Here is a 144,179-nt window from a genome sequence, read left to right as displayed (position 1 = left end):
GAAGCCATGCGTCTGTGTCAGCTTGGAAAGCTCCAGCTGTTCACCCATGGCTACACAAGACGCTGACCGGCCAGGTAAACACCTGCAAAACAAGATGCAGACTAGCCACGTAAAACTAAATTATACCCGACAAAACACACTATTAAACAACTAACACAAATAGGATACATCAAACAGTAAGAAAAAGCAATGTAAAAAAATCCCTCACATGAGCTCAACTCTTCTATTCCACTCCTCAAGAAGAAGAAGAATTACACCGTTAGAAATCAGTAGTTTGTTTATAGTTGATGGGTTTAACCCAGTTCTTAAAGGGGTTCCTATGTGCCAGTGCTCCTACTTCTACCTCATATTTCTCTCGATCAGTCTTGCCTTCAGGTCGAGAGGGCTAGAGCCATTTGTTTTGATGTTTTGCACCTGGGAAGGCTGGGACCATTTTAGGCGATCTCTATCCCTCTCATGCCATTTCCATATCTTTGATGTGTTGTTTTTAGTCTCCACAACACCACATATAGCCTCCTTTCATCATAGCAATCAATAGTGATTTATTTGCACGCAGGCTGCCATGTCCCAGGCACTGAAGCTTCAGCGCTTAACCAGCTCCGCATCAGTCTTCAGTTCGAACCTCTCTCCGCTGTACAAGTCCAAATCCATTTATCATTTAAATATGCAATTTTAGTTTTTCTGCTGCTTACTGTTTAATACAAGTACTATTCATTTATGAAATCCATTTACAATAACTGTAACTGTAAATGTAGTAATCCACTGTACAATAAGGACACATTTAAAATTTCACCATGAAAACTGTAAACGTATTAATTCATTGTAAAATAGCTGGTTTGTCCACTGAGTTGTACTCTACAAGCAGGTGACCGTGCCTCCAAATCATTCCATTGCACATTTTACTCTCACACACACACCTTCCTCTCCTTTCCCAACACCAACTGTGCTAATTCAATGTCTCTCTCCCACTTGCCTCCGCTTAGATGCAAAAGACCTTGCTTTGTCTTTGAGGGTTTGCCATGGCACATTTCCATGGCAAATCTAGCGTGTTATGTCCGTGCCAGCACTGATAGGTCCTCATCATTCATTGTGATGACTCACAAAGCAACACAAAGTCTTTGCCATCTAATCTCCTTGTATAAAAGAAAACATGTGTTTATATTAAAAGAGAAAATGGATTGGACACTCACTAATTGGATTCTTTAAACTCCTGAATCCGTTTTGATGATCAAGCCTTGAGGAAGTATACCAAGCAATGGCCTCGTGGCTTAAATAGGAAAGGGAAATTGTTTAACTAATTGTGGAAAATGTATTGGGGGGGGGTTTTTTGGGGGTGGAGTTGGGTAGCCAGGTGTGGGCTAATTGGGGGAATTTGTTTTGTTTTTCTTTGGAAAATGTATTGTTTTCTTTTTTTTTAAATTCCTCCCTTTGTTCTGAAATATTTCTCCACTGCTTTTTCAGCTGTGGTGAAGCTAAGAAGAAAAGATCGTGTACCAAATCAAACAGAAGTAATATGACATGTGATACACACAAACTTTTTCCTGGGGAAAACAGAAACACCTACATCTTGTAATACATACTCTTATTCCCAGAGGTGATGAGACTTCACATCCAGCTTGTGCAAAATCAATGATGACTTAAGTTCATGGCACAAAAACAGGCGGAACTCATATTTACAGTGATCAGACAGGGTGGCATATCAGTCCCTGAGGCATGCCATCTTCCTCCTACTCATGAAATGGTACATTTCACATGCTCACACACACACACACGCTCTCTCTCTCTCACACACACACGCGCACACACGCACGCACACACACGCACACACGCACGCACACACACGCACGCACACACACGCACACACACACACACACACACACACACACACAAGCTCTAAGCCACTAAACTCAGACACATTTGATTCTAGGTGATGGAAACAGAGGAAAGCAACCTTATAATCGTGTATGGGTAACGACAGCGTGTTTCAAATGGCTCCCAGTGGCAATACAATCTGTGAGGCATTGGTAAATGAATATGTCTGCAGCTGCACAGTGAAATGAACATGGGAAGCAAAGTAAGAGAGCAGCGGGCGTGGCAGTTAATTTATTAAATTTATTAGGATTTATGAGTCAATGAAGTGTAAAGGTGCTTTATTACTCTCCCCCTCCCATCAGTCGACCAGAGAGAAAGAAGAAATGACTTTATTAATATGTAGTCCTGTTTCCATTCCTCCTCTCTAATGAAAGGAAACTGGCATGATATATTCTGGGAATAAATATCAACACCTCATCCACCGCCCAGCCACCCCATCAGAATGTGTCGACCCCACAACAACCACCGCCAGTCTTGATTCATGCACGGCCTTCTCTTTTGTAAAGCATCTCAAGATAACACTTGTTATGAATTGGCCCTACACAAAAAAATATTGATTGATTCATTCATTCATTCATTCATTATATTTGATCTCATTTTTATTTTGGGAAGTTGTATTTCTTTATTGTTAAGCTCATATCTCTGCTGTGTTGTTTAATAAAATGGTGTTCACATGCCGGACCTGTAACACCACAACACTTTATACTACCTGATTTTTGAGATTTTTTTCCCACTTGGCTGCACAACTTCAAGCCAGCATCAACATGCAACACTATGACTCCAGGTTGAACCAATCCTGAAGGTTAACCAGGTGTAGAAAAAGAGAAAATAGTGCTGGTTTTCTGAAGCAATCCAGCAGAAGGAATACGATGATCCTGTGTGTGTGGGAGCATGTGTGTATATGTGTGTGTATATGTGTGTGTGTGTGTGTGTGTGTGTGTGTGTGTGTGTGTGTGTGTGTTTATCTGTTTGTGTGTTCATGTATGCCATGGGACTGAAATGTGAAGAGTGGTTTTCCAGGTTCAGTGCATCCTCGTTGAGATCAAATCTTCACAAACTAGTGTGGATGAGGTCTCCAAGGAGCGTAATGGAGAAAGAGGCCAGCTTGGTGGTTTGTGGTGGACTGTGTGTGTATGGCTATAGTACATGGATCTAAACAGAATCTCACAGTAGGTTCATTTATTTCTAAGGTGTCCTGCAAGTTTTGAGTGAGTTTGTGTCATTTATTACAAAATGACACAAACTTCACTTGAAAAAAGAGTCGAATTTCAAATGCAGTTTGCATGGAACGACAACTTCAAGGGATTACAAATTCCCCAAAGAAGTAGCCTGCAAAAAAAGGTATGGATCCTTGAGATCCAAGTTTCTATTTTATCAAACGTAAAGGGGAACTGCTAAGCTTTTTATTACAGTTGTTCTTCGGGTACATTGTGTATTAAACATGTGAAAATGTAAAAAATGTCTTGTGTGATATTAGCTGTGACTTAATTTTCAAAGCAATTAACATGAAACTCTGAAAAATTTCTAGAACATTCCAGGCAGGATACACCTGGGCGCTTGTGGCTCAGTTGGTAGAGTCGGTTATCTCTCAACCACAAGGTCAGGGGTTCAACCCCCAGCTCCTGCAACATGTCCAACGTGTCCTTGGGCAAGACACTTAACCCCAAGCTGCTCCTGCTGCGTTGCCCGTGGTGTATGAATGTTTATGACTGGGATTAGTTACTTCTGATGGTCACTTTACATAGCAACCTCTGTCATAGGTGTGTGAATAGGTAGGTGTGACCTGCAGTGTAAAAGTGCTTTGAGTAGTCAGAAGACTAAAAATGCGCTATACAAGCTCAAGTCCACACACCATCCCTGAAGTCTTCCTGTTTCTTGTTCAGACAAGCACCTCACAGATGGAGACTTTCTCTGTTGGACCTCCCGTCCAGAGGGGGAGCTGTAGCAGTAGGGAAGCGGCGGATGAAGCGACACAGGCAATGACATGATGAAAATGTCTCCTTTAATATCAGTGTTATGTGTAGTTTCACATATTAACGGTATCAACTAAAGAGTGGAGAATTACTGGAGAACTGAAAACATAATGAAGCAGTTACGTCCACAGAGATCGTACTGGTTGTTTGCTATTCAATCTATGGTCCATTAGTGGTCAGCTTGTGGTGAAATTTCCTGTATATACCTATATAATATAATATATCAGAACTGTAATGAGGAGGCTGGGTGAAGTCTTTGTGAAAAGTCTGGCTGTTTGCATTCACACATGCAGCCCACCCTGAAACTTTCAGTTCGTTTTCAGGAGATTTGTGTATATATGAAAAGGGCTTTTAACTTATCTAAACACATGGTTTCAAATCATTTTTTCTACCATTGTGACTGACTGATGTTAGCTGCACACACATTTCCAAAGACAGCTGTCTGTACCAGACAAAACAGCCCACAAACCGAGATGCACCAATACACCCCCTCAGTCTATCTTGGAAGTTTTCCAACCACTCTGCTGAGCTATTTATGTTTCAAGCAGTGCTCATTGAGGTGGCAGAGCTGCCTCTCGGCAAGCTTCTGGACTCCTGGCAAATCAGAAAAAGGCATTTAGGGATGGAAGTCTCTAAAACAAAGGAAATGAACACACATACTCTGTCCAAGCAAAGGACTCTAGAGATGTATGTATGGTGAGCATTTATGTCTTCTTTAATAATCAACTAATTTTACATAATTCTATAGAATAAGAAATAGTAAGGTCCCTCAAGTTTGTTCAGTGATTATCCAGTATGTTTGCAGTACAGAGCCAGAGGTAAGCAAACATCTTCTAAAGGATATTTGGGATGGATTGTATGAAATGTAATCATGAGGAATGATACATCACTTTAGCTTCAATGTCTACACCGGGGTAGATTAAGCCTATCATCTGCATTTGATTCGAGCATTTAATGGGCTGTTATACCATTTCAAGGGAACAAGCAGCACATTTAGAGATGGCAGTAATGTTTTCTGCCATCTTCTCTCCACGTGTGTTTGCTGTTTCCGCTAACTGTCATTCTTATTGTTTAATTACCTTTTCTAACAGAGCCAGATTTTTTTCCCCCGTTGCAGTTTAATTGTCTTTTTATTTCCATTTCACTCAGTGTGTTAATAATTTGAGAGGGAGGATTTTAAACTTTGAGAAGTTTTCAATGGATTTTCCACCGCAGGTCCTTTGCTAGATAACTTTGTGTTGTGTGACGGAAACATTTTTGTGAGCTTGTCATGCAAGGCTAAAGAACATTTGACCTAAGGAGCTCAATATCTGATTTATATTTATTTTTTTTATCATCAGACATATTTTCTTTACTAATAAAGAAAAAGAGAAAATATTCAAGTTTCTAAGAAATATTACTGAAAAATTACAACCATTCAGTGTGCTCGCTTTCATCTATTGCAAATCATAAAGATCTGGAAGGACTCTAAATAAACACTTCATATGTGCCAATTAACCGGACTACCAATATTTCTTGGGATTTGTGAGTTTGTGTGTGTGTGTGTGTGTGTGTGTGTGCTTTGACATTTCCTTTGCCTCCCATGCTGTCTGGCTTCTTGACTTCGATGCCAGCGGGGAGTATTTCATTAGCACTCAGAGAGAGGAGCAGATCGGAGGGAACAGAACCTGACCCAACACTCACACCATCAAGTTGCTCCTAGATCAGGGATGAAGTCTGATTTGCTGTTGTTCCTCTCCAACATGACAGCAATTTCAAATACGCGGGCTAGATGACTGTTTACTTGGGTTATTAGGAACTGCTCACAATCCGCATGACCTGACACATTTTATCATCTAATGACAGCTAATTATGTGACCGCCTAATGCTGGGTTTCTCTGAGGTCAGTTTTGTCGTGCTTGGAATGCTTTCTAGAAATACAGAGGTAATTATTGGCAAGAGCCGCTCTCTCATTAGAAACGCCGCGTATCTGAGCAGTGCAGAGAGAGTGAGAGCAAAATCTAATTATCACCCTCTTCTCAAACACCCCTCTGCCACATCAATACTCCATTATAGCACCTTGTCCCAAGGGTGCAGACAAATCTGACTCCTACATGTGTGCAGTAACAGAAACAATACATTACGCCATTACAGATTGTGCATTTTGCTCCATTATGCCAATATGATATTGTTTGACAATTCTACATGATTGAATGCATTTAGAGACAGTATGTAACAAGAACAAGAAAGAAAGTCACATTACTGCGGTTTATGGTTTTACTTTGTTGACGACTGAACAAAATGAAGTGCCCCTGTGGGTTTCACACTATCAGATTTATATCTTATGGGTTTTTGCCTCTTCAATAGAATAATTATGAGAGATGACAGTGTTTTATGTGTTTCACTGGGCTAGGTGGAGCTTGACATGGAACAGCAGCTCACTGTAATTGTTGCCTGTGGACTAATTTTTCAGGAGTAATAAAAACTGCCTAGCAGGATCTTGAGGTCAACTTTTGTACATAAAATTCTTGGATTGGGTTTTCTACAGGAATATTCCCCTCCAAAGCGACACACAATGTTATTCATGCCAAACTCCTTCTCTCTCTCCTTTTTAATTTTTTTTTACAAAAGAATAATTTAACTTCAGCTGAACATCAACAGGCTTTTTTTTCTCTCCACATGAAACTTCAGAAGTTATCATGCTTTGACAGACGTGCAGGTCTGCAATAGCAAAATATAGTTTCCGGTTGTGTGCTGTTAACATGCTGACATGCAGCAGGCAGCTGAAACGACAGTCAGCACCACCTTGGCTCTGAGGTGCGTCATTTTGATCCAACAAACCTGTCTGTGTAAGCAATATCCAGACTCTGTTTCTTCCTATATGTCATCCTTAGCTTCATGACTTATTTATTTATTATTTGGCTCATTTAGAAAATAAATAAATAATGAATTAACACACGGTGTTGGACGGAATCACAGGTTAAATTTTACCTTGTAATCTTTACGAGCACATGGAGCTCAGCGTAAGTTCAAGCAGGAACACTCCCTGCTATGGCGTCTACTCTTTAAGTAATAATCCAACCTGTTTCTGCCACAACCTCTGTCAACAAATCATCCTGCCGCGGTCAAATTTTAAAATCTGTACTCCCTTCCATCGTCAGTTTGTCATTTCAGTGCGATCACTGCGACCCTCCTCTGCCCCGGTCACCTCCATACCAGCACAGCAGAGTTCAGATACAGCCTCAGAAACCCCACTCCTCATCACATCCTGCATTCTTCTATCACCACCACCACCAGTGTCTAGACTCCATCGTATCCTATCCTGCTGTCGGCCTCATTACCCCTCTGAGTGCATGAAATCGTCATGATGGAGTCTAATCCCCAAAGACTTTGCACATTTATTTCCTAAATTGTTAAATAAATAATTGTTCATTCTTGATTAAGTCTCTCCTGATTGAATTGTAATGAGGGACAATTAGTGACATTTTGGAAGAAGGTTTCATTTCAAATGTCACCTTAAGTGGGTTCTAACAATCTGTTGATGCCTACAACCTTGTCTGATGAATCACAATTTTCTGTTTCTGCTGCGTGACATATCCTGCACGGGCAGGGTAACTTTGGTGAAAAGAGAAACATTATCTGATTGAGCTTTAAAAACAAGATCCATGCTATAACATCTGTAACTGCTAAATTGAGGAGAACCAGAAGCATCCCACTGAGACTCCCTTAGTGGTAGGGCTGTCAGGACATCGAGAATCATCCAGTTAAAAGCACACAAGAATGAATGTGCACTTATTGTGTTATCACGTACAACTGTGGGAATCTGTGAAGTGTAAGAAGGGCATCCACAACCAGAGACAGTAACCACTCATAGGTAGGTTATAAAAGCTGAGGTTTTCTTAACAACTCTGCAAGAGACCCAGTTTTGCAATTAAACAACATTTAGGATGGGCTGCTGAGCTGCTGCTAACGTTAGCTCAGCTTGTTAGCTTGAGTTTTTTTTTTTTCTGTTTTTTAGTTGTTGTTGGTCTTGAAAACCTTCCTGCATTTATAGTCTTCTGATCATTCAAAGTGCTTTACACTACATATCACATTCAACCACTCATACACTGATGGTGTCGGGCGATTTGGGGTTAAGTGTCTTGATGTGTTAAAATGCAAGATGAAACCAAGACCTTCCAAAAGTCGTCTCAAGACCAGTCTCCAGACCAAGACTGAACATGAGTACTGCAACACAAACATATGAACACTTAGTCATTTGTACTTAGAAAAATGTGTTTTTATAACAGATTTATCATCTGTAGCTCAAAAATATTCAATTTAGTCCTGTAGTTGGAAAGATGGTCTCTTTATAATTTAAGATTATATTCAGCATGAAGGGTGTCCTATGAATGTAAAAGAATGGATCACCTTCATCAATTCTTCAGGGTATTTCAGTGTTTTATGTGACACGGCAGAAGTGTAGATGGATTCTGTTTTCCTTCTCTCTCACTGCAACGCTTACAGGTTAAGAGGCCACAATTGAGCTAAAGTGCACCTTAAGATGAACATCCAGCTCTGTGCTTATTGTTTTACCTCAGACACTTTATCAGCCCTCAAATGTCTGATGTTGAAGTGAGAAAGGATAAACACAGGGTAAAGACTGCAGAAAGAATGGAAACAGTTTGGGCTTGAGTCTGTTTCTCTCTCTCCCACTCAGCACTCCAGTGGAGCTACAGTAGGTGGGTGTTTTTCTCCGGCAAAAAGACAGACAAAGAGAAACCGACCATGAGACATGTGGAGGGAGGGTGGCAGATCCTCTGAGACAGGGAGGGAGTTTAAGTGATAATTCTGTGTTGGAGCCGACGTGTGGGGGGTTTGCGTAGGGAGGATACATTACAGGCAATTCCATTAGGGTGGGTAACGGTGCTGAAAGGCTGCGTGCGTCCTGGTGCTATTGACCGTGATGATTGTAGGAGTGGAGTTTAACAGTCCCTGTCAGACGGTGCTGGTCATCAGAGATAAACACACCAAACACAACTCCTCCTCTACAACCCTATCACAAACCATCTGAGACCTCTCTTTTGATTGGCTGATTGATTGTTTGCTCAGCATGAGATGAACTCAGGAAAGATGACGCATGGTAATTGCTTCTGTAAGGTGCATACACTTACTCTTACTGGCACTGTGTTGGCACAAGTAATTGCTTTTCACATTATAGCCTTAATAATGATTTGGTGATGCTGGCTCAGGAGATAGAGCAAGTCTTCCCCTATTTGAAAGTCTTAAAGTGTTTTAAAGTGTTGTTCTGTGAGTTACTGAACACAGATGCGGTAACTGCAGTGTGTGAGTGTGTATGTGAATATGTGAATGTTATGATGAACAGGTTGGTACCTATATAACCTATGCTATATGAATGTTTTCATGCAAAATGAAGTGCCATGAGTGTTCAGAAGCCTAGAAAGGCAATATATAAGTACAACCCATTATAATCTATTAGTTTTTAAATTACGTTTAAAAGGTCACAAAACAAATCCGGAAAGATGCTGAGTTAGAAAATTTAAATGTTCATATTCATAGTGTCACAATCTATAAAAGATGAAGTCTGTATGGTCCTCTACCATTTTGAAATGTGAATGGTGAGCCGATCCAAAACTAAAGGGGTGTGTTTACAGAAGAGCTTGGTCATGAATAAAGGTCTCCTAGTAGAAAGGTAACTGACCAATGCTTTGAAATAATACCCTAAAAACCTCTTGTAGATTTTTATCAAATAACTTGTACCCCATTATAGTACCGCATTGTCTGGGTGATGACCAAAAGTATACATTCAGTCATCATACTTCTACAAAGTCCTTCAGACCACATAGTTCCAGAAATAACATTCGGGAAAATAAGTTCCAGAACAATCCTTTATACAACTAAATCGTTTTTCAAACTAGTTCATAAAAATAAGAAATGTATAAATTCTTATCACATCTCTCTCTCTCTCTTTCTCTCTCTCTCTATCGCTCTCTCTCTCTCTCTCCCTTAGCCTGACTGATGCTTGTCGTTGCTTTAGTTCTTTATGTTAGCGCACTCTTCAGCACCTCACACCACATAATGACTTCACACACACTCACAAACACACCTCATAACCTGTTATTGATCATTTATTTAACTCATTTTGGAATGAATTATTTGTTGTCTTTGATAACTTCTGACCCCTCCCGTCTTTTGCCATGACCCACGAGATTGGTTATGACACCAAGCAGAAGCCATTGCAAACGTGTTTAAAACCAGCACCGGTGAAATCAGCATGACCCTTGCTGAGACCATCATTGCAGATTTAGTTTTTCAATTCGTTTTTTTCTCTGTATACCACTTCAACATCCGCCTGAAGCAAAAAAACAAAACAAACATTGGTTTTAACATCTGTTTTCTTAGCAGCCAAATTTCCAGCAGCCAGCTTGACTGTTTATTGTTGTTGTCTGAACCTTTTTCACCACAGAGACCTTAGAGCCTGCTAGAAAATGGACCAGGGTCAGAGTGTAAATTATGCAAGCCAATGGGTACACTGATCAATATCAGTTCTTAGTGCTGTAAGTCCAACCTACAAGGCATATTGATTCAGCTGCATGTCTTGTTGGTGCACTTGTCCATGAAATTCATTTTGTTACTGCAGCTAACTTTTCAATGTCGGGGGCGTTACACCCCATTTGTTTAACTCTCTCTTTATGTTTTTCCTTTAAACACATTTAATGAATAAATGCATGTTGCTGCAGGAGCTGGGGATCGAGCCCCCATCCTTCTGGTTTAGAGACGATGCCTCTACCAACTGAGACACAGCCGCCCAGGTATGACTTTACGCACAAATTTGAGTCTCTTCTGACCCGTTCTGTAATTATAATCTAGTCATGTGTCAAACCTCTTAGAGTTTTCACCAAACACTTTTCCACTCAGTGATAAAAACATTCATTTAAATACTTTTACAAACATGTAGACTGTAATAGTTCTCGTGTTTCTGTGCTGCTTCAGCCCATGCAGAACTTCTATAGCTTACTTATATTTTGCTTTGTATGATAAAACTGAATTTACTTTTGTTTTGTTTATAAGACTTCTAAGAATGGGAAAAATATTCAAATTCCGTGTGACTAATGACTAATGACGAGTGAATAAATGTGTGACTAATTTCTGAGATACAGTGCATGGTCATGCAGTCAAGACGTGACCTCATTATGGCTTGACGGGAATCTTGATTTTTATCAAGAGAGGGGTTGGAGCCCAGTTTTAATGATGGACACAGAAAGTCTCTGTTACTATAGTAACAAAAAGTGTGTGAGAGAGAGAGCACAAATGAACACGTCCCCTCTATCGTTATTTTTCTATTCCTATCAGTGTCATCTTTGAAAATTGTCCAAACAACATAATTACTGTTTTAAAAACTTCCACTACCACCTCCATTATCCCTACAGGTGAGTATCGGGTGAGGAGGCTCGTTATTTATGACGTAGCAAAGAGAGTGCATCAGCAGCAACTAGCACAACGAAACAATTCAAACTACAGCCGCTTAAGGTTCATAATTATTGAACATGACATGACAACCCAATCATTACATTTAAGGAGAGTAGTAACGTAGGTCTTCCCCTCTCTCTCTCTCTCTCTCTCTCGCTCTCTCCTTCTATCAATCTCTCATTCTCTCTCTTCCTGGTCTCCAGCAGAGACATTAAATACTGGTTTACAGTCTTAACAGACATCTTATATGAATTTGCTGAGTGTGCATCACTTTTGTGAAATGTGGACTTGCACTACACTGACAAAGCGATTGCTTATTTTCAAGGAATTGTTTCACCTGAAGCATTTTTTTTTTCCCTGCAGGCATCAACTTTTTGCTTTTACGTGTTGATTCTTATACAGGTTCATTATCCACCGCCTTGGCTTAGTCATTTAAAGAGCAGAGAATTAAAAGGAAAACAAGTGCTTAAATATTCTCTAGATTCTCTCCATGAAACAAGTGTTTAAATGTGATTATTTGAAAGAGATCTTTTATACCTCCAAGTGGTTTTACAGACTTCAAACAGATGTCATTTATGACTGACTTATCAAGTACAGTGTGAACCTAAAAAAACAAGAAAAGCTTTTAGCTTCAAATTCAACAATAATTAATTACCAAACACATAATTATCACTGACCCCAAAGCAACCGGCAATTCTAATAACTAAGATAGTTAAATAGATGGGTGTTTTTTTTTTTTTTAAATATATGTGAGACTCAGGAGAGTGTGGAAAGGGAAAGTCAGCCGAAGAAAAGAGAGACAACAAAGTCAGAAAAGAAAGATTGAGTGAGGGGAGAATGTGCAAGCCAAAATGCCAGTAAAGGAGAGAGAGAGAGGAATATAGACACAGAATCTCATTAACGGTCTGAGGAGTCTTTCTCCTTGGCCTTTAATGTGATGCTATGTCTCTGAGCCTTCCCCAGAAGCTGCAAACGTCTCCCTCCCTCCATCACTCTCCTCTCTCTCTATTTCTCTGTCTTCCCCGGCTCCATCCTTTTTTTTATTATAACCCTTAGATGTTCCCTTCCGCAGCTTCTCAGTGTCTTTCTCCTCTTCTTAATGCTGCTGAGCATGGCGAGATGGGTATTACTTATTTATGGTCATGCATTGTCTGCGTGCGTGGGCTTAAGTAATATTCATCTGAGCGGTGCCACTTTAATACAAAGCCTCATTCCTTCTCATATGAGAGGGATGAAACACCAGCATTGAAGCCTGCTATGGTCCCTGAGTCTGAATATTCAAAGTCGAGGGAGTGTGTGTGTGTGTGTGTGTTGAGTGAGTGTGTGTGCAGGGGGTTGGGGGGGGGGGGGGGGGGGGGTTGTAAAGCTCAGTGTGCTTTATTAAGAACCACAAAGAGGACGAGCCGACTATACTCTCTTACTTTTTGCTTTTCTCCTTAGAAATGTTCTTCGTTTTTTTTTTTTCCCTCGCCCTCCTCTCTTTCTTTTTTCTTGTCCAGAGCTACAGGGCAGGTCACTGCTGTAGACGTTAGGGTGCAGTGAAGCAAAAGCAATCTACTCCACTGTAGAAAGCATCCCTTCCCATTAAATCTGACTGGTGTTTTTCCATCTGTCCCAGAGTGAGATTTAATGGCCCATCACATGACTTTAAGATGTATCATGGATTCTGAACATTCAAATACTGCATCTGCTTCACTGCACATCACAGCAGCTCCAACAGATGCACAGACAGCAAACCAGCAAGAGCAGACAGGAACAGATAGATTTACAGTATCAGAAGGCAGAAATATGTTTCATAATAATTTATATGCCAATAGTAAATCAATCTTAATGATTTGAAGGCAGAATTATCAAGACGTCCTTTATTTGTAGGTTCATTTTTTAAATTTGAGTACGTCTGTTCTCATCCTTTATGATAACTGTTGAGCTGAAAATAAAAAAACTTCTGGTTTCAACCAAGCCCACTCCTGGTGTTTGGTGTTACCAAATACAGATAGCCTACAGATATTTTTTTTTTGGTTTAACAGATACAGATAATGATGTCTCTAAATGTAGAAATCTGTAGGAAAGGTTTCATAAACAGCGCTCACGGATTTGCATTGGAAATCTGCGAGTGCAGTTTACAAATCCCTGTGCTCAGTGAGGTCCAGACGTTTGCAATCATTTCCACGCAGCACTGCTGCTCTTCACTGCATGACCACGTGTCATTGAAATGTATCACATTTTGGACTCTGTTTACATTTTCATTGTGTTTTATTCTTACTAAAGCATTAACAACACGAATAACATCATACTTAATTTAAAATATGCTATAGATAGGCTACTTGTATAACGCTATAGCTTTCTTTAGAAATTCTGCAGGGCTGGAATAGTGCAGAAACACTACAACTCTCTCTCCATTCCACCTGTTTATAAAAAAAATATATTCAAATAAATGCCTTCATCATTGTGTGAACATGTGTCTTATTAATCTTCCAAGGGGGGCATGTCTGAAAAAGTTTGAGAACCACTGGTCTAGGTCACAAAAAATAGTAAAAATGTATCAAATCCTGAGGGACTGGACATAGTTTCCTACTTAATGAACACACAAGAGTGGAACAAAGCAAAAAAAAAACAGCCCAGAGTATGAGCTTCTATTAGGAATGAAGCGATAGTGAAAGTCAATCTTATTTCCCTCCCTACTTCTGCCATCTTTATCCCAGTTTCTGCACAGCAAAGTCTAATGAACTCCACTGTGACAAGTGTGAGTTACAGTAACTAGCTATCAGCCTTTGCAGGCAAAAAAAACACACAGCCTGCCAAACACACAAACTATACACACATATGCATTGTGCAGCATCTGCTAGTGTCTCCCCCTGACTTAAAGTAGATATGGGGAGCAGATGTGACTCCATTGTGCCTGACAGGTCTGGGGCAGAGCAAGAGCCAGCAAACTGTGTGGGGGTGATAAAAGAGCCGGTCTCCCCCACTTTACTGGCTGGAAACACAACAGATTTATTTTTGCATTGTGTGGCCACAGTCACATCTTCATTCTATGAGGAACATACAAAGCCAAGATACAAGCTGCATCCCATTACCCTAGAAACGCCTCTTCATTTCCTTCCCTGCTTCCTCTTTTCTGTTCTGATGTGCCTCCCACCCTCCTTTCCGACACAGGAGGAGACACAGTAAGCTGCTTCATTATCTCCTTTGCAGCAGCTTTGTTGCAGGAAACATGGGACTATCCTTTCATGAAACTTTTCCAACGCCACGCCCAGCAACAGTTTAAACCGACATCTGCAACAAGATTAGGAAGCTTCAAGAACATCAGACACAAACAAAACTCATCTTCAGAGTTCAAAACTATTTGGTTTAACTACGAATGTCTGCACGCTTCAGACAAGATTCACTGCCCCTTCTTTCTTGAGTAATCCGCACCTTTAAAGACAGACATATATAATTCCTATTCTAAAATGATGACAAATGCAACTCATATTTAAGCTTGACCCATGGTGTTATGACCCTTAAAAAACTTGATTTCAATGAAAGATTTTGCTGTTTATGCATTCTCAGCCTGCCGTTTTTAAGCGCCGCCACACCAAGCACGATCTGAATCCAATACTGTCTTCAAACTGAAGCGCGAGGGCATGAGTTTATTCGAGCTTGAGAGATTCATAATGAATTCTGCCCGCGAGACAAGAAGCTGAATAAACTCAGTGTTCATGCAAATGCTGCATGATCGAGTGATAGTGAAACATTCCCAGAGGACATTACAGAGTCTGTCATAATCATTCACATTCAGACATTTCACTTCACGTGCGTATGATATAGATCTGTATAAGCATGAAAGTTTGTGCCGGTTCAACTAGTCTATTACTCGAGTTTACTCGCCATTTAACAGATCTTTAGGTGAAGGGTTTATCTGCAATCGGGCTCACTTTCTTTTTATGAGGATTAAGAGGGAGTAATTTATCTTTAATCTCATCAGATAGGGTGCTCAGCACTGTTTGCACGCTGGAAGCTAAAATGGTAGATGTAAGCACACACCAGAATAACATTCACAAACACACACACACACACACATGCACGCACTCAGGCATGCATGCACGCCAGACAGTTTGTATGTGCACTAATCTGGAACAAGGCCATAATTACAGACAATAGCATAAGAGTGTGTGCATATACTGACAGCTCCTCAGAATGACTCATGTAATGAATAGTCCAGCAAGCATCTATTAGACACACACACATACGCAAACAAAAACCCAGCTGTAACATCGGCTCAGCAGAACAAAGTGAAGAGCAATGAAGAACTGAATGTGACCATCTACAAAAATTCAAAATTGGATTCAAAACAGCTGAAGTGTGATTTTCTTTGCAAGCCCAACTTAAGGGTCACTCTCGCCAAATGTATATATATATCGTTTTTTTTTATTCTGACTTGATTTTTGACATCCTGTCCCTGACATTTCTGAATCTTCTCTAAATGAGCGGAGGAAGACCCTTCTGATCAGCGACTTTCTCCGAGGGCTACTTGTTTCCTAGACGGTACCTCGTTGCTTAGCTGTTCTAGTTAAGTCGACATAATTCAGCTAGCTAACTAAAGCAAGCAGAGATGTCCAAAAGGAAGCTAAAGGCCAACAGTTCTTGAAAGAATAGCTCTGGGTTGAAAAAGCAAGCTAAAAACAGTCACAGATATAATACAGTTTAAAAACTTATCCCAGCGTAATGAACACAAATAGTAGAAGGTAAGCTACATTTCCAGTCATCCCTATCCTCCATGCGCCTGACTAACTCGCCTGTGCTTTTTGCAACTGCATCTTTCTTCTTCTTACTTTTTCTCCAACTATGTAAACGTCAATGGCACATGGACTTGTATGGCACTTTTCTTGTTGTCTGACTGCTCAAAGAGCTTTTACATTACATGTCAGATTATCCCACTGATGGCAGAGGCTGCTATGAAAAGTTCCTATCTGCCATCAGTTCATTCACATGCTTCTGGTTATGTATGAAGGGGGAGACATTTGGGGTTCTGTGTGTGGTTGCTTCCCGTGCATTGGCTCCCATAGCAGCAGTTTACTGGATTGGAGCTCCTGATGTCTCTGTCAATGACTCAGCAGCCTTATCCTCCTGGATGCTACTTTCTCTTTCACCCTCGGCATACCCATATAACTCCTTCATGTCTTGGTTGAAGTTTAGAACTGCAGCATTCTGGTGTAGCGTCCATCAAGGGACTTCTGCAAAATGGGCTTCAGAGTCAAGCATTGACATCCTGTGCAGGAAAATGTTTTTTTTTTTATATTGTTCTCACGTCTTTAAATAAGTCAGTCAGTGGTGGAGAACATCTCTGTAAAGCCTGGCTCACACTGTGCGATTTATCCCCGATTGTATAAACGTCGGGGTGCTTAAGGGAATAGGACACAATGGCATTGAAGATATTAAATATGACATTTAACATCATTTTGTCAGAGCATTCAAGGTTGTTGTGGTTTGTGTTTGTAGAAAAAAATGCTTGAGCTCAGTTTTGCATGTCAGTGAAATGACTTAAAAGGATGGAAGAAATAGTAATGGTCAATGACATTTACAATAATCTGATGACATTTTTCCACACTTGTTTTAAAAGATAAGTCACTATGACATTGTCGAGTTGTTCTAGCCAAAACAGGTTTTTTTGGAGGAGATTAATAAGTGAAGCAACTTTTTCAAATACACACACTGCCAAATAAACACACACACACACACACACCACACCTTGTCACAACTCTTTGCAGCTCTCATCTGAAATGAGAACATGCTGTGGGCTGTGCTGGGAGAATGGAAGAGAGAGACAGAAAGAAAATGGTGGGTGGGGGGGGGGGACCAGGGAAGGAAATAAAATGAAAGAGAAAAGCCAAAGGGGAGAACATCGAGTGATAAAAGGCCGTGGAAAGAACGGATGGGGAAGGGGGTGAAGCAAGAGAGAACAAGACAGGCGCTGTGGATCAGCCTGGAGGGTCAGCAGTGTGAAAGAGTTGTGGTTCATTGTAATTTCTCAACCTCTTCCATCCATGCTCGACCACAGGCCTGCCCTACCTCCCTCCCTCCCTCGCCCTCTGGCAGCTATTTAACATGGAAATTGATTTAAACAGAAGCCGAGATATCCGCACAGGGACCTAAGGACAGGTGCCTCCAGTCAGCAGAGGAGAAGCTAATGAGAGGTGAGGGACCCGAGCGGAGTTAAGAAGGAAAGCAGAGAGCACAATGAGATGGGAGAGGAGAGGCAGAAATTAGAGGGAGGGCGCACGGAATGGGGAAGAAATTGCAGCGAAATTGGAAAGAAATGAGGGAGTCTAAATTTGATAATATCCAACTTGAGTCCCCAGCCAACTGCGAGACCAGAAATAAATAAATAAATGACTGAGAAATGTGTGAGTGTCCGTATATGTATGAGTCTGTGAGTGGGTGTATAGAGTATTTGGGTTACCAATATATTTGGGAAGCAGAGCTGTCAAAATTTTGCCCACATGGAGGAAAAGTTGTATGGTATGAGATACAGAAAAGGACAATAAAAGTGTTTTTATTAATAGCATTAAGAGTAAAGGTTAAATGGCATTGTATGAGCTTCTTATTAAGACATTTTGAGATTTTTGCTAATAATGGAAATATTTGCGTTTTGCCTGCTCATGACAAACAACACTTTTTTATTCTACTCATCGTGTTTGCATTTCCTCTGCATCTCAAGAATCATGTGGACTGTGTGATTGAAGCGAGTTTTATACTTCTGCATCGGATCTTCAAACGCCACCTACACAGTATGCAATGAGCTAATGTCAAAACGCAGACCGTGCGAAGCCCTGCCATTGGCAACAGGAATATTGTGTGTATTCTGCTGTGAGAGGAATTGCTACAGATGACAAACCAATTTGTTTGTGTTTCTTAAACAGAAGTGCATTTCCTCGTGCATGTCTCTGTGTGGCCGAACAAACACAAAGTCCCCCATCCTCTGCCTCAACTGACTCAGCGGCCGTATATACCATCTCCTCAAATATCTCCACTTTTTTTATTATTATTATTTTGCCATTATTGCAGCATAATCAACTGCTGCTCAATATTTATCCGCTCCAACTCCAACATAATATGCTCGAATATGCTCGACACAAACAAGCAGAGAATGTAGCGGAACAGTAAACCGGTAACAAGCATTGAAAATTGCACCTGCTAACTAGCGCTTGTAGGCGGAGTGTTGCAGAGCTACGCAGACACGCCAACGCACAAGTATGTAGTGTAGGGTAAGCTACGGCGATTTGTTGCGGAAGTATAAATCAAGCTTAAGGATGATTTAAAAAAAAAACAATAAATGTACACATTTAAGGTATGAAAGACAGTACAGCGTTCTATATTTAAGCAACAAACATCATATCTTCCCTGTGCAAATACAGTCGTACTTGGCAAGGAGATGATCATAACTGATGTGTGGGTCATCAAAGCTGGCTGGAGTCCTTTTTGAATTAAGAAGCTAACCCTCTTCTAAGCACAGAGCTTTGGGCTGATGGAAATCAGTCTTGACCAGGAACCCCAAACACACCACAAGTTGGTTGGCCAACTGGAGCATCATTTGTTCTCTCTCCGCCCCCCCCAGCCCCTCTGTACCTGTACTGTCTGAACATAAAAGAAAATACCGACTTCAGAGAAGCTTGAGTCTTATTGATCTCGTCTAGCCACACACGGGAATGCAGGAATTCAACATGTGAATACACACACAGTTTTGAATATCAATGAGACCAGTGAAAGGTCTGGCTGTCGTGAGCTCTCAGATTGTAAACTACACTAAAAGACGGCCGTGTTGCTCTTCAGGTGATCACGCAACTTGATAAATGTTATTTAGGCAACATGACAGGTATGACATTTTCTATAGCAATGCCCTCCCACGCACAGATGCTAAGGCCCTCCTCATTCTATCAGGCTTTCCATCACTCGCTCCGTCTTTCTGCCCAAACTGATATCCACAGACAAGAAGCACTCAATGTTCCTCTCACTCAGTCTTTAATTAATAAGCAACCCAAGATGTGCTTCCAGTCTCTTTCTTGTGCACATACACACTCACGGAAACACACAGGCTTGCTCTAGAGAATTCCACATTGCACTCCGGCATGTAATAAGTCTTCCATGAAAACCATTTCAAAATTAAGATTCATTCACTTTATATAGCTGGCCTATTTTGTCTACTCCAGCCCCCGCAGAGCATTGCCATCTGATGACTGGAGTCTGAGCAGCCCATGCAGAGGAGAAGAGGGGGGACAAAATCTCTCCGTAAATGCCAACATAAAGTTTTACAAGTTCCTTAGTCCAATTAATAATGTTTGAAAGGAACTCTCAAAAGATAGAGGACACACACACACACACACACGCACACACACACACACACACACACACACACACACACTCACACACCGACAGAGCAGCAGGACCAAGAGGTTAAAGAAAACAAAAAATGACTATGACAGAAGCAGCCATATATTTGTAGTTTTCTGACTCTCTGGAGTCTAAAAACACTTAAGGCTTTAATTTAACATGTATTTGCAGTTGTTCTCACATTGTATGTTTGACAATGACGACTTATAAGATGGTTTCTATACTGATTAGAGCTCTCAAGAACTGCCGTCAATGTTGTGCTTTGCCTCTGTGCACTTCCTGTCAGCACCTGTGTGTCCAATCGGACTCAAAGCTGATCGTTTGCTCTTACTGACATCGTTTCCTCTTTTCTAGATCCTCGCTTGTGTTGTACTTACTCTCTGATGTACGTCCCTTTGGATAAAAGCGTCTGCTAACTGAATCGTATAATTGTTCTCAATTTTATTTTTGGCATTTTGTGTATCATAAAATAAAGATCAACATTCACTTCAAACAAAGCCTGGAGCCCCCCTAGATGTCTTCCACTCCTGGGCCGTGCCTGTAGGGGTGGAACTGTATTATTCAGTACCAACAGCAAAATTATTTGCGCTTTATTATGTTTTAGATTCAAATTCGAAACTCCAAATGAACAGACTGCTCCAAATAAAGGTTTGTGCTTCATACTATATACTTTCCCAGCAGGGTTATTTATAAACCTGCATTGTCCCACATGTAGCCACAAACTTTGATCTAGCACCAAATAAGCAACTATCGTCTTTTTTAAGTCTCCTGAATAGACTCGGGTGTAATCAGAAAAAGTCCACCAACAATTCAGATCTGTTGTGTGTGTATGGTACAGGGGGTCATTATTTTAATGCTAACCTTCTGTGTGAGTGATTTGGAGATCAATACAGTTAGAGCAAATTGAAAATTGTCTAAGAATAAAGTTCCATCTATTAGATGGAAATTAGATTGGAGATCATTTTCATGGTTTCTGCAATTCAGGTTGGTGTTCTTTTTCTGATGTTAATGGAGTTTATATAGATTATACATCACATGATTTTTGTTGTTGTTGTTGAAACATTGCTAATCAAACATGATATAAACTTGCAAAACATTTGTCACCTTCCGGTTGAGGGACGACCGACTCACTGAGCCAGATCAAGCTGAAGCAATAGCAGAAACAATACTATTATAGGCTTAACAGTCTAACATAGATTAAATACTGTATATCTTGTGAAATGTGTGGACGCTAGACAATCATAGTTTATTAAGGTAGGTAAAAAAAAAAGGGTAAGATGTACAGTATGTAGTTATACAAAACTAACATTCAGAACACATTTTTTTACAATGAGGTAGAAAAGCAACATCAATGGTAGCTAACATTAATTTATGATTTATTGCACATTTGGGTTTTTGGCCGCCCTAGTTTGATGAGACTGAAGGACAAGAATAATTTGTGCGGCATTCTCACAAAACATTCACCTCTTTGCAATATTGTCTGATCTCATCAACCCATAGATTTTGCATGTAGGATGTCTTGACATTGGACAATGGACTTGACCTTGTAAACCCTTTGACCCTTTTCTAGTCTTCAGACTACTCAAAGCGCTTCTACACCGCAGGTCACACCTACACATTCACACCCTGATGGTAGCGGCTGCTATTTACGTTGACCATCAGAAATAACTAATCCCATTTGATTCATACACCGCTGTATGTGTCAAGTGATTTGCCCAAGGACACATCGGACACGGAGCTGCAGGAGCTGGGGATTGAACCCTGACCCATTGGTAGAGAGACAATGACCCTACCAACTGAGCCACAGCCGCCCCTTATGTGTCTGTCGCATCTTAAATGAGAATAAAAAAAACACTTTTCCATTGGGGATTAATAAAGTACTTATTTCTTCTTCTATTCTTCTGGAAAAAAACAACAACTACAGTATATAAGCTGTTAAAAAGTTACACTGTCCTGTGAGTACATGTGTTTAACCTCAAAATGTCAAATCTTCATGCAATGCATTTTAAGATATTGCAATATTTTTTGTAAGATGTACTGAGAGAGAACACTATAAGCTCTAGTTATGATTATTGGGGGGGGAGAAAAATCGACCTCATCTCTTCTAACAGATACATGCAAATGAATGTGGAACCTGTAGGGAATAGACACGATGTTTGCTGTCCCAAGCGAAACCCACCAGCTGTTGTCAGAAGATGAGTAAGCATTTTATTACTTTCTATAAAGTTATCTGCAACTGGAGCCCAGAACAATCAAAAAATAAATGACTTAGTCCATTCTCACCTCTTAAATTTCTGGTATGATTTATAAAATGAGCCATCAAGGGCTATTTGGTCGTGTAACAAGAGCAGATTAAATTTAATTCAGGGAACAACTGAATATACATGCATGTCACCAGGTAGTGACCATAGTTTTTGGAAAAGGCTCAGTCAAGAAACTGGGAAGTGTAGTCTTAGTAAGACATTACTGTTTCACTAAATGCTGCATGTTTTTGTCGTGGATTAAAATACACATTTGGAGGAGTATGGCTGATTTCAATCAATAATGCCACAGTGTCCGGGATAGGTATCATAAGAAAAAAAAAGGTCACACTTCATCACATTTTTGAAAAACTCAATGTTGATTGAAATCCCCTTTAAAAAAACATGAGTATAACTAGCCTTATTCCTTGATTGTAAACTTTTTGTATGTTAATTTACTGTAATTGTTTCACCCCGTGAGCCCCATTTGGTATCACTTTGCATTATTTGAGCTCTTTTCTATTCATACTCTTGCAGACCGAGGAGTGCACAGACTGCTCATTACAATAACCATTCCCAGACATCTTCAAAAGGTTCTCTCGGAGTTCCCCTGGGAGATCAAGGACATGTGGGTGTCGGTTCACCCTGCTCAAAGTACCAAGCAGTCGTCTCGATTTCTGTCTCTGCTGTTGAAGCAGCAGTTGATGTGTATCTGGAGGAGGCCGATTGTCACAGTCTTCACAGGCGTCGGCATGCGATGTTCCGTGGATGGTGTGAATCCTCCTCGAACCAGAAGATGCAATCCAGCTGTCCACCATCTCTGCCCACAGTATCCTCACCTCTAACACACACACAGCATTTTCACACATCCTCCTCCACACTTTGTGCACCCCCCCCCCTCCCGTAAACCTCACCCTTCTTGGCCTCCTGTCTCTCACCTTTTTCCATCTACTCTCCCACGTAGCGTTATGTGTATGCACCAGGCCACTTGCATTTACGTAGGTAGAAACAGCAGACTGTGTCGCAGACAGTTCTAGCACAAGAGAAAACATTAAAAGATGACTGAAACGTGGCTAGTTTAAATTCAACTCTACTTTTATTGATCATAGCAGTTACATTAACTTTCTTTTCCATCCTTACACTCCTGACAGTTCATCGATGAAAGCAGAGGAGATAGCTTTCACACCATCACTTATCTTTCATTAGATTACAGGAGACACGGAAATCATTATCTCAGACATAATAGCTCATGAAGACTGAAGAATGATCTGTTTTGGATATGGCCCGTTGACATTTCATATCAAATGGAGGTTTCAGTCCTAACATCTAATGTTCTATCTTAAGCTGCAAGCATTTTCAATAAACTAAATGGATTCTCCGACTAATGCTGCATCTGACCACTGAGTTGGGGAAGAGAAATGTGTTTTTAATACAGGAAAGTAGAGTTTTGACCTCTAAATGTAACTCTGCACCACAGGCAGCTGTAATATCACCAGAGGTAATGGTAGAAAATGGCATAAAGGGGAATCAAATCAACAGAGGCATGATGGATGCTGGGGGAGGTTGTAATGTCTGTCTTCACCCTTCGTCTCTTTCTCACATGCAGCTCTCCTCCTGGGCCCATCTCGCTGCATTATCATACTTGGATGCCGAACAGCATCGAGCAGGCCAGTGTTGCTTATGAAAGCGTTACACATTTGTAGCGAGGGTACATGTGAGTACATGCAAATAGGCCACTGAATTAGCATTTGATATCCTCGGGGGGCTACACGGGCCATGCAATGCCAAGATGTGGCAGAGTGCGTGTGTGTGTGTGTGTGTTTTGTGTGAGCTCGCGGTGAACTCGTCCGCAGCAAGATAGCAATCCTCACTTTGCGGGCATCTCTTAACTCTTGAGCAGCGAATCTAATTCCACACAGCAATAAGGCACGAAAGCTACACAGCATGCAGCAACAGTAGGGGAAACAAATGGAATCCTTCAAATACAGATGTCACACAATTCTTTTGGAATGAAAAAGTAAGCTGGCATTGCGTTATTTTTTTTTTTGTCTAACTCTAGAGTTTAATAGAAATTAAAAAAAATAATTTCACAGCCCGTTAGGACAAGAGGGCTCATTTTATGGTAAATTAAACTGAAACAGTTACATTTATTGGATGAATGGGTGGTCTTGTAGGACCCTCGCATCATCACAGGGGGCTAATGCGATGTGACTCAATACTGAGAAATGTAAAAATAGAACAAAAAGCATCAACAGAAACTGAGAATCATGAAGTCTCCCATTATTCCGGACATCCAGCCAGCTTACTGTCTTCACAGACCAGCTGCAGTCTTAAGTTGTGTTCCAAGCGGGAGTCTGAGCCAGCTCCTCTCCCTCGCACTACATCAACAGGCAACTGTGGGTCACTTGGCAGCCTGCCCGACCCCTCACAGCCAGGATAATAACAGGGCACCCCCCCACCCCTCACCCTCCCTCCCTCCCCCAGAGAGCTTCTTCTGACCACCTCCTTCATGGTGAGTTGCTCCTGTGCACGGCTTCACTGGATAGGAGACAAAACCAAGAGAGTGATGCTGACATGGGCCCCACATGAAAACACACAGAGCCTGTGCTGTAAGTCAACATCCTCCTCTGCTTTGAAGTGATTTATTGACACACAAGAGTAACAGAAAAAATGATAATGTCTTCCATTTTAGCAGTGGCTATAAAATGTAAAAGTCTTTTTGAACAGCAGAAAAGCAGCATCTCGATAAATCTGACAGCTGATTGTTAAGAGTTTTGAAACTACAGCATAGTAACAGCTAGTGTGGTCACAGTTCTCAGTATATTTTTTTTTAGTTTCAAACACAACAAGGAGCAGATGCATCTATTTTAAGATATCTATCAAGTCTAGCTATTAGAGATGGGCATTTCAGCAATTCCACTGTTCAAGTACTCTCATTACCTGATGAATGAGTTATTAATGATTACATGCAAATTATGCCGTTATAAAAAAAAAAGAAAAAAAAGCAATACATGGACCAACACGGCCCACTACTCAGGAGCTACTCAGAGGTGGTCCACTAGGTTTTCTTCGGTGTGTCTCTCGTGAATGTAATGTCATGTGATGGTAATGTATGATTCCATGGTGAGAGCTGTTCTCCAGTCAGTAATAACAGCCTATTTGTCAACACGTTGCTAATCAACCCTAAATCCTGCTGCTGCTATGACACCGTTTTCATTCTCGTAGCTAATACTCGCTGCGAGGGGGGGGAATTGTACTCCAGCTTGACAAACGCTGTCAGCTAAGAGTAGCCTTCTCCTGCACACAAAACATAATGGCGGCATGTCTCCAGTCACCATTTTTTTGATACAAGCAGGCTAATGCTTCTTGGCTCTGGTATCATCACAGCGATGTGTGCTAACGGGGCTAGGAAATGATGCAATGCGAATCTGGCAGTTGTCTGTCTCAGGTGGCGTTAAACTTGGATATCATGGAAACCAGCTATGTTGAATTTACTTCCCAGTCCATCACTTCTTTTCCTGGTGACACGTGTACCTGGACCTGTGTTAAAACGTTATTGATGTCAACTAGTACAAAATGAGTACTTATGACCATTCCTACTTGATGTAAAACATCATATACTTGAATATATTCTTCATAAGTAAACACAGATTTTTTACAGGCGCCTCACAGAGCAAAATCTAAACTTCCAAATAATCCGTTGTTCTACATTATTCACAAAGAAACTTTTGTTTTTCTAAAATGTCTGACGTCTGCAGGTAGCCATGTTTAACACAATCTTCAAACAAGCAAGTGACCTTTACAGCCAATTACATTTTTAAAAAAATGTTCCCAACTGGCTCATCACCCAGCTCCCCTTTGGTAAAATGCTAACATAGTTAATGTTTCTCAGCTCTACCAATAAACATACATTCCAAGCCATCCTGCCTTCCAGGCATAGAAAGGACATCATGAACAATCCCCCCGACAACTCTCTCCTCTCGCTGGTTCCATTTCGGGAATTGCCACAGCCCTCTCACTCCTGTTTTTCCTTCTGTCAGAGCGCCTTGAGCTACAGATCCTCATTAGTCACTTTCCCCGAGACTACAGTGACACCAGCGTGGCATTCTCTCACACTCAGACTTGCTGAAGGCTAGCCTGGCCACACACACCAATTCAACAGGCACTGTCAAAAGCCAGGCGACTTACAGGAGCTGGGCAATCATCAGAATCAGCCAACCTTTGAAATGCTGTGAATATCATGAACTTGCTGCTGCTGCATAATTTACCCCAGCTGAATACCTGCAGGCATCAGTCTTTGGAGGAAATTAGAAAAGTTAAGGGAGCATACCAGTGGTTCTGAAAGTTTGAGACCACTACCTACAAATTGTGTACACTTAACAGTGAAGGCTTGCCCAGCACAGGTTACTGTTGCAAGTATAGGGACTAAAAACACCTTCACAGTGAATTCAGTTTCTAAAACGATCACCTTAATGATGTTTTCTTTGCAGAATTGTACCTTTGTCTGCTTAGAGACTTGAAACAGCTTACCTGACTGTACAAAGAGGGCCAAAATCTAGAACGAATAAAAGTCATAGACTGTAAATATTAATGGACAAAGCCTGAGTGACGTCAGCCATCGGTTACTATTTGCCAGTCATGTGTTTGTGACTTCCGGTGTTCCTGGAGCCTCAAGCAGACACTTGACGAACTGCAGGATTTTGCACTCCCACATTGGCTTCATTTTTCAAGACGGGAGGTTGCCGCTTGATAAAAGTAGATTCACGATTTTACAAATCGGTAATCAATGTGGTCATTCATAAAACAATTTTATGCATCTGTGCTTAAATGGGGGCAAAGTAAGTCAATCTCTAAACAGAGCAAGCCTATTGCCACTTCCCTGTTTCCACTCTGCCTGCTATGCTAAGCTAACCAACTGCTGATTATAAAGTCATATTGACAAGAAGGCAATTAGCCTATTTTTCAAAAGATCAAGAAACGGCTGCTGACTGGAAACCGGTCTGTTTCTCTGTGGCGGCCCAAAGTATCCGCACACTGTTTGAACAGTGATAAAAATGTTTCGCCCAAAATAAATGCATACATAAATAATGATAGAAGCTGTTTTTTTTCTCTGCGATGGATTTCAAAGTTCATGCAATTTTCAAGGCCATCGAGATTGATGCTCATATTGAAAAAACATCAACAGACACTAATGACTGCCTGGAATGAGGGAAAATAATCAATATTTAAGACTCGCTGTATAGATGGCAGTAAACAAACAAACAAAAAAGAAGGTGACGATATTATCATGCAAAAAACCCACAGCATAGTCCTTAAAAACAGAAATAGGTTCAGTAGAGGACCAACCTGAGGTTTCAAACGGGCTCTCGTCAGTAAACTGTCAAGTCTCCGGGGCACCCAGTGACCGATAACTGTGCCTGAAGGGAGGACAAACACAAAATCAATACCCTGTCGAAAAAAACGGGGAGAAACTTGAGACAGTGATCATGCAATGTCTACAGGAGAAGATATGCTCATGCAACTCAAGCTTTGTATTTTGAATAACTTCATAAAGGCAGAACCTTTTAAATTACAGTATGCAACCATTACACAGCAAATAAAAAAAAGTAACTGCAGCTCAAATGTACAGAAGATATTGACATAGATTTTGCTTTGTTCATTTTAGCAAGAGTTGCATTAACACTATTCTAAAAGATTTTGTTAGTATACAGAATAGTTATTTTTGTATATAAAATCCACTACAGTATGATATTTGAAATTACTTTTTTCTTACTTTTGAGTTGATTCTTTTTTTTTATTGCCATGACTATAATAATATTTTAAGAAACTGTACGCATTTACCAGCAACTTTATGTCAATGGATAAACACACTACGAAATTAAACATTTAGGGTTAGGTTACCTTTACAGTGGAGTTCTCTAGGTTAAAACCATCCTCTCCATTGCACTGCCATTACTCTGTACTAAAGTAGCCATCGTGCCAGGGTCATTCATGACAATGAAGCCTAGACCTGAATAGTGGTTTGAATTCAGTTAATTTTCAGATGCTATAAAAGGAATTCTCATTAACGATTACGACCACAGGTAAGAGGATTGAAAAAGTCTTATACATACCCAGGCAATCAATGCTTTAGAACTCTATACACATTAGGAAGCTATCCAGGTTATTTTAGAGGTCTTACCTCTGGGTCCTTTTTAAAAAGTATAGAAAGAGAGAGAAAGAATAAGTTGTGCTCTTTTGATAATCAATCAAGACATCATTTAGTAGGGTTAAAGTCTTCAGACGTCAATACATTCATTTAGATTTAAAATGCGGTTTTGAATGAGAAAAAAAGGAAAACCCCTACATCTGACTGCTGAGGGTTGTTTTAAAAAAGCCATTTCAGAATTTGACTAGGACAGGAAACAAATAAAGCAAGTTAAATTTCATAAAAACAAACTAGGCTTTATTGACAAACTGCTGCAAAACATCTTTTGGACAGATTTAGTAACCTATTTAGGCAAGCTTACACATGTAGCATAATGCATTTTATGGAGAGGGTACAGATACTAGTGTCAGAGTAAGTACAGTTAGGATGTTTTAAAATATGTACAAGGTTCAGATTGAGCTGCAGGATCCCTTCTCTCTAGAAAAAGAGAAGACCCATGTGGAGATTTGTGTCCCAATCCTTTCTTTGTGAACTTTTGTACATGCAGTTTATAGAGATTCCGATAACAAAATGAAGACCTAAACTGGATTTAGCATAACAGGAGGCAATCTCTCAGCCATGTTATCATCAAACATGTCTTCACGGTTTTAATTTTATTTTTTAACAAGGAAAACGAATTGAGGATATGAGGACAGTCCATCTCAACAGTGTCTATTAGGGCTATATTTCAAAACTCTAAGTACAATGACAAATATTGCTGCCTAAGTCTAAATGGACAACGTTTTTAGAACTATTTAAAACAAACCATCAGTAAGAATGAATTATTCCGATTCCATTAACACTGATTCTTAACCTTCACTTAATTTAATATAGGTTTTTTTTGTCTCTATATTACATGAAAGTTTAAATAGATATTTTATTCACTATATTAACAGAATTTTGAAATGTAGCCTAATTGGGAATCTGCAACTGACCCTCAACAGTTTCTTTTATTTAAAAAACATTTGTCATGAATTCATTAGACAAGTGGATAATAAGCCCCTAACTTTGCTTGGAAATTATTTTTCCTGAACAGTTAATAAAAATGAGAATAAACAATGCAAAAAAAGCCAGAGGGGGTTAAAAAGGGAAGGAGAAAAATACAGCGAAATAATCAAAAAGTCAAATGAAAATGAACAAAGTAAGGACATTGACTTCTCTCGAACCCATCTAAAAGCCACTTGTGTAGGAAGGAATGGTGGCTTGTTGAATAAGTGGTTGGTTGGAATGACAAAGTCGGGTAGGGGAGGGTGTTTGTGCTCAAATCTCAAACAGTTCGGATTTTCAGTTCCCAATTTGCTCTCTCGTATAAAGTCCGGTGTAGGAAAGACCAAACCAAAGACAAAACAGACAATTACTTTTGTCGGGCTGCTTAAAGCGAGAGCTGCCGTGGTACACAGGCGGTAGTCAGGGCGACACATTAAAGGTGCTTAGTCCGCTTCAGTACTGTCTGTATGGGTGCTCCCGATAAGGCGTCTTGGCACCTCTGGAGACAGGAGGAGCCTTCCCTGGAGCTGTCCGCGGGGTCCCGTTCCAGTCATCTTGACCTTGGAGAGGAAACACACAAACGAGAAAACGTGAACAATTCAAGATGGATCCAAACATACAATAATATTCGGTTCACAGGAACACGACTAGACCTTATTTTAAAAAACTTTTGATACAAAATGTACGAGTGGATGAGTCATACATAATAGTGTTTTATTCCATGGAAAGTCACAGAATGCAGAACAATGGTAATGCTAAATGGACTTGAGCTTGTACAGCACTTTTCAGGTGTTTTGACTATTCAAAGCGCTTTTACATCGCAGGTCACACCTACACATTCACACACTGATGCTATGTAGAATGACCATCAGTATAAACAAATCCCATTCTTACACATTCACATGCCACCGCCTATTCTCCGGTTGAGAAACGACTAACTCTACCACTGAGCCACAGCAGCCCCCAAAAATGCATTTTAAATCCATTTTAAAACATTTTAACTAGTAATTGTCTTATAATAAATGTCTCTGCCTGGACATTGTTTGCGTCTTGTCTGTTACCCTGTATCACCATCCTCAATTTTCTTCACCATCATTTCGACTAAAGTATTTGTTCCACCCCCATCAGGGACTTTGCAAATACTGATAAATCATGGATCAGCTGTGATCTGTGTCTGTCCTCCACTTGCAGACAGACAAACGATTTTTAAAGTTGCAGGTGCATCTTCTTTGTTAATTTCAGTTCAAATAGTTTAACATCAGACTCATGATGGCTGCTGCTCTGTGTCTATGTACTGTACTGATATTGCAAGACAGTTTTCACCTTGACAAAAAATATCACCACATGTTTAAACTGCCCAAACTGTGTGTGTGTATATATATAGTAGGTCAAATTTCTTGATAATGAATCAAATTTCTCCTTACCATAGGACTCGTACGACTCTGATGTCTCTCCATGTCCATAGTCATAGTATTCAGGCTCTCTGATGGTCAAAAGAAGGAAGAGAGAAGAAGATAAAATAACGTTTAATCTTTGAAAACATCAAGAAGTTGCTGACAGTAATGTCTAGGGGGCTGATAATTGGCTTTCATGAATAAGATCAAAGCTAACTCTCCAGAATGGAACATCTTAGTCCTGGCTGGTTCTCCTTAATCACATCGCCATCCAAGTCGTGAAACATGGGAGTAAAAATCAGCACCGCATTTTTGCAGTGTTGAAAAAGCATTTTTGCTTCTCTCAAATCCTTTTTCCTCACAACTAGGCAATGTGCATGCACTCTATGAGGAGCAGGTGAAAACCAAAGAGACGTCTGATTCACTCACGCCTGCGGCTGACTGTAGTAGCTGTCGTATGACTCGTAGGCTGTGTCTGTGTAGCTCTCATCGTAGCCCTGAAGAGGAAAGGAAACAGAGAATGTGAGTGAGATTTAAACAGAGGCTTGTTCATAAATCATGAATGTCAAGGTGCCCCCAAAGAACTTCACTTGTACTAAGACAGACACGCTCCCCTCGTGTCATGCCCAGACGTGAAATTTAACTCTGAGGGCAAACAGCCTAGAACAGTGTCATTTAGGGACGAGACTGTTTTCAGTCCCAACAGCAAAAATCCTTATTAGATCTTTTCATTTTTTATATTTAACCAATCAATACTAACATTTTAAAATATATTAAAATCCATTTATGTGTAATATAATTAAACTAATTGCAGCTTATACACAAAATATTACCTGTAATTTAATTTTGTTGAGAACACCCACAGACAAACTAAACGGATGAATGAATTCAAACTTCCATGTGCTAGATGATGTGATACACTTACATATTCCTCATAGTTCTCTGCAGCTGCAGCAGGGGCGTGCTGGTGGGGGGCTGCCATTCTCTGGGGGGGGCCGCCAGTAGGGGGCCTAGCACGGGCTGCCACAGCTCCCCTGGCAGGTGCAGCAGGAGGTCCGCCTCGGCCTGCTGGAGCACCCCTCAGTGCCCCACCTCTGCCTGGGCCTCCACGAGTGACACCTCCCCGAGGAGGCATTCCCCTTCCCCTAGAAAACAGGGACATGGAGTTAACACTATGTTCATGGAAAGAATATCAGAACTGATACTTTCTATACAAGGGCAAGATGAATAGATTTATACAACTTTCATGTCCCACTACTTAATATAAGGAGACATGCAACAGCCAGTTACTCTAGCATGTATGTTTTATCAGTGAGAATCAAAGAAATTGTTAATCAGATAAATTGAGTCTGGTACTTCATAAACTCATCTTTTCAACTCAACTGCCTCCTGGCATTAGCTACATTAATTATTGAACAAACATGAAGGTGAGATTGATCTTCTCATCTACGTCATGAAAGATAGAGAGTAAGTGTGTCAGCCAATGTTGTCCAGCTGTTCTTTGCATTAAAGAAAGAAGGTTTAAAAAACAACTGTTGGTGTTATCCACATCAAAAAAGCTCACTCCATTGCGAAGACAGCAAATGTGTTTAATTTGTTTTTTTTTTACTCCCATGTGTCACACAACAGATCAGTTTGAATTTTAATTCTGCAGCTGTCTGCACCGGTTTCATGTAGACCCGTTGTCTCACTGGCCTACGGTAAACTGAAGTAATCATTTATGCTTCCAATTAGATTTTGACTATATACACACTAAATGTGAGGTTGATGCTCGCTATTAAAAAAAAAACAGAAACATTTTTATATTTATATTTTGTAACATTTCAAATCAAACAATCCACTTCACAGGAGACGTGAGACATTGAAACTTCAGCCCAAAACAAGGACAGTGTTGAAAAAAAATTGCTTTCGTAGATAGGAGCCTATGACAATGTTTTGAAGATAAATATAGGAAAATAGCCTCTGCTGGCAGTTTTGAATAAACCATTTATGACTTAAGGGTCAAGAATGTGCACCAGTATTGATCAAAAGTAAATCCACAAATGCACATATTGTAAAAAACAAAATGGAGCTCTTCCTTTACTGCTTGCATCTTTTTATTGAGGTAGTGACCCCACAGCGGTCATAGAAGAAACCCTGTATGTGCAGAATTGTGTGCATTTAAAAAACCTGTGTGTTCCAGAAGGGGGGACTCCGCGGCCCCTGACTGGCATGCCCCCTCGGCCTCGGGCTCCGTGCTCCTGGCCTCCATTCAGGTAGCTCATTTCCATGAACTGCTCTTGGCAGATATCATCCATCATATCCTACACACACGTAAAAAAATAAAAAAGAGGAGAGAGAGGGTGAGAAACAAGAGCACATGACAGGGGACATGACAAGTGAAGGCGCACCAAAAAAAAGAGAGGGAGTAGATGGGGGAAGAAACGGAGACAGTGTGAAAGAACGAGTAATGAATAAAAGAGTGGATAACAATTACTGAGCTGCTCACAACACAGCACCCCTCTATCGGCTGACAGAGTGAGAGAAAGAAAAAAAAAGTCTCTGTTTGAGTGACTCAGAGTGTTAAAGAGACGGGGACAGGGGGGTCGAGGATGTGGGAGGTTGGAAATCATCCATCCACACTCCCTGCTTTCCTGTTCCTCTCCATCATGCACAAAATGTAAATCACTCCTTTCCGCACTTCTTGACAAGTCTGGTGTGACTGCGTTCACTTTTTCCTTATTCTATCCATAAAAACAATACATTGGGAGGATTAGTGACACTGCCTGTCTGAGCAGCTCAAATCCTGCAACACAACCCACTGCCTGTCTGCAGGGAGAGCCGCACTGTGACCCAATCAATTCTTTTTCATAAATCAACCTCTGAAATGTTGACGGAGATCTAATGATGGTGAAAATAAGGAAAAAGACGGATACAACAACATGCATCTCGAGTGACAGCTTTTAATTTATCTGCGGCCAAACCGGCAAACACGAGCCATTTGACTGATGACAGATTCATCTCAGAAGAGAATTGTTGCCAATGCAGTTGCATTTAACGAGCCAGCAAAGTGACACCCATTTACCCATCAAGGTGCTTAGATTAAATACCTTTTCTTTGGAAGTAACAATCCCAAAATAAAACTGTGCTAAGGCTCAGAATCAATAATAAACACATGCAATAGTTTCACACAGAAAGGCGCTGCTGTTGCATTTACATCAGTAGACATACAGATATTATTATGTAAAAGGGATAAGGAAGAACAGTAGAATCAAATCCTTCTGAATTACTTTTGGAGTACAGGTAATGCATAAAACATTCCACCAACAAATCACCTCAATCCATTTTATGTGAAACCTGAGTAATATATTAAAATATGACCCTGTTCCGAATGAAGGCTGTCAAGCCTGACAGATTATGGCTTTAAATTGTGAAGACAGGTTCTGCAAAATACTTTTTACCATACATTGCAAATTTCAAGACTTGCAGCTGGTCCATCAGTCCCTTAGATTGCCTTTGATCCAAAGTCTTGGATGGAGTCTTCCATCGTATCCAGCGCATTAGTATAAAAAAATGGTGGCATCATGTGAAAGCCTTGGCCTGTTGGCCTGTTTTAGAACACACCAATGTTACAGCACTACAGGCTTTCATGGGGCTCAACAGCAGCTCGGCTTCAGCACATTGATATCTCAGCATATAGCCAATACAGAAAGAATTCTACCACATCTGTCTGAGAGCACAGTAATGTAAAGACACAGTAATGGACAGACATGTGATGAGATTCCTAGCAGTAAGGTTTTCTCAACAGTTTTCAAACGGATGACACTCACTAAAGATCTCTAATATTTATACAAGTGGAGCAATTAGAGATTGTAGATTGTGAGTTATGTAAATATGTTTTTTTAGAGCACAGAGGGATAAGTGAATTGAATCCTATTCCATAACAAAACCAAAAAAATCTGATCTGAGTAATTAGACAGAGAAGTCTCCGGTCTGAAAAAAAACGACTTGCAGATAAAAAATGGCGTGTTTTAAAACAAACATATTATAATAATTTGACATTGAATTATTAATAAAATGGTTTGTAGTTTTTTTAAGTACTTCAGAATAATTATTAATGTTAAATAAATTATAAAAATACAAATACCAAACATAGCCAAATGTAGTTTCATAATTCCCAAGTGTTTCTTTCTCTCTACATATACAGACTATTGATTAGTATAATCAAGCTTCTTTAAATATGAACTCTATCTTTAGAAAATACTTAGAGGCCGTTGCTTATTAAAAAACTTTCACCGACTAAAACTTGTTAATTTAACTTTTTTGGCAGATCCATTTGAAAATCAAAGTTATAGTTGGATGAGAAATGGTTTGATTTCAAGGGTATAGTTTTAAACTTAACAACAACTGACTCAATCTCAGATCTAACACTCCTTCATCAATCACAATATATCTTCACAATTACACAAATGGAAACATTTGCTTTGCTATACATGTTGAAAAAAGAAGAAGCCTTTTCTGACAAGTCAAAAGACTTTGCTTCATCTTCTGTGTGCTGTCAAAATTTGACAGAATAAATTATGACCTGAATAAATAATCACAAAGTTAGTCCACGCAGGCTGTTCAAAAGCCAGTCTCCCACCAAAAAACAGTAAGGAAAAAGCCAAAGGAATAAATTCAGACTCACTGGGAACAGGAACTTCTTGACCTCCTCCATGGCATGGGCCATGCGCAGGTAGGCATCTGGCACCGGGGCAAACACCTCGATAAACACGTGCAGCTCCATCGACAAGTGGGCGTACTTGGGCTCCCCACCTTTCCTCAGCCCCTCCTCCTAAAAATAGGGCAAAACCAAAAGAGTGTAAGCAAGTCGAAAACAGCAATCAGCTTCCATGACAACAAAAATAATTCTGCAATTAATCGCAATTTAGCCACCTTAGAGGGCAATGGGCAGAGACTTGAATTATGCCTTCCTTTATATAGTTTAATAAGGGAGTTTGAAATGGGAGAAAATATCTGAGATTGGGATCATTTTTCGTTCTGTTATATGTTGCAATTAAAATAATGAAAATGATACCTTTTACATTTGTTTTTATGAACATCAATTTAATTCTAAATCAAATAATTTCACATTTCATTATTTGTTTTTTTTTTAATAGACATTTTATGATTTTAACTCCAAACCCCTTCCTACTTTCATCACAAACTGGGTCAACTTGGGGGATTGCAATTGTGTTATTTATACATCATCCATTTCTAAAGCTGTTATAAGTTAATGTGACCCACAGTAAGCTTCACGGTGTGTGTTGCAGGTACAGCCATGATAAGGAAACCATTAGCGGTACATCAGCTCTGTTAACAGTCCGTATATGTGGCCACAGCATCAACGAGCAGCGGGTCAGTGTTCTGTTGACAGTGGACACACACTCATTTCATTGCGGTGTGTCTTTGACGGCAGCAGCATTGCCTGTAGTCTATACTCTGCATGCATGGCGGCCAGTGACGGTGACTTCAGACAGACTTTAACTGCAGATAGTATAGAATGGAAACGAGAAAGCTGGCCATCTACACAGAAGTGGTAGATTGGCGTGCGGATTCTTGACTGACATTAGGTACATTGCAATTGAGATTGAAAATGATTCATCAGATCTGAGAGTCACACACAGTAAGACAAGGCTTCAGGGTTAAATGTGCCTTTTTTTTTTTTTTTTGGGTCTGCATTTCTCCCCATATGCATACGCTCTCCTCTTTCTCACCGTGGTGAGAGTAGAACACATCTAAAAGTTATAATATTCAGTGCAGTCAAGTCTTGGTTACAGCATTGTGGCGTGTGATGAAAAGCTGTGTTCATAATGACGCCGTCAGGATCAGAGAGTCATGGAATCAGCCTGACATTTTTTAAAACTGTTTGTGGCCCCGGTTAATCGTTAGAAAAAAAAAAAAAAAAAAAAACTGAAGGAAAAATATAGAAAGTTAATTACTGTAAAATCTGGTTAATTATAATTATGTAAGGTGAGGATTAGGTGAAGGAAGTACCAGATATTTATCATTTGAATTAAATTATTTTCCGTAAAAAAAAAAAAAAGGGGGGAGGGGGAACGTTTGCCAGATTGGTGCACAAAAAAAAAAAGAAAATACAAAATTTAAAGAGTCTGATGCTCAACATTTCCAGAAAGAGGACCCCTAGACCCCCAGGCTTAAGCAGGAGCTGTATGTGTGAACCCAAACAGACACATTTTTTTTCGCTCACATTTCACCCACAGTTTCTCCTGCCAGACCCCTTATATTTTTTTCAGCAGCAAGTCCAAGCGAGCTGATGTAAGAACGCAGCAGGATATTCTCCAGAGGATTCACCTGCCAATGGGAGGGGGGAGTGACGTTTGTAATCCTGTGACTGCTGCATGGTGCATAGAGCGTCTGCATGGGACTGCTACACTCTCTGTGCCATAATAAAACGGCTGCATCATGTTTTCAGTTTGTCAGGATGTTTTTCTCCGCTCTTTTGAACTACACGTAGCATTGATATACTGCTAATCTAATATTCTCATAGCATCGTATAGCGGACTCTGCTGCTTCATCTCCTACTTGTTTTTAACGTCACATCTTACCTCAGGAGCCCCCGCCCCCCCCCCCCCTCCTCCTGTAGATCTTTTCAGGACTACATATGGGAGCTGAGAAACCCCCTTGTGCTTAACAATGATACAAAGTGGTAGATAACGGGTTAAGCGGGATATCCTGAAGATTCTTTGAACAGATGTGTGTTGCTTGTATGCCCTTGGCTTTGCGTTAACGTTCGCACAAACTATCCTGCAAACTGAAACCATCTGGGATCCCTGTCTGCCTGCTGTCCCTCTGAAGTGCAGGCCAGATGTTTTATGCCTTCTACACTTTTCGAAAAGGTGTGTAAAACCAACTGTGTGTGTTTTGTGAGCATTACCTTAGATTTGTCTCTCATGGATCCTTTGCCAAGCACAGAGATCTTCGCTCCGGTCTCTTCCTGCAGACGTTTGATTGTATTGCCCTGAGGTCCCAAAATCTTCCCCACAAAATTGAACTAATAGCAAAACAAAGCAGAACAAAATTAGCCTGACAATCAGAGCAGGGGTGCGCTTATTACCGAGAGATTGAAGGAGCAATCACTGCCAAGGGCCTTGTTGCACATCCTGCAGCCGTAAGAAGTAGATTTAGCAGAGACGGTCGATATGAGCTCTTTTTGGGCTGTAATTCTTTCACTCACTAAATACTTTAAGCATCCAAACACTGAACCAGAAACAACTAGTGATCAAATACTCGAATCTTTACCTCATAGACCTTCAGAACAAGGTAATAACCGTGAGTATATATGACATGTCCTACTATTAGCTGTCATTGTACGAACACATTTAGCTGAGTGGCCCCTAAGGAAACAATGTCTCCTGGAGTTTTCAAACTTGCTTCTACAATCTGAAAGCACTCATGAGTTTCTTTTATCTCTGTCAGAGCGGACCGATGAAGCAACCTAAAATAAGTCTTGCTGGCAGACCGAGACAGCCTTGTAGAGATCAGAAGGCTTTATTACCCCACAGACCAAACGTCTACGTCATATTAATCTGACGCTTGAGGTGCTTGATAGACCTCACCTATCTTGGGGTTTAAACACTTTGAAGGACAACTTTTTCCAATGGTAAAAATGTTCACAGAATTCTAAATATTTTACAGAGTGCTTTAGAGAGGGGCTCATGTAAAGCTTGATGACTCAAAATTATGCAAATAAATTAAACAACATGCAAATGAAGAATTAAGCAACAAGAAAGGTGTCCTTTGAGTTGTTATAGGAGAGGTTATACACTCAATATAAACTCTAATACTAAAAGTCATGAACTGTTACACTCAGTAGGAACCCACCTCACATGATATAATCAAGTAAGACTTTAATTTGAACACTGGATCCAAGCTCTGAACACTGTAAGAAATAGAGCCACTATTTAAAGACATGTCAGTATCGACTCTCCGCTTTAATTATACACAGAAGCTTAAAGATCAAGGTTGACAAGAGTAATTTGAGACTCGCAAGTAACCCTGTGACTTTATGTAATTGAGACTCGGCTTCAGGATAAACTAATTCAATAGGGAAGAAGACGGAGGGGAAAAAAACAAGGTCAGAGCAAGCTCACCTTTGGGTACTGTTTGACAGGTATGAGCACTCGTTCCTTAAGTTTGATGTTCTTTGTTGTGAAAAGATCCAGGTATGTTTCTGTCTCCTTTTTAGTCTCGCCTTTCTGGATTCTATCAATTTCTAAAGAGGGAGAGAGTCTGTTTTAGGCAAAGTGATCACACACAATCATACAAGGTTTCAAGGGGCCAAGTACACATGGCCCGTTTCACACGTATTTTTTTTAACAGATTAAACTAGAGATTTGCCTGTCACGAGCGATCGCCATATAAAAGTCAAGCTTCCTTGCGAGCATGTCAGTCACATTCATTCAATATAAAAGGCATCTAGAAAGTAACTCTCGCTTTTAATTCCAATGGCAACAAAAATATATGATAGACAAACTTTTTTTTAGGGCGCAAAACATGAATCAGTTTGAGCTTCCAGGTAAATAAAACACAGGGTGTAACTAATTTGTTTCATGAAGCAACTTCTAAGATTTGTAAACACCCAGAAAAAGCTTGAACAGTTAGGTGATTATTCAAGAGCTGTCAACTATGTTTTCCCAGTGATACTTAAAAAAAAAAAAAAATGTCTTTTTGACCTTTTTTTTCTATTATCAAATCAATGGAAATAAAATGTTCCTGAGTTTTAAATGACTTATCAGGCAGACACAGTTTTTTTTAATCAAATTTGACATTTCCTTATACTCCAAAAAATAAAAAATAAATGAGCAAACCGTTTTCGAATTAGCTTGGTAAAATAATAATAATAACAGAATATATATTAGATTGTCAGTCACTATCAATGACGATATTCTTTCTTTGAATTATTCATGTTTTTAATTCATGCATTTCACAACAGGCAAGCTTAAAAAAAAAAAGACATGCATATTATATTAGACCTACAAAGTCACTGAAAAATAGAAAACAATAGAATACTTTTTTTCTGAGCTAAATGATGAGCAGAGATATAAACAAAACAAAAAAACAACAACAACAGTAGTTTATTTGGTCTCTTCTCCTGTACAACTAGGGGAACGATTCGCAGTGCAGTCGCTCAAGGAGACGGAGGGACATGAGGAGTTTTGTCCCCGCTACCAGGCCGCCTCTCGGCTCACACATGCGAGGTGACCCCCCCCCCCTCCCCACACACACCCGAGTCACGGACAGTGGCGTAGATTTATAGACTGATGCGAAACGTGTCTGCAAGAAAACGACATCAGCAGGGGCGCGAAAGTAATAACCAATAGAGCCTTTCTTCGCCAAGTTGACACTGAAGTAAACAATTGGAAACGTCGCAGCTGCGTTGAGAGGTAGCTGGGAATTATCTTCAATGATATTTGAAAGAGTGTTTCTTTCTCTGGTGTTTTGAAAGCGTCAGGCTTTCAAACTCTCAGACACGTCATTATCCCTTACATCCTTTAAGTATCCTTTTATGTATCCTTTTTTTAAGTATCCATGATGTATCACACACACTCATTGATTCATTAATGACATGCCGAGGCAGTCCCATGCGTAAAAAACTTCACGACAACTGTAATGCCCCTTCTTCAAAATCAAAACGTTAAAAAAACATGGTGAACACGACAACCAACAACAGTAGGCTACTTCACCTGTGTTCAAAAGTTTCGTGGCGTGTGTGAACGACAAATCCAGGCTATCCTTTTCCGCCAGCAGCTCGGGGAGGTATTTCTCGTCGTTCTCCATTTTGGGGTTAAAAGAGTGTGTGACAGTTCGGTTGAACCAAAAAGCGTGAAGAAAAACAAAAACAAAAAAACAGAAGTAGAAGTAGTCCACTTATGTAACGACGGAGTGCGGCGTATCCTTGGTTGCAGACTTCGCTTTGCATGTGGCTGCCTGACGTGTTCTGTGCTCCGCTACTCGGCGTGGTCTCCCTCACCCGGATGGCTCCCTCCGTTCGACAGCGTCGGTCTGGGTGGAAATGGGAGAACAAAAGCGGTGCAAAGGATATCGGGTCCGATTCAAGCCGGCGGAAGTGAGCTCAGAAGGACGTACTTCTCCGGACTGACGCCGCCTACTGCGTCGCTTGTTGTGTTTGATATGCGCCGCCTCCAGTCGAGATAATCCAACTATCAGATATCTGTAGTGGAATGGGTGTGCCCTGCCCGCGGGTTTTTCCATTGTGTGGTTCGCCATCAGGCTTTTGAAAATGGTCTATTTTGACTATTAAATTCTGTTTAGTTCCCAGTACTAGCTTCATTTCAATACGGGGAAACACATGTATACACAGAAAAAAAAAAAACATATCTGCATAGGCTACCAGAGCCACATGTGATTCAAAGTAAGACAACATCATAATAATAGGTCTAATGGTGTCAATTAATTTTCATGTTTATTGTAATGTAGCCTATGTTCAATAAAGAATAGGCTGGACCATGATAACTTTTATGGGTAAGGGTAACAGAATAATAGTGTAGATGTATTATTCTTTCTTTGGTAGGCTTGTGTTTTTATATCTTTACATAGAGACTCATAACAATTCTAGTGTGAGTGGTTTCTGACTACTAGGCTTAGGCTACCACTAGGCCTATATCTTAAACAGGGGAACTTGGGGAAGAGTATTCTTACTCACAGAAAGTGCCATCACATCTATAATGATAGATAGATATTTGTATTATCTCAATATCAGGGTGACATAAAGATGTGGTACTTTCATCTCAGGCTCTACTGCCTCTTAGTGGCAGAGCAAGTCATAGCAAAGTCATGCTGCTGAAACTGGATCCATTAGCAGAAGAAGCCTGTTCTGAGACTAATCCCCCCTTTTTCCTCTCCACTTGTATTGATTCAAAAACACTTATATGCAAGTGAAAAGCACAGTGAGGAGAATGTTCGGAAAAAAAAGACTCTCAAGGATTGATTCCTCCAATTCAGTTTGTGGTAATGAACCTGTCACGCCATTGAATGGAGCAAAAGGGGTCAGAGGTTGGAGCTGGTCTAATGAATACAAAACAAGAGCCGACCATTCTCTGTGTATTGGATCTTTAAGCACATGCACTTGTATGCATTATTTGCAGATGGATGCTCTTTGACTACACGGCAAAAACTGCAGTCTGCATGCCGGAGTGAAAGCTGTAATGATCGGCCACAGCTGTACCAATGAATGTTTTTGCTCAAAACAAATGAGAGCAAAAATTGTCAGCGATAAACACTTATGGGAGGCCGAAGACCCACTCTAACTATCAGCGTTCAGTTTGATCTATCTCTGACCGTAACAGTGTTATTAGTGTTGGGGGTTGCAAGGTTGTCCTGACTCCTCTAGTCATTGACAGAATGGATAGTCTGTGAGCTGAATTTCAATTGGCTCATAAAAGGAAGACTTACTTCTCTTGGCAGGTGGAGGAGTTCCAATCTGTTAGCTTGCGCTCCTTCCTTCTGCTTGTGTGGACTTCTCTGGGCCTTTAACATACAGGGGCAGATGGAAGGGGGAGCACAAGGCCTATATAGACTGCCACAATTTTAGATCTTTGCATGTGACCATTATATACATTCAATCTATATTTCTAGAAGCTTTAATACAATTTTTGACTAAATACCATGCAATATTTTTTTATTGAGAATACAATTTGTTTTACTCCTGTCCATTTCTCTGCTACCTTGATTCCCTGTTTATCACCATACCAAGTTTTAGAGGTGTGTGAGCTGATGTTTATGTGACAGAATCAGCATCACAATAATGTCTTACTTCAGAATAAGTGCTATCAATGCTTAAAATATAAAATAAAATAAAAACAGTCCTAGAGATCCTATTTGGACAGTCTGCAGCTCCCTGCTGTAACTTCAGTATAACTGATTATAAATGTACAGTACGTCTCCTGGTGGTTAAAAGACATTTCATCTATGGAGCATAAAATGCTTCAAAGTCATCACAACCCAACTTAACCAAGTCGATTTTAACCAATAATCAGTTGTGTACATTTCTTATATCTATTTATTATCAGTGCAAATTTTTGAATGCTCTTTATCCATGCTGATAAGGAATCTTTAAATCATTTTATAGAACTATATGGTGTTGTTTTAGAGAGTAAAACTCCCGAAATGGGTTTTTTAATATAGAAACCTCTTTTTACAGAATGAATAATGCTACTGTCAGTGTTTCTCAGCCTTGTCGTGCAGACATTTTGCTTTTATCAATCCAGGTTGTGAGATAGTTGTCAGACTTCTACTAAGGCCTGCAACACACTGCAACATTCGATTAAAAAAAATAAAAAGAAGCTATTCACTCTTCCAGAAACAGTGCATTTATCCAAACAGGATATGAATATTTCTTCTTTCACTTTTCTTATTTTCTACAAAAGGTATACAATAGATATTGATATTGTGGGGGAAAAAAGAGACGCTTAGACAATTGACACGCAAAGTAAAGGTAAGAACCTGTTAGCATTAGCAATATACATACATAGTACATACATAGTATCATCCAATTGGAGTCCTTTTGTGTCCTCATAATAAGTGCAAGTAAAACAATTTTGGGCCTTTTTTGACTGCTATATTAGTCAAATTTGTCATTTTAATATTCATTAATAGAGGAAACTATTTAAAACATTTAAGGATAGTGCAATGTTGTTGCAAAATAATGTATGTGATAGTGGTACCTTGGATAACACAAGCAAATGCCTTTGAGAAGAGACACATGATTGTGTTGTCTTCATTTTTGTGTCACTCTTAAGGTCAGGGGAGTTTGCCTGTTCCAGGAGCATATTCACATACTTTATCTTTAATATAAGAAGATTGTGCACTAAAGGTTGGAATAAAGGCATCCACATAAAAGCTGTAATGACTGTAACAGGATCGCGGGTAGGGCATTAAGCACCCTAACCTTTTTGCTGTAAAATGATCTATTACAGTTTTGTTTTTTTTTAACAAAAGGGACCTCAGTCATTTCTACAATGGCTATCAGATTAAATTAGCCAGGTCAGAATTAACACAATCTTAAGTATCATCTTACTTATTAATTGGCATGACAGGCATTATGATTTTTACCTGATATGTTTTGGTTTTTTTTGCCCTCCTCTTTGTTAAGAGGGTAAATTATTGTTTTTGGACACTGGATCTGTGCCATTTTTTTTTTTTTTTCTCGCTTTTTTTTTTTGCAGCACAAGCAGAACAAGTAAGTGTCCTCACTAATGGATTTTCCTAGCACTGCAAGTGGTGGAAAAAGACTCCCACAATGCATTTAAAACTACTTTACAGTAAGAGAAGCATAAAGCTCCACATGCTCCGCAATATATTCATCAAAACATCTATGAAAAATTACATAAAGTCAGAGGATTCAATCTCATTCTTTAACCTTGCAAACCCTTCTTTTTTTACATGCAGTCCTGGAGACATTGATCATACCATCTTATAACCTTATGAGCATGACAGGGACAAAGAAAGTGTGGGAAATTGGATGAGGGTAGTGCCTTTTTTTCACGAGTGGTGGATGGTGAAGTGGGAATTGGGAACAGAGGAGGGTGAGGAGGAGGTTGGGGTGGTGTTACAGACCTAAGCAGGTGTGACAGTTCTGAAAGCTTTCATGGGGAAAAAAGGTTTCTCTGGCCTTGTAGCGATGCTAAAGTGAGCGTGACCCTCAGACTGAACCCAGTCATCTCTCTTGCTTTCTTACCTATACTGCCAAAGAACAGGAACAACCTCCTTTGTGTAGACTATATTTTAAGATGGAACATTCTTAAGCTCATTCTGTTTGGCTCTCCACCACTTTCAGATTTATTTTTCTATTTACTATTGTTGATTGAAAGGGGACCTGTGACTCTTGGCTCTATTTTATTTCATCGGCGGCCGCGTATGAATGTGTATGAATGTGTATGAATGTGATTAGTTACTTCTGACGGTCTCACTACATAGCAACCTCTTCCATCAGTGTGTGAATGTGTTAGGTGTGACATGAGGTGCAAAAGTGCTTTGAGTAGTCAGAAGACAAGAAAAGCGCTGTACAAGCTCAAGTCCATTTACCATTGGGGTTAGTACTTCTATATAGAACTGGAGTTTTGTCCAGTCATGAGATGAGATGAGATTCAACTTTATTGTCATTACACATATACAAGTATAGAGTAACGAAATGAGGTTTGGCATCTCACCAGAAGTGCAGATAAGCAGAAAGTGCAAGAGTCTGTGCTATGTACAGTAATTACAAAATTATCATCATTCTATCTTGGAGAAGCTGCTGCACTGCCTACAATTATTTATTTAAAATAATCGCCGAATGGTTAGTTTAAAAATGCTTTGCCAGCTACATCATTGTAAGCGGTTATCGTGCAAATAGCTCAAAAAGCCTATTTATTGGCTAAATGAAAAGCTAAATAATGGCTCTGAATCATAACATTTTTTACAGAAATCAATTACTCCAACCCCCACTATAAAAAATATAGACCAATAATAGACAAGCATTGAAACCCAGAATTGTTTGAGTAGTCATGAGACTAGAAATGCGCTCTCCAAGCTCCAGTCCATTTACACAATGCAGATGATGCAAATGTTGAGTGAGACAACAAGCTGCCAAGACATTTTCCTGTTTTACAATAGATCTGGGGATTAACTGCATTATTTGATAACAAATATCCGAACATGGCAACCCACGCTCAAGTCAAACCCGACATCATGTTGCCCTTATTAAATGGATCCACGCCGACAGAGCAGTAGGTGCAGTGATGTGGAGTTAGAGAGGCTCAGCCTGCAGCTTTTCTGGCTATATATGCACAAGTTCTAAATGGATATTTTTCAAGTTTGCTAACACCAGCTCAAAGCATATCTTGAGCAAAAGTTTCCTCAGCTGCATATTTCTCCTCAGCTTATTAAAGTTCTTTATCACCACCACCTACAAACCTTTTATTAAACAACATTGCGCATGCTTGCTTAACAGCATAATGATCTGCCAGAGAACTTTAAAAGTTTGGTTCACTTTAAAAAAGAAAAAGGATTTAATGGTTGAACTGTTTGAAGTAGGTCACCCCTGAGCCCAAAGGGGAAAGGCTGGATCTGTTCACTAAAATCAAAGGATTCGTTTGTTTGTTCATTTTATAGGATTTGAAATGCTGTGTTGTCTGCTGCATGTGGTTGTGCGTTCATGTGGGGCACTTTTGTTTGTTTTATGAACAGTATGACTAAAAATGTGAGATTTTCCCTCTGGACTTTGGTGTTGTCCCCTCTCTTGCTAAAGACACACAGATAATTTAATCAAGACAAGTAAATGAATTAAAGATACATATTTATTTTACATGATGATGTGATATTGAATGATTGTCAGAGACTCTTTGGTGCTTGAACTCTACAGGGAGACAGGATGATTGAAGATGTCTGCCCTGAGCGGAAGCAAGATCTGTAAATTGTGTAGCAGTTCAATTTCAACACAGACAGAAAAGGACAGATTATGCTTCTCTGGATTCGTTTTAGAGGTGGTAGAGGGATTCTCAACGTGGTTTTTTTTTTTATTGACTGTTTCTGTACAAACATTTTCTCCAAAGTGTGATGAACAGTCTTATTTAAAAACATGAATTCAACCATGTTTTGCTCTGTCAATACAATAATTGTATTTCAAAGTTTAAAAGAGACAAGTTGCAATTTACAATTTGGTCTCACATTTTCAGAAATGGGACAATGTAAAAAAAAAAAAAACCCAAGTTCACAATTCAGCACCTCCAAAATATTGATCCAAAATTCTTATAGGAATATATTTTGGCATGCCAATTCTTCAATCCAATTCAAATGTGTGTAGGCTAATTTGTTTGAAATTCTGATAAATTGATAACAAAACCAGTCCTCTGGCTTTGAGTTCACCCTCTTCTTACCTCAAAAGGTGGACTGTCACAGCACTCAGACCTTGAGCGTCTGACTGCTGGCTCGGTGACACAGCAACATCAAACAGGGCTCACAGCCCATTTGATCTGTCAAAGCGTGGTCTCTCCTGCCTCTGCTGAATACTGTCTAGGAAGCACAAATACTACACTTAATCTCTGAAACCAATAGAGGATTTAGCACTTGGTTTTAGGCTCTGGTAATTAGAGATGCATTTAGACCTTCAAAGGCTGGCTTCAGATGAAGATCAGCTGCCTTTGTTGGCCATTAAGCCCCGTAAAGAAATGTCAGGATTTTTTCCCTCTCTTCACCTGCTTTCTACCTTTAGGGCATTTATAAAAAATATGGCCCACACTCAGATTTTTAACGATTGTAAATGATTAACCTGTCTTCTTCAAAGCTCTTATTCTTTTAAGTAAAAATAGAACAGTAAAAAACTGAGAAATCCTACCTTTGAGCTTCTTTTCCCTCTGATCAAGATCTATGTGTGTGTACATGCAGGCGGTGTACATGCAGGTACATGCAGGCGGTGTACATGCAGAGGCATATGTACTTGCATTTATGAGTTCCTATAAACAGCAAAAAAAAAAAAAAACATCTTGCTCCAGATAACAAAAGATGTTTCAGAGGAATGTGACAAAGTGTGAATCCGGGGCACGTGTGTGTGAGGCACGTGTGTCAGAAATGAGAGGTTTTTGCGCTCCCCGACTAATGACAGATACTTCAGACAAAACTTTGAGCAAAAACAAGGAGAAAGAAGTGCCGCAACAGTCACCCAACTTTCCCTGCATCATTAGCTCTTCCCCTTTAATGTTTCATGCACTCAACAAATGCTGAGAAATGCAATTTATCAACTTTTTGCTCCACGTATTCCTAAAAATTATTCATCCGAATTCATGCTTATGTAAAGGAGGCACTTTCCTTGTCAGTTCCCGAAAACAATATTCTTTTTCTGACTCAGCTTTCTGAAGCCTCTTCAGTAAGGATGCATTTTGATCATTAGCTCTACCCCCTGATGCTTTTCAAAAGCTTTGGAAAGCTACAGGGCAAGGATAAATCTATGTATGGTAGCTGTTTGTGTTACAACTTAAAAGATGATACACAGTCTGTCTGATGTTAAAACAAACAAATGCACGGTCTGTAATGATGTGAAATCTGTGGGAAAAAGTTTAAAAGAACATACACTCATCGACTCAAATAATGAAACATTAAAAGCTGTAAGTTGCAGTACACATTTAAAAAAACGGTTACATTGTTAAAATGTTTATTTTCAAGTGTTTGCTTCATTTTTTAATTTGAATTTAAATGGAAGGTAGTCCAAAGTGAAGGCTTAAATTTATGTCTTCACCAAGCTGCAACCTCTGGTGTTAAAAAATGAAGCCAATACAGAAGGGGCAAAAAGCTCCTTGAGTTTCCACTTTAGGCAGGCTGCAAAGGCCAAGTAATTCCCATTAGGTCCATTATTATCATGTAGACTTTGACAGAAGTAAAAAAAAAACATGTTTACAGCCTGCTCCAAAAAAATTAATTTGGGATCACATGCTCATTTCCCTGTTTTGTACACACTGTACGGGGGATGTTTGTCATTATACGTTCGTTTTGATTATGATAACCCTCAGCATTATGGTGCTTCACCTCAGGACTAGGGGAGAGGAAGTAGAGCTTGTTCCTGTTCCTGCTGTCACATAGGGAACCCTGTGGCTGTGTCCAGTGCAGACACATTTTTTTTTTATCAATGTATTTACTTTGTGTTGAAAATAACATGGGAGTTATTGAGATTATATTTTCAGAAAGACTATGTATAAGTGAACTTAATATGGTACTATTTTACTGAACTTTTCACCCTCTACCTTTCCTGTACATGTGTGTATTGTTGATAATTATATTTGTGTAAAAATACATTTCATTACAGTTGTTTCTGAAGAAATGCTTTCTTGCATTCATACCAACTCACCCATCTCAAACAGAAAATCATGTCACACCTGCTTATTTAAACACTCTGTTTTGTTCCTCACCTTGCCACTCTATTCTCTTGGCAAGATTGTAGCTTCATGAATTTTTGCATAGTTGGCTGACTGACAAAGACAACAAAGAGGCCTTCAATCAAAGCCCAGAGGGTGTTTTTGTCTTTTCATATGTACAGAACCAACCTCTTTACTGTCATTTGGGATAATGTGATTGTTTGGCAGGCACAGCCCCATCTTCACATGAAGGTTACGAGGTCTTTCTTTAGTGTCTAGTCAGATTTGTCTTGTTTGGCCTTTAGTAAAAACACGCACACGCATACACATGCACAAAACAAACCAAGCGCCCCATGCCCGGACAAAAAGACATTCACACACATGCCGTGGGTAAAGCAGAAGGTGAGGCCTCTCGACTCAGACAACACTTGGATACAGACAGCAGGCATGATGAGGTCTGATGTGGCCTCGGGCGTCTGAAACTCTGCATTCTCAATGGACTCTCTCTACTACCTGCAGTGTTTCCAATAGTACTGGGGTCAGGCAGACTGTCCACCCTCAGCTGCCAAGGCCGTACCTTGGCTGAATTTTAAAGAGATTATTTTTTGTTGCATTGCACTTGCAGTGTTTTCCGTGGAGCAGTATGTATTCTATACTCACCTCTACAGCACTGGGTAAGCAGTTCAGCTATCTACAATTCACAAACAAAACACAATATCAGGATGTTTTTATTTGTTTGTTGAGAGAGAGAGAGAAAGGGAGTTTCTTAAAAAATTTTTTTAGAAAAACTATAAGAGGTTAAAGGGCTACATGTTAAAATGTACTTGTATCACTATTCAGTTAGAGGGAAGCACCGTTAATATCGTCTCCACAAGCTCGAGTAGTGCTGTGGGACTGTTAAGTTGTTTTATTCCTGAAATGACTTAAATACATGCCTGCTCCATGAAATATGAACCTTAAATAGTTCAGCTCATTATCGCTCTGTATTCGTAAAAAAAACAGCAGCTTGGTCGGTGGCTTCTCAAATCGGATATGACACAATAGCAGTGCTTATTGCTTAACTGACTCTGACAATTTTCTTTATCATCGACAATCCCATATATGCTACAAGATGACGTTTGTCCACATTTGTAGGCTAAGCTTTTACAACTGCTCACACTTAGTCATACCTAATTGACCTCCATGGTTCTTCCTGCTAGAAACACAGCACACTCAATCAAACGATTCAATGATGCAGTCACCTCTAAACTTAAAGCACTCTTCTCTCCTTACCATTAGGCTCAGTGCTGCAAGTTAAAGCTGCGTGAATTCCATTAAGATATTCCAACCCCATCACTCTGTCCTGATAGTTTTAATAATGATATGAGCTGAGGAGTTAATAACCGTATTAATTACCTGTGGAGGAGGCAAACCAGCTCCCAGGGCGACCCCCTCCCCCTCCCCCCCACACACACACATACACCCTCTCCCATCCTCCCACACTTCAAGCAAGGTTGTGTTTAAATGAGCCATCATTGTCCAACAGCCTCCGAGGGCGGCTGAGGCTCTGCTAGAAGCACACTACTTGCTACAGGAAGTCACTTAAGTAGCTCAGTGATGAGAATAATTACAATAATACAAGGTCAAGCAGGACAACGCAGGGAACGACTAAGACATGGAACTAGAGAGGGACTGAAGGCAGAAGAGTGTAGAAAATGAGAAAATAGTTGTAATCCTCCTGGAGACTGGGCTGAGCACGGCTTGGTATTTCATTTCTAATTACAGGTTTCTCTGTAAGAGAGTGGACTTTCTGTTAGGCACTGCACCTCCCTGCACAAATACACACAGACATGAACTCCGAGAGCAGGACAAGTCTTCAACTTGTCTGGACATCTCTGTAAAAAAAAAGTGTCAAACCTCATTGATTCACTTGAGGTGACTAGATGTCTACCACTCTCAACCTCACACAAAGGCAGCCACCGCACACCTACAGGATTGTATCTCAAAATTTTTAACATGGATCTATCTAGAGCTCTGGGCATGCCGGGACAGAGGTGACTTATCACAGCAAGCTCGGGAGGAGAAAGCCAGAAGCATGTTCGGAAAAGAAGAGCATCAGCTCAGTGTGCACAGCGCACACATGCAGAGGTCAGAACAGGTGAGCACACAGGAGTAAACCAACAGCCCAAATAAAAAGCAGAACAAACAACAGGATTTCATTTCTGAGATGAATACCTTTTCCTATGAATGCTATCAGGGTTTGGCATATACCAGTGAGCTTACTATAACATATTTTCAACGTTCTCAGGATGTGGGGCCACTGGTAGAGTTGGTCGTCTCTCATCCTGAAGGTTGGGGGTTCGATCCCCGGCTTCGGCAGATACATGTCCGCTGTGTCCTTGGGTAATACATTTAACCCTAAGTTAGTCCCACTGCTTCGTTGGCAGTGTATAGATGGGCACGGGTAAGTTAAAAAGAACAGTTCTTGCCAGTGGTGTCTGATGCATTATTGCAAGAGTGGAGCAATTGTTCTCACGTATGGATCGAGATGTATATCTTAGTTTATTAGCTTGATGCAAACACATAATGGAAATTACCATTAAAGGGGTAAAATAATAAGCACCACAATCGTGGTAATTTTAACTCAAGAAACCATCTATTTTTCTTATTTTACTAAATTGGTGGCCTGTGGGCTGACTGAATGAAGTCCAAATGATCAGCAAACTTAAGGAGTGTGCCCTGACACCTGCCACTCATGAAGCCCTAGCATAAGTTCAGCATGGAACATGTGTATTTGCCTTCACAGTCGTAGTCTATTTCTCATTCATCCCCGTCTCGCATGCTCAATCACATTTCCGCTGTAATTGTCTGGTGTTGTCATAATCACCTGTCTCATCAGCTGGGCCTCAATCTCACCAATAGCCCGGCATCTCTCTCTCTCTCTCATTGTTAGCCTATCATAGCTCTTCTCCCTTTTAAAATACAATCCTTTCTCTTCCTTTAGTTCCTTCATGTTGCTGTTTTTTTTGTGCCCCTCCACCTCCCCTTCACCGCCTGTCTTCACAGAATCATCATTCCTCACCCCATCTAGTCTCAGCAAGTCATCAGCCACCACCAGCACCAGTGTCTGGACTCCATGGCGGGATTTATTCTGTTGCTTCTAGACCAGATGTTCTCCAATCACAAAAATCACCCTACTGAGTCCATGCGGCAAAGACCTTCTGTCGAGACACACTTCTGTTACATCTTTTGTAAAATATATATATTTTTTTATCTTTATTTACTTGTCTCTCCTGATTGGAATGTACAGAAATAAATGGGCTACAGTGCTTGTAAGACACAAGCCCTTTTAGAGATATTATGTGTTTCTCTTGTAACTATTAGGTTTGGATACTAGGTTCTACACAATTGAAAACAATCTGCTGTCAATTATTTGACAGATACTTTATTGTAGGCTATAACAAAAAAGAAGGGCTTAACCCCTCTAGTCCATTTATACTGGTTATCTCTGGTTCTTACCCTGCAAGAAGCTACAGGCAATGTCTGAAACAAAATGTCCTTATTCAGTGTTTATATTAGAGTGCAATTCCAAATGATTTATTCACTTAATCATACAAGTCTCTCAGAAACAAATATTCCAATGTTCTTCTATTTACTGCTCTCAAGTTTTATCTTGGGAAATTGGGCCAATTTATTATTTGGATTTCTGGCCAACACATCTCAATCTGACATCTCAATTCTGTTCTGATTTAGTTTTGATCAATCTCTTAGAACGGTGAAAAGAAAGAAAAGATCAGGACAGTCTACCTCTGTCTTCATCCCCACGCCTTCATTTCTATACCTCTACACCTTTCAACTTTCATTAGGCTTGTTATTACCAAAACAGGTTATTTTAAGAAGCGCTCCAATGCAAAAACAACCTTGTTAGCGCAGACTTCATTCTGATTAAAATGTATAGTGTCATCTTCAGACCATTGTTTGCAAAGCTAGTTGTGTATGTGTATTCAACTGTTACAATGATATCTATGGGCTTTGGCTAAATGGCTACATTGGAGAGGAAAGAGAAAACATTTGGGCTTAAGATGGATATGTTTATCTTTCCATATGCAAGTCTGAGACACATCTCAGTGAAATTGGGGCCTCTGGTAATGACATGGAATTTGCTGCTTGCAGAAAACATTTCCGTGCAAATATAGAACATGTAGAAAGCCAATCCAATCTCTTAAAACAACACGGAACTGCTCAGCTTCGTTCAAGGGTATCACAATAATATGTGACTGAGAAATGACTGGCAAGGGGGGAGGATCACCTTGTGCTGTGGCTTTGGCAATTCCAGGTCTAGCTTTATTCCTCAGTTTTGCTGGTGTCTGTACATCTGCTGGGTCTCTGCATACTCTCACTCTCATTTGCATTTGTGTGATTGAATAGAGGCAATGGATGTGACATTTGCAGGAACATAACCTAATGCGCTACTTTACAGTAATAATGTACTGAGCTGGTATATCTATAAATGTCACAAGATTAGAGGTAAAAGGACAATAGTGACAGTGTGACCTTGTGGGCTGTGTGTGTGTGTGTGTGTGTGTGGTGTGTGTGTGTGTGTGTGTGTGTGTGTGTGTGTGTGTGTGTGTGTTGTGTGTGGTTGGTTGGTTGGTATGTGAGATGGCAGGTTTACTTTCCTGCTTCATGTGGCTGCTTGCTGCACATCATCAGTGAAGTGAAAGACAGCATTCTGGCATCTTTTACACTCCAGTACACAGGAGGATAAATTTACCCAAAGGACCACCAACCACCTCCCACCCATCCCCGCACCCCCCCCCCCCCCCCCCCCACCCCCACCCCCACCCCCCCCTACACACACACACACACCTCCGTCTTAAAAAAGCATAAATACCAGGCATGAGGAAGTTGCTGAGAATGGAAAAAGCCGTCTAAGCTGTTGATCCTGTTTGCTGCTTTGAAATTTTCCAGGAAATCTTCCATTTCAATCTTTTTCACTGAGGGATGAGTGTCGGGCTGAGGCGGCTGGTGGAAACTGAGTCTTATCTATTGCAGGGCAGAGTAGCACTTTTGGAAGCTCAGCACACTCAGGTGCTTCATCTCATGTGTCCTCTAACCCTAAGCCTAAAATGCTATGCCACTGGGACAGCTAGAACATAAAATCATATAAGGAGCTGCTGTGTGATTTTGTAAGGTTTTCCCCCAACACTAAAACAGTTAAAAAAAAAAAATGTAATTCTATTTTTTTTTTAAGTCAGCGGTGAAGGACAGGGGGTATAATGGTTCCATATATATGAGGGTGGCATAAAGGGAAATCTTTTTTTTTTTCTTCAAAAGCCTCTACAGTTTAGGATCTCCTAACTCTAGGCACCTAAAAAAAACTAGAATTATTTTACTGTCACTTCTTTCAAATTCTCCTCTTTCACATGTTCTTATGTGTATCTGCATTTATATGAATGGAAAACACCTAAATAACTCTCTGAAAACAAAGCAGGGAACTATTTGTAAAGTACACTCACATTCAGAAAAAATGTCTTCCCCGCATGAAATAGAGAAGGATAAAAATAAAGATGTAGCTGTCATTTGTGTCTCATCTGAACATTTGATGGCTTATATGGTTTGGTATTTCAGTAACCAGAAGTTGGATTCCTTTCAACATGAAAGCCCCTTTTCCTCTTTTTTCTTTTTTTTTTTTGAAGTCTGCCACTCCACTGAGGGGTATGATGTTGGAGAGAGCAAAGCAAAGAGAAAAAGGTACAGGTCTAGAGAGAAATAGGGGGGTTGGGGGGGGGGGGGGGGGGGGAGACAGAGAGCGGCAAGGTAAACATATCTGGTTCACAAGAGAAGCCTCTGAGGAGTTTTGCTCGTTTTAGTTGAACAGGCTCATGTTCAGATGAGGAGTCGTTAGGTGCTGCTGAGAGATGCTCTAAATTAGGAGGAGAAGAAGTTGGAAAGGAACAAAAATAAAAACAATTCTTACTCGACTAGAGAAAGGGGGACCAAGGCCCTGACAGATTCAGGGCACGATGTGTGATTGTGTGTAAGTGTGTGTGTTTCATTCCTTTTCTTTGCCCTGTGAAACAGGTCGATGTAAAAAGGTTCTTACTCATCTCTGTCATTCTTTCAAGGGCAAGATACCTTCATGGATAGTGCGAGAGCCCTGTTTAAGAGATACACACATTTTTTATTTTTTTTTAAATGAAAGTTTGTCTATTTTATGTTGTTTTCTAAATATGTGTGCTTTGTATTTGCAGCGCGTTTGATGTTAATGCAGTTGTTCCGGCTTTTTGCATCATGTAGGTTTTATTTGCAACATGTTACAGTTGTTGCATTTGTTGTGGACTTTTGCATGTGCTTAATAATTTGCATCATTTCTAAATGTGCAGTCTAGTTGTACATAAGGTAAGTCGCTTCGGTCGTTCCCCAACCTTTGCACTTTACAGCCACCTTGCAAGCCTTGTTTTGTGCGTATCCCGTGTTTATGAATGAGACCCGTTGAAACATGTGGTTGTAAAGTTGAAAGCTAATTCTGTATTCTTGCTGGGCAGATTCAATTGTAGGGTTTGGTGTTACAATCCTGAGGTTCCTGCAGGGCAATTTACAAGAATGTTTTTAGCAAATCATGAAGACCAAAATATGACTCAAGGGGAGCTGTGGAGCCTGGCTGATTCAAATCAATGCAGATTTTTGTATTTTCACCAGTTCTTTTGAATTCGTCACTACATCCTGAACTTCTCAATGTCAACAGTTCTACAAAAATACAACTGTGATGCATGAAAATAATGTATTCAATCCGTGCCAAGGCCTCAAAGATCATGTCTGTGGTTATGTCCTTTAACACTTTCATGCTCAGGTCCTATTCATAGCATTATTCATAGCACCTATTCATTCATATTCAGAATTTTCCCTGACATTCAGAGAAATTCTGCTCAGCCTTCTGGCTGACTGAAGGTTACACTTCCTCCTTTTATTTTGTCTGTGTAACACCTTCTGTCTTCTTCTTTTCTCACCTCCTTTCTCTCACTGCACAAAAAGACAATTTACTCAAAGACGAGCCTGCAATGAGATGATATCTTATCAGACAGATTGTGACATTTCATACATCTCCAAGTGGAAGAAATAAACACATATTGGGTGCTTTTTAAAACTGTTCAAGGGACATGCCAACTCAACAGAAAATACCTGTAATAAAAACACAACTGTAAATGTCCATTCTTCAAAGTAATAACCACTGACAAATTGAACTGCATTCTTTTCATGCCCCTTGTGTCATCAAGTGTTTTGTGAGTCAACTAAAATAGCTGTGAACTGTTTACCAAGGCAGCGGATGGCCTGTGCAGTCAGCAAAAAAGGTGACAGGTCATGAATTCTGTTTTCCACAGGGAAAAAAAAGAGGATGGAAAAAAAAAAACACTTCTGAGGGAATGAATGATAGAAGGGCCACGTTGGTCTCCAAGCTTGATGTCGCTTAAACACACCTATGGACTTGTGCGAATGTGCAAGGAGGGCTCTTGTGCACACCACTTTTTTTGATGCTGTATGTGTGGATGTTTGTGTCAGGTATTTGTGTGTGTATGTTTGACAGTGGTACCTGATGACTCAAAACACAGGAAAGGAGGAGGCATGTACCCTCAGCAGTGTTGATTTCCACCGAACAAAACAATGATTCATCTAATTATAGGTTGTTTTTTCGACTCCTGTTGGTTCCACATGAACCATAGAGGCCCAGAACGTGGATTTTTGAATCAATGTTGTGAGCTGTAAGAAAAAAGGCTTGCTGATGTTTAGCAGCTGTGAAGCAAAATGTGCTGACAGATGATGATATCATGCTGGTTGAATTCAAGCCGGCCTGACAAACTCAGCCTTAAAAAAACAAGCTTATTTCCAATTTGGAAAATGTTTTTATAAGTGTATTTTCAAAAATACCGATGAAGATTGCCCATACACCTGAAACTGTCCTTAACAAAGAAGTACAAGCACCACAGCTTCATTTTTTGATCACAAGGGAAACATCAAGAAGCCATTCAACGAGCTCTTAAAGTAAGATATGTTGTAAAACATCCTAAATATATCCCTCCTCTTATTTTACTTACTTGCTGAAATAATATATGGCATCACAACAAAAACAGTCAGACAGTGTCTTGGCCCTGCAGATCCCTAATCCAAGATTGTTTTTTTTTTTTATCTTGTCTTCATACCTTATTGATGTGGACTAAAGTAACATCACTTTATGACATATATCTGATTTTAAAGGTGCAATATGGAGTTTACGTGGTGAAATTTAAAAGTTGGAGAAGTGGAAAAAATGTTGAGTTTTGGAGTTTCTGTTGTCTGTGGCAACATAAATACAAAGGGGTATGGAAGAGGAGAAAAGAGAAACAGAGCAATGCAGGGACAGCAGTGTAGACAGATTGAGTCATATGTATGAGTGACAGGAGCGGTGTTTGACATTGAGGCCTTTATTCATCCAGGTTACTAGTGTGAACACCTCGACTGGCCTTGTGTTCGTAAAGGCATGAGATTAAGTGGACGAAGGTGATGAAAACATGAAACAGTGGAAGCATCTCAGCGACTTAATCTGGTTTCTTTCTAATGGGAAAATTGATGATTTTGGGGCTCTTAAAATGTAATAATTAAGACGTGATTTTACTGCATCGTCAAGTACTGCACTTTGGTCAGTTAATTAAAGCACTAATATGTAACGTTCCACTTTAAGATAATTGTTTCAAATCGATCTTATGGTACAATAACTTTCAACAAGGAGAAGGACGTCTATCCCCTTTCCACAGAGCGCCCTGGACACCTAGCAGTTGTTTACAGTAACTTATGAAAGAACTGTGTATGGCTTTACGGCACTACTTCACACCAGCCTTCAGGTAAAATGAATCCCGTCTCTGAACTGTTTGATACAGTGGCTGAGGCTAAAAGATGGAAGAGGACGGTGACGGATGAAGCTAAGAAGAGAACTATAACGAGTGACTGAAATTTTTTTTAATTTAAATTTAAAAGTAAATTTTGGACCTTGTAAGTCCAACATTGTTCTTTGGCTTCTCACAAAGTCTTTGCCTGTGTTATGTCGTGATTTGCTGCCTCATCTAAAAATGCTGCTATAGCGTAAAACGACAGCAGTCTATCACAATCCCTTAACAAAATATGTTACCAGTACAGAACCCCTTTACAAACTCAACTACTTGCTGCATTTGCACTGTTAGGAAATGGGAAGCATGTTTTGTTATTTTTTTTAATAAAACCTTTATATAAGATTTTATTGGAAGCATTTCTCGATAAACGAAAAACCCTCTTCCCCATCATCTGATTGTCAATAAATACTCATATTCTATAGGGAGGCAAAACAGCACAGCACAGCATCTGTGTTTTACAATAGTGCAGTTACATTCAAAGACATTTGGTGGGCACAAAGGGCACTAATTCCTCCAAAACGTTGCTTAAAAGTAGAAAACAGGGTGCTGGTTTAGCTCAACCGGAATGTCAGCCACATGTCCGATGTGTCCTTCAGCAAGACACTTAACCCCAAGTTGCTCCCGCTGCTTCGTGGGCGTCGTATAAATGTGTATGAATGGGATTAGTTACTGCTGATGGTCACTTTACTCAGCAGCCTCTACCATCAGTGTGTGAATGGGTAGGTGTGACCTGCAGTGTAAACGCTCTTTGAGTAGTTTGACAACTAGAAAAGCGCAACACGAGCTGAAGTCCATTTACCGTTGACATCCATCACACACAGCAGGCCACGCCATGCCAAAGCCACGCCCCTTTAGAACATAAGACACTTGGGCTAGCTCTCTCCAGGAATAAGTCTTTGGAAAGCGGAAATATTCCACACGTCTAACCACGCTCCTCTGCCACTTTAAAAAAAACAGCTCGTCAATCCTGACCACATGCTTCACCCCTACACACATCCAATGCCTCTTCTGTATTTCATATAAAGTTTTCAGTGTATTCCATATAGCCTACAGATCACACCTTAGTTTAAAAAGAATTGCAGACTTCAAGTCATGCTCCTTGTGCTTTACATAAAGATCTATCTGGTGCTTTGAAACAGGTTTAAATTGTTCCTTGCCTTGTGTTAACTTAATTCAGATCCAAAGAATGAAATAAAATCAGCTGCAGCTTCAGTCCGCAGGCTCGGTGACTTTCTGTAAAAATAAAATTAAAGCCTCGCTGAAAACAAAGAGCGCTGACAAACTGCTATCTCGTTCAGTTTGAATGATGTCAAATTCAACTTTAATGAGAGATAAAAATGCATGGGTTAACTTTCTGCACTATAGCATTTTAAAGCAGAAAGGCACATTTGCATGCGGTTTCTTTTTTAGTGTCATGAGTTTTTGCTTCAGGCTGTTGAATGGAGCAGATGGTTCGGGGTTTTACAGCAACACAACTCTTCCTAGAATGCCAGACAGCAAACAAACAGACAAAACAAACAAACAAACAAACACAGGGAGATGGGTTAATTTGACTTGCAAATACATCTGTGTGATTGCTGATTCTCGTGTCGACTCGTCCTGTTAACCAGTTTGAGAAGGTGGAAACAAATGAGGGGGAGTCCTCTGTCTAAACATTTAAAGTCCACAAGTTTAAAGATTCTTTTAAAGTAAGCTTACCAACAGATTCTGCTGCAGCCAGGAGATTTTCAAATCAGTTTCAGTTAAGTGGCCATATCAACTGGCCACATTACTAACAGTTAGGGCATAAAAAAAAATGAACAGTAGACAATGACTCCCTCATGTGGTTCAGGAAGAAATGACAGGGGAACAAGAAACTTAAAAATTCAATACGATAAACAAACTAGGAAGGGCATGATTAAGTTGCATACATTTATAAACACAAACAAACAGCTCTAAAACACATTAGCAGACACACACACACACATACACACAGACACAAGCACACACACACACACACACACATACACACACTTACACACAAACACAAGCACACACACACACACACACACTGGTATGCTGATTTAATAAATGGGTCGAAACATTTGGTGTTTTTGCAGACTTGAGCCTGGAGGTCATACATTAAGCCCGTCATAACAGCTTTCTGTGGGTTGTTGACTTAATTTGATCATGTTGCCATCACATTACATCAGTCAATATGTCTGCTGGCACTAGACACTGGTGTTTTTCTAAATACCAATTTCCTGAGACAAGTTCATTTCACCTTTTTTGCATTCAGCCAGGAGCTTTCCTTCCGTGCACGCTGCTTAACAGAAAATCAATTAACAAGTTGGAACACACAAGTGTGAATGTGTATAATGTTTTCAGGAGCATTTCAAGGTAATAAGTCCTCTGGATAGCTTCTGCTGCAGTTTGTGTACTGCGTGTAAAATAAGTAAGAAAACACCTAACAGCAGCTGTGATGTGCTCCTGATCAGACTGTTTATAATCATGAGCAGCTAGCGTTAGACTAATAATGTCGTCTGAGTTAACACAGCTAAACTGAACATTTGAAGGCTTCTGTCTATTTTTGCACTATTGTCTTATTTAGCCTTGTATATATTAGTCTTGTTTGCCTATATTATGTTTATATTTAATGTTATACTTTAAAAAAAAAAAGGTTTATTGAAGTGGGGAATTACATGCGGGAAAGGAGCTACGGATCGGATTTGAACCTAGCCCTGGCAGGACCTCTAATGTTCTACTTTTTGTACATTAAGAGCACAGTTACTGAAGACAAATTCCTTGTGTGTAAGCATAAATGGCCAATAAAGCCGATTTAGCCGATTCTGATTAATGGAGTTATGTCCAGAATGTTATCCGTGCTCTCAAACTATAGATTCATTAAGTATGTAAAAAAACACTTTTTTAAAATTCATTTGTATAAGCATTTCATAAAATAGTTACGAACATTTTGTGGCTTAGGAACTGGCCCTAACTTCCTTTTCTTGAGCAACCTAATATCAATAAAACAAATCCAGACAAATCAGAGCAGTTGTTTACAGTTTTATTATAGTTCTTGTTTTTGTCAGATAAAAGCAGATAGAGAGGAGCATAATAGTCAGAAACAGCGTGCAGTTTTGGGGTTCCCATCCAAAACTGGACAAGAGAACTGTCTGAGGTGAGTACACATTAACAATGCAGGGCAAACCCCATCGTCATTAATGCTACATAACATTGTCAATATAATAAACAGTCACAATAACGGCCGCTGTCAGTTAAGTGACAGATAGCCTGTAACACATTCATGACACAAGAGTTATTCTGAGGTAAGCTAGAGTTGGCTAGTGTTGTACTGAGCAAATAAACATCTATGTATATCTGGATATCTATAGTGTTGTGACTGTGTCCTGTCCTGTTCTTGAACCCACAGTTCACTCTGTAGTTCATCTCTACCTTGGCATAGCTTTGGCATTAGGAGGTAACATGGTAGCATCCTGTTGGACGCCATTTGAGAACAAACATTTGAGAACGTCTTTGTCCATTTCATGAACATTTAGGGAGCATCTCCAATGGCCTTTGGCCGGTTAATACATGGGGACTAAGTAATGCAGGGTTTCAATCAGCTATCTATATTTGAAGTTTGACAAATAACCCTATATAGTGCTAATATTATTGAAGGAAAGCACCCATAGACGTGTATATTCACTGGGTGATGTACATGTCTAATGCAAGTACAGTCTTAAACTCCCATTTTTATTAAAGTGAGATCCACTTTGAAGTGCAGCATTGCAGTCATACAAACTTACATGAGCATAAGCTTTAGCTTATTCCACTACGAGAAGGTGCTTGCAGCATGTCTGCCAACGCATTTTTGATCACATTGGTTTTAGCGTTCTTTCAAACGTTTAAAAAACAAACAAAAAAAACATTATGTAACTAGTCTAGCTTCACTGGCTGAGATGAGGATTAAGACAGACTTTGAAATGGATGGACTACAAAAATGACCCAACAGCAACAATCAGTATAACAAAGATCAAAGACACAGAGATACTATGATATATTGTCCTAGGCTTGTTTTGCTAATATAAAAAGGTATAAATAACAAATCCTGATTTGGTTTAACACAGTTTAGAGGATAAAAATCAAAATGAAAAAAAAAAAAAAAAAAAAAAAAAAAGACAGAGAAGAAAAACAAACAAAAACAAAGCATGTTAAGATAACTCTTCAATATCTTTATCCATTTTTTTTTTTTTTTTGATTACCTGAGATTCCAGTCGTCGCTCAGGGCTCTACCGATGTGATGGCACAGCTCTTTATGGATCGATCCACTGATTGGATCAATTAACTGATTGAGGTTAAAGAGTCTTACCACGAGATGGAGTCACAGCATTCAAGCACACAGAGGGCAATTCATTTCACCACATCCCTGATCCTTGATACCATAATCCATCCACACACCTGACCTGCAGGCTCAGCGCATTCATGTCACCACAGTTCATCCGAAAAGTTCTCTGTGAAAAGGCTAAAAGAAGGCAAGTAGCAAAAAAAAAAAAAAAAACAACAGAAAAAGGAAAAGGCTTAGCTTAAAACGGGTGAGGTATCCTTTATATATTACTCCCCCTAAGAAATGTAGGCTTTTAATAGCATCTTGGAATGCACTATATATGGATATATATATATATATATACTGTATATAGCTGTTAATATAAGCAGGATTACTGTTGATAAATACAGTTGCCTCCTCCAATCAGAGGCACTCCAGCAAGCTACAGCACCCTTCTCCCTTTGATTTTTGAGTGCTTTAGGCACCACAGGCCCTACTTGGGTTGAGGAGGAGACCATTATTGTTTTCCTATTTCATCGGATTAAATTCAGTTTAAGATGATGATTCAGACTCCACCAGCTGTTGTCACTCTTCATCCACAGTCTCCCTTTTCGAATCCTCCTCTTTGTGATCCAGGACCTGAGGGGTGGGGCTCGGCAGAGCTGCAACCTCTGTGATAGCCAGTGCGGAGGGGTCTTGTTGGTCAACAATCTTTAGTGAAGAGTTTTCATCCTGTGGAAGACCATGGATGTATTAACAAAAACATGTCCGCTTGATCAGATCCACCTTGTTGAAGTAAAACGAGCCCCTTGTTGCCTGAGCTTTAGATTAAGGAAGAACATTTGGGTCTCGTTAAACTTCTGAAATTAATACGATTTCAAAAAATAGAGAGGAGCTCCTAAGATTGGGAAATGCGCAATTTAAAATATATATAAACTCCATAAAAAAAGGTTTGGAAACCTTATTTCGGTCCATTATTTTGCATCTTTAATAATACTAATTGGTGTTGTATTATATATCGTTGGAAAGCAGGATTAGTCATCTTTACAATGAGGTATAACTTGGAAGGATCGGGCATTCGTGGAATCAGCAACACAGCTAAACGTGTCGGTAGCGATCCAAAAAAAAGGTGCCAAAGTCCCCTGCAATATTCTTCTGTTAGTATTCACTCCTGTTTTGAGTTGCTTGGTGGAATGGATGATTGCACTCTCCCACAGTAATAAGGAAAAAACAAGACATACTGGCCATTTTAACACTTTATTCGTTTTACACTGTCAGGGACCTGAGTAGCGTGTGGAAGGTCCATACGAGGCCACAACAGCTTGGCACCTCCTCCTCCTCATGCTGGTCACCAGCCTGGTCACATTCTGCATTCCTCAACCAGGAGTTATTGAAGGTCAACCAGCGCGGTTGTGTTGGTCAAGTGCGGTCAATCAGGTGCCAATCAGGTGCCAGTCATACATACACCTGTAACTGGCACACACCTGGCAGCGCTTGAATGAGTGAATACTCACAGAAGAACATTGCAAGGGGGTTTTGGCACATTTTTGTTAGGGTGCTACCGACACGTTTAGCTGTGTTGCTCAATCCACGAATGCACAATCCTTACAAGTTATACCTCGTTGGAAAGGTGACTAATCGAGCTTTCCAACGATATATAACACAACACCAATTAGTATTACAAGTGAACTTCTTTTGAGGAGTTTATATTTATAAATATTGTTCGCCTACATCCCAACAGACAGTAAGATTTCTTGATATTTTCCCGGGAGGTGAGCTCTCAGGTCTTGTAGGTTCCTCTGGATTGTTGGTGAGGACGGCCGGCCCCCTCCGACCTGTGCAAGGTATTTGAATGATTTCTTTTGGAAGAATTTTAAACTTGCAATCTAAAGGGTGCGCTCATATTCTAGTTAAAAGCCTATGTGTGCAATAGTCTTGTTTGACTTCAATGTTATTTTTTGAATAAATAAATGATGGCCTGATGTTGGCCTAGATAATGTAGCCTAGTTTTTTTAGATCTCAAGATCAATTAAGACCCTTTACAGAAAGAGAACTCAAAGCAACAAAGAAATGTAATCAACAGCATTACATCACCCCCTCCCTCTCATGTGTTCTGTCTCACAGTTTGTTCTCAGTCTGCTCGGTTGTGAGTGTGTGTCTTGTATCTGGACGTCTCTCAAGATCTCTTTTAAGATTCTACTGAAACACATGAGGAATAAATACAGAACAGTATCACCAACAGTAGTGAAAGCAGGCTATTTCAGTTCTTGAAATGAGGCCAGCAGGCAAAATTATCGCTGCAAATTGTGAGCTGTCTTGTCGTAACAGCCCAACAGGTTAAGCATAAAAATAGACAATTTGAGACTATTTGTACTCAGTGTTCCCGCAAGTCATTTACTGCATTGCAAGTAGAGCATGCCGTGATACACTGAGTGTCTCTGATATATCATCCACCCTTAGTAAACCCCTGAAGTAGCCATTATGTCCATCTGCATAGGGACGTACATCCAGGCTGACCTTATTACCCGGCATATTCATCTCGGCTCTATTGGTTTGTTCTTATGTTTGCTGCCGAGTTTCGCTGTGGTACGATGTCTTCCAGGGAAACTTAAAAAAGCTGAATCTACAGGCCGTTAAACTCTTCAATTTTAGAGAAAGCTGCTTGTGATGCTCACTGTACTAATGTCCTCACAGCCCACTCTGACTCGCCTACAATGTTTCTGTCCAAACAGACTCCCTACCGTTTCATTATTTGTTTAGAAAATCTAAAATCACCAACATTTGATTTGGCTTACTCACAACAGGACAAGGTCAGGGATGCACCGATCTGATCCTGGTACCGATCTGGATATCGGTCCGATATTGACTCAAATAGCTCCATCAGGGATCGGGACAATGGGCAGATCTATGGAAATTCAGTTCTATGCTATTCCGTGTAAACAGGAAGCATGTGCGTGTACTATGTCAGCGTCATCAGCGCGCTGCAGGCCTGTGCATTTTGCCAAGCGGTGCCAACATTTGTTACACAGTCAACATCTAAGGCCACTTGGAATATCTTCAAAGCTAAAAGTTTCAAGGCGCCATGGTAGAGACACTACTTTAAACAAATGAAGACGACAGACGGAACGTAGCAGTTAACTTTGTCGGCTGCATGGCAGAGACGGGAGAAACTTCACAGTAATGGTCAGAGAAGTAAAACACTTTGAAGCACGGTACAGTTTGCCATCATGCCTTGGTGAACCTGCGGAAGGATCATTACCGGTTTGAGATCCCCGCACCCGAGGCCGCGTGGCCCCTCGGTGCTGGCGGCGGATCGTCAGGAAAACATTTTCTCCCTCTTCTCATGCCTCACCTCACTGTAATGCATTTAGTGAGCGCTCTACCTATACTCTTAAAGAACATGAGATCAGTTATAAGCGAGAGCAATGACTTAACCCCAACGTGAGGTGCTACTGGCTACTACAGCTGGCTTTTTTGCATTAAAACAGCTTCTAACGAATTTAGAATATGACACGGTAATGTTCAAACACATTTGAAAACCCGACCAACCCACGACACAAAACTTTTTTTTTTTTTTTAAACTTCATTTTACCATATCAATAATGAGCCTAAAACCAACAGCTTGTTGACAATCCGAAACCACAGACTTATTTGTGTACATTTAAAAAGTGGATCAGTGCATCAAACCAACACGTTTCAGCATGTCTTCAGCTGACTGTCAACAGAGACACACTGAAGACTACCATGTTTTACAGGCATTTTGAACATTTACATTCCCCTCCTGTCACCTTTCAATCCACTGGTCATGTAGCAGGAGAGTAGACGTACCTGCTCTGCAAACTGATGATTCACCTGGTCAGCAAACTCCTGCATCTCTCCCTCCTCACCATTAGAGTGGCAGCTTGGACTTGGCACCTCAATTCCATGGCTTTCCAAGATGGCAGCTTCTGTTTGTGAAAGATAGAATAGTGAATATAAAGTGAGGTTATAGAAACATGTACATATTAACATAGTCAACACTATCAAAAGCCTCTCTGTGATGCTACACATTGTGACTGTACAGAGGAAACCATGTACAGCAACCTTTTGTTCATTTGCACTGTTAAAAATAGACAGGAGGGTTAAATGTCCCTTTACGGTTTGAACAAACAGCCAACAAGTAGCGATTATTGATGTACTCACCGATATTCGCTCTTCTCTTCATCTCCTTACGGCGGTTGGCAAACCAGTTGTAAACCTTCAATGCCGTCACACGCTCAAACTCAGACAGCTTACAACCTAAGTGACAAAATACACACCTCTCGTTTACAGGCCGTCAAAGAAAGGAGAAATCACAGCAGGTCAGTCGAGGAATGAACTTTTTTTTTGGCACGAAGGTCTGAATGACAGAAGTAGTTAACAAAAATGATCTCGTAAGTAATCAAGGACAATGTGTTGAAGTAAAACAAGATGTGGCGTACGCACATCCAAAGAAAGACTTTCACAGGTGCTGGATGGAAAATCAAACTAAAGTTAAGAATTTAAAAAATTCTTATTATTAAATTCTTATTTATTATTTTAATATTATTTATTATTATTAATTTAAAAAAAGATCTGCACACTGTGTTAGCTCACAGATGCTCTTCAGACATTGTCAAGTCAATTTAACCATGTCTGAAGAGGAATCTGGGAGATTGAAATGTTGCTTTTGAAATTTGTTGTGGGAGATTTTAAAACATTTTTTAAATACTTAACTTAAAGTAAAACAAGCCCTTGGGGCGTCAGGAGTGAAACTGACAAAATGATGGTGTAAATACTTCATTGTAATTACTAGTATTTGTTTCCTTAATCAAAATACTAGCACTATAGCACATGTTTCTATTAATACACTTCATTAAGAGCATCATTTGATTTTGAACACATTAAGGAAGCTTACCGTTTAAGAAACAGATACACACAAACGTTAACCGAAATAAGTCAATCCTCTACACATATCAAAGTGAATTTATAGCCCTTTTATCACAAGTACTGACCACAGAAAAGGGAAAGGTCGAGAATGGTTAGGAATGTCAAATTAAACATGATATGTGACAAATGTGTCTGTTGTTAGAAACACTTCTGTTGTTAAGGTTAAAAAAAAAAAAAAAAAAAAAGCCTAAGAGTACCTGGTTTCTGAATGACTGAGTTACAGGTGTTGGCAATCTCCTCCCGCTTCGCTTCATCCGGGTACTGGTTCTCAATGAAGAAACTGTGAGAGACAAAAAGCATCAGAGTTAGATGAAGGCACAATTCAGATCACGGCTTGTTTTGTCCTTTTATTAAACTTCTAATCCTACAGTCATTTGTGTTGATCCGGAGGAGAGTAAGGACAATTCAGTTCATCTTCCTAGGTAATACAATAGAACGGTTCTACGCATGTAAACATCCCATTAACCTTTATTTACTCACTTTATAGACCTGCAGGGCTGAAAATAAAGAATTTCACATTAAAAAGCAAACAGGGATCAATTTCTTCCATCCCTGTCTTCCTCTTACCCTCAGAGTTGCCCTTTCCTGTCTCTATCTCACACACACACACACACACACACACACACACACACACACACACACTCTCTCTCCCTCCCTCTCTCTCTCTCTATCCATTTCACCTCTACTGTACCGTCCTTGGGTTTAAACTAGCTCATAAGGATCAGCACTGCAGTGGAACTGCGTAATCTGGGAGCACTGCTGGTGAGTGTTGTCTGAGGGCCTGTGTGGTCATATTACTGATTGAGCCCAGACTTCACACTATACTTACAGCAGGCATGTAATACAGAAATCAATTGCACACAGCAGGGAGGACTGAACTGAAGAAGGTCTACTCCTCTTTCTTGAACCTTCTGAGTTACTGAGAAGATTATGTGGGAAGGCTTTATATAACCAACGTACAGCTGTATAATAAAGTGAATGGTGAGGCACATAATGACATTTCTCTTTATTATTATTAGGGCAGTCATTTATATTGATTGTTACCTCAAGCAATGCTATTTTTCTGCCTTACATGAATAGCAAGCCATGGCTTGATAGTTGATCCAGTACTATTGTGATACATCAGACACGGACCTTGCTCGATTTTTATCGGCTGTTTTGCTCTTGATCAGCTTTTTTACAGGTCAATAAAAAAAAAAACATGGTGGAAGCAAAAAACTGGAGTTATGCTTTTACAAACAAACACTTTCCATCTTGTAATTATAACTACATGAATCTAGATCGTAAGGCACCTATGTTCTTTTTAAAAAAAACATTAAATATAAAACCGAAGTCATGACATCATGTCCAGGATTCTTTTTCTGTATTTCTTTACTACACCCGTCTATCCAGATGTTTACTGTCCATGACACAAACTGGCATCAACCAAAGAGGTCGCTTGGAGATATTTACTTTAGAATCACAGAAAACAAAGAGCTTCCATGAAAAGGAAGCAGAAGTGCATCCATCACAAATACTTAGTTTTGTTCATATCCATAACATTCATCAATGCTGTCTTCTTCAGACATGTCTTAGGCTTGTAGCTGTCATCACATCAAAGTACAAATAGCTAGATGATTTAAATACAATACAATTCACTTAGAGAGAAAGTACAACATAAATAAACAGCTGTCACCAAAATGTGATGACACAAGTTATGTAATTTAATGTTAAATTCATGTTTAATGAATCGTTTTACTCACGGTGTCCATGGACATATGGATGACTGCCCTCAAAATAGAACAAGTTTCTTTTAGGAATGTCATACTATTGAATTTTTGAAATCGCCATTAATAACTGAATTTCAATATTTAATTGTCAATAATCATTTTTTAAATTGCCTATTTGACATTCTATTGTTTTGCATTTAAAAAAAACAGATATTGTTAGGCTTTTATTTTGAATTTTTGTACTGTTTTAGAACCGAGGGTACTTTACTTCCTGTTTAATTACCAACCTGCATTTACTGAATGAAACAAAGGTTAGACATAAGGAAAACAGGGAACTTCTGGAAGACCCAAAGGTTACGATAATAACTGAAGGATGAAAACTTAATGTAAACGGCTAAAGAGAACAGTAGAGACGTGGAATTTTTGGAACTAATGGGACAATATAGCCTGAGATTAATATAATTAAAAAGAATAATAAATTCATTTGGGACCGTGATTAACGCAACGTAAATGTAAAGTACAGGCATAGAGCAGTTACCAATTTGGCTGCTCTGGATATCGCATATTACTATTGTCATTTTAAAATAACATACCAAAAGCCCTTGAATGTTTCACGGCTGGATTTTGAATTATAGACATATTAAAACTGTTGAAGGATTTGGAATGAGGTACTCTTCCTACCTCTCCATGATTGATTGGCACTCCTTCCTCCAGGTGAACCTACTTCCTCTACGCAGCCTCAGAGGGCCACCAACCATCCCTGCTCTGTCCCCAGCCATGATCCCTGTCCTCCAGTCGGGTTCCTCCTTCACCAATGAACGCATCGACAGGGTGGCCCCTGAAAAAGAGAAAAAACAAGCAACAACTTCCCAGTAAGTCTCACTTTTTTTTTTATTAAAAAGGAGAACATAATGTCTTAGCTCACATTAGAACATAGAAAATGTCAAAAAATAGGGAAATTACCAAAGTAAAAATCCAACGATCATTTATAGATTGCTGAAGTTGTACTAACTCTTCATTGACTTATGTGGGGTTGTTTTAAAACGTGCAAATCCAAGACTAGTTTTACATCTGCATTGAGAACTCACATATAAACTGGATGCAGTGGAGTGCAGTCATAGCATGGATCCTTGATTTCTTTTATATTAAGCTACCTGTGAACTTTTAAGCATAGCTGTTGCCAGAGATGGATGATAGACATCAATAGTATGAAGCGGTTTCATTCCAGGCTATTTTGGGGAATTCCCCTTGTTTATCTATTTGACACTGTCCTGAGCTATACACGTACAAGATGCTAAAGGGTAAATGGGATGTGGTTTTAGCGGATGTGCAGGCGACTCCTGTGGCAAGCTGCTGAGGCCCAGGAAAGAAGGGCGCAGTTACCTGGCTGGGCCTGGGCGGCTGCGGCAGCGTACCAGGGCAGCAAGTGCATCAGCAACTCTCTCTGCCTACTCCACACTGGGTTGGGGTTGAGGTTGGTGTTGGGGTTAGGGAGGATGTTGGGGAGATTGCCACTTGCCCCTGCTACCGTCCCGTCTCTGTCCCCTCCCCTGGCTCTGGGCATGGAACCCACGCTGTGCTGGCTTTCACTCCACCTCAGCCCTTCAGTCGGGACAAAACCAATGGTGAGGCAGGCCACAGCCAGGGTTTAGATTACAGACACCAGTTTTGGCTGATGGAATTGGAAATAAACTTGAGAACTGACACAGTCCTGTAGACCTGCCTTGCAAGTTTTCGGTCATTCAAATGTCAGACGTTTAATGCGAGTGTATCAATCAGTTAAACAGCCAATTCATCTGACAGCACTGCTTCTCTAAATTCATGATGGGCAGGTCAAGAGGAGCCTTCGTCAGAAGCAAAACAATGTGGCCAGTTAGTAAATTAGTAATTGTTAGTATGACTGTTAATTATCTGTTTGGGAGGCATATAGGAATGAAAACCAGCACCAGAGTACCTACAGCATCACAGCTGAGAACAACAAAGAAGCTAAAGCAAAGCTTGAGCAGATGGGAAAATAAATTCAAGATTACAATGAAGGGAGTCAGGAGGGTCAGTGGGTGGTCATTGGTGGCTTCTTTTTGTATTTCATAAACTCACAATGTCAAGAGGTGATACTTGTTCAACATGATGTATTGTGAACACATGCTGTGGTTATTTGTTTATTAGCATGTTGTAGCCGTTTAAAAGCCTGACACATTTTTTTGGCATCACAATCCAAGGACAAGGAGAGGTCAACGCTAACCTAAGCTGATATCGTGGCCTGTACCAACAAACCACATTCACCCGCTTAAGTTTCAAATCCAAGCCAGAGCCTTAATACTATTGATTAGCATCTCCTGTGACAGGACTGCCTTTATCATTCGTCGTTCCTCTTAAATTATGGATTGCTTTTGTGTCCTTTCTTGACTTCACAGCTTTCAAAGACCAGGATGGAGAAAGCAGGAGGAATGAGAGGTGTGTGATTTTACCATGCAGGATGGGGCGGGGGGCGGGGCAGCAAGCAGTGGTTAACAGTCAAGTATTTTTTTTTTTTATTCAAATGCTTCCTTACTAGATTTTATCATCTATTGCCCTGACATTCAACCTTGAATCACTGTCTCAACTGCGCGTTCTCCTCATCAGTCTTCCTGTATCTGAGATCCATCATCCCTGTTATGATCTGTAATGATCCTCTGCCCAGTAATTGACCCTTTCTAAGTCCTGTCCCTTCTTGCTCTGTGCTCAAATAACAGTTGAGCAAGTGACAAAAAACTTGGTCTACATCCCCCTTTACCTGCTATGTGCTAGGCTTTCCATGTTGGAATTAAACATGTAGCTGTATGCAGGGGGGGGGGGGGGGGGGGCTGTTAAACTGACATTCCATACCCTAACTGCGTGAACGGTTTGATGAAGTTCTCAAAGCCAAAAAAACAAGGTGCCAGCAGCTGCAGTATGTAATAAACAGCTGACAGCAAGGACTACAGTCCCAGAGGGGGGGGGGGGGAATAGTGAACCTTTACCCGGCAGTGAAGGAAGCAGTTCAAAGTGTGTCCTTTCCTCCTCTGTCTCTGTGCAGAGTATCTGTGGATCTCCCTCCATGAAAGTTAACATGTTTTACATACACTCCAGTGACCCTTAACAGTTAGTAGATCTGATCTGGTAGTCCTGTTATGCTGGTGTGAGAATTTCCCTGAGCCAAATATGCCAAATATGCCAGTGGCCCTCTGGCCCGACCATTGTGACAGCTGGCCCAGGAACATTACTTTTGATTTGAAATCAAACTCTGTCAATCATTCATCCGGGTCAGTGGATCTTGGCAGACTTGACAGAAGTCGAACAATGTGTAAATGAAGGACGAAGCAGCAGACTCTGCCATACGACACATTCATGACAATTGTTGCCTTTGCACGTAAAATAACAGCGAAGAAGATAGTGCAGAGAAGAAACACAATGAAGCAGTTTCATTATGTGCCTGGTGTTGTACTGGTCACAAGGCAAAGACTGTACGTCTGTGGTCAAGCACAGGCCTGCAAGATATAAATGTCACTACACTCCCCCCCAGCTCACAGAAAATGACCAGCAGCGTTCATCAGCTCACCCCGATTTCACACCGAAAATTTACAAGGGGACCAGCAGGACAAATCCCGGGATGAGTCAAGAGTTTGGCACCTGTAGTTGTGTTTTTATCTTTAGTTTCTCACTCTCATGTCATTTAGCATGTGTCATACTGCCAGTCCTTGCTGTTGGCTTCTGAACCTGGCACCAGGTCACACTGTACTTACCTTGTGTCAAGCTTGTCACACCAACTAGAGATGTTCCATTTATGAAATTCAACGTTATTCCTGTCTAACCTCTAAAGACTTCAACCTGAACAGCAGCTCACCTGGGTTATTTTTCTCCAGCAGGTACCAGCGGTAGAAAGCTCTGCGCTTGGAGTCGCTCATCTCCAGGCCTTGCTGCAGCAGCCACTGGGAGATGTAGCTCTGGCTGATGCCTGTGTGCCAGAGGCGAGGCGTGTTATCTCAACACGTTAAAGACATTTAGATTTATTCACTGGTGCATCAAGAGCATCTGTAACGTTGAGATGGGCTATGAACCAGCACCTGAAAAACTGTAAAGCTAATGAACTCCTCTAGATATCTGTACATACAACTTCAAAAAAATAAAAAAGCAAAGATAAGCAGCAGATGCTGAGTTTAGATAAGCAGGAACCAGAAAAAATGCCAAGACTTTTTTTTTGTTCAAAGATGACCTAAACTATTGTAATTGGCTTTTTTTTAAACCTCCAGAACTCCAGCAAGAGAATACAAGCCTCTGAACAAACGCACACTTTACCAAAATGTCTGCCAACTTTGACTCATGGAAGAAAGTAACTCATAGAACTATGTGGATAACGGACAGCAGCGTGCATTCTCTAATGTTTAAGGCAATCCTTTTCGACCAGATAACATTCAAATACTTTTTCCACTGTCACAGAGAAATTCCAAATGGTGGAAGCGAACGAGTGTTGCTCAGTGTTGAGTTGTGGCACACTCCTTTAATCTCAAAAGTGTGGTGTAAAATCTGTGTTTTTCTCATCTAGATGCTCAGATTAAGTCAAACGCTGGTAGGTAACAGGCTGTAATAACTGCATAAACCGCACACTCAAAGCAGAAGAGTACCTGTAACCTGGCCTACAATTGCCTGAGAGATCCTGCGGTTGTTGAGGAAAGTTTTGATCTCTTCTTTCACCAGGTTGCTGTCTCTCCTGTAAAAACGACACACACAAAAAAAACAAATTCTGGCATTAGAACTATTACACCTTGGTTAAAACATCATCCTTCGCTCTGACTAAGCTTATTCACTAGTGCTTCCCTCTTTTCAGCCATCCCTAAACACCTGACCTGAATTAACTTCACGAAAAATCCTGAAGAATAAGCCGGCACCTCGGGGGACAGAAGCTGTCATTATCTGATGTTATAATAGTCTCTCTTTGTCTCTACCATTCTTCTGGTCTTGCTTTCTCGCTCTACTCTCCATTCATCCTCCCTCCCTCTACGTCGCTCACCTCATGTACTCCTCAACCTTCTCCTCCAGGTCCCACTCCTCTTCTCCCATCATGTCATAGCTGAACGACCGCTGAACCACCACGGCGGGAGCGTAGAGGGGCGGGGGCGAGGCTTCGTAACTGTTGCTGGGGGACAGAGCAGCGCCTTCCAGGCCAGAGGTCTGCGTGGTAGCCGAGGCCAGGGAGAGTGACGAGGAGGAGGACGAAGATGAGGACGGCGCTGGAGCTGCTGTGGTGGGGGTGTTGTTGGACGGGGCAGGGTGAGGATCACAGTGCGGCAGCGGCCGGTGGTCCGGGTCGAGCCTCTCCAGGGACTCCAAGGCGTGGAGGATCTGAGGTTTGGTCATGCCGGACAAACGCAGGCGCTGCAGAAGGTCTATTTGTTCTATTGTGTAGCGTGGCTCCACTTCACAACAGTCCATTCTGGCATCTGCAAATATAATGTGGGGGGTGTATCAGTGTGCCTCTGAGACTCACATTTAAATGTAATACAAGACCAATTTTGGAAATAAATACGACCCAACTGTAGTCCTATAAATACACCAAAAGTCTGCATGCTTAGGTTGATTTCTCACCAGATAAACAGCACTACAAGATTTGACAAAGTCTCACCACGACAACAGAAAATGCTATATTTAACTAGAGTTATTGTCAAAAACTTTTATGGAAACTGAAAAATGATTAAAGAATTATTAATAGATGAAAAGCCAAATAAAAATAAGGCCGGCAAAGCTGACTTCACACACTTAACTTCCTTTGTAAGCGCCGATTTATCTTGATTACAACGCTTCAAATGAAAATCTGACTAAATTATTTTAGTTTTGCTAAAGACAAACAGCTGAAAACAATCAAGACCTGTTTGAAAAAAAAAAAAAAAAAAAAAAAAAAAAAAAAAGGACTGCATTATCCTCTGAAGAACCCTTGGGTCATTCAAAGTTTGGCATCCTTTCAAACACTTGGCACAGACACTTGGTGCTAACCTTGCTCCATTTGTCCAGGGTGGAATTAAAGTAAGATCACCCTGACATACATAACCTAACATCAGGTCCACTCAGGCTACTCATATCCATCCATCTCTTCTGTACCACAGAACGCCATGCCTTCCTTTCATTGCATTTCATCCAGAAGAAAACAAAAACAAAGTCATGATCTTGTCGTGTTAAAATGATAGATACTAGGGAAATATTTTGTACAAATATGTTGATCATACTCTATTTATTACATCAGATGTCCCCCCCCATAAATACAAGGTGGTAAGGTACAACAAATAGAGCCATGCACCTTTAAGAGCTCCTTTTTTCTTTTTCTTTTTGGAAATAGGAAGTAGGCTATGCCACAAAAGGGCTTCACGATTTCTCAAATGTGCCTAAAGCCATATCCTGCCACATTATGAGACTTTGTTGATAAGCTGGAGAAGTAAACTTGAGAGCCTGTAATAAAGAACAGGGTGTTTCTTAAAGTGGGTGTTAACAGGACAGACTGGCCCCCACCATCAGGGTTACAGCAATTTAAGTCGACAAACTAAAACTATTTTTTTTTTTCTAGGTTCTCCTTGAGGAAAAACTAAGATTGACAGCTAAGCAGTGACATGGCTTTGGTTCAGAAAGAAAGTTAAAAAAAATAAATAAATAAGGTGTTTCGGCCGTCAAGCATACCTGATGGAGGGGGTGATACAGACAGGCGCCCCGGGAGTGGTTCAGTGCGAGGGGTCGCAGCGGGGACACACCACTGTCGCATGGCTCAGCGGAGTTCAGCTTGGCTGGACCTTTTTTTTTTTTTTTTTTTTTTTTAAAGTCAGACAAGAGAGGAAGTTGCTGCAGTGTGTTGCGATTATGCTGCCTTCGTAAGCATGCTGCCAAATGTACAACAACAATCCCCTACAACGCTGTGTTGTGCTAAGCTAACACCGCCAACTTTGGACGACTAGGAGCACCAGACTCCCTTCGACAGCTGTTTGTTTCGTTGTCGTGTAAAGCTGGCGCTGCGAGCCAGAGAGAAAGCGGAAGTACTGCTACAAAATAACAAATAAAATAATAATATTTTTGTAGCATTTTACAAATAATGCCCTTTAGAAAAAATGAATTAGTTTCTATAATAATAATAATAAATTTCAGCAAACTTCAAATAAAAGTATCTATGCCTAATTAACTTCAGGTTTGTTGTGTTATTGTTTCAGGTGTAAATTGCTCCTTGTCTGTGCATGGTGCTTTTTTCTGTATTTAAAAGTGCTATATGTTACACATTTTAATTGTGTTGTTTAATTTGTTATGCTCATGTGTTCTTGTGTCTACGTTTTTTGTGCTGCATGTTTTCTTAAATGTCAACCTACCAGGGACTGCAGATGAAAATTAGCCTGCGTGGCTAAATCTGGCACATTTACATGTGTGACTTTGTTGCTCTTGTTAATTAAATGTGCGTTGTCCCTTTTTAAATAAAGAAATCTAAAAAAATAAAATAAATAAATCCCTGACAAGTTCAGCAAAAGCTTTTTTGTAAAACCGTTTAAAGGGCAACTTTAAGCTTAATTTCAAGGTAATTTTATAACAAGAAGAAACTGGTGACCCTCGTGAAAAAATCTTATTAAAATGCTTTCCATTGTGCTTTTAGTTTGAAGGACACGGGGAAAGTTACTACTGAGTGTGGCCAACTAGACAGACTGTCTCTGCCTTGTCGTGGCTAACTTATCTAAAATCTGAACTACAATTTAGAGGTAGTGTTGACAGTATTTTTTTTAGATCGGCTGTTCTTCATAAAGCATTCGTGACAAACAAAGCAAAACACACAATGAGTAATGTCGAGAAGGCTGGTTAAACAGCCAGGGGGCTAACGATGTAGCTCCCGTGCTACAAGCTACATTAGCTCACAGCTAAGCACCAGATTGTCCCACCGCAGAACACCTCTCCCTTACCTCCCGTTGCCGCGGAGAGATGCAGCAGCCGGTTGAACCAAGTAGGAAGATGGAGAAAACTGCAGAGAAAGAAGTCGTGATCCAACCCAAGCCCCAAACTAGTGAAAGTTGCTCCTTTGGTGCGGAGCTTGACAGTGAATTAACTAGCGGAGGGTGGACGATGCAGGGTTATATATTTCCGCTATGCAGTGGGGAAATACTAGTGTATGCAAATGTTGGGAGTTTGTCTCAATCTCGGCTCATTTTTGACCCCCCTTTCACCAGATAACACTGTCAAGCTGACACGAGTTATAGTTATTATTTCCGGTTGTCTTTTGCGTGACTACATGTCATTGTTAGTGTTTAGAAACCACAATGTGTAAATTGAAAGAGAAAAGTGACGTTGACTTACATGAACTTGCTTGAATTTAACCATTTAAGACCATTTAGAAAAATATGATTACCAATAAGTGTGCTTTTTTTCAGTAGGCCTGTAATAAACAAAGTGGCATTTTAATCCTTTATTTTTGGTTAACTTATGAAATTTCACAAATTGTCTGTCTTCAGTTTAAACCAGCTTTGCTGATGTTGACTTTATACAGATCATTACAGTTCGAATAGCCATTTATGTCCCCTTGATACTGATTTTGCTGCTACCCTCAAGCCTCTTAAAAAGTGATAGATAGATAGATCCTTTAATAATCCTTTACAGGAAATTACAGTGCCACAACAGCTTCAAGACAGACATAACACCACACATTTCATAAAATAGCTTCCATACTTAATAAGTTAAAATACAATAATGTGCATTATAAAACCTTATAGCAGCTGGTATACAAGACTTTCTGTATCTCTCAGTTTTGCACATTGGTGCGATCAGTCTCTGACTGAAGGTGCTGCTCTTGATCACCTTCAGGGCGTGGAGCAGGTGAGTGGGGTTGGTCATTATTGGAACCAGTTTGTTCAGAGTTCTGGCCTCTGCCACCTGCTGATGCGCATTATAGCTGTTTTTCTAACACTGAACGGGTCACTTTATCATGTGTTTTATTTTTGTGATGATATTTTTGTGATTTCTTTTCAGTTTGTATCACTGTACAGGTTGTCTTGGTCCACACATTTATACTAATCAAATGTGTTTCTCAGAGTCACAGTGTTCTTTAGGGGGTCCCACTCTCCAAGGCTGAAGACTGGAGCCTCATTTGACTCCTTGCACAATTCTTAGATATAGTAGAGGTAATGTATGCCCTGTCAGCCAAGGAACAAAAGCAAGTGTTTCAACATCAAAATGAGTAGCCCAAACCTGTCTGCTTCATCATCAAGAAGGATGGATACTTTTAAAGCTTTGTTTTCTCAAATCTTTTTTGAATCTATTTTTGAATGAATTAATGCATCATATAAAACCTATTTAGCACAGTTTGTTGAAAATCGTATCAATATTTCAGTACTGACCAGTCAGGAACTAATACAAAATTGGTACCGGTTCTCAATACCACTCTGTGCCTACTTGTTAGAAAGAGTGAGTACAAATCTATGTCCAGTGTAGGCCACATTAAGGTCCAAATCTGACAAATACATTTGACCAGATACAGTTGTTTGTTCTCTTTACAGATGATGCAGGCCACCTCTTAAACGCTCAGAGATACTTTAAAAACTTTATCATAGAAAACCAGCACTCTGAAGCAATCTTCTTCAAAAAGTGTGTGCCACATAAAAACTTCCCGACTTGACCATTACTTCTTTAAGGTGGATGTTATTTAATAAGTTAACATTGGGTGCTCTTTTAACATTAAAAAGCAGTTGATTGGTTGGATTCATATCCCCAAAAAGAGAGGAATGTGTGAAAGCTGTCCAAGAAAGGTATGTCAAACAACAGAATGGGTATGCCACAAGGGTCAATTCTTGGTCCTTTGTTTTTATTATGTTTATTTATGACTTGCCGGCTGGCTTCCAGCATTACGCAGGCACATTGTCAGCATGAAGGATAAAGGTAAATACATTTTCAAATACAGTAAATACAAACTTACATTTTCTTAGACACTAAACAAACTCAGGCAGCCCAAGCTAACATACATTCTATCAGTTTCTTTAATTTCTTGTGACAGTGTGGGCTCAAGCCTCTGCAACAAAAAACTTACATCAGTATAGAACCAGGCTTAAAATAATGGACAAATTATCCACCAAAAACACAAGATTTCGAACAGTTACCTATTAAGTTTTGAGCACTTAATACATTTATTTTTTATCAAATGAGGGTCAAATGTATCCACAATCTAACCTTTCAAACCCCATGTTCCTTCTGCAAGAACTTCATCTCTGTGCAAAACATCAGTTTCTTGCTCTGTGTTGGAACCGTGTTAAGTTGCACCATTGCTATCAAATAAATAAATTCAATTAATCAAAGCGCAAGGCCAGTTGTTTCTGGTGGCCTTAGCCTTTATGCTAAGCTTGTGATGACTGGCTGTAGCTATTTTTTTTTTTTTTTAAAGATGGATAAAAAAAAGTAGTGTTGACGTTTATTCTTACAACAGAAAAATTATCCATATGTTATAACTTTCTACTTAAATGTGTTGTATTATACATACAAGGCTTTGCTGCTCTGGACACCTTTGCCATTATGTGTGAATAAGTATTAAGCAATCTCTCTGCCTTTATATAAAGGTTCATCACCAGCATTTATGTGTTTACTTTGTATGATGTACCTTCCTCCCCTCTAACCTGTGCTTATAGTGCCATAAGTACTATAAAGTAGGCTCTATGTCTATAGAGCTCAGTTCAGTCTCATTTCAGTCCTCAGCTAATGCCTGCACATTTTGTGATACTTGGGTCTTCTTTTAGGTGGTCTAATCTAACACCTGAAACACTATGAACTGGTCCTAGTGGCCCTCTTAGTGGGGAGAATCTGGTCGCATTCACCCCACGAAGGTCGCATCTGGCTCAGCTTGCCATCATTCTCATCTTGAGGGTGCTGTGGCCTTTGAGAAAGTCTAGTGGGTTTAGCTAAAGGATACTGATGAGAAACCATGCAGCCTGGTGGTTGCCACAGCTGAGTCTCAATTCGGGGACTGCATCCTTCCAAGGGCACATTTGAAGACTGACTGCTTTGTCGAGGGCTCTTTCAAAGTTTGGCCAATAAATGACTCCTTTTCACGGGCTGCATCTGGTCTCTCTTTTGTGGCCAAACATATCACAAGATTCATTGCTCAACAATTCAAACAAAATGCCAGACTTTCAAGTGGCCGAAGAGTACACTTATAAATGTTAGTAATTTGTTTCAACTGTGTCAAAGAGCTATCAGTACAATATTTTGAAAACGGAAAGGGCCTTGAAAATCTTCAAATTATTTTTAAAATAATAGGTTATGTTATGTGACATCATTCTACATTTGATAGTTTTGGTGCAGCAATCGAGGTGGGTAGGCAACAGGAGTGTGGCTTAGTAACAATAGGGGTAAGGGCGGGAACGGCTTGTGATACAAACAGGAAATCCTCTGTAGACAAGAACGTCTCACTTCAGTTTGGCCTGAGTCTACACAGGCTACAAAGGCTGGATACTTCATGACTGGGTCCATTGAAGGATGCTAGCCTGGAATTTGAACACTGCAAAAGTCAGCTATCACACTTTCCCATCTAACCAGACTCTGGACTCTTCAGCTAAACTCTGCCCTTCCCTCCTTGTGGCCCTTTATGTGTCTTTTCAACAAGCAGGGAGAAATGTGTACCTGTCTACAGTAACACAGGTTAGAAGCAATGTAGCCTGTGGTGGACTTACTTCTTAAACTTGTTGTTTACGATAACTTTAAATGAATTTGGCATGCAAAATTAGAACAAACAGAAATGCGTCCGTTAAAGTTGAGGTTTTAAACTAATAGATTGTTTTTTCTTCAAAAAATATGTAGCCTAATGCTTTCCTTCTGAAGAAATGTTGAGCTGAACATGTATGGATGTTTTTAAGTGTGATAATTTGTGAAATAAATTATGCAACATACAGTTTTGATGAGTTGTTACATCAAAATATGTTTTTATCTGAATGGCCACAGAAGATAGGTAAAACAGAATTGTATATCCTGAGTTAAAAGTGTGGGAGAAAAATGTGTGGAATTTGCTTTTCAACGTGTTCCTTTTTTCATCCCTGTGCACTGAATTTTAATTAAAAAAAATTAACTAATAAACAAATTATTTGTCATCATCATTTAGTTTGTGTTTTCCCATACAACTGCTCTGACAAAATCTGTTTTCAGCACAGGCATAAATCTGACACATCTTGGTATGCAGGCAAATGCAGATTCAAATGGTTGCTGCTTTCTCCTACTTTAATGGCATCATTTCTCCACCTGGTGGCACTAAAGGCATTTCACATGACTTCAAATATTTCTAAACAATGCTTGTCATATGACATTAGTTGTCATTTTTGCTTTTAGACTATAATGCAAGCCTCAATGCAATTTAGTCAGTAATAGAAATGTGTGGAAAAAAAATAGAGTTCATATTCCCTTTTTCTGACTGCATGTGTATTGGCCCATCTGAAAGGGTGTGAGGGGGTCTTTGTCTTCTGAGCAAAAATAAGATATTGTTTTATTACTAAGTCATAGTCTTCTGTATTGAATGAAGGATTTCTTTATCGTTGACTTAATTGACAAACCTTTTATAACAGACAAAACAATGTTTCTAAGCTGAGATTTTACAACAAAAAGGGAATGGTGTGGACTTGAGTTTGTATAGCGCTTTTCTAGTCTTCTGACTACTCAAAGCGCTTTTACATTATTTTCATAATTGTAAATTGCATTAGTTTTGTTTTAAGCTCTGAGCTGATCCCTTATTTAGCCAACATTTATGCCGTTTTTAATAGGCCTATACCATCCCATGCCAAAACTTATTTTTTGATCATCAAGTCGTTTCCATGGATGAAACTGAACTCTTGACTGTTTGTCTACGTCTTTTTCCCACTTGTTGCCTCAACACACACACACACACACACACACACACACACACACACACACACACTCCCTTTTATTTCTCATTGCATTAGGCCAGTTTTGGAACAAATTGTGTCAAATGAACTTCTCCTACGCAGCATACAGCATCAAGAACACATTTGTGACAAAACAAATCATAGGAATACATGAAGTGAACTCTGGTGTAGCCTTCTGGCGTGTAGGCTCCGCACGGCCGGTCTCTACGTTTTCTTTGTTTTAAGAAAAACAGGGAGGTGCTGTAGGTGCACCTGCGCGCCGTGTGTTCGTTAAACTGTCAATGGGCAGCTGTTTCAAAATAAAAGCATGATAACTATTAGTTTTAAGCATAGACTGTAAATATGGTTTTAAGATACACTTAGGATAGAAAAAATATGTGAAGTAGCCTATTGAAAAGAGTATCATCTTGAAAAGCCTAATATTCTTAACTCGCTTGGCTCGCCTACACGATTGCACTTTTTGCTTTTTATTGCCAAAGTCAAAACTTCAAAATACTGCAGGTAATTCATATAATCTTTGGATAGTTTGTGAGAAAGCAGCCTACAATTAACTGGCACACCTTTGATGAGCCAAATATAGGCTACATAAATCATGTGTCTGTCAAAACTGATAAACTTTCACAGACAATAAACTAAACTAGGGGACTTTACTTTGAAACTTTGAGCAGAGGCGTGACCGACTCGCCCGTGTTGGGTCACAGCGTGCTTATTTGGGGGAGAAAAAAAAAAAAGATAACACGCTGCTCAGTTGTTACCTTATGTCTCGCTGTCAAATTGACCGGATGGTGACCAAACAGAGATGGCCAATAAGGGTATGTCTATAAAGTTTATTTCAACGTGCGTGTATTGCAGGCATTTGTTTGTTCAGAATTTTGGCATTGTTAGTCTGGGTGTGTCAGACACTCCACCTTGTAGATGATACTATCTGGAGAGATACACATGATTTCCTAACAGACACAGCTGTATTAAAGTGATAATGAGTGGTATTCAACATTGATTCGTGTTTGAAATAAAACTAAATAGTGATAAAAAATGCTCATCTTTTGAGCACACATCATTTTGTTCTCATTATCTCTGAGGATGAACAGTGTGAATGCAATGTGAAATTAAATGAGTCGCCTCTATAGGTGGGTCGTCTCCTCTAAGTAATAAGATGAATGTGTAAGTAATAATTCCCAAAGCTGTGAAATTGTCTTGGTTGGATATGTGGATATGTGTCTTGGTTGGATATGGATATTTATGTGTATAATAAGATCAGACCATATATTTCCTTCTCTGTTTCTGAAACGTACCTACATTCAATTGTGTTTTCATCAATTTCCTACTGTCTTCCAATCTGGTCACTTACCACTAAGGAGATTACTGAACCAATAGCACGACTCTTAAGGTCCACAGTAACCTCCCAAAGTGGTCACACCATTGCTCTGCATTCACACGCCTTGACTTTCCAGAATGACATACACAGCCACGCCATTTACATACTATTTTCAGATCAAAAACAGCACTTCACCAACACTTGCTGCACTTCTACCGACACATAATATGAGACAAGTGCGCCTCACTAGGTCAGTCTCACAGGCACTCATCCCAGTCCCTGCATACAAAAACAACTACAGGTCGGAAGTCCTTCTTTTACACATACACCAAAATTTGGAATGACATTCCCCATCACATTAGAACTTTGCCATCTACCTCATATTTCAAAAATACATGCAAACGACACCTTCTCCACACTTACACCTGCACTCCAATTGCACCTGCGTCAATTGTTCGCGTACTGTTCGCAGTATCTGTACTGTTTGTTTCTATTTGTCTGTATCTGCCTAGCCCATGCTAATGTCCTGTAAATGTGTTTGTCTTGATGTGTCATGACTGTGGTTTATGTTTCATACAGGAACCTGCTGGAAACCAGTTTTTAAACTGAGTCAGGCCCGTTAAACTGTAACTTAATGTTACTTTTAAGCTTTCCTGTATAATAAATGAAATGAATATGTCAAATATTAAGTAACCTAGTGATGAACATAGAAGTGCTATATTTAACCAAGCCTTTTTTTTCCCTTTTATTCACACTTTTTCATGAATAACAAAGTGTCCTATTTTCATTCACTGATTAAAAAGCAGCATTTTTGGGGGTTAAATAAAAATGTTAATTGTATTGGTTCAATATTTGTTTTTGGTTTTTTTAACAGCAGTTGTTGATATTTCAGATATTTGCCCTCTTTGCTCAGGTCTTAATGTTATTTAAAAATGGATTTAAAAGTAGTTTTATATTTTTTTTGGGTTCAGCAGTGAACTCTTTGGGCCAGCTCCATCCTGATCAGCCTGCACTGTAGTTATGTGTTTTGCAGCTAATGATTAATAAAAGTGACATCTCACTGTGGTTTTGACCTGCGTCTGGTATCTCTGATCAATATGTTGGGGCTCATGACCGGGATGAAGGCCACCAGCCAAAAGGCATCGGTCTAATATAGTTAGTAAAGATGATCTCCATACTATACAAGTGTCCCTTGAGCTTTTTGGCCTCTTCAAGAACTTTTGGTAGTTGGTGATGTTGTGCCAGAAATCCCTGCTCTGTTTCTCTTTATCAATACAACATGGACTAAACTGATGATGTAGCATTATGTGAAATCACTGCAACACCTTGTTTCTGATGGGGATTTTTAAAACTCTCTGCCTGGAGCATAAAGTTGTTTTTCTATATTTCCCCCTCCTCAGGAGTGTGCTGTGCCAACCTGGAGGATTCGAACGCCTTGATGAAGATGGGTCTAAGCATGGTCCTCATTGGTCATGTTAACTTCCTGTTGGGAGCGCTGGTGCACGGTGTGGTGCTCAGACCCATCACCCTCCATAAGCAGGCCCGAGCCATGGAGTATGCGATCTCCAATGTGATCGCTCTCACCTCCGGGCTTGTGGTGAGTGCATACAATACTTGATTCATACAGCATTTCTGCAATTTCAAATAGTGCTTTTAGTGGAGTATAAGAGAGGCTGATAATAGACAACAAATTGGGAAAACTACAAACAAACTAATTCTCTGTGATGGCAGGTAAAATTATTTTCCATCAGTGTAGTGGTTATGACCACAAGTACAAACTGCAAATGCATCTATGCCTTTTCAAAATGTGACTTTAAAGATTTTTCTCAAAGGGCTCTAGAAACTGTCAAGCTTCACTATTTGAACGAACCACCATACTTTGGTCAAGTAGTAACAATTTATACCCTTTCTTTTTGTATATAATGTTCACTGTTAAGAACTCTCCAATTGTAAAGCCTCATCACCCCACCCATGCAGACTTGACATTGAGGTGGATAGCATAATTGGCATTGGTGGCATTAGCATATTTGGAATTACCTGAATGTCTTTCCATTAAGCGAACTCAGTATTTATCTTTTCTACAATGACATCATCGGCCTCATGCGTGATAATTGGTGACTGTGTCACAGTCTCACAGAAGCACCTGTGGGCTCTCATACATGTCCAAGGTGTGAGACTAAACAGTAGTTAGCAGTTTAATTTCAGACAGCAGAAAGCTTCTCTGAGCTTAAGCTAAAACCTGAGACATTTAGTTTTTTCTTGTAGCGCTGTTAAGTTTAAGAGCCACTCTGTGATCACGTTTTGTTAAGATGTGCTAAAACAGCTTCGAATACAGACATTGTACTGAAGGAAATACTTGAAATGCTTGTAGTGACAGCACAACTGTGATGTTAAGAGAAATGACCTTTTGACCTTTCTTTGTTCTCATCTCCTATGCAACATTGTAAATGCTTCCAACTCAATGGGTTCTCCGAGGTTATAATTAAACACATAAATGATGATTATGACAATGATGAGGAGGGGTTTTTTTTATGCTGTATTTATGTGATATCTAGCATAGAAGCATTGACATATTGGTTGCAAATAAGCAATATGAATAATCTGTTTTGTCTCAACAGGGAATTGTTGTTGGCATTTTGGCTATTGTCCTGTCTAAAAACAAGAGGAGTAGAGGCCTGGTTAGTATCATGTATATTTTCCTATGATTGATTTTTTTAATGTCCTCATGAAATAAAAACACCCAAACTGACAGATTCAAGAGAGGGCCCTACCGATAGGGGATTTTCTTCTTTGATATATCTACCTGAACTTCACTCACAAACTCTTTCTCTTTTATATTTCACAGCTCTTTCTTCATTATCAGTATTTCTTTCTGTCTTCCCACACAGGAGGGCATTAAAAAACTTCTTTAAGCTTGTGCATGTTTCCCCAGGTGTCTGAATGCAGCCCTCAAGATTTAGCTTAGTTTCATTTTTTTGTTTTATATCTCTCTCTCTCTCCAGTCGTGCAGCACGACTTCCACTCCCTGTTTACTCAGTCAGCTGTCGGGCCGCTCAGACTAGACTGACGAGAACATGAGTGAACAGCATGAGTAAGCCCAGGCAAAGTCTCTGGGCTATACCACTCCCATCCTCCTTTGTTAGTGAGAGCAGCTGCGACAGGAAGCTTTTTCTTTATTTTTCATCCATATGTTTAGCTTTTCAGTCCTGCAGACATCAAATAGGATAAATAATATATAATCCCAACAATCATTTTAACACAGCTTCTTATTTTATTGACAAATAGAGAATGTATGTACCAGCCTAGCCTTCTTTAAACTCATATACAGACATGTTTGTTTGTTTTTCCTGCTTAGATTGGAAAAACAAGTGAATTAATCATTTATGTTGAGACATTTTTGTCTTGAGTTGTTAACTATTTCCCAGTGCAGTCTTTTACAGAAGGGCGAACCCCTCCCCATCTTTACTTCATAAAGACTCAGCCTCACTGGGATGCAGTTTATATACCGCATCATGTCACTCCCCTGTCGGCAGCTAATCGTAAAAATAGTGAGATGTCACAAGTGTTTTCTTTTAGCATTTCACAACTTTTTCATTCTTTTGTCAACACTAGACTTCTGCTATTGTGAAATTCAAAATGTGCATTTATTAATCCAAAAACAAAGACATTTTTAAGTGTCAACATTTGATATGCTGTTTCTGTGCTATCTTTGGGGTATGTATTATGAAAATCATCTCATTTTGTTTTTATTAAAATACATTTTATTTTGAAAATATTTAACAGAATTGAAGCTAAACACCTCCCAAAAAGTATGAAAACGCACCAGGAATGTCCTTATCAATAACAAATGCAAAAACCATTCTCCATCATTTGTGTGTGACTAACTGAACTAAACACTGAGCTTTAAAGCAACATTCACCCCTTGAGCAAGATGTAAAAAAAAAGCTATGGTTTCATATTTTTTTTAAATTCTTGATGGTTTTACAGGAGGCAAAAATCTGTTCGTTGGGGACTATTTTCAGCAGTAGGTTAATGTACATTTAATGCTGCAGTGAATGGTTACAGCAGTAGGATGGTGTATATAGGATTGAGTAAAAACTGAAAACTGCAGCGTGTATTAGTGAAGGAACATGTCAGCAAGTACAATAGTGTAGTTGACTGATGTGCTTTAATTGTTTTTGGACAACAATAGAGCTTTACAGCAGAGCAATAATAATAATAATAATAATAACTTTATTTATATAGCACCTTTTAAAAACACAGGTTTACAAAGTGCTTTGACAAACAGCAAGAACAAAGCAAACTAAACACAGAAAAACATTAACAACAGTAAGAATATAACAGATGCAAAATACCAAAAATAATTAAAAACAATTCAACAGAAAAGAACCCAAAGTGCACGATACACAACCAGACATATATAACCCAACCATCATAAGAACCATCATAAGAACCCAGGAACACAAGAACCCAACAACATGAGCTGAGACCAAGAACAATAACACACATCAGGCTCCAGACACAGACTACAGTTACTAATAGATCAATAGGGCTGCATTCAGAGAGTATTTTCATGATCTGTTAATTAACAGATTATTATTTCAGATTAATTGAGGCCTTTTATTTATGAAAAAAAAACAACAGTTGTAAACGATCTTTACAATAGATTTAAAGTCGCGAAACATGGCATCTTCCAAATGTTCCTTTTGTCCAATCAGATGATTTTCTGCACTTCAATAAACTGCAAAACTGACATTTCTTTATTTTTCTTTTGTTCATCTAATGAACTCATCATTTTAGCTCTCAGGGCCATTTTATTTGTGGACATAGTCTTTTCATTTGAGTTGATGACAATAGGACAAGATGTATAATATTGTCAACCTGATCCTTTAAACAAACTGTAACCTGGAAGTGTGCCTACGTAGTGATCTTTAGTTCAAATCTGACTTTTTACTAAAAATGTGACAACATCAGGATCATTTTTTCCCCTGGCGCAGAGGAAATTATAATACTGTTTTGCTAGACTGAGTGTTTCTCCTGATAAGTTAACAGATTGATTACCTGTGTACTGCCCCTTTAAGAATCTATTTGACTGTGATGAAGTACGATGCTGTGAAGGATTCAGGGTCCCTCATATCTGGATTTAAAAGCAGTGAAATAATGAAAATCAATACCATGTCAAAGAAATACTTTTTAATATACTGATCACTTTTATCATTTATATTGATTTATATTTTGCATATTTCCTGTTTAACATCTTTTTTTCCACTACTTCTCATGTTAATGCCTTTTTTGTACTGCTAAACGTATTTGTTGCTGTCACGCCTCTATTCACCGATGCAGATGCTACAGTTTCAACACCAGGAGAATTGATGCAGTCATCACTATTTTTAAAATCTGATTGTTTTGCTCTTCTTTCCCTTTTTGTTCCTTCAACAGACGTGGTCACTTTTTACAGTCAGTCTGACTGCAGCTCTCATGGCGGCAGCTTCGTCCATTGGACTCACGATTTCTGTGGTGACAGCCATCATTCACGGTGGACGAAGCCTCCTGTCTCACTGCCGCTTCCCTGATGCCATTGGCTACTCGAGCATCACCAACGAGTGTCCTTTTGACCCCACACGCCTCTATGTGAGTGTTTCGGTGTGAGAGACAGACACAGATCAAGGCTTGATCTTTTCTGCAGCAGCTGGCTCTTTTTACAGTAGACTATTATCACTGGGAGGGGAGGGGGAGGGGGTCGGGGGGCGTTGTGTCTCCACATCATAGTTGCTCTCTCCACTTTGTGTTAAAGTATGTCTGGACACAAGGTGTGAGGGAAATGTGACGCTAGGTGGTGGTCTTTTCTGTCACTCAGCCACGCTCTGCAGCCGGTCGGTTGGTGGCAGAAGTGCTGACCTGACCCTGTCCATCTTCTTCACGCTCTTTCCTGTTCTAGTGTGTTACAGATGGACTGTCAGACCTGCTCAGCCTCACAGCTGCAGGCACAAAGTAGCGCGACTTTGGCATTTTCGCAAAGCTAGACTCTAAAGTCTGTCAGTAAAGTTCATTTTTTTTCTTAAAATATACTCACACATGACGTCAAAGCTGTAGATGCATACAGAGTAGATTTAGAGATAAAGATCAATGTCAGGCGCACAGACATGTACTCACTAGGAAAAAGGACATTTTTTTTATTTTTGGAGTTTAAAGTAGTTATGAAACGGACAGAAATGAAATGTGTTCTCTTGACCTCTAAAAGCAAACCAGACCATCAGGATAAAAAGTGTTTATTCTATTTAGTTATTATGTTTTTGCTACCTGTTTTTAACTATCATTGCCCCTTACAAAATGTAATGTTAGAGAAAACACCCTCAACTCCCTTTCAACGTAAAACAACTGGCTGCTGAAACCCCGAAAAAAGTTCAAACAAGAAGGACAGCACTCCAAAATTGCAATTTTTGCCGGTTATACACTAAAGAAGAGTGTCTGCTCGAAGCGTCCGTTTGGCAATTTTGGAGTGCTGTCCTTTTTCTTGCCCTTACATAATGTACAAGGAGTTCATTACTACATTCTAGGAATGTCAACGACTTGTTCAGTTTCCATAACTACATACGTTGTTACTATATCATGCATGGCTTAAATGTGACTTAATCACAATCTGCACCTGTTGTGTGCTGCAATTCACCTCACTTACATTAAATATCATGTGACTTAGTGCTGGTGAGAAACATTCGTAAGATGGGAAAAAGGGATTTAGGCAGCTCATTCAAATTGAGCACTTTTATTACAACAGGAAGTGTGTATTTAAGCCTTTCAAAATAATGTATGTAAAGTCAAATTATTTCTCTATATAGATTTATCTTTATTTTATGATATATGCTGAATGTTCTCTATTCAAAAACATCCAAAACATCAAACTGAAACATTGACCTGTTGAGTTTTAATCCTTGATCCTCTTTATTGTGCACCTATATTGAGGTTACAGCCATGTAATTGTATGTTTTAAGGTTAATCTTAAAAGGTTATGCTAACAAACTCAAATAAATAGAAGTCCTTAACACTCCTGTGAGGAGTTTTTATCCAGTTATCAAAATAGCAGAATTTAATTACTAATGCCTCTAAATAACCTACAAAAGTTAAAATGTCTATCAGAGAGAGAATGTTTTATTTCAATTTAGATATATTTGATATACCTGTCATACCTGTCATGCCTGTCGTGTTGGGTAGGTGTGAGACACAGCACGCTGCTGAAACAGCCTTTTCTAAAGTTTTTCCATACCATGGATTCATTGAGTTACCCACCAGACTTGGGGAAAAAAAAGAGGGATGAGATTTCTTGTCAAAAAAAAAAAACAACACTACTTACAAATGTGCAGGACAATATCGGCCAAGAGATACATTTCCACTCTTTGTCCACAGGGGTCGCCAAAAGAGACACAATCACAAAGTTCTTCACAGGTGCTTTAATAAGAAACTTAGTTTAGCTCAGAATCAGTACAGTTATATAACTGTGTTCTGGTCCACTGAGACAGCAGACCATGCTGTTCACTGAGAGTTGCCTATTAGCAAGGGACCTCCAATATGGCTGCCAGAGGGTGAATTGCATCCCTTGAAAGAATGACGTGGACTTCTTGCTCAGAAATTCGTAGTTGCCAAAGGCAATAATGATACCTGTGCAAGGTATATCATTTTTTTTGTCCTTGTTGCAGATTTCATCACGGATTCCAAAGAAAGCTCCAAACCTTAAACTACAAACTTTTATTCTCTTTATAGTGTGCCTAACAAAAAGCAGCTGGTTTTCTTTGAAGTCCCTCTGTGCATCCTTCCTTTGATACAGTCTGCCCTGCATGTTTTATTCACAATGCTGACTCTCCTGTGCTGACTGAAATCCCCAAACCCACAGCTTTGTTTCGCAGCACTCCACACAGGTTCTGCATTGCATCATTACCCAAACTGTGGTCCTGTTTACGTATAGCTGCATTATCCTCAAATTGTGTTCTTTTCAGATCCAAGTGGTGACAGCCTCTAACACCAGTCTTCCATTTCTCCCCAGAGTACCACTTTGATCCTTTGGGTGCCTCTGATCGTGACTTGTGTCATCCAGACGGTGTTTTCTTCCCGGACCTTCGCTGCCTGCATTTCATTTCTTAATCTGCCTTGCTGTCTTAAGAGAAAAAAAACTAGGGACTATGGCACAGCGGTAAGACTTCAAATAAAAAAATTCACTGTGCTGCCTGATTTACAGAAGAATTGCATGACTTCTGTGCTGCATAAACCTGTGCAGATGAGTCAAAAAGACACTGTTAAAGTCACAGAACACATGCAGAAGGGTTAAATGCTCCCCTAATTGGGTTGCAATCCAAACAGTGTGTCTGTGCTCCAGTGCTGTTTCGACTTATTTAAAGAAGCCATAATGCAGTCATTTTGGGAGAAATGGCCCCTTTCTATGCAGATTGGCCTCATTACATCTAGCACCCATATTCACAAACGCCAGCACTAATAGCTACACACAGTTAAGACAAAGAAATACCGTTTGCTGAGAGTCTGTGGTGACTAGGCCGCAGTATTTATAAGGAATGTCACGCGCAACTTTCTAGTGATCAGGAGCTGCATGGCCTAAAAATATATCATCTTTATTCTTTACAGACTTCTATTAAGTCTGTAAATATTACCTTGACATAATTATTCTTATCAGGAGTTAAATCAGTCTGGGCTGTCTGCGGCCCGGCCCTTCTTCCAAATTTAGAGAGTCTCTTTGTTTTTCTTTGAGTTGCCTTTGCTTGATCCATTCAGGGAGGCGCATTTTCTTTAAAAAAAAATGTCTCGTATCTTTTTTTTTTTTCCTAGTAGGTCCTCTCATAATGAACATGAAAAATGTGTCTCCTCCCATTCTTGGTCATCATCTTTATGTGGACAGAATTGGGCTCCATGATCTTGAGAGCGCAGCCCTGCGCAGAGCAGAGGTGCAGATAGCTTCTGTCCACATTCAGATGCTAATCAAGAGAAAACTGCACGTATAGCAGGACAACTTTTTGGATGTGTTTGTGCCTGCACTATATGCTTTGTGAATTGGACATTGAGAGAGAGCTGATAACAGGAAAACGTGTTTTTGCAGATCAATGTAGTGAGGCCGATGGAGGAAGCACCCCTCTCTGTCTATTCTGAACCTCCAAGAAGCTACACTGAAACTCCAATAAGCTACCCTGAACCTCCAAGAAGCTACACTGAAACTCCAGCACGCTACACTGAAACTCCAGCACGCTACACTGAAACTCCAAGAAGCTACACTGAAACTCCAAGAAGCTATCGTGAACCTCCGAGGAGGATTACGGCTCCTCCAAGGCAGAAGCAGAGACCTCCTCAGCCTCCGCAGCATCCTCCCCGTCTGCATCAGAGTCTTCCCCCCTCAGACAGGAGGCACAGGGCAGCAGAGCAACACCAACTGCTGGACAGGGGTTCCCTAGAAAGGTCAAGCTTTTGGATTTAGCCATATCTGACATTCTAGAGCTTCTTGAAGACCAGTCGCTACTGTGGGTGTAGTTACAACTATTGGATTTGAACATCATGCCTCAACCCTTACTGAAAAAAGGATGAACTCAGAACTGGAGATGTTTTTTTTTTTTTTTAGCAGTGTAGTGAATGAATACTTGATGTATACATTTTTGGAGGTTAAGTGTATTTGAAGAGAGTGCAGGATCCCAGTTATGTGAGTAGGTCTGTTCTATTTTATTACTTTGGAGGGTCATGTTATTCCTATCATGATAAGACGGATGAGGCAAATCCTCCAAAGTGAGGACATGATGCAACTCCTTGTTTGCACAAGGGTTTAGATAATTCAGAGTACAACTAATAGTAATAAAATTTAGCATTTTATTTCTACATGTTTGCCAACAGTTCGATGGGACCATTCTGAAGTTTGTGTGCTAACTACAAAGCTGGGATGTGCTTGAGCAGCGAGTGACTTAAGATCATTTTCACCCTTCACTCTTTTGTGAAGGTTACATTATCCTTCCTACACTGTTAATTTAATACACACGTAGAAATGTGTGAATGGCGGATTTGTGTGTATGATGTCTCACTCCAGGGAGTCTGAAAGAAGGGTTTCAGCATGTAGGTTCGCATTTAACCGAAACTCATCATTATAACATTTCTGGTTTTGTATGTTTTCTTTGTGTGTTGTTTTTGCTTCTAGGTGCAGACTGAAACAGGCCGGGCTCCATGTTTAAAGATAAGACATAATTGTCACTTCTAACTCTTGGCAAGAAGGCAAGATACTTTGTCATGTTGAACCTTTACTTTCAATGTTTATTTATGACACAAATGTGAAAATAAGGGAATAAATAAAGCTCCTCGAATATAAATTGATAGTTTACATTATATTTGTGTGGTTGCTTTCTTTCTGCAGCCAGATCAAAAGAAGGTTTCCTCAGAAACCAGTACTGCAAGCTTTTGTATTTATTTCTTAAATAAAGTTTTTAATTAACGATGATGCAACTTTTGTGTTTCACCTGAACCTTTTAACCAGATTATTTGTTTTCAATACATGTCATGTCAACAGTGGTCAGACAGGTCTTACTGGTTACACTTAGATACACATGATGACATCCCGACAGCTTAGCGCAAACACATCCACCCACGTCGTACCAGATGTGTGTCACTGAGGACCCACAGTGCACCTTGACAGAATGCAGCACTTTGACTTGTGCTCCGCTTGCAGACCATACAAGCGCCTTGCCCATGGTAGACAAGTCGCTCCCAAAACAACCAGAAATGAGGAAACGGTGCACACAAGCAGCTTTGAAACACATAGGTGTATTTTGCTTTCAGGTCCAACAGAACAATCATGACATCCTCATGTGAGGTTTTCATGCAACAGAAATATAGGAAGGAAGGAAAGGGAGGTTAGGAGGAAAGAAATTAAAAAAAAAAAAAAAAGAGGGTGTAATTCTGCAACACAAGGTACCAGTTCATAAGAGGCAGTGAAAATAGAAAGCAGTTTCAGATAAGGGTAAAGCAGTTGTTGTTCCTTATCCTACCAGCAGAAGGCAGTGACACTAAAGGATTTCCAAAGCAGAGGTGTGGCTGGTTAGGAAGCTCCTGTGCAAAGGTTTGGTACAAGTTAATCCCAGGTCAGTCCTAATGTCAAATGGTTGCAGCCACACCATCAAAACTACCAGGCCCTCATTTGAGAGAGTTCACTTTGCCACAATTTAACACAATTGTGTGGGAGTGAAGTTCTCGGCCCCACATCTATTCGGCTAATATTGTCCAGTTTGAGCAAAGCAAGATGTTTGGCAGGTGGTAAGACAGAAGTAATTCCCTGACTAGATAGAAAAAAGTGTTTTTTTGTCCTGTGGGGCGGAATGGGAAATGAGCAAAGTGTGATGTGCATGTGCAGGGTTTTAATCCCTCACCTTCCTCTGTGTAAGAAGTTGTACCTGTCTACACCTGCTGTATGGAGCTGCTAACACATTCACTGCCTTAGCCTGGACTTAGATTGAGCACTTGAGTGCAACATTTCAAAAGTGTTTTTCTTACATAATAATACATATGGAATAAATACTGAATCCTTTTCACCGAGAAGAGGTAGACTATAAGGCCATTGAAGTTATCAAATTAAAATGATTGGTTTGCCAAATATCAGTGGCTGAAAAACTCTTCAGACCATTTAGTATCAAAATAATTCTGAAAAATATCTCGATTTAACTAAGTATGAATCCAAATGTATTCGATGAATTAAAGAACCCTGACAGCTGGATTAATATGTTATTATTATGATTCTATATTATTGGGTCATTATCCAATAATGTGTTTCAGTGAAAGTTAATTGAAATACAACATTGGGCGTTTTTAACATTGCAGTGCAACATTATAACTTGTCCAGTTATTTGGTACTTATGGGTTAAAATCTCAGTTTGAAAAATAATCTGTGGTGCTGGTTTTGCTCAGTCAGTGTAAGAGACACTACATATACAGAGGCAAAGGCCTTCGACACACTGGTCCTCTGGTTCGACTCCTGACCTGCGCTCATTTGGTGCACGACATCCCCGCTATCTCTGTCCCACATTTCCTGTCTCTCTCCTGCTGTTCTATCCAGCAAAGGCAAAAATGTAACATGACATATGTTTGAGTCCTCACAATCAGAATTTGTGTAACCTCCTAAACACAAGACTGCAAGAGTGATCTGACAATAGAGGCCTTAAATTGTTAATATATGATAGTGTGTATGTTTATGCATGCATGCACAGTATGTCAGATGGGGTTAATGTTCTGTGAAGTGGTCTGAAGTCTGGCATTTCCTGAAAAAAACGGAGAAACTTTGATGCGGTGTCTTAAATAGTTTCACTTTCTTTGTGCTCTAAAAGGATCAGAAGTGTTGTGGATGTCTTTTGAATGCTTGTGAAATTACTGCCAATGATCTTGGTCACTGCACACTTCATGTTTGGATATCCTGAAACTCTTGTTAAAACATCTGAACCTGCTCTGATCACCTGAAACATGTCCCTTCATCTAACTGCTCTGCAGACTTATCCGGGAGGTTATAAAAGCATTCAGCGAGAGCAGGGGTTCTCAAACTTTTTTAGGACCACTTTCAAGAGAGACATTTTTCCAAGGACCCCCCCCTCATTATTGTATCGTTGATAAGCTATTAATACTATGTAATAATGTACTATATAGTACTTTGCAACGATAGAATTAGGCTACATTTATACTTTCCAAGTAATTCATTTGATAAACTTTGAGAAAATGTTGGCTCCGATGTGTTTGTTGTTTTGAGTTTTATTGTGACAGACATGTCACGATCATATCAGAATCGATCTAATGGCACAAAACTAAAGTGGGCGGGAGTATTGGACAAAATAGCTGATTTTATTGGTGCAAGAGGTCCCAGTTTGTAGATATGCTTTTTCAATGCTATGAATGAACGAATGGTCATTTACAATTGTTTGTAAATTATTCCGCGGACCCCCAAGCTATGGTTCGCGGACCCCTGGGGGGTCCTGGGGCGCCACTTTGAGAATCACTGAGCTAGAGAGTGATGAACGAGCCCTTACAAAGTTCTCTGTCAGTCAGAGGAAAACGGTTATGGTGTTTATATGTGTGTGCGTGTGTGTGTGTGTGTAAAGGGGGGGGGGGGCAAGACAAATAATTGATTTCTTTTTGGTACAGTCTTGAGGAGGCTGCAAAACTACAAAAAAGATACTGCTGTATGTTTTCTGTTTTTTGTGGGTGTTGTCATATTTTGGTTCATAGGATCATGCAGTATAGTGACGGCTAACGACTATCCTAAGTTTACTGCTCAATGTCAAAGAATTACAAATTAAGAAACAACACGACATAATAATACTGTAAAAGTTAGCTTCAAGCAAACAGTGCATATGAACATGCACATACACTCGTCCTTACCAAATGCACAACCATACTTAATAAACACATAGCTGCTCAAACGATATGTTCTTCGGGTGTCCTTCATCATACGCATTACGGTTTCCCTTCATTCCACAATAAGCCACAAATCCCCAAGACAATATTCTCATGACAATTTTCTTACTCTGTGTAACTGTAAACTGGAACATGGTAATTTTGCTTTACAACATGTAAAAGTAAGAGGACAATAATAAGAAAACAAATTAATAAATAAAACGGCATGACGGAGGAAAAAAAATATGTACAACATGAAGCAACATTTCTAATTCAAAAATCAACAAAAGATGCCAGTATATCAATAAAAAACAAATGGGATCTTAGGCCTTCTTTTTCTCAGCGAAAGATCATATAGCAGTAAAATCCCAATAATATCCCTCCCCCACCCATCTCTGCCCCGCTCTTCTGTTTAGATCAGACCTGGAAGCTACGCTACATAATACTGCCTTTCAATGCCAAAGAGAGTGCACCATACATGAAGAAACATGTACTTCATCTTATGATATACATAGACGTACAGTATATACATGATATACATGTGTTGGAGGGCAAACGGAGCAATCCCCACCCTGCAAAGAAAGAAAACATTCCCTGGGAATCCAATGTTCTAGAGGAAGTGAGAGATATTCAGGAACATAAGTAGACTCCACTATCGACAGATCTTTTGACCTATGCATGTCCCTTCAATCCTTCCCACATATAAAGATAAAAAGTAAAATGATAGTGATGACTAATTCTCAGCCTCCTTAATATTTCGTCATTCGTTATTTCATAAAATAACAACAGAACAGTTGATATGAGAGACGAGAAGCAGCATGCATTGATTTGAGTGACCGTTTCAATAGCAACAGAGAGGGTGAGGAGGAAAGGGTTGTCACAGGGTTGGGATGTGGAGGGGCGTTCAGAACTGGGAAGCTGAGCTTGGGTCGCACTGAAGTAGCCGGACGATGGAAGGGTCGCTTTTGGCACCTTTGATGAATTCCTCCAGGGACAGTTTACCTGTATGGACGACAGAGAAAAAGAATAATAATTTAAAAAAAAAACATTATTAACATTATTATAGTATGACCCTGGAAGAGAGATCTATAGCATTTGCTAATTTAATGTTGGATTACATAAATTCAACAATGCAGAGTCATAAATAAATTGGTAATGGTAAATGGACTTCAGCGTTGTCTAGCACTTTTCTGGTCTCCTGACTACTCAAAGCACTTTAACACCGCATGTGACACCTACACATTCATACCACATTCACACACTGATGGTAGAATTGCAACGTAAAGTGACCTTCAAAAGTAACTAATCCCATACATACACATACACCGCCGACGAAGCAATTTGGGGTTAAGTGTCTTACCCAAGGACACATCGGACATGTTGCTGCAGGAGCTGGGGATCGAACCAGTGTTCAGTGGAGAAAGTGGCCATGCAAGCTTACTGCATAGGGAAGGGAAATGCAACTCCCAGCAACTAGAAATTTCCCATAAGCACTAGCCATGATTTCAACATGAAAGACCTAATTTCAACTGGCTGAAATATGTCTATACGACAAAGTGTCTCAAAACAAAGTTCTCTCTTTTCATTTTGACACTTTGTTTATGTTAGAGTTGTAAGGAAGAGGGGAATTCATTTCTCAAACAGCCTTTTAGCATCGGTGGGTTAAATCCAGTCCATACAAAGATGTCATTCCAAACCCATTTTATTTTTTATTAAAAAATGATTTGTGCAGTGAGCAAGAAGGTCATGGGACATAATAATCAAAACAGTCTATCTGAAGAAGATCCCAGTGAGAGCCTTTGGTTATCATTGAAAAACCCTCAACACTGGTTGAAAAGTCAACAACTATTTGAAGAAGTAGATTCAACGTTCGTGTTGGGACCAGATTTCTGCTGCAACATGAAGGTGTCAGAAAACACTAAGTGTTTATAAATTTGATTATTTGTTCATTTAAAAAAACTCATTTTGTAGCTGTGGGTGAAATCAACACATTTTAAATTAAAATGATAACCATGGTGCTTTGTGAGCTGTGTGATGTTAATAAGAGGTTTCAAAGACACATGTGCAGGTACTTTGGCTATTTAGCTCCGAGTAGTGCTCACATATTTGATTTATTCCTGACAGGCTCAAAGAGCCATAACTTTCAGAGACATATCGGTGGTTGATGGGTGTCAGCGGTGGCCTTGTGTGAAAGAGGTTGTAGGATCTAATCCATCTCAGAGTATAAAATAGGTTGTTAGTGACTGTGATGCACTGCTCTGCTATGAAACCATTTTAGCTGAAATATACGAGATAGCACATGTAAATTGCTGTTAATATGTGACAAATCTTTTGATTGAGAAATATTTACCGGAGAAATCGGGTCCAAAAGATGTTAGAGAAATTAAGTTTTTCAAAAAAAAGTTTACAAAACATTCTCTTTTTGGCCCATTTTAAAAGTTTTCTCAGCGGGAAATTGCTTGCAGGGTTGTTTTTGACAATTTGTGGCATCTTTAACAGCATGCTAAAATAAAAGTTATTTACATGATAATAGTTACATTGTTTACTATCTAAAAATAAATGGGAGTTAAAGGGCCCTGACCAGGGCAAAAAGTGGCAGTCCCTCTTTGACAGTTGTAATCCAAGTTCCTCTGTTTTTTTCTTTCTTTTTTTTTGGTGGGCCAGCCACAGCTTTATCAAAGCAACATTATAGAGAGTGGTATGAACATTAGACTGCAGTCATTCACAATGACCAAACCATCAAACTTTAGGTACCTCATATATATTTCACTCATTGTCTACGGTCATTGGCAGAATAGTTAGCGCACTAACAACTCCCAGAAATGGATGTAGGTCACTTGGAATTATGAATCTTGTGATAGTTCCTTCAGACCTGAGAGTTATGACAATTTGTTTTATAAAAATAATCTCAGAGGCAGAGATCTTTTTATTATATTACATCTCTGTAAATTAAGGTATTTCAGTTATTATCTTGTATTTGACCAGTTCTTGTTGAAAAGTGTACTTTTTTTGATTGATTTGTTTAGTACGGATTCACACAGACTGAGTTAAAGTGAACTCTTTACATATTGAATGTTTGATTGCTGAGAGAAGGACTGACAGACAATAAAAAAAAAATCTGGTCTTCATGGAAGGTTTAACAATTTAGAAGTGTGCTTGGAGAATGCATTGTAATCCCACAAGGGATAGGCCAAATGTTTGGCACAGCACATCAAAAAATGTGTTCCAAAATTCTCTCAACTATCCCTCGTTTCCAGTCAAATGAGAACATTTCAGAGATTCTTCAATAAAATCTCATTATCATCCTCAATTCCTCTCCTCTCCTCTCCTCTCCTCTCCTCTCCCTCTCTACATCTGTACCCTCCTTCATGTTGCTATTTCCTCCACTCACCATCATTATTGAGGTCCATTTGTCTGAAGATTTTATCTGTCCTCTTCTCCGGCGTGGATTCATCCTCTGGCATCTTCATCACAGATGACACCATCTTGTAGATGGCCTGATAAACAGAGAGGAGAAAGAGAAGAGAGACAGGGAATGGGATGGATGGGGGAGGAGGGAGAAAAGAGTTGAAGTGAATTGAAGCCAGCAGGGACCCATTTTGGAGACTCAGATGAAAGGACTAAAACACAACAGAGTTGAAAATACAGTCACTATGGCTTTCAAGATGGTGACAAACACACTTTCTTAAGTCCACATGATTCACTTGTGTTAGTCTCGATGCTAAAAGCCTCCCACTGGGCAGCCTTTGCAAAATAATTAACAGGACTGTATGACTGAATTGTAGAAAAGCATCATACCACTGTAATACAGACCACATGTTGTCAGGGAGCCTCACACAGAGACTTTACTGTATTGATTTGATAAGTCTTACTTCTTATGTGCTTTATTCACCTACAGGAGTGAACATAAAGAAGCTTCAAGTATTGACAGTCAGCTTATTTCTACAAAACATCTTTTATCATTGGAAGCAAAAATCCATTAATAACACCTGTGTGTTGATCTGCTCATGTATGGAGAGCATTAGTGGGAGAGGAGGGGCATCTGTGATTTTTCGAGTAAACTGTGAACTACACTTTAGGAACAATAATGTTGTCTTTACAGTTGGCTGAATTTCCATTTACTATAAACCAGTCATGGTTGCACCAGTCCAGGCCCTGTTTGGCATACTGTATCCTCCTATTGGAACATTTTTAAATAAAAGCTTTTTCCTTGAATAGTATTTTATATCTTATTTAAAAGATTAATTGTACAATGGAGATATTCCTTTTTTTCATGTTGCCAGTTAATAATAATAATAATAATACATTCTTTCAAAGCACTCAAGGTCACCTTACAAAGCAGGGATAAAAACAACAAAGTAAAATTAACATTAAAATGACACATTTTCAAGATGTAGGAAATCATGGAGGATTCATGAGACCGGATGGAGAATGATCAGACTGAATATGCCAGTTCAAAAAGATGTTTTAAAAAACAATTATTATTTAAGTCCATAACACATTTCCCTCTTCATATATATCATACCACTGTCTATCATGGCGAGATAAAGTCATAACATTTTATAAAAATGTACAAGGAGGGATTTTTCGGTATTTCTGTGAATATATCTAATGCATAGAAGTAGTAGGGTGCAGATTGGTTTGTTGCATGATGATGTAAACAAAGCTGACCTTTTGTATCGTGACAGTCTCCCTTTTACTCGCTATTTCTATACAACGTTATAATTGGCCCCTCCTCTCTCATGTGTAACCTGAATGAGCTTGAGTATAATCTCAGTATTCTGCACACTCAGGGATATGGTCTGGTTAAATTTAACTCACTAATCCTTGAGAACCCAGTAGCATATACACAAAGAACTTATAGCCACATCCTCATATCTCCACATATGAGCGTCTCTTACTTCTTCTCTTAAGGAATGACAGGATTACTTACAGTCCAAATGTAGTGCTGTCTTTACAGTCTTCATGAAAACTGTACCAATATTACCATCAGCACATTTAGTATGCCTGCTTATCATCGAATTGCAGAGCTTATGCATCCTTGCACATAGAGAGACTTATTAGCATATTCAAAGTGAACCAGTGGCTTATAAGCCCTCTCTAAGTATATTCCTGGCAATAAAATACATGACTGTTTGGCCCTTAAACCTTTGAACCTGGTGAGTCTACATTAGTTTTTTAGGCATTTCAGTTGATCAACTCTACTTAAACTTAAAGTTTGTTAAGTAAGGGTTTCTTTTACGGGTCGAGTGTTACCTCAGGTATGTTTAATGTTCCGTATGTGCTTCTCAGATACGGGATCCTGTTGTTTGATATTTACTCCTTACCCAATAGAAACAGCTGACTCTACCAACTGAGCCTCAGCCGCCTCAAATAAGGTGGAGAATGGAATACAATTAAAATGTAGAAGTTACAAATAACTCCAAATGGTGTAATGAAGTGAGCCTACCTGGGAAGCAATGCTTCTCAAGTTGTTTATTTATGATATGATTTGAGATTAATTAATCAAAAAGTGCAGTGTTCAATGAATTGTATCGCTTACTGCGATAATATGCTGCTGTGGGAGCAGCTAAATGTGGGCAGCACTTGACTCCAAGACACATTTTCCCAATGGTAAAAATAAAGTGAAGCTTTTGGTTATTACATTGTATCATGTCGTGCTGTGTCATGTGTTGTGTCCTATCGTCTGGTATGGTATAGCATGGTATGGCTTAGTACTCTATGGTATGGTATGGTATGGTATTTATTTTCATTACACATTTTGTTTATAAATATCTTAATTTGGAAATATTCAATTGTGTTAATAATAGTTATGTGACTAAAGGGTGGTCACCAGCATATTTCATAATTTACATTTGGCCACAGTATCCTACATTTGGGAAATGCTGGCCTTAAATATTAATCTTAATACGTTGTGTTAATGTTTGATAATTATGTTGTGCGCACAATATATTTATAATATGCACACAAGATATTAACTTGTGCGCACAAGATAATTATAATTATCTCAAAAGTTAATTTCAGTTCAGCCTTATGGAGACAACTCAACATAACTGAAATGTTATAACAACATATACCTTTGAATATGATAAAAAAGAAGTTGCTGCTTTAACACACTGCAGGTTTACAAAACGTAGCGTTTTAACAGTTATTTTTAAACATTATGTATTATTATTTGTATTATGTATTATTTTATACATTATGTAGTGTTATTTGAACATTAGTATGTGTTCATGTTAATAAAGTAAGTTACAATACAATTCTATAACTTGAAAACAGGTTCTTTGAAAAGTATTTGACTGAAGTGCTTAGGCAAACCTTATTGACACTTGTATCAATATGTAGTTTACGTACATATTTATCTTGTGCACACAAGATATATATATATATATTTTACTTTTGGGACTTCAGGGGCTCCGTAGTATACACATGTAATGAGGAGTACAAATCCATGTTAACCCATAAAAGCCTCAGAAATTAGTTATTTAGAACAGCAAGTCTGGACTTGGAGACATAGCATTTCTAATAGGTTTATCAAAGATATATATTATTGTTGTATTTATGGGAATTTGATTTATTTGTTTAAAGGCATCACTTTTACCCTTGCACTTAATTCCATTACCCAGCATCCTTTGCCTACCTGTACAATCTCCAGCATCTCGTCACGGCTGATGTACCCATTTCCATCCAGGTCGTACATGCTGAAGGCCCATTTCAGTTTCTGCTCCAGTTTGCCCCGTGATGTCACACTCAAGGCGATGATGAACTCCCGGAAGTCTATTGTCCCGTCGCCATTGGTGTCAAATGTGCGGAAGACGTGCTCAGCAAATTTAGAGGCATCACCGTAAGGGAAGAAATTGGCATAGATTTTCTTGAACTCCTCCACATTTAGGGTTCCACTTGGGCAATCCTTTAAGAATCCCTAAAGAAAACCAGATCGAAAGGGTGACAATGGGGAAAATCAATTCCTCTAAGGGAGCAATATGGAAATCTGACACCTAGTGTTTAAAATGGAGTACTGCAGTCCAAATTCAAAACTTTGGAGAGAACACTTCAACATAGCATGGTTCCCTTAATGTCAGATGATATATAGGTCATTTTACGATTTAATTCAGTTAATATCTTACATATTAGATCTTTGAAGCTCTTTCTTTCAGTTTCCTGGACATAAAAATACACTTTTAGGATGCAAGTTTTACACCAGTAGGCCAAAAAATATATATTTTTAAAGTCAGCTTAAATTTTGACCAGTAACTGTTCTTTCAGGCTATGTTTCATACTCAATTGACAAAAGGAGATTTTTTTGATAAGAAGCTTAATCTTGGATAGTTGACCTAGCTTCTTTTCAAGGTGTCAAATTTGATAAAGCAGTATTGTGCCTGAAAAGAAAAGGGAAGAAAAAATCATGTCAGTCTAGGCTTTTTCTTTTTTTAAAGATGCCTGTAGGGCAGGCTAGAGGCAGCAAGTTGACAAAGTCAACATTGAAGGGAGGAGGAACTTTAAGAGCATCACATCGGTTATTGGCATAAGTGGAGGTAAAATGTCAGCATGAGGGTAAAATGTCAGCTTGATTCAGTCTCTAATGAAACTTGTTTTTTATTGCAAGTGACTTTCATTTTGAGAGAGAGAGAGATAGAGAGTCACACGTTTAAGTGAGGCTTGAATGTATTGCCAATATATTCTTCAAAAAGAATATATGGCATAAGTTGTCAAAAACTTCAGGTACCATAATGCCACATGTAATATGTTTTGCAGCGTATATGACTCTCAGTTTATCTGCAGAGAGGTGGCACCATCATGACCACTGTCAGCTTTCCCCTCGATATGCTGCTATGTGTCTAGACGTACTCATTTCCCAGAAATAAGGAAACCTTGACCTTGACATTGATGAGAACTGGGGTCAGACGTGTCTTACTGGTCAGGAAAGTCATAGCGTAACTTGTTCAGCTCTTACTTAGGGTGGGTCAAACAGCTGTTCAATAAGTCTAACCCCAGCATTAAGCCATATAGCCACTACACAAACACACACCCATGTGCACAAGATTAGATAAGTCATGTGTTGAGGTCTTAACCCGCTCCCAGACTTAACAGATGGGAGATGCTCTGCTACGTGGACAAACACTGTCACATTGAAGGCTGCTGTCAGTGTCTCTGATACTGTTGTTGAATCATGAGCGTATAAACAGGTATCCTGACCAATTTATGACACCTTTACAGTAATAGATGTGATGGTTCAGGTGAGCCCTGAGCTTTCACCTGGACAAGCTGCTATGTGTCTGAGCGTCCTTATTTCCCAGGATGCACTGAGTTCTTCTGTGCTCCTATCCCTCTCCTCAGCCACCTACTGCCCCCATATTCCCTCCTGCTGCCATACCTATTATTATTAGCCAGAGCTTGCATTGTGCTGATTTAATGACTATGACTTCCCTAGCCAATACCGCCAAGTGCTTGCTCATGGTTTAATTGTTGGGTCTCTTTAAATAACACTAAATGGTATATGAGTTGCTTTATGTGAAAAATAATTCTTGGTAATGAAATAGACTTAAATATTTTCCAATCAAAATTGTTTTTCATTGTTATTTTCAATTGTTTTAACATTTTCCTTCTCTCATTCCCCAATTCCAAGTCTTCATCAAGCCATGATGTGTTTCATTTTGTAAATCAAGGTACTATTAATCTTATTAAAAGTAGTGCAAGATCACCGAGGTCAACTTTGGCTTCAAAATAAATGATTGTGAGGGCTAAAATGCTTAGTTCTAGGCTGGAAAACCAAATAAGTGACATCATGGTGGTTATGTCTGCTCCTCATTTTTGGCATATGGTGGAACATTGGAAATAGTTGTATGTTTATTTTTCCAAAACTTAATTTCAAATCTAAGTCTACTTTGTGATAAATGAATATTTCCTTTTCTTCTTTATAACAGTAACATGTTTATTTTGCTAAACATCTCTGATCTCAGTTGACTTGTGTAGAACCAAAATTGTATTTCTCTTAGTTCCCTGTCTGTGAATGATCCCTGTCAACCAGACGGAAAGTTTAGAAGTATTTTATTTAACTTTAAGTTGCAAAATTAGAAAAAAAGCAAAGTACTTTTAAGTCATTCGTCCAAAATTATATCAAATGTTTCGCAAAAAGTGAAACAATGACTTTTAAAAAATTAAAAAATGTGTCATGTGAACGTTGCAGTTTCTCTGAGCACTACACACCTTTGTTCTGTTTGAGCATTATCCTTTACTGTCATGGGTGTTTATATCTACAGCAGCACTTCTATAATCTTTAAAAATAACTCGAAACACACTTTCCCTTTCTTACTGTGAGAAACTTATAAATACTTACAAATACTGTTTGTAGCTCTTAGCTCAAAGTAGGGCACAAACAACCAGAAGTGAAATGTTATACAGTGATCGTCAGACACAAAGTAACAACAGCTAGTCAAACCTATGACTGAATGTAGCACTAACATCTGCCACCTTCAACAAACAACCGTAACAGTGACAGTGTTACAGTAGGACAGACGTTTGCCTGAGAAAGTGGACCAATGGACAAATTGTCACGACATCTTCCATCTTGTCTTTGCTGGATTTGTATGTGGTGTTTCTAAAGTCTGTTTATGTTACTTTAGATTGGTGGTTTGTGGTTTTAATGCTAATTGTATAAAGTAATTGTAGGTATTTATTTTCTATAAATGGTGAATGGACTGTATTTAAACTGCTTTTCTAATTTTCTGACAACTCAAAGCGCTTTAACACAACATGTCACATTCACACACGCTGATGGCAGAGCGTGCTATACTAATATCCTGCTTAGCTACACTGAGACAACAGCTGCCCTGAAAAGCTCCCCAGTTGATAGTTAAAGAGTCACCAGCAATGTGGAAAATTCCTTTTTGTGTATGTGTGAGTGCGTGTGTGTGTGTGTCTGTGTCTGTGTGTGTGGATCACTTAGTTGCATTAGAGACTCAGGAGTTGCCCAAGAGAGGGCTAGAAAATTCAGTTTATGTACTGTAAGTGTTTCACAGTGTACAGTAGTTCTTTATATTTTAAAGGTAGACAGCAGAATGAGATAGAATGCACTTTCACTTTATTAAATTAATATCAATGTGTTCAACTTTATATATTAGTGATACACATATATTTGTGATGCCTTTTTAAACCAAGGTTACAATTATCTAGAGCACCTTCGAAGTGTAAAAAGTCAAAAAAAATATCCTGTTCTGTAGAGCTTTGGAAGGATAAAGTGACATTTAATGGATGTTAATTTACAGGTACAGGTATTGGAGGTAAGTCATTCATTTGTCATTTGTTTAGTTTCTTGCCACTCTTTGTAGCAGCAGTACGACAGCTGCTCTGTTGGTACCACCTGAAAGTGTGCAGACTGTGTTCGCTGTGTGTCTGTGTGTACCTTGTACCACTCCTGCAGCTCGTGGTCAGAGAACTCCGTGTTTTCTCGGAGGTCCTGCAGCATCTCTGGCCGCAGCTTGCTGTTCTGTTTCCCCATGGCAACAGGACAGGACTCTTGGTTTCCTTGACAACAATAGTGACTATAGCGCTAGCCAGACCCGTTTTTTTCCCCCACACCTGTCAGTCAAAGATCAAGAAACAGGAGGTCAGCAACAATTAAGTGGACAGGAGGATAACCTTCAGTGACAAATGAGAAGTGAAAAACAATTGGTCAGCAAACATCATCCCGTCACTGTTGTCACTTGGCCACAGATGAAAAATGTTATACATTTGAAAGGGAGATTCCTTAAACGAGAATAAATGTGGGTAACTGTTGGCTACAGTTAAAAGTAACCAATTCCAATAAAGTTAGAAAGCATTTTTCATCGAATACTTTTTGAATTTCAAAACACAAAAAAAGAGTTTGTGCAAATGAAATCATGAAAACGATGGGAAAATAACACAAGCAAGTTAGCTATAAAACAGTGAAAATGACATAACTGTGTCCACTCCCACTATGGCATTTGGATTTTTTTCTATGAAACCAGAGCGAGCTGTGTCACCGTGTTATAACCCAATCCCCTTGACACGAATGTTGTGCAACAACACAAGTCTTTAAACTGCTGCATCACATTCGCAAAACATTAAATAATCCCAAATGTACCCCAGTGACGTCAAGCACTGGCCAACTGATCACATTTCTGGGTTTATCTGGCCAGCTGTGTGTTTGTGTGTCAAATCAGCTGTGCGGTGTGTATGTGTGTGTGTGTGTGTGTGTGTGTGTGTGTGTGTGTGTGTGTGTGTGTGTGTGTGTGTGTGTGTGTGTGTGTGTCCAGATCTCCTAATCTTCATCTCAGCTCAATGTGCCCTACAAAACATGATGTCAGTGGTGCAACTACGTAATGCAGTCTGTCACTATGTAACCAAATCCCTACATTTTTTTCCCCCTTAAAATACAATTTATTTACCCATTAATGACATTATCAATATAGTGGTTTAAATTGGAATTACATGGTGTTACTAGGATGTATTTACATATTTTAAGTAATTTGTGGAATAATGAAAGCATAGGCAAAAAGTACATCATTGAAAACCATTCCTTCATTCTTTAAAATTCCGTCTGGAGTAGATCAGCCATTATGATCTTTTGTACATTGTTGGGTTTTAAACCCTTTTGCTACGATAATTCTAATTTTACAATTACCACCATAATGTTCAGCAGTAACATGGCAATAGATACTGTAAAAAATACTTGATAAATAGCTGGAACACTTCAAGAAGTCAGCAAAGTGTTAAGGAAATATCAATTACGCAGAAATGATCACACATTTAGTCCAGTAATAGTTATTATTAGCCACCGTATGCTGTTGTTCATAACCGTGCGACAACCTTCAGTGCTGAAAAATAAAGCCATCCATGAGTTCAAAAAATTGCAATTCTTCAAGTGTCACTTGAGGCTGTCTCCAAAAGACGGAGAAGCTCCATTAAAACCAAATGGCAACCTCTATTTTTTTTAATGAACTTAAAAACCTGCTTCAGCTCGTAAGTAACCAATGGGTGATGTCACGCAAGCTTCGTTCATTATATAACTAAAATGGTTTTGGCCCTAAAAGCTCCTACATTTATGTGTTCACAATGCACATGGGCTGATGTTTTGCTTTTTTTTATCTCATATTGTTATCATATTAAGGCCAAGAGTTTAGCAAGAACTTGCAAAAAACTCTTTGCCTGTTACTTGAATGATTATAAGTTGGGTGGAGATAGCCTTTCCAACATGTCGACCACCAACGTCTCCTTCAAAACAACTCTTCAGAAACCAATGTGTGACATCCCTTGAGACAACATACAAGTTTTGTATAGTCTATGGTCGTAACTGACCAAATGCGGCTGTAACTGCAAAAGCTCTATTTGTAAATATCTGTATTTGTATTTGTACCCACATATCTCTAACTGAGTTAATATAATACTAGAAAAATACATAATAAATCAAAACGATTCACTGCCCCACTTTTGAGATTTTCCACAATTTTTGTGGGGTAATTGTATTTCCCAAAAATATCAATAATTTTACATGAAAATCTTCAACATCTGTAATCAGGTAATACGGTGTTGGTTTCTTTTTTAAGCTTGAATTAAGGACTTAACCCTGCAATACAATATAAGATAAGGGATTCACGTGTCCTAACGCATAATGCAAAATATTTAGCTTCAAAATTACAATCCATTTAATAAATACTTATGATGTAAATCAATGAAACTGTTATAGAATGTAAAAGTGTTCAATACAAAAGGCAACTTACTGGTGCATGTTAACTTTGCTACCTTTTAAGTGGACAGCTAATGAGCTTGCGTTGAATCATCAGAGTATTCTTCTCTCTTAGAGTATATGTTTGTGTGCATGGTGATTTAAATAACGGTCTGTGGCTTGAACATCTCCGATGAGACTTGGCTCACCTCACTGACCCCAAATCTTTCCTTAGTCATGCTGGGTGCTCACACTAACAACTTTGTGGAGAGTGTGTGTGCGTGTATGTAAGAGAAAGTAAACAAGAGCACAGGCCTGTTTGAACTGTTTGTATGAGCTTCAGAAAGTCAAAGAGTATGTTTGAAGAGGTGGACGGTGTGGGTGTGAAGATCTTTATAGCTGCCTGACGAGAGCTTCAAATACACAGAAACAAAACCCTATATAACCCCCATATAATTAGACTCAAATTAAGTCCCTTATCCTGAAGGCGTTAGACTTAATACTTGTACACTAACAGTAATGCTTGAGATTTATACCCAGGCTACTGAAGAGAGAACTGCAACCATCAATTATGGCCTCGTCCTTTCTGTCTGGTAACTTCTGTTAGTGCAAAATGAGGAAACAATCATTTATCTTGTCATATGGCACAAAAATGCAGTTTGTGTCCACACCGTGTCTTGGTATGATTTGCTGGACGGTATTTCCAAAAATCGTGAGCTCTGGGGCGGCCGTAGCTCTGTTGGCAGAGGCGGTCCTCTTTCAACCTGACTTGTCTGACGTGTCCTTGGGCAAGACACTTAACCCCAAGTTGCTCCTGCTGCTTCATCGGCTGTGTATGAATGCCTATGAATGGGATAAGTTACTTCTGATGGTCACTTTACAGAGCAGCCTCTGCCATCATTGTGTAAATGTGTGTATATGTGTAGGTAAGACCTGCGGTGTAAAATCACTTAGAAGACCAGAAAAGCGCTATACAAGCTCAAGCCCATTTACCATTTAATATATAACATTTAAAAAAAAATCTGAAAATGCCACATATCAATACAAATAGATTTCTTATAACAAAACGACTTCCCTTCTAGAGTCTATATATCAATTTCAATATGCACCTCAAGTTTCACCATTAATGTAGAAGGTATGTCAACTTTGTCTGGATATTATTATTTTTCAATAGCACAAAGCAAACATGCACATAGCTCTGCACACAACCTGAGTACAAATACAAAGAGTGCAATGAGGAGTTATTGAGTGGCATGTGCAGCGCGTAAAGCTATTTGAAACCAGCTGGTCTCGCTATAAACCAGTAATGAATGTGTTAGTTGAGAAGGTGAAGATAGGACTAAGTGCACCATTGTACCGCAGATAAGTGTTTAGAAAACAAACGCCCATCACACATGGAGTGACGCAGACGCTTTTTAGCACAAGTGAAATTATTAAGGCGCCCACGCAGGCAAATTGTCTGTTGGAACACTTACAAACAAAACACAGAGTCTGCACCTCTTTGTGTGTGTGTGTGTGTGTGTGTGTGTGTGTGTGTGTGTGTGTGTGTGTGTGTGTGTGTGTGTGAGGACATGTGAGTGGGTGTGTTTGAATAAAAGCTTAGAAGAAAAAATGGGATTTAATTGGAGAGACAAAGAGTCTCTAATTAAAGGAACTAATGCTTCTCGATGACAAACAGAGCAAACCATCACCTTAATTGGCTTGCAGAAAAAGTAAACAAAGAACAGCAAGAATCCTCAAACAAACACAATGTTGGACTAATGACATATTCTGCATATAATTGTAACCACAGGAGAATATTTTGAACAAACTGCCTGTGCTAAATGCTGGAGAGTTAGGATTGTTTCCACTCAGAGAATGGGGCACACCAGTTAATTAAAATTGTAGGTGAAAGACGCAGCTATATATAAGAGAAAAAAAGACATTCATGCAAATAAACAATGAAGCAGCTAATTGGTGGTGACAGCAAAAATGTATTCATTCTACGATAAGAACAAATTAAGCTGAACGCACACATTTGATAATCTGCAAAAACGTGTAAGATTGGGATGAAATAAATTGTGCGCTGCAATCCAAACTGAAAAATAAAGTGTTTTGCGCCGGTCTTTAAGTTGAACACAATGTAAATAAAAAATCATGTGTACCGGTTTATCAAGAATAGACTGAAAAGACGTAAAGCTAGCTGTCCTCTAACTCGATCTTGAAGGAGACATTCTTTTTTTTGTTGATTTTGTTATTTTGGGGCTTTTTATGCCTTCATTTTAATGATAGGACAATGAATAGACTCTGGAGAACTGGGGGGGGAGAGAGAGAGAGAGAGAGAGAGAGAGAGAGAGAGAGAGAGAGAGAGAGAGAGAGAGAGAGAGAGAGACACAGAGAGAGAGAGAGACACACAGAGAGAGAGAGAGAGAGAGAGAGAGAGAGAGAGAGACACAGAGAGAGAGAGACACAGAGAGAGAGAGAGAGTGGGGAACAACATTCGAGAAAGGGGCCACAGGTCGGATTCAAACCAGGGTTGCCCGCTCTTGAGGGCCTGTAGCCCACTTACATGGCACATCACTAAGCAATCACCCCCCCCCCGATCCTCTAAGTTATTTCAAGAGAGTTATATAAAAACGTACCTCTGCATAGCTGTCATGAAATGAGAAAAAAAATAGAAATGTACTTTTTACCAGTCTTTAACAGTGGTTTTTTTTCTGCTGTAACTTGGGGAATTTAAGGAACTTATATGAATGGACTTGCTTCTTCAGGCAGCTTCAAGTGAATTTAACTTTACTAGATACAAAATATACATCAGAAAAAAAGATGGCTGTATGGCCCTCCAACATGGCTGTCAGAGGAGGTGTTGAGATCATCAGACAGCTCCCTACAGGTTCGACAAAGCCCTGGGAGACCAAATCACAGGACGCAAGTGTTAAGTGTCAGGCATGCTGCCATTATTCTATTCTCAATAAATGCAAGAAATACTATTCTAAGACCCTGACCTTTTCACTGCACATGCCACTTTCCCTTCACTCCCTCGTGTTTGTTTTTTTCTTAACCCAGATGTGACCAAGATGTGAAAGATCACTGCAGGCCTTACTGCTGGTCTGAGAGGCACAGAATAGAAAAAAAAAAAAAATCTTTCTGTCCTCCCGGGCCAAAGTTGTTCTAAATCTGAAGACAACCAGACCCTACTTTAAATCTCTTCATTCATCCCTGCGTCCTCAAGCATGGACCACTAATCCATCCATCCAGTCCAAGTGCCCCAGCTTGTTATTTGTTGTTGTTGAGCACCATCATACTTTGCTCCACATACAGAGACACAGACCCTTGAACATCTGTTCCAGTGTCACTAAGCAGGTCACTAACCTCTGGGCTGATAATTCTTGCATAAAGCAGAAGGAGGGAAAGACAGATGAGGCAGAGAGACAAAGACATGCGGGCAAGTGATGTCACCACAAATTTAGAATCGGGGGAGGGAAAGGAAGATCACATCGATGGATGAGAATTACTTCCAGAGACAAAGCATGTTATCAGGTAAGAGAGGGAGACACTTACATGAATCAGTGTTTTACAACAGAGTCTGTAATACAATTAACCAACACTTTTTAAAACACAGCTCATTTAACAACGCTCGCCACATGTACACGAAGATTAAAAAACATTTTCCGATGACGCGACTGTTCCCCTGATTAAAAAAAATATATCAAAGCCCCCTCTCACACAAGTGTCCCTACATCGTCCAGCTGAAGTGCACCCTGGCTTTAAGCAGACTTTTCTCCTTCCAGTCTTTCAGTAAAAGCTCGCATGAAGTTCAAATTTAAGCCCAATGCGTAAACACTGTCGGAAATTGGTCAGAAATGTTCATTATACAACTAGTGTGCAGGGCGATGATGTTCCTCTGCTTGGACGTCCTGATACATGTTGCAGTGATTATCCCAGAAGCCATAACAATCGCAGGAGACTCCTCCTAATCCTCCTCCTAATCCTCCTACACCTCCTCCTGCATGCCCCCCCCTTTAAATTAATCACATGAAGTATTTGTATAAGATCACATCAGACATAGACAATCTCCTGTTGTGAGATAGAGCAAACAACATACAAAAACTGTTACTGAAAATGTTGGGACCTCAGTGTTTCCACTAGGTTTAAAGCGGGGGGGGGGGGGACACACACACACACACACACACACACACACACACACACACACCGACACGCCGACATGCCGACACAAACACTTGAAGGAATCTTGGTGTTCATGGGTTACTTTTAATGACAGCTGTACTTTTCTGTCAGAAAGGTATCCTTCAATGACACTGATAACAGAGGCTGTTAAGTAAAGTGCCAATCAGTATTAACTTATCCCATTCATAAACATTCATGCACTGATGGCAAAGTGTGGACCAAATCTGGAAATTGGTCTGGTAGCTGGAGAGATGCCGAGGTGGACCTTGAGCCAGGCACCAAGCTCCCCACCAGCTCAGGAGCGCTCGCTGTGGGCGGCTCCCTCACTCTGACATCTCTCCATGAATGCATGTCCATAAGATCCTGTTTGTGTGCATGTGTGTATTTCAGCCTATGTGTGTGTAAGCATGTCTCAATAATAAAAGTGTAAAGCTGAATTTCCCCTGCGGGATCAATAAAGTATATCTAAAAAATATATTTACACACCCCAATCATTTTGTCAAATAATATCAAGATTGGTATATTATATATTTATGGTTCTCTAACTCTGTGTTGTTCCTCTTGCCTTTCTGTGCATTTCACTGGACTGTTACATTCCCATACCATTCAATTAGTCACAAAGTAGGTTTTTTTTTTTTTTTATCTCTGTTGTCTCTGTGCAGTGTGCATATGTAAGGTGCTCTGATTCCAAATACATATTGTTATCATGTAGCAGAGGATGGCGCTCGTTTTACCCAAAAATAGCAATTTATTTATATATATATATATATATATATATATATATATAGTATTAAAGAACCACTACTTCTTTAATTCCTCCTGTTGTTAAAGTTTTCAAAAGATCACAAATGTTTATCATAAAAAAAGTCTGTTTTTTGTGAATTGCAAGAAAGTATCATTATATTTCTTCACATATTATCTTGAAAGGCTAAAACAGGGCCTAAGAATGTTCTCGGTGAAAACTTTTAAATTAAACTTCTGAAGGCTGATTCATAATTATTATTATTTTTTATTTATTTAAGCTACCAGGGACTTTTATTTGGTGGCAAGATTATAACAGGGTTGTCTTATAAGGCCATTTTATTGTCCAGAAACCTTTCAGAAGCTCCTTATTGGACATCAGTGGACACTAAAACAAATTTCATTCTTTGCGTCAGCTGCTCTTTAAGGAGGATTGAAGCGGTATTCACTTAAGGTTTTACTGACTGTGACGTAAAATCCTCCCACACCAGGCTGGAATGATTTCCCTGGGTATTAAATAACAGCATATTGACTCGCTGTGGTCGGAGAGGTACCATCATCATCACAGAGGTAGATGACACCAGTGAAACTAGCTGGCTGATATCAGGTTTTTTAATAAAAGGCCTGTTATCCAATACCTCAGTCCAGCTCGAGTTGGAATAAATAGAAGGAGAAAGAAAGTGGTGGAGAACAGATTGAGATGAAGACTTTATAAAGAGAATGTCAAAGAGATTGAAAGGAGCCATATTTAACATTTCAGATAGCCAGTCTTTTACTCAACTCTTTGATGGGCTTAAAAGACAAAAAAAAAAGAAGAAAAAAAGTGCCATCATATCGCCTGCCAACAGCCCAGTCATTAGGGAGGAAGAGAGATGTTAAGATGGAGCGAGAAAAAGAAAGCCTTTGAGATTTGAGAGGGAAGGTTAGAAAATGAGGGGCAGGGGTTATTGAAGTGGTATTCAGCACTAGAATAAAATAGAAAGAGCTGGGGCCGTGTGAAAAAAGCGACAGATCAAAAAATCCAGCAAGCACTATTGATTGTTCTTTGTTCACTCGAGTGTTTTCAGGCTCCCGTTGCCTCGTCTCAAAGCACAGCAATCTGAGTGGCCACCTGCGTCGCCGGGCAGCTCATAACTTCATGTACATTTCTTTTCTTTTGTCTCTTCCCCTACTGTGCTTCATGTTTTTTTATCTCCCTGCAAATTGCCAATAAATCTGCTTCTCTCTTCCTGGAGCTCGCAATTGAGTGTCACGACTTTTTTTTTTTTTTTTTTTTTTTTTGACTGTAGAAATAGCTTTATATTCTTTGCCTCAGATTGTTCTCACTGCAGATTTGTAGTTCATTTCCTCTTTTAGGTCATTTGTGATAATAACTGTGTGCATGCTGGTGATAAAGATCAAATATTCGGTTGATCACAGTAAGTTCGTAATTTACGTGTGTAAAAAGACGTGAAGGATGATTGCTCCTGAAATTCTCCTGACCTGATTATTCACACATATACCTCTATCTATCCCTGTTGGACATGGGGGGGGGGGGGGGGTCTCCTGAAACATGCTATGACCATATAAAGAACGAGGCTGACGCAATAGAGTCCACTATGTGACACTATAATGAGAATATTTTCCTTCATATGCCACATGTAGTTCGACAGAATCACGGTTTCAAGAGCGGAGAAGAACATACTGGCGAACAGAAAACATAACGTCACCACCCCCTCCCACTCGTTTTGAGGCGCAATCTCCTGATTATAACCTGATATAGTCTCACATCAGCTCACTTGAACTTTCTGCAGAAAAAAATACGAGCAGGATAAAGTCAGAGTGAAAAAAGTGGCTGTTTGCATTCACACATGCAGCTCCTCCTGCAAATATCAAGAGTTTGTCAGTCACTGTTAACTTCATGTACCATCTTCAATTCTGAAGATGCAATTGGTCCCAGCCTGCAGCTTTTGTTTATTTTAATCTCCTTTCTCTGTTGTCATCTTCCCCATTCTCCTTTATGTTTACCCCGTCTCTGCTAACCACACAGTAAACACACCAACATCAAATTAACAGAATGTCTTTCCACGGATTGTTTGGATTACACTCAGTCCTCCAGAGTCCATGATTAGAGCCGTATCGCTAGAAACTGCTCTTCATAGTGACGGTGTGATCTTTTAACAAAGATCGGCTATTCAGAGATATCAGACCATTGCTATAGGTTCTAGCCAATCAGAATCAAGTATTGAACACAGCTGTGTATTAGTAGCTTTAAGAGCGACGAGTTTTCAGAACTAGAAAAGACTGATGACTGAAAACATGAATGTATGATGGTGCTTTGCAAGAACCATTAAATGGGAAAACATTTGATCAAATACAGGTAAACGTCAAAAAGCAATCAGCAAGGGAAAAAAGACAAAAAAACTGCAATGGTGCCATCAAAAAGAATGACACAGTGCAGTTCAAAGACTTGTGAAGAGTTCCTCTAAGTTTAAATAACCAAATGAAAATGTTATACATATCAAATCCCTTCGCAAAAACCTGCTCTCATTCCCTGCCGGCTCCATTTGTTGTGCTTTTACATTCACTGATAGTCTGTTATAGGCTGTTGCTCAATACAAAGTATAACGTGTTTCCTTTCTAAGGGAAGTTAAAAAAAAAAAAAAAAAAAAAAAGGACAAGCAGAGAGGAAGAAGAAGAAAGGAAGGACTGATGAAGACAAGAGAGTTATAGAAGGAAAAGACATTAGTGGAATGGTTAAAAATAAGAATGAGGACTGGTCCTCAGTGTGGAGCTCCCTCTCCTGCTGCACTCAGAGTTTTCAGAGCATGAGCAAAATCCTGATTATATCCCTTTCAAAGAGGGAATGTACACATACACATGTATTTAAAGCGTCTCACATTTTATAGTGTTCTTTGAGCCTTCTAATTTTACTTAAAATAACTCAAGTATTAAAACAAAGAGCAGAGGCTTTAAAGGCTTACAGAGAATGGCATGCGTGGCCTGCATTTGTTTTCCCACCCGGTATGTTAACATGCAATGCTGAGCGTCAAACTCGGCACAGACGCGGAGGAAGAAACGTTCCTCAAACAGTTCCTAATAGACGACTTGCAGCGTCACGGCTGTTCGTTTACGTCACACTGAAGCCAAACTGTCACCGCTACGTCATCGATGAAGTGACACGTTTACATTTAATTCCTGCACAACAAGGCGTTTCATTGAGTAACTTTCCACTCACACATTATCACTCAGTTCGTATGTATTTACATGGCTCGTGCTTGTGGTGCTGGGCGGTGATCTCACAAGTTACTGCATAACGTCTGGTGTGTTTGTTTGACGCTTGAGCCATAACCTTTTTTTCCCAGCAGGTTTTACAGACTGGGCTCCGTCATCTTCAATGCTATCGTGGTTATTCTTGGTGTACCTGAAGTGTTCCCACACTGCCAAATTCACTGGTTTCTTCGGTTGATACAAAGCATCGCTGCGGTGTCTCTTTGCCATGGTAAAGCTAATTCAGCGTAGCTTGAAATGGGAGGGCACTGGTGCGCGACAGCTGGTGTCACTCTGTTTTCGTTCCGTGCAGGTTACACCGAAACTTATGTTCTGGCCCCCTTTTTGTGAATGAGAACAGAAACACACGGTGTACCGTCTTTAGGATTAATCAACCGGTTCATGACTCTGAAACTAAGTACCATTTAAATAGGAGTGAAATGTGGATTATCAACATTATAAATGACATGTAAAGCAACATTTTGAAACGCTGTGTGTATGCCACTGTAAGGTGTTCCTCAGTTTCAAGTTGAGCTTTTATACACTTCCTCTTTCCTTTCCTGAGGCTTCTTTTCAGGAACTCAGACCTCCATCTGGGATGAGGCTGACCTCATTTATAACACGTCCATTGGAGGGCAAAGTTATTTCCATCTGGGTCACACAAAGACGAGAAATAATGTCCTCCATCTACAACTAACAATCACTTTTACGTGACCGAAAACTTCAAGCCACCGAGCACCAAACATTATACGGATCAAATGGCTCTGAAATCTGGGACTATTTGAAAACTTCCTCACAGGTTGCATATTTTCAAACTCCGAGGAGAAATAAAGAAACGTGTGATAAAAAGCCCTTTTGGCTATTTCACCAGTTTCATTTTGCAGAAACACTGACTCCCTCATTGCTTTTCCTATTCAATAAGCCATGTTTTAGCATTGCCCCACCTGTTTCTTGTGAACATGGAGATATAAGCAGTGTATAACTCATTTACTATCATCAAAAGTGTACAACTTTGTTCTGAATGTCATCCTTTAATGATGTCCTCAACAACAGAATCCTCTCACGCTGTTTAATTTTTAATCAGAAGGAAAAGAGAATCAAACATGGCAGTATACAGGAATGCATGCATATGTTTTTTCCCTTTTTTTCTTTCAAGGGGAAAAATCTAAGCCAGTCTATGTATATGAGAGAGAAGATATTCATTGATTTAATATTTATTAATTATATTCACAGGACTGGAGGAAAGCCTGCTTGCTGCTATTGAGCATGAAATATTTACAGTTGGAGGCTCACACTAAGTAACACCAGCATGTTTTTATTCATCACTTCTGTTTGCTCTGGTGCTTCCTCTCTCTACATCCAATGTACATAATTGCATATTAATACTAATTATAGAAATCTCAAAGGTATATTTCATTCTCTTTATACATCATTTTGACACAACAATAACCAACTCTCCAGCTGCAAGTCAGTAAATCAGTGGTGATGAGCCAAAAGGTTGACACACACTAAGTGCATCATTTAATGCACTTTCCTCTGTTTAAATCAGCGATTACAAGCACGCATATGATTGAAGTGCACAGTTGTAGAGTGAGGTGAGCGCTCACATGGAGAAAAGCGTGGGAAGCTATTTCAGTCTTCTCCCTGATTGTTTTTTTTTTTTTTATTCCATTAATGGTTGAGACACTGCGGCTTCACAACTCCAGACACATTTAATGCAGCCAGAAAATCGAGCATTTGGTCTAGTGTTGTTAACACTCAAAGCTGTTGCTTTCAGAGTGAGCTGTGTGCACCGGCATATGGCTCAGGTCAGTAATGCATCTGTCTGTAAAATCACAGCAGGGAACGGGGCTAGCAATGGCTCCCAACTGTAGCACACCATGTGTTTGTGTGGGTAGGGCCAGGTTTGAGGAGCCAATGAGTCGAACGCTGCTAAGTTTGTCCACCAAATGCCGTCAAGCTATAACGTTTGTGTTATAACATTATGCATCAAGAGATAGTATTGGTGGGAAATGTTTAATAATTTGAACTGCTCTTTGCAATGGTTGAGTACTGAGAAAAGGGAAAGGAAGAGAGGGGGGGGAAAGAGAGCAGACAAAAAAAGCTTTCACAAAAACAAGAGGAACATTAATGGATAATTAATGCCACTTTCACTTTCCGTCCTCCCTCTGTCTGTTTTCATTTCAGTATCTGCTCTGTGCAGAGCTATGACCTTTACTGAGTGTGTATTTCTAGCAATGTTCCAGGCAATAACAATATATAAAAATCCATAGCGTCTGCTGCACATTGAGCAAACCCAAGACAGGAGGCTCGACTGCTGACAGGTCGAATCGTGTCCCTCCTCCACCCTGACAGCTTATTATATCAGCTGCATCCTCTGCCCCAGTGTGCGTGCGTGTGTGTGTGTCATGATCTTAGAGACAACCAGACCTCAGCAGCTGAGCTGGTCACAGTTCAAAAGTCAGGTTGCGATTCCCCAGGCATATATTTTTAGATGCAAAGGTAAGATATCTGAATAGTTTTCTGCCCCAATAAATATACTGAACCTAAGGTGAGGCAGCTACTGTATGAAAGCGCTAATGCTTTAACAAAATTGTGCAAATGACTTGTGAAATGAGACACACAGGTAGATATTTCTGCTGTAAAAGCACTTTATCAAACCCTCGATAAGTCAGATTCCACACACTGCTAAACCTACATCCTTGATAAAAACAAACAAAAATACACATGCCTAGTTACACGTTAACATACAGATTAAGCGTCAAAAACATGAACCAGAACACACCCATGTTGCAAGTCTAAATAACCATCATATTCATTAAAATCAAAAGTCAGCACTCAGCAGATAAATATTTCATGAACATAAAGACAGAGTGTGCAGAGATGTAGACGTACTCACACGGCAGCAAAGCTTTCCCTCTTGTATAAAAAAAGTCAGCCGCTCACACGTTCACCACTGATACTGCACTGTACTGGTCTGGCTCGTTGTGAAGACCCAGTACCCTGTACCTTCTTGTTTTATTTAGCACAGCAGGGTCATTTTAGTTGATCAAGCTTTAGCTGCTCTCACTTGATCAGTGGGTCCTCACGGGGCAAAGTCCAAACACCATTTGCCAGTGATTTTGAGCTGCATGAGATCCTCAGCTAAATATTAGCATCAAAGGCAGAATTTCAACCCGACTATACGGTTAATGCAAACAAGTCAAGAGGAAGAGAGACAAGACGGAGCAGTGATGAATGTAAAGTAAGCGAGCTGGAAATAGATTGCAAACACTACTGTTCAAGTTGGTCATCATTTTTCAACTGTAAATCTACCATGAGCTGCATCGGTTACTGATGTTGCTCAACTGTTAACGTGATTTCAGCTACTGGTTTATAAATTGTAGTCCATTGAACCAATTTTACCTAAAAGCTGCTTGTGGCTATGGCATTTGGTACTGTAGCCTGTTTGGGAGACGGCGGGCAGGTATTGTTGCCACAGTTTAGCCAACAACAGAACCCGGACTAGCATCATCTTGAATACTTTTGTTAGTGGTGGCTGGTGCATTAGTAGATGAACGTACATCTTACTTTGTAATCTTGACGCTAACACGTAGTACAAATTGCTGTTAACAGGCTAAAAGAATTAGCATCACGACAGGCTTAATGAATATCGATGAACTGTATTTCACAATGCAGTTTGTCTTCGACGATTTAATGCAACTGTTCATTTAAGCGAACTAGCTTGTCTAATAAAGTTATATTGCACATCACTTCATCACAAATATGTGGAGGATAGTTGAGTGTTTTTCTTTATTTCTTCATTATGTCATCAGGTTTTCTGTGTGTACAGGGTTACAATGACAGGAGCAGAGTTAAATCAGCCGGCTGGACTGAAACGTGCTGTGTAAATGAAAACTCCCCATCCTGTAGGCGTACCTGGCTCTTAAAGGGAATGACAGCTGACAATCAGATTGGTTTGATTTCTGATAATCCCAAAACACACCTATATAATCAAGCGACGCCTCATCCTCTTTGCTCTCTGTACCTCGCTTAGCGGCCAGACTGTGCGCTGCTTAACGAGCAAAATGTAGTCGGACGCGTCCAAGATTATTTTGCCCTGTGTGCTTTTTGTCGTCAAAAAAGGGCCCCAACTCTTTCTAAAGCGATATTGAAGGGGTTGAAGGAAGATGCATCAGGTTGAAGATGCTTTACCAAATGGCTTTCTGCTGCACCACGACCCAGAACATGTTGACTTGTGTTTTGTATTGTTACAGTGTGTTGTACGTCTGTTGCTGCCTTTCTTGGCCAGGACACTCTGTAAAAAGAGATTATTAATCTCTATGACGTTTTTTCTTGGTGAAATAAACTTTTAATAAATTAAACAATAATGTCCTGACATCATCGTTGAAGCTAACAAATCATTTATTGAGGTCAAAATATATTTCTATTCATAAAAATACAAGATCCAACTCCAAATTTTGGAAACACATCAATCACATCATGTCTTTTTTGAAACAGGAACATGTACAATTAGGCTATTGGATTTCAATGATAAGCAAAGTAAAAAAAAAAAAGAAATCCAGTAAATACCAAACACACAGGATCACCCAGCAGCTGTTTGTCAAAACAAAGATCTGAAGACTTGAGTTTCATGCTAACATGCTAAAGTGATGCGCAGTCAGGCAGCTAAAAGTGTAATCCTGTGGATGAACTAAGGATTATAGACAGATTATTGGAGCAGTTCTCACCAATGATATGGCACACACCAGAACATGATGTACACATAGTTAAGAAGGAAACTCTTGAATTCTGTCATCCAAATAGGTTTTAGATACATCCTCAAAAACTCACCTTTACTGTTTTCATTAACAGTCTTCTGTGTTTACCACTGATGATAAATTCTGTTTCAGATGTATGTAAATAGTATTATGTATTGTAAGATAGTTTAGTATAGTGGTATTTAATATAAAACTAGTTCCATATGAGAATTTCTTGGTCAGACTTGTAACATAGCAACCAAATAAATGCACAGAGTTAGCCTTTAGCATCATGACAGTTTATTGGTAATTTACCTTTTTTAGTATTTAGCCACAAAGTAACATGCTGCATGTCAAAGCTTTACACTTTTAATTCTATTTTAAGTCGCCAGCAGGAGAGCAGCGATAGGCTACAATTTCAGACATGTAGAAAGCCAAATCATGTTTCATCCCTTAAAACCTTTTCTTTTCTATTAAGAGCATTGGAATCAGAAACAAACAGAAACAAACATGCAAGATCCCAAATGAGAAAACACTTGTTTTGTGCATATGTTCTGCAGATGAATATTTGAAGGTATAGATAAATATATTTGAATCATAAAAACGGGTATGCAGCTCCTTTGATAAGACAACTAAAAGACTTTTTCTGTCTCAATGTGGATATTTAGTGCTATGAAATATAACATATTCACATCTAAGGTATAATTGATAATGTGTCAATCAAAGTGACCCCTAAACACATGAATGTCGTCCACTATTTCCCTCAGGGGTCACACATGTAGCTATTCTTAAGGTGAAGGAAAGTCCCGATATAATTCTATCCTTAGCTGCAATCGATCTGCTGACAAACAACACCAGTCTCCCTTTCCTCTTATTTAGCCTCGCCTTTTATTTTCGCCCAACTCCATCCTTCTCCTTTCCCCTCCAATCTGTCTCCAATGTCAGTTTGTCGTTTTTTTTAACAGCCGTTGATCTTTGCTAAATGCCTTGGGCCGAGCTTGCTGCTGTCTGAGCTCCCCTGGTATCGCTGCTCCAGATCTCCCAGTTTCTGCTCCTGCCAACACAAACTGGCAACAGGACTGCTACAACCTGGCCTAGGGGTCTCTTGCCTTGTTATTAAAGTACCCAAAAGTGGGTTCACATGCCTGATGTTGTGCTGGGTGCTGATGATTTGTCATGAACAAAGTATTAGTTGCCTGAACAAAACTCAGTGGCGTAACAGAAGCAGAGTGACATGTACACACTAATGTTTAATGAGGTTCTAGTGTGCATTCAGCTAACTACAACATAATCATTCAAATAAGGGACACAAGTACAAACTTACATGAGTTATAGGAGAGAAGTGTGTGTCATCTAATGTCCACTCAGCAGCTTTGAAAAGCTTGTGGTTAGGTTTAGTGAGGCTCCAGTGTAAATTATATTGTAACGGCAAGTTAAATAGGACACTGAATCAAACCTCTCTCCTTTCAACCTGCCAACAGTATCATGTTGCCTGCTAGGTGAATTGTTCCGTGTGCGCCGAGTGCTTAAAGGGTTACTGCGTTGTTTTTCAAGCTCTCCAAGGGCTCGAAAAAAGGAGGGACATCCTTTACTGAACAAGGCCTCCAGTTTGAAGGGCTTTTGATGCAGCAAAGTGCAATGCTGCACATGTCACAGCAGCACACCACACCAGCACAGCACCAAGAACACCAGAGGCATACTTAGAGCCATGTGCATCAATTGCACGCATATAGTCACAAAAACAGACAGTACAAGGAATAAACATTTAAGGAGGAAAATTGTAATCATTCGCTCAGCATCAATGTCTGCTCTATGATGCTGGGAGCAATTATTGTCTAAATCAGGTCACGTATTATAGAGATGTACCACTTACATGATTTGGCTAATTTGCACATTTAAAGTTACACTTTGTGTCCATTAGATTGAACTCGGTTGGCTTGTAGGTTTGTATATCACCACACAGACTAGCCCTTCTTAAGTGACCAGTTGTTGCAATGGGGACCTTTGGGGTTTGTTTTTTAAGTGGAGGCATCAACATGCAAAGATATAAAGCTGACCGGAAACACGTTTTAAAATTGCACTGCCCTACTCCCCTCTCACGATCAGTGCAGTGACAGGCTGTGCTGTAACATCTGATGATTTCTAATTCTGAACACAACCTAGGTGTGAAGGTGGGTAGCATAAATAGCTATGTGTAGATAAACCCGCTGACAATGCAAAGTTGTTCAGTGTTGCCCTTCGCTTTATGGAAAGTGTCCAGAGATAACCTTTGTGATACAACATGGTATAAACAAGGCGGACTTGTGTGACCTAACCCTAAACCTATATAGGATATTTCATTTAACCAACATAGCTAATTCAGCACATAGCACCTTTACAAGGAACTAAAGAGGATTTGTTGAGTGTATCAGTTGTTGTTGTTAAATGCAGATACGCTGCCACTAGTTAAGGTGTACTAGCACAACTACAAGAGCCTGTGAAGAAGCAAGGAAGATGCATGCAAAAGATCAAGGATGAAAATCAAACAAAGGGGATGTAGACAGGAGGATGGTAATGATAGTTAGAAAAACAAAAGACAAAGCTTGGATCATATGGCGCTTACTAGGGTGAGGGGTGTGAAAGGCAGATGGGAGAGGCAGAAGCAGCAGTCTTTTCCAGCTGCTCGCTGGCACACACATACTGGCGACAAGGTTATGACCCATCTAGCTTGCAGTTTTTTTTTTTTTTTTTACCTTTACCTTCTCCATCTTTCCACTTCATTATCTCAACCTCACTCTCTATGTCATTCTGAGAAAATGGCCACGCCGAGTACCCTTTTCTTCTTATTCTTTTTAGATTTCTCCTGAGTATCATGAGGCAGGAAAAAAGTCCAATGTCAGTCCTATCCCCTCTGTTAACTCTGACATTTTACTCTCCAGCTCACATCTTACAAAAGTGTCCATTGTGTCAATCTGTGGTAATACATTTTTCACATATATGTGAACTGTTCTATAACTATATTTCTTAATCGTCGCACTGCAGAATTTTAAATGTTTCGAAACTTTGGTAAATGGTTAATGGACCTGAGCTTATAGTGCTTTTCTAGTCTTCTTAAAGCGCTTTCACACCACAGGTCACACCTACCCATCCACAACCATTCACACTCTGATGGCAGTGGCTGCTCTGTAAAGTCACCATCAGAAGTAACCAATTCCATTCATACACATTCATACCCCGCTGACAAAGCAGTGGGAGCAACTTGGTTAAATGTCTTGCCCAAGGACCCACGGAGATGTGGGGACAGGAGCTGGGGATCGAACGCCGACCTTCCGGTTGAGGGAAGACCGACTCTACCAACTGAGCCACAGATTTCTAAACATTGCTGATGTGGCTTGTGTTGCTCTGTCTGTATCCTGTTATATTTACATAATGCAAATTAGTTTTAAGGAAAACTAGAAATCATTTTATTGTCGTTAAGTTTACTAGGGCTCTGATGTGTATCACTCTGGCAGCACTAGAGAGTTAGGTATATTTTGGCTAAAGGTTATCACAGCAATACAAAGGAAATAGACTTTGCTCTTTAATATACTTATATAAAGAGGATTTAGGCTCCACTATGCTTTCTCATGACAAAAGTCCAACTGTCACAGCTTCTCTTATATTGTGCAACTTCTCCCTATGTCAAAAATTTAAGCCAAAGAAAGATAAGAGAAAGGGAAAAAACAGATCCTTTGATGGTGTTTCAATACTAGAAGTCAAGAGAAAGACAACGACTGGAACATGTGAATGAGACCCAAAATGCCCTCAGTTGCCATATAAGGCAGAGACCTGCAGAACACAATATGAAGTAAGGTTTGGAAAAAAAAAAAACAATTCTTTAGTCAAGCTCCAGCAGCCTACAGTGGTAAAACATGAAGCCATTGAAGAAGTGCAAAAACCTGCAGTTCCTCCAGTGTCCACTTGAGGCTGGCTGCAAAAGCCACGAAAGTCCCATTAACACCCATGTTAAAATGCCCATTTTGACAGCAGAAATAAACATGTTTACAGGCCTGTCTTAGCTGTACTTCTTTGCATGTTGCTAGGTTGACTGAAAGTAAGTTTGAGTCGTTATTTCCAATATGGCGACTGCCCTTGGTTGGGCTTCAAATCTCTGCTTCAGAAACCATTTGGTGACATCACTGAGACTACATCTATGTTTTATACAGTCTATGCTTCAGTAAGGGGGGGATACTCACTTTCACATTTCCTGCCTTGTTCATAAAAAAGAAATAAAAAAAACATCTAAAAATACCCGCCCATCTCGACAAACAGCGCACTCAGCATGAATTCTGCCTTCACAAGCTATCTTGTTGCTCTGACAGAGACCTGTCTGACGGATATATCCCACAATGCAGTGCAGTGCTTTTTGGTTTACCAGCATGCATGTTTACAGTTCTCCGCCTTCTGTGCTCCTCCTCTTCATCCTGCCCACTTGTCTCCTGCAGCAGGGGTTGTGAATTCCACACATCAACCAGCTACAGGAATCACTATCTCTCTATTTCTAATTTGTACCACACAGCTGCCTCCTACAACTGCCGGAGGTGTGAAGCTTTACTACATTGGTAATGAGATTTCTTTTGGCAGTAGAGGAAAAACACTGCTCCTGTTATTGTGTAAACTGATCCTCATTGAAGTTCTCAGGGAAGAATTAAGAGTATATAATAATGCACAGCAGACCAATCGAAGGTTGACATGATGCTGAATATATAAAAAGGTACGATGTGTCTGCAGCAATTTGAATGTAAAACAAATAAATAATTTTGACTTAAATCAATCTTATCAAGCAAAGTGTTTAAATTCAACATACACATTTTTGTTTCTTTTTGCTCATGTCTAGTGTCTGTTCTCAAAGGTAAAGCTCAAGGGTGAAGTAGCAGGGTAATAGACTGCAAGTGTCAGAGTAATGAAACAGTCGCCGACAGTAGTTATTGATGGGTAATTATAATTATCTTCAGGAGTCTGGGAGTCTGTCAGCTGAAGAGAGTGAAGCAGGTTTTACTTCACAGTTGAGAATGAGAGATGGTCATGTAACCTGGTGCATTTTTAAACAGCATAATTAAAAGTAAGTCATTTACTAAGATCGTAACATTGAATTGCAATTAAAGTAAAGAACAAAAACAAAAAGAAGAAAATCTGGATCGGAAGGTCAGACTTTGAAAGAATCGGGAATTGGAACAGGCCAAAGAAATTGCAAACATTGCATCTCTAAAACTATTGATGCACTTTGGTAACACAATAACATTTTTGTGATACTTTAACCACTTTAAAGAAATATTGGAATGATTTTTAACCAAAGTTTACATGCAAAGATCTGTGTCAGTGTGTTTTGGGATTCTCAAAAGCTAGATAAGCATTGTTGTAATCTATCTATTTTATTCTCCATTCTTCTGAAAAAGGAAGTACGCACATATCGTAATGATAAATGGTGTGATCGATTTACCATGGAACTCAGAGCTGAGATTGACGTCACATCCGAATTGACCGCGTTTCAGTTGCAAGTGGGCAACAAGTCAGACAAGCAACATGAAAACATCTCAGAGTAACTGTGTTTTGTTAGCAAATATCAGGAGATAACAACACACACAGGCGATTGTTTGTGCACAAAAATAACATGAAAGCATGTCCAAAGATTGAATTACACAAAATAGAACTACCTCGTTAATAAAACCTTTAGTTACAGCTTAAATGTTACTGTTGATGCACATAGCAGCCAAGTGTTCGATTTTAACTTGTGTGACATGCAGAGTCATCGAAGACATAAATCCATAGCCTTCCTTCCAAAAATGCTAAATCATAGTACCAGTAGATTCTTGGTGATACACTGTCCTACTTTTCCATTAGGGTAGCTGGCCATACTAAAAGAAATAAAGAAATGTAGAAGCAATCTTAAAGAAGAAAAGAGCCTGGAAATGGAAGTAGATTAGAATACTGTTTTTAAAACACAAACTCCAGAGATGTTTGTTCACCGTACACTGGGGATTATTTATGATTAGTTTTTCCGCAACTAATAAGAAGCAAACCTGACACTAATCTCCAAACACAAGAAAGGCTTATTTGGAAAGTGAGTGCAAGTCAATCCCTGATCAGATAAGGTAAAAGGTTGCTCCACAAACAACCTCCTGTCTGTGTCAAATAAAAAAAAAAGCATTCGCCAGAACACACACAAGAGTATCATGCTGTGCCCTGAGAGGCCGACAGCACATTTAATTGAACAGACTAACACTGCTCTTTTGCTCACAGCACCACAGAAAAAAAAAAGGTTGCTATATGATTGCACCAGCAGCTAGAGAAATGAGTCTGCAGTCATTACGGCTGCTTGTAAATGCATCCAAGCCAGCCGGCGCCAGATCGATTTTTCTATTTCTGATTGGCCCTCTGTTATTGCCCAGAGAGCCCTGCAAGACTGTTGGAGTGGGGGTTGGAGGGTGCTGAGCTTAATTGATGCTGTCAGGGTATGAAACAGGTTATAATTTCTCATCCAGAACATTTCATCTGCTCCTCTCCCTTTCAGAAAACTACTCTACTCACATTCAAAAAAAAAAAAAAAAAAAGAGACAGGGACAATATACAGTACTCTGTCAAGAGACAGCCGGTGGTTATTCTCCTGAAAAACTACTCACAATCTACTCAAGCATCAAGTGGAGTAAATCTTCAATGTCCCTGTGGTACAATTTGGCTTAGAGACTGCACTCAATAAAAGTAAATATAAATAAATCCAACAATGACTAAGTTCAAAGAGGTGCACATAATCAATAAATATACATATGAATACACTTACACAGGTGAATGATGTGTAGTTATTATCACTTGACGCCAAATCAGTTCAACTTTGTCATGTATAATTATTGCTGGAATGCAGCTTTAGGGTGTATTCACACCTACCTTGTTTAGTTCGCTTGAAACGAACTAAAACCCTGGTTCGGATCTTTTGGGCAGCTGTGAATGCAAACCGTCGAACTAGGGTGCCCACCAAACAGCCGAACCAAGACCCAGCCAGAGAGGTGGTCTCGGCTAGATTCCAAACGAACCCTGGTATGGTTCCTTTGAAATGAGAAGGCGATCGTACCTCAGTCCGACCCAGTTCTAAAAAATCATACGCCTTTTTGGACGTAACAGGCTCCCGTTAACACGTGCATTATGGGGATAATTGTTCGGTTAGCAGCACAGTGTTGTTGTTTGCTAAAAATGAGTTGTGGTTCAACATGGGGGGGCAGAGGAGACACGTCTCCATGATTGTTTACCGCTTTACCCCGCCCCAGACCTTTCTGTCCAATGATTGAACTACCTTTGCACACGTGGTTTTGTTTTCGAATTCTGTGCCTCTTGCGAAAAAGTGCAATGTGAAAACGAACCGCAACAAACCAAAAAAAGAAACACTGCATTTGGTCCGGAGCAAAGAAAGCAAACCAAAGGACTTTCCTGGTGTGAATACACTGTTAATGTTCAACAGGAGAGACTTTTATTTGCTCACAAACTAACAGATTCACAAACTGCTCAGCAATGATCTGCTTGTGGTGCAGAAGGAGGAGTCTTATAAAGTTGTCATAGCATATTATAGGTCTCATCTATCTTAAGAAGTCTGACAGTTGTCTGTAAATGACAATTAAAAGAGCTGAAGTGTGTCGGGCCTGAGGAGACCAGAAGGAAGAATTTCACTGTCTCAAACAAGGAAGCATGGAGTTGTAAAATCTGTTCAAAAATATGTTAAACAAGATAACTCTACATGTGCAAGGTTGTGGTGTTGAAAACAGTTCATCTGCTAAAGCCTGGCCCACACTAAAATCTTAAAACTTGTTGAAAACGGAGAGACCCCTCACATGAAGGCACATAATAGATTTAACTATCTTGTTCCTGAAGTGTGTAGAGCATCGATATGACCAAAACATAACACCACACATTAACAGATTCCATTCACAGACAGCCACAGTCCAGAATTTCAAAACTGGAAATTTCCAAAAAAATCTCTCAGTCTTTGAAGGAAACAATCATGGTGGACAAATGCAGAAGGAATTGGTGATCAAAAAATCTACGGATGAAGTCCAGGAGATCACATGAACAGGGGCGGTTACATGTAGGGCTAGCAGAAGGTGGTTAAAAAATGATTTGTTGTGCATTTGTATTTCCCACTTCTGTCAGCTGGTGTTCAAATTGGCTATTACTTTTCCCACTTGAAAATCCACAAAGTGTGCACTTGGCTGTCTTCCGAGTTCCCCTCACACAAGATATCAGATCATAAACCTTTTTTTTAAATTCTGGATTTGAAATCGATGCAGCCAAGATGTTCTTCCAGCAGTCTTAAAAATACCTCCCACTTCCCACCACAGGACTTTGCTCCCTTAGCCTGAAAGGGGGAATCGGGTACAAAATCGGCTTGATTTTCTTGCTGAGCTGTTATCTTCCATAAGCATCACAGCAGGATTGAACAGGGTTGTTTTGGCATTTTCGTCTCCAGATTTCAAAGGTGAAGGCCACTGAAACCAGAAGGGATTCCCTTTAAAGTCTATACCTCAATACTGGTGCCATAAGGGCTAGAACCTCTTCTTTCAATTCTTCTTCAGAAATGGACTCCTTGGACCGTACCTTGACATCTTAGATTTTTCTCTTTTCCAGAGACAATTTGTGGGCAGAACTATGTGAACAGAAGTGTGATCAGAGGTGGCTAAAGATGTTTGCTAGAGTAAAGCTTGGCTAAGACTACATGATGATCGGGCCCATTTGAGGTCCGATTCCCCCTTCCCGACAATCGTTTGGGTTGCTCCCGACTCAAGGCTGCTTGGAACCGATTATCTTCCCAGATTATCTTGTAGTGTGAGTCGTATAAAGATCCAATCTTAATGACCCTGATCTGCTCGGAGACCGCTGGGGATGCCCCAATTCATATCAAACATGTTTTATATTAAGGATTAAAAATCTTGAGGGTTATGTAATGTAAGGGTGGAATGCATATGCAATCCATGTTGTTTGTGTCTCCACGCCCCTTTTCTTCACCCAAGACCTTTTTTTAAAATGTTTTTTCCTCTCTTCAAAAAGCATTATAATCGCAAATTTAACTGCCAGCTCGTTTGTTTCGTGAGGTCACATGAGGTGGTGCGTTCCTCTGACGGTGAACGATATTCTTAATGAAATTCTTCAGTAGGATATGTGATGTGCCATTATATTCAAATCATGTAGTGTGTGCATGTTTGTGATTATGGAGAAGAATATCTATTTAGATCTACTGTGATTTTTAAACTGATGTAGTCTAAGCTATAGGCACGCATAGACGGAGCCATAACAAAGGTCCAGCAACTCAACATGAATGGACAGGCAGGCAAAGGGCTGAAGTAAAGACAAATGTGTACCAGTAATTTAATTCTGAAGACAGCTCCATATATGTGTTTAGTGTAATGTTGAAGCTAAGGATAAACTGTGTTTCCCTCAAATGTAACAGTATCATCCCCTGGATGTGAGGTCAAGAGTCTGCATAACATGTGTTGCTTGACATCACTGTTAATACACAACCACAACATAACTGATCTGTTCTATATATTGAGTCATATAAAAGAGAAAAACAGCTTTTTATATCATGTGCTGCCATTATCCATCCCATCATCTTTCGAGATTCCCTCTTCCAGTGATTTGAGCTTGCTCTTGTTGCTTTTCAATCTCTGGGCTGGGTAGCAAGATGAGCCTTCTAAAATGCTCTCAAACCTTTCATTTATAAATGCCAATGCAGCCTCCATTATTTCTCAAGCGCAAAAGAGGCAGAAAAAAAAAAGTCAAGAGGAAAACAAAGATTGAGCAAGAAATCACACAGAATCCACATGACAGGGCTTACATCATCAACTAAGCTGACACGACATGTGTTTGGATAGAATAGGGAAGTATTTGGTGAAATTTTAATTTAGCAAATTATGAATTATGGCAAATTGGCATGGAGTTGGGTTCACAGAAAGGCCCCTCTAATTATAACACATTGCTAGAGGTCCCAAGGTATTACTGGTCCCAAGTTATTACTGGTCCTATGTGGACAGGGCTTATGGGACTTATTCATAGATAAGCGATTACAATCCTTCAAATAAGATTGGGTTCATCAGAGGACATGTTCTGTGTCACAAGAATACAAACAACTGTGACAAATATCTGCAGAAAAGAAAGAGCTGATCATTCCACATCAGGGCTGCACAGTCTTTCTACTACCAGACATCAATTAATTCAATGAACAAATTAGTTAAATCATAAGAAATGCAAGCTACTTCACCAATAGTGAAAAGTACAGACCACTGCCTAAAAAACACAAGCCACTCAAACCATTATTCTCTAGACCACATATCAGAAATACTCACAAAGACAAAGTATACTTTTTGTAACATATAACATCAAAATTGATATTCTGCATGATTAGAAACAAATTCTAGTCCCTTCAATAATCAGAAGAAACACAGAGGTCCTCCTGTTTATAACTACAGCTAGCGCACTACATTGGAACTAATTACACCATGTTTTGTGTTTTGGGATTTCTGCGCAGTTGGCTAGCTTTTCGAGGTAGCGGAAACTGATATTACATCTGTCATTTGTGAAAAGCAAATTGCAATCAGTTCTCTTGCTCCTTTTGTCCATGGAGCATGGATTTCAAAGACATAGTTGAGGAGTTTGCAGCCAAGATGACAGGAGAAGCACTTGTAATTCTGAAGAGAAGAGCTGTTTTAATAAAGATTCTTTTCTCAATGATGCCAGTTTTCAATTGAAAAGGCCGATCTGTCCTGTTGGAGCTGTACACACCGGCTGCGTTTGGCTTATAACTTTCCTACATCTTCACTTTCATCCTGGCTTATGATTTACGACAGCTAGTTTCAACTGAATAGGAGGGCACTGTATGGAGGCTATAGTCTTCCAGGCAGGCGGCCCGGGTTCAAATCCCGCCTGTGGCTCCTTTCCCACATGTCATTCCCGACTCTCTCTCCCTGATTTCCACCTCTATCCACTGTCCTATCTCTCCATTAAAAAACCCAATTATAAATCTTTAAAAAAAAAAAATAATAATGAAAAGGAGAAGCCTCCATCTCTGTTTTGAAGAAATTAATGGTTTTTCATCTAAACTGTCATGCATCAGTTATCCAGTCCAAGTTTTTTTTCTTGGAGGCGGGGAATCTGATTTAGATTTTCCAAAATCAAGAGTTTTATAACAATGTCTTGTTCCAAATCTGCAAAGTTAATGTTGAGAAACAAAATGGGATATTTGCTGATTCTCTTAAGTCCTAAAGGCTGAACAAATGCAAGCCAAACATGGCTGTAAAAAGATCTATATCCCCAGAAAAAAACCCCAGACCTCCATCACTGAAGGATATAGCTCAGACAACAGAGGGATGAACTAGGTTCCCCTTCTCCAGACAAGGAGTATTGAACCGATGGACTTAGAAAAACAAAGTAGAGATCAAACAAAGGGAGCCGTGGCAGGTTGCATCTAAATCAAGGAAGAACCCCTTGAGGCTTCAAGATTCAGGGTAGAGCTATAAAAGCAGGCATAATCCTTGTTATGGCTTCTGCAAAGCTTTTCAGTCTAAAGGATTAATTAAACTTTTAGTCCCAAATGAAACTGAAGCGTCTTAAAGGGACGTTTGAAAGGGCCGGCGACAGAGAGACAGGACAAACTCAAAACTATCCTCCATAAATACTACATTTTCTTTCATTCTTGATAACCTTTTTTTTTGTAAACTGATTTTTTAAACCACCTTCAAACCTTGACGCTTCAACATGTAGAGTGTAAAATTAAAGAAAATGAAAAGCTAATTGACCAATAAACACGAAGAGTGTTAAAGATCGAGTGGCAGGGTTGCGAGGAAAAAGTATGTCAAGAAGCACAAGGATGAGAGAAATGTTCTTGCGGTCGGAGAGCGAAGTGATAACAGACAGAAGCAGCGAGGAACAGTCCACTGTGAGATATGCTCTCTGAAGAGGTTAGAGTGAGCAGCGAGCGTGGTGTCTCTATCTCACAGTATCAGCGGAGAGCTGTTTTCTCTTTCATGCTAAAGAACACACACATGGACACCCCTTTACACACTTTTCTCCCCTGTGACTTCATTAGCCAAACCACATGCTGAGCTCGAGGAGTAATTGGCTGCCCTTTCAGCCTACTAATGGCAAGAGTGGAGGAGAGGATAGGACAGGAGCGGAACAAGCAGAATTACTGTTGATTTCTAAAAAAATCTCCCCCTTAAAAGTTTTTATGTCTAACTTGTACTTTTTTGCTGTTCCTTCCTGCCCCTACTTCACAAGTTTCTTCTATTAGAAGACAAAGAGGAGAATCCCTCAATTGTTCTGCCATATAATTCCATATGCGTGTGTTCTGCTTAGAGATATACCTCCGAACAAGGAATGTAAAAAAAAACATGTTTTTGAGCTCAATATCAGATGTTTTAAGTGTTTAAAGCATCTAAGAACCAATTTTTGTAAAAGCTAATTCGTTGCATTTCAAATTAAGTAAATGATAAGAAAAATGTATCATGTGGTTATATAAATACTATTTGAGATTATTTAGTGTGGTCTGTTGTGGTCACCATCAGAAATCAAAAATTGTTCACCCGTAGGTTCATCTCTATTTAAAGATTCTACATAACAAAGTAGAATCTGTACTCAGGGGTCTGGATTATCAGTATTGGAAGCGTTGTTGTTTTGTTGTGCGTTAGTAGCCCAAGCTGCATTGAACAGTTACATATTAGCAGGCTTTTGTGTGTGCAGGATAAACAGTCTGTAGGGAAACCAAAAGCTAGCAGAACGCCATCGACTCTAATGACATATCGGCTGCCATCGTCGGTAATCCGACGTTGATTTATTTGTCTCCATAAACAGATATCTGCATAAAAGTGCAGCTAACAATCAAATATAGATCAAACATCAGAGTACTGGAAAGCCTAGTGGTAACATATGTTGCGCCATGTACAGAGGTTTTCGTTCTCGTAACAGTAGCAATGGGTTCAAATCCGACCTTTGCCATTTGCCACATGTCATCCCCAGATCTGTCCCCTAAAGAGTTCCTGTCTCTCTTCAGCTGTCTTATCCAATAAAAATGGTTCCCAAAGAAAAAACGTATATATGCAGAGCGAACATTTTAACTTGAGCGACAAGTCTTCTCGACGTTATTTCGAAAGCTAATAAATTATTTCGGCGAAATCAAGACCTGTTAATTGTTAGTGAATCACAAGAAATCGGTTTCATTTTTCAGGCTCAAATGGTTGAAATAAGCCGGAGTGAAGCCCATGTGTGACTATCATCTACTGGTGACTCATGAAAAACAGATGAATGGGTGCTACTCCAGGGGATTTAATGGACTAAGAAATCACAGGGTGTATGCTGATGTTCTGTGGATGTAAACGCTGCATGGAACAGAAAGTCCCGGCTAGAAGTTGTTTAAAGCTAACGATTGGTATCATAGGAATCACTGAAGAATTGGGATCAGTTTCCAGAGTCATATCCGGTCTCTCAGATGATGATAGACAATGAGTTCCGAGATTGCTCTTCGGTGAAATCATACATTCCATAAAAAGGGCCAAAATGATCCCTGGCTGTGCTCTCTGCTACATCTAGCATCACATATGGAATGCTAGTTACATCAGCTCTGGTATTTTGCTCCAAATGGTTGACGGACCCTTAGCTAGGCAGCTACTCTTTTAGCCTTCTTGCCGTTCGTATCAGACTGGATGTCTGTGATGGAAGGGTTTATGACCCCTCCCTGATTATAGGGCCGACAGCATGCATGGAAAACACAGACCTCTTGTCAGCCCACGCAGGCCACCTCAACCTCCCCTGCAATTGAAAATACTGACAAATGTGGAAACGGCTGATATAGAATGAAAACATGATTTCCTTCATCAGAGAAGCTCCTTTAAGACTCCTCTGATTCTCAAAAGTTTCAGGCCAAAAGTAGGATCCTGTGTGATGCTACTCAGCCAGGCAAATGTGTGCAGTCCTGCAGCTGGAGTCTAGAGGTTCTAACAAAGTGGAGCGATGAGGGACAGCAGTCAGAAAAATGTGTGAGTCGCTCTAAACAGGCAACAATTCAAAACAGAAACAGCTTTTAATCAAGCATGGACCGGCTTTGCACAGTCAACAGACAGCTCAAAACAGTTATGTAAAGAATCTTTTTAAAGGTGTTTTTGTACAGCGATATGAGGCAAGCTCTGCCTTGGGGTACATGTGAAGACTGATTATAGAAATTGCAACGTTTATGCTACTGCAACACAAATGGCCGTAATACAACAAAACGTAGTGTGGTAACTCTTAAAACAGAACCCTTTTCTTCCTGCCCCTGTCATATACAACCGGTCCACAGAGCCTTATTACCCTGATCTATGTCCTTGTTGTTCTCTTTAAAAATGTTATTTTTCACAAAATCTTGGCGTTGTCCTCCAAGACATTTTCACTCGCCGTCCACATACATCATGCTGCCTTAAGATGTACAAACACCGGTCCTGTGGGGGAGAAGCTAACCCGCGTCGAGTGCGGAAACACTCTCCAGGTCCACCAAGGTCTCCTCACATCAGGAGAAATTAAAGGCTTCCCTTGTGTCTCTTAAACAAAGACAGAGCTTCAAGAGGCTGAGCCCGTCTATCCCATGATCCAGTGCTGACCTGAGCTCATGTGATGGAACAGAAACCTCGATTCAAAGTGACTCTCAGACCACATACTTACGTATTCCATGCATACATGAAGCCAGGGGCATCTTGTTGGGAATTTCTAGTGTCACATAAGAGCAAGGTCGACTATATGAAGCAACACTTGACTGTCCCATGTAAAAGGCTGCAGTATAGGCTACAGGAAGAAGTACACTGAACACAGCAGAGGCGCGCATGAAAGAGGCTTTACACAAAGTGAGTGGTGATAATGAAACCACTTCCTTCTCTCTCTGCGCTGCAAATCACCTGCCTCTTCAAACACACCTTAACTACCACATCGATCATTTTGCGCGCTTTACGCCTCAGGGTTACAACCTTTATACATCTTGTGAGTGTGTGTGCGCCGGGGAGTGTGCTTATGAGCCTGAGAGACTGAGCTAGTACTGCTCCAGCACGCATTTATCTTCTTATGTAACAACTAGACTAGCATTAGCACATGCAGGCTAAATGCTGCCTCTACTCAGCTAAACATCAGCTGCAGAGTTCTGCCCATTTCTCAGCCCAAGCAAATTGAGCTGAGCAGGTTTCTTGAGGACACGGTCCCCCAAATACAAATGTATTAATCAGGGCCGTGTCTTCATCCTGCCTCACGCTCCTATTAACCTCGGGTTCAGACTCAATGGCAGCCACATTATCAAATCTGTCATTATTCCTTTCACTATTAGCTGCCGTAAATGAAAACTGCTGAATAACACGGTGGCTTTTAACCCTATAACTGTTGTGTGACTGCAGGGTGGATCTTCATATTTCCCTCATCCAATGCCATGTCTGACAGAAACTAGTTCAATCTGAAAGAATTACATAGTGATGGCATGCAACAGCTGAGGTACGAAGGTAAGAAAAGTAATGTATCATACCAATGTAGCGTAGCGCGACCTGAGCCTGAATAAGGCACAAACAGGCTTGTTAAGGAGAAGAGCCAGTGGTCTTTGCACCTTTAAGTGGCAGGTGATAACAGGTGGCATGTTACACCACCCTCTGAGTGGAAATACCGAGGCACCGCAGCACTTTTGTCAACTTGCAGATAAAATAATGAATCATATGTTTCGTGAAACACGTGATGCCCATGCAGCTTTAAGATGCCAGTGGATAATCGAGCACACAAAAAACATGCAAGCTGTTTTTTTTTTTTTTTTTAAGAGAGGCTGCTTTCAACCGTCCGCAAATAATTTAGACGTCCTCTACCTGAGACTCCGTCATCACTTTGAGGAAGAATGTCATGCCTCAGATCAGTTGATGCTGTCGCACGCGGATTTTCAGTTATTCAAAAGACATGCAAATGCAAAGACATCATAAAAAGCTAGCCTATATTAAAGGTAATACCCCATTAATATATAACTACTAGAGAGATGAAATAGGCTACACAGCTCAACAGCTAGTGGAGAGAATGAAAGTAGCCTAATTGTTAATTAGTGTCATTTTTTTTTGTACAGAGACTGTCTGTGTGTAAAGTCTGTAAGCAGTATGGGCTATTACAGCCAAAACAAGTTTCAAGAGGGCTGCAGTTAAGAGGATAAAATGCATCTCTTCTTTTACTCATCATTCTCAGCGTCACACAGTAAGGACGAGAGTAACACCTCATGGCTGTAAGAGAGAGGAGGAGAGGCTGAAAGATCCAGAGCACCACCATGGGCATCCTCTCTCTCTCTCTCTCTCTCTCTCTCTCTCTCTCTCTCTCTCTCTCTCCCCTCTGCCTTGTCCCGCGTTAAGATCATTCATAAAAAAAATGGCAGGATGACACCGCCATCAACATATGAGTTGTAGCCTATACACCAAAAGCTCTTCCTTCTCTGACTCTGAAGAGTAGACTCTCCGTTTTTTGTTTTTTCTTTCCAAACCATAGTGAAATGTAGGCTACAAAAACGAAGAAGCATTTGTCTTGAGTGAATTGCACAAACTGCAGAGGCAGCAAAAGGGAATGTTTCAGGTCACACACAATGTTGTTGGCTTTACTCGGCGGTTCATTGTCACCACACAGCCGAGATATATCCCCGTTCTTGCGGGTAAACAAAAGCGCTTGCGTCGCCTTTCCAGAAGCCGGTTTCTTTTCTCTCTGCCCCCCCCACCACCACCAGCGACCGCATTAATGTAAAATAATGAACATTTGAAGCATGCTTTAAAATCTGCTAAAAAAAAAAAACGAATTTCGACCCCACTTCCTTACCCTATTAATCCGCGACAGTGTCCGTGGAGTGGATGAGTATCTCAGTTCCAGGTTCAGCGGGGCTGTTGTTCAGGACAGCCGGGTAGAGATGCGGGATGCTCGCTGTGCTCCAGACTCCTTCCTCCCCGTGCTCGTGATGAACAGCGGTGTAGGACCGATCTCCGTCCGCTGACTGGCCTGCTGCTGCTGCTGCTGCGTCTGCCTCTTACTGCACACACATCCAAACACAAACACCGGACTAGCTGAGTGACTGATTAAGTGGCCCTTGGCTACAACAGCCGAGCCCTGTACACCATGTTACCGTGCAGGCGAGAAGCAGCAGTGATGGTGCTGCGGTGCTGCTGATGATGATGCTGGCGTTTCTTCTTCTTCTTCTTCTTCTTCTGAGGCCAGGCCGGGACGGGATAGTGGAGGAGGACGGTGTGTTTAAGTGTAGAGCGCCGCTGGAGTGGATTTAAACGGGGGGGGGATGGTTTCGTTGGGATTACGTGGTGGGGGTTTAATTAGACAGCGCAGCGCCTATTGGCACCGACCTTGCGCACAAGCCCTCCTCCAACTTTCCTCCCACCCCCTTCCCCTTTCTTTTTCTCTCTCTCTGTCTCTGTCTCTCTCTCTCTCTCTCTCTCTCTCTCTCTCTCTCTCTCTCCAGTCAAAGAGATAGATAGGCTATGTGTGTCACACAACACCGAATGATGGCGCACCGTGCAGTGTTTTTAATTTTTATAATTGACTAAACCGCGTTTTAAGTTCTATGGGATGAAATAATTGCACAGCCAGGAGTCACAAAGTAGGCTACCACAAACATTTGAATAGGTCAATAAAATAACAATTTGATGTTTTAAGGATCATGTTAACATAGACTTTTATTTTATCTTAAATGTAGCCTATGTACTTTGGTCGATAGAATAGGCCTTATTTTTTTGCACACGAACGAATGGTCTATGTATTTATAAAATAAACAAATAGGCAAAATAAAACAGAATCATGACAGATTGATTAAGATACCAGTCACTTTTTTTGATGCCAAAATATTTCGTTATTTACCATAGAACTTAAATTAATAATAGCCCTTTAAATGATCCTGTCTTTATTTGGAACAGGCATCAATACTAGACAGTCATGTAATGATTCAAAAGGCGGGGGAAAAAAAAGCCAAGATGGAAAAGACTTGAAAACTGTAAAGTTTCACCAGCAAAAACATTTAACTGTGTACAAAATCCTGACACAATCAGGATATGTTTGAGCAAAACAAAGTACAAATCACTTATCTGATCTTAGTTTAAAACAGGAAATCTAGCCAACCTGCTGCACTGTGGTGGAGAGAGATGCTGTGCTCGCCTGTGAAGTCGTGTACAACATCATTATGCATGTATGCATATGACGTAGTGTTAAATATTTGGTATGAGAGATGGATAAAACGTTTGTTTTCAACTTTTTTTCCATCTCTAAGTTAATGTTCATCTTTATTTTTTTTTGTTGGGCCTTGCTGCATTTTCTTTGTATTTTTTGATCCGTATACTTGAAACTTAATGCAGGGACATCTAATTGAGACCTGTCTTTATTTGTAAAATGTGCAGCAACACCCAGCTAGTAAACGAGACATTATTGGTTTGTTTATTTATTAAGTTATGTATTCATTGTTCTCCAAAGTATCTCATAGCATCCATTCATTACCTTTGTCACAGTTATCCTACATGTCCACTGTCTCACTGTTTTTCTTTTTGTGTGTATGTGTGTGTGTCTCTTATACTGTTGTGCTTCTTAATGTCACACATGATGTCACTTGTTCATTATTTTGTCATGCTCCCCCCTCAACTAGGAGTCTATTATTGTCTATAATTCTACCTAATGGAAATTGTTAGTCTAAAGCATGCACTTAAGCAGCTGTGAAGGGCCCACTGCTGAGAAGAACAATGTTACTCCACAAAACAGGTGGGTGACAATATACGCCTGGATTGTTACTATTAAAAGGCAACCTGTCTGTGTGTTATATGTAGAGGCACACACAAATACACACAGTGCCACATCAGAGAGAGCAGCTCCAGTTCTTAGTCAGACATTGGACAGTCTGTTTATGTTAGCTTTGATGGGACATACTGAGTACCAGCAGGGCCATACACAAACAGACATATGCACACACACTCACACACACTCACATTCACACACACACACACACATACACACACACATGCAAACATCTACAAACTCCCACTTTAAGGTTGGCTATCTCGGCCAGACATCAGCCATACTTTCTCACACCTCACAGAACATTAGATAGCTGTGGGAAGGTTTTTTTTTTTTATCTATTTGCGCTTAAGTTTGAAGATGACTCACAGTTGGTGGTCTCTCTGGACAAAATGTGGTTGCTCATTGAAGGGACAGCTGGCCTGCGTAACTGGTGCTACCCCAACCGGAAAATCAAAAACGATAAATTCCAAAAGGGACCTCGTATAGCTGCAACAATTTCCTGAGACAGTCCTTGCCATGGTGGATTTTTGTCAGCCACTGTAGCTTGTGATAATCAAGTCTCATTAGGTTTTCATCAATTAGATGTTGTGTAGCTGTAGCCATGTGTGCTCTGACTGTTTTGCTTTGATTAAGATGAATCGTTCTTACAGTAAAGCTCCAGATTCATTCCAGTGAAGGATCAGATCAAAACATCAGAGTCAATTTTCCAGCTTTTCAGATGGAAAAGACCATACAGAGAAACAGTCAGACTTTAAACACAAGGTTAAGGCTCCTGCAAATACCAAAGTTGAAAGTCTGATTGAAAGGAATTATTTATAGATGAATGTTATTGCCAAGCTATCATACACTGCAATACAAATGAAGGAGAGGATCAGGATTCCCAGCAGGGTGGGACAGATCAAATGCAGAGTGAGATGCATCTGGAGGATGGCAAGAGAAGAATTAGAATTTCCATGCACAGCTTGAGTTTAATTGAATTCACAAAAGGGAGGCGTAGTGACTGCATTCAAAGTCGCACACCAGATGTTTGAATGCTGATGTTTTGGTTTCAGTCGTGTCCTGTAAAAGTCGTCAGGAAGAGGACGTCTCAAGTTAAGTGTGAGCCACACTGAAAACACAACTACAATCTACAGGCCTACATTTCGGGTTTCCTTTTTGATAACCATTTTATGTGAACAGCTTTTTTGACTCCATCAATAATCCTTGAAGCTTTAACATGGAGAGTGAAATGAATTTTCAAGAACTTTTAGATCACATGGTTTAAATTATTATAGCAACAGATGGCCAACTGGAGGTGCAGTCTTTAGTGAAGGATTACGTTGAGCTCTCTCAATTTTTCTTACTTAACAAAGATTCGGGGTTTAAAGATGCAAACCTTTATGTTTATAAATGTTCAACAGAAATTTAAAATGATAATTGTTTGGCCCAAAATGCTACATGAACCTTTAAAGGAAGAATATGTGATTTTTCACACTTAAATACAATAGAAATCAAGTATATTCTCTGAAAATAACTCTGTGAGTCATGACTGTCTACAATGAGTGTAACACCCGAGTCCCACTGTCTGTGATGCTTTCCCAGCTTTCCGAGCCCTAGCTACACTTTGTTTACATCGCCAGGACGGCCGGCCGGCCGACTCATACCCTCGTGCATAAAAGTTGTTTAATTGAGGGACTAGAGAAAAGAAGAATAACATACTGTACTCACTGCTTAATTGAATGTCACGTAAGCGTTTCCAGATCACGGTCGTTTCGTGTAAATTTACATGCAGTGTGAAGATACGAGCATAATAAAGATGGCTAGCATTAGCATGCTAACACAACAATGCAGCATGAGTTGTTTTGGTTTCTTGCTGGTGCTCAAGGGCGACATCTTCCTTTAAACCACATCATAGTATGATCAATTGAAACCCTCAGTAAACAAATCTTCAGACTTTCTTATCATATAGGAGGATTTCCAAAGAAAAGAGGGGGATGAAATTAATAATAAAATATTATTATTATTATTATAATAATATTATTATTATTATAATGATAATAATAAAAAGTAATAATTTGAAATAAAGAATTACCAATGTCAATATAATTGATAATTGATATTTAATCACTATTTGATATTTGATGTTTAATATTTGTTTCTTACTACTATGGAAAAAATGAATTTTTGAAACTCTGATTATTGATTTTTTTTTTTTGTTCACCTGTAAGGCAGACACACTTACACTTAAAGCTCCTGTGAGGAACTTTTGACTGTCGTGATTTTGGTGACCCCCTGCAGACAAAAAGTTTATCCCTTTGTTGATGTTTGTTGTGCTTTCTTACAAAATGATTAATCCTTCTTTGTTTACAATGTCTGTCTAACGTGCAACGAACATTAAATCTTTAGTGTGGAACCCTTTTTCTAAATGCTGTTTTGGCAGGCTGCTGTTTATCCCCTCATGTGACACCCCGAGGTTTCAGGCATTAAAGGACAACATTATAGAAATATTCAATCTTGTTTATCATGGTCTCTTTTGCCAGCTACATAATATTCTCAGGAGCTTTAACTATAACTAACTGACAGTAAAACAAAAAATTGTAAAGTAGCTATTTGAAAAATCCCTTTTTTAGCTTAGCTTTTTACCTGGGTTAGCGAACACAGCATTTAGTTTGCTATAGCAGCCCTGAACAAATACATGTAATGGTGAGAGTGGAATTGGAAAAGGGTCATAGCAGCAGTAGGACGATGCAGAGAGGGCAGATCTGCTCTGCATGCATATCCCTGACCCCCATGGAACTCAAAACCAGCATTAAACAATCACCCTGTGTACGCATACTTTGCCTTCTTTTTATTACAGTTTCACACCTTGACATTTTGTTCATCATGTATAGTTAATCTCCGGGCTGGGCGATATGACCTCAAATCAATATCACGATTAATTGAACATTTTGCCTCGATTAAATTAATGAACGATTATTGGATTTTTGTTTTTTTTTGCCCTCATAGTTCACTGACATGGTCTCTTTTGTAAATATGCACAACTATTAAAGCTGGGATATTTTTTCTAATGACAGAGGTCATATCTGATTAATTATTTTGTGGTTATTTTTTGAATATATAGAACTGAAATCAAACCATCGCTTGAAATGAAAACGACACATTTTAGTTTTAAAGTAGAAATTAACTTATCTAAAACAATAGAAAATAATTAACTTTCATTCCCTGCAATCAGTTTTTCCTCAGTGTTTACATTTGACTTATTTTTGTTTTGTGTCGTCTTCCCTAAAGACAAAATGTTTCCAAACGACTGACATTGCTTCCATGTCACAGATTGGAATCTGCCCTGAAAATAATCATAAGAATCGAGATGGGCAAGATTACGTCGGTTAGAGGTTCTGAATGTCGGTTTTGATTCATTTTCTATTAATTTCCCAGCCCTAGTTAATCTGATTGGTTTAAGATTAGCATTTTTTGTGGTTTTAAATCATCAGTGCGGTTGATTTATTGCTTTATTTTGCGAAAGAAGAGATAAGTAGCCAACTTGTGTAAAATAACATAAAGCTGTGGGTTGAATTTCCATCTGTACTCTGTCATTTTATGGGTCACCAGCTGTTACTGATTTCCACATTAATAAAGCAATCAAGAAACACTGGGAGTGACATTTATTTTTTGCAATTATAATTTAGATCAATTTCCAAAGTCCCTTGTTGATTTGGGAAGTAGTGTGCTCCTGCTCCATCAGGGCAAAATTGAGATTTGTCCAATACTGTGGTTGATAATAATATTCCAGCAAAACTAATGAAAATCCTAACAGCCTCATTTGTACTGACTGTTAAGTACTTATTCTACAGGTAAAAAAAAACAACAACCTGCAAAACATCATCATGCTAGCACTGTAAGTATACCCATGATAGCACGCAGATGTAATTGTGTTGTGTACTTACAAAACACGATATGTTGTGGAGGAAAACATGTTGATGTGAGGTAAGAAAGAGACAT

At 39.7% G+C, this 144,179-nt stretch overlaps 4 protein-coding genes across 13 annotated transcripts; 1 reads left to right on the top strand and 3 right to left on the bottom strand.

Annotated features, from left to right (window-relative positions):
• Nucleotides 1–22,981: 22,981 nt before the first annotated feature.
• khdrbs1b (KH domain containing, RNA binding, signal transduction associated 1b) lies at nt 22,982–40,604 on the bottom strand. 4 transcript variants are annotated; one of them, XR_010664736.1, is made up of 13 exons: nt 40,198–40,604; nt 38,605–38,726; nt 37,389–37,505; nt 35,139–35,285; nt 32,642–32,775; nt 31,398–31,617; nt 30,902–30,969; nt 30,503–30,561; nt 29,450–29,638; nt 28,018–28,094; nt 27,806–27,914; nt 27,251–27,321; nt 22,982–24,442 (listed from the first exon to the last, which is right to left on the bottom strand). XR_010664736.1 is itself a non-coding variant. In XM_020640621.3 (9 exons), exons 1-9 carry the CDS (start codon nt 40,289–40,291, stop codon nt 29,532–29,534), a joined length of 1,068 nt encoding a protein of 355 aa, XP_020496277.3. In that variant the 5' UTR covers nt 40,292–40,603; the 3' UTR covers nt 28,323–29,531. The 4 variants fall into 4 exon arrangements, 1 of the variants encoding a protein (XP_020496277.3); XR_010664735.1 differs by having other exon boundaries at nt 27,806–28,094; XR_010664734.1 differs by lacking the exons at nt 27,806–27,914; nt 28,018–28,094.
• A 19,685-nt stretch (nt 40,605–60,289) lies between these two features.
• On the bottom strand, nt 60,290–76,390 carry zgc:91944 (uncharacterized protein LOC436941 homolog). Of its 5 annotated transcripts, none has more exons than XM_020640626.3 (11): nt 76,154–76,388; nt 74,901–75,010; nt 73,246–73,675; nt 72,860–72,945; nt 72,082–72,192; nt 69,603–69,821; nt 68,901–69,057; nt 66,708–66,790; nt 65,746–65,841; nt 65,392–65,507; nt 60,290–62,295 (listed from the first exon to the last, which is right to left on the bottom strand). In XM_020640626.3, exons 2-11 carry the CDS (start codon nt 74,980–74,982, stop codon nt 62,149–62,151), a joined length of 1,527 nt encoding a protein of 508 aa, XP_020496282.1. In that variant the 5' UTR covers nt 74,983–75,010; nt 76,154–76,388; the 3' UTR covers nt 60,290–62,148. The 5 variants fall into 5 exon arrangements, with proteins under 5 accessions (XP_020496282.1, XP_020496281.1, XP_020496285.1 ...); XM_020640625.3 differs by having other exon boundaries at nt 65,392–65,510; nt 76,154–76,386; XM_020640629.3 differs by lacking the exon at nt 69,603–69,821 and having other exon boundaries at nt 76,154–76,390.
• A 5,367-nt stretch (nt 76,391–81,757) lies between these two features.
• Nucleotides 81,758–92,881, top strand: LOC109989019 (transmembrane protein 54-like). Of its 2 annotated transcripts, XM_020640617.3 has the most exons (6): nt 81,758–81,912; nt 83,816–84,012; nt 85,034–85,093; nt 87,855–88,046; nt 90,451–90,597; nt 91,513–92,881. In XM_020640617.3, the coding sequence occupies exons 1-6, from the start codon at nt 81,900–81,902 to the stop codon at nt 91,882–91,884; spliced, it is 981 nt and encodes a 326-aa protein (XP_020496273.2). In that variant the 5' UTR covers nt 81,758–81,899; the 3' UTR covers nt 91,885–92,881. The 2 variants fall into 2 exon arrangements, with proteins under 2 accessions (XP_020496273.2, XP_029134436.2); XM_029278603.2 differs by lacking the exon at nt 85,034–85,093.
• A 308-nt stretch (nt 92,882–93,189) lies between these two features.
• On the bottom strand, nt 93,190–138,700 carry LOC109989020 (hippocalcin-like protein 1). 2 transcript variants are annotated; one of them, XM_020640619.3, is made up of 6 exons: nt 138,535–138,695; nt 138,234–138,441; nt 106,222–106,397; nt 102,460–102,741; nt 99,211–99,316; nt 93,190–96,821 (listed from the first exon to the last, which is right to left on the bottom strand). In XM_020640619.3, the coding sequence occupies exons 3-6, from the start codon at nt 106,315–106,317 to the stop codon at nt 96,724–96,726; spliced, it is 582 nt and encodes a 193-aa protein (XP_020496275.1). In that variant the 5' UTR covers nt 106,318–106,397; nt 138,234–138,441; nt 138,535–138,695; the 3' UTR covers nt 93,190–96,723. The 2 variants fall into 2 exon arrangements, with proteins under 2 accessions (XP_020496275.1, XP_065804088.1); XM_065948016.1 differs by having other exon boundaries at nt 138,234–138,700.
• Nucleotides 138,701–144,179: the final 5,479 nt, after the last annotated feature.

The sequence above is a fragment of the Labrus bergylta genome, chromosome 19 (genome assembly GCF_963930695.1).
Source record: "Labrus bergylta chromosome 19, fLabBer1.1, whole genome shotgun sequence".
Taxonomy (NCBI): domain Eukaryota; kingdom Metazoa; phylum Chordata; class Actinopteri; order Labriformes; family Labridae; genus Labrus; species Labrus bergylta.
This window is presented reverse-complemented; position numbering and strand designations above follow the sequence as displayed.

Bases quoted from the DNA above. Each gene is read 5' to 3' on its own strand.
- khdrbs1b (XM_020640621.3), bottom strand. From the start codon at position 40,291: ATGGAGAACGACGAGAAATACCTCCCCGAGCTGCTGGCGGAAAAGGAT. The intron at 32,776-35,138 runs GTGAGTCTGAAT...ACGTGTGTGTAG, and splicing joins TCAAGAAGTTCCTGTTCCCA to GATATGATGGATGATATCTG. The intron at 31,618-32,641 runs GTTTTTTAAATG...CCTGTTTTCTAG, and splicing joins CCCCCTTCTGGAACACACAG to GGGAAGGGGAATGCCTCCTC.
- zgc:91944 (XM_020640625.3), bottom strand. From the start codon at position 74,982: ATGCGACAGTGGTGTGTCCCCGCTGCGACCCCTCGCACTGAACCACTC. The intron at 73,676-74,900 runs GTATGCTTGACG...TTATATTTGCAG, and splicing joins TGTATCACCCCCTCCATCAG to ATGCCAGAATGGACTGTTGT. The intron at 65,842-66,707 runs GTACTCTTAGGC...TTTGTCACTTAG, and splicing joins CTCAGTCATTCAGAAACCAG to GTTGTAAGCTGTCTGAGTTT.
- LOC109989019 (XM_020640617.3), top strand. The intron at 84,013-85,033 runs GTGAGTGCATAC...TTGTCTCAACAG, and splicing joins CTCTCACCTCCGGGCTTGTG to GGAATTGTTGTTGGCATTTT. The intron at 88,047-90,450 runs GTGAGTGTTTCG...ATTTCTCCCCAG, and splicing joins TTGACCCCACACGCCTCTAT to AGTACCACTTTGATCCTTTG.
- LOC109989020 (XM_065948016.1), bottom strand. From the start codon at position 106,317: ATGGGGAAACAGAACAGCAAGCTGCGGCCAGAGATGCTGCAGGACCTC. The intron at 102,742-106,221 runs GTACACACAGAC...GGTTTTCTTTAG, and splicing joins AGCTGCAGGAGTGGTACAAG to GGATTCTTAAAGGATTGCCC. The intron at 96,822-99,210 runs GTGAGTGGAGGA...TCGTCCATACAG, and splicing joins AATGGACCTCAATAATGATG to GTAAACTGTCCCTGGAGGAA.